The sequence below is a fragment of the Conger conger genome, chromosome 17 (assembly GCF_963514075.1).
Source record: "Conger conger chromosome 17, fConCon1.1, whole genome shotgun sequence".
NCBI classification, from domain to species: domain Eukaryota; kingdom Metazoa; phylum Chordata; class Actinopteri; order Anguilliformes; family Congridae; genus Conger; species Conger conger.
In genome coordinates, this window is record NC_083776.1 from 16,247,527 (window position 1) to 16,391,705 (window position 144,179).

The 144,179-nt window shown below is 42.2% G+C and overlaps 7 protein-coding genes across 10 annotated transcripts in view; 4 read left to right on the top strand and 3 right to left on the bottom strand.

Moving 5' to 3' along the window:
- dnajc10 (DnaJ (Hsp40) homolog, subfamily C, member 10) overlaps positions 1 to 185 on the bottom strand; it is a 13,453-nt gene extending 13,268 nt beyond the window's left edge. Inside the window, exon 1 of one of the 2 annotated variants that reach the window (XM_061227179.1) lies at positions 57 to 185. The gene's annotated coding sequence lies outside the window, so the exon portion shown is untranslated. The other variant, XM_061227178.1, reaches the window with a different exon arrangement.
- Positions 186 to 2,394: 2,209 nt separating this feature from the next.
- On the top strand, positions 2,395 to 7,881 carry LOC133116771 (nucleoporin NUP35-like). Its single transcript, XM_061226693.1, has 9 exons — positions 2,395 to 2,585; positions 3,002 to 3,169; positions 3,659 to 3,786; positions 3,887 to 3,944; positions 4,368 to 4,509; positions 5,622 to 5,691; positions 5,812 to 5,940; positions 6,348 to 6,509; positions 7,087 to 7,881. Exons 1-9 carry the CDS (start codon positions 2,573 to 2,575, stop codon positions 7,162 to 7,164), a joined length of 948 nt encoding a protein of 315 aa, XP_061082677.1. The 5' UTR covers positions 2,395 to 2,572; the 3' UTR covers positions 7,165 to 7,881.
- Positions 7,882 to 22,827: 14,946 nt separating this feature from the next.
- On the top strand, positions 22,828 to 43,452 carry LOC133116998 (zinc finger protein 804A-like). Its single transcript, XM_061227052.1, has 4 exons — positions 22,828 to 22,960; positions 36,695 to 36,823; positions 37,022 to 37,152; positions 39,236 to 43,452. The coding sequence occupies exons 1-4, from the start codon at positions 22,850 to 22,852 to the stop codon at positions 42,171 to 42,173; spliced, it is 3,309 nt and encodes a 1,102-aa protein (XP_061083036.1). The 5' UTR covers positions 22,828 to 22,849; the 3' UTR covers positions 42,174 to 43,452.
- Positions 43,453 to 49,007: 5,555 nt separating this feature from the next.
- LOC133116478 (integrin alpha-V-like) lies at positions 49,008 to 71,050 on the top strand. Of its 2 annotated transcripts, XM_061226085.1 has the most exons (30): positions 49,008 to 49,516; positions 49,782 to 49,909; positions 52,084 to 52,175; positions 52,515 to 52,629; positions 53,175 to 53,236; positions 53,396 to 53,441; positions 53,914 to 54,036; positions 54,633 to 54,677; positions 55,600 to 55,643; positions 55,733 to 55,789; positions 56,715 to 56,767; positions 58,075 to 58,280; positions 58,719 to 58,913; positions 61,329 to 61,374; positions 61,962 to 62,069; positions 62,556 to 62,611; positions 62,867 to 63,021; positions 63,349 to 63,486; positions 64,301 to 64,368; positions 64,601 to 64,748; positions 64,896 to 64,988; positions 65,448 to 65,527; positions 65,675 to 65,755; positions 66,605 to 66,710; positions 66,986 to 67,144; positions 67,550 to 67,684; positions 68,019 to 68,132; positions 68,222 to 68,329; positions 68,987 to 69,109; positions 69,573 to 71,050. In XM_061226085.1, exons 1-30 carry the CDS (start codon positions 49,356 to 49,358, stop codon positions 69,669 to 69,671), a joined length of 3,144 nt encoding a protein of 1,047 aa, XP_061082069.1. In that variant the 5' UTR covers positions 49,008 to 49,355; the 3' UTR covers positions 69,672 to 71,050. The 2 variants fall into 2 exon arrangements, with proteins under 2 accessions (XP_061082069.1, XP_061082070.1); XM_061226086.1 differs by lacking the exons at positions 49,008 to 49,516; positions 49,782 to 49,909 and adding an exon at positions 51,319 to 51,427.
- A 3,781-nt stretch (positions 71,051 to 74,831) lies between these two features.
- LOC133116460 (oxysterol-binding protein-related protein 6-like) lies at positions 74,832 to 97,923 on the bottom strand. Of its 2 annotated transcripts, XM_061226018.1 has the most exons (23): positions 97,699 to 97,923; positions 90,247 to 90,524; positions 89,791 to 89,913; positions 89,052 to 89,105; positions 88,122 to 88,235; positions 87,715 to 87,891; positions 86,518 to 86,620; positions 85,889 to 85,992; positions 85,350 to 85,442; positions 83,643 to 83,808; positions 82,773 to 82,903; positions 81,947 to 82,036; positions 80,842 to 80,976; positions 80,493 to 80,580; positions 79,231 to 79,484; positions 78,370 to 78,507; positions 77,302 to 77,365; positions 76,763 to 76,841; positions 76,182 to 76,326; positions 75,664 to 75,808; positions 75,332 to 75,458; positions 75,036 to 75,158; positions 74,832 to 74,940 (listed from the first exon to the last, which is right to left on the bottom strand). In XM_061226018.1, the coding sequence occupies exons 2-23, from the start codon at positions 90,442 to 90,444 to the stop codon at positions 74,832 to 74,834; spliced, it is 2,760 nt and encodes a 919-aa protein (XP_061082002.1). In that variant the 5' UTR covers positions 90,445 to 90,524; positions 97,699 to 97,923. The 2 variants fall into 2 exon arrangements, with proteins under 2 accessions (XP_061082002.1, XP_061082003.1); XM_061226019.1 differs by lacking the exon at positions 81,947 to 82,036.
- Positions 97,924 to 100,805: 2,882 nt separating this feature from the next.
- rbm45 (RNA binding motif protein 45) lies at positions 100,806 to 107,159 on the bottom strand. Its single transcript, XM_061226307.1, has 10 exons — positions 106,696 to 107,159; positions 106,116 to 106,238; positions 105,489 to 105,615; positions 105,112 to 105,231; positions 104,847 to 105,020; positions 104,626 to 104,755; positions 104,221 to 104,317; positions 103,927 to 104,090; positions 103,069 to 103,284; positions 100,806 to 101,077 (listed from the first exon to the last, which is right to left on the bottom strand). Exons 1-9 carry the CDS (start codon positions 106,969 to 106,971, stop codon positions 103,092 to 103,094), a joined length of 1,404 nt encoding a protein of 467 aa, XP_061082291.1. The 5' UTR covers positions 106,972 to 107,159; the 3' UTR covers positions 100,806 to 101,077; positions 103,069 to 103,091.
- Positions 107,160 to 108,194: 1,035 nt separating this feature from the next.
- Positions 108,195 to 110,468, top strand: LOC133116588 (cytochrome c-like). Its single transcript, XM_061226315.1, has 3 exons — positions 108,195 to 108,363; positions 109,281 to 109,455; positions 109,563 to 110,468. The coding sequence occupies exons 2-3, from the start codon at positions 109,287 to 109,289 to the stop codon at positions 109,706 to 109,708; spliced, it is 315 nt and encodes a 104-aa protein (XP_061082299.1). The 5' UTR covers positions 108,195 to 108,363; positions 109,281 to 109,286; the 3' UTR covers positions 109,709 to 110,468.
- The last annotated feature ends 33,711 nt before the right edge of the window (positions 110,469 to 144,179 follow it).

A 144,179-nucleotide genomic window follows, 5' to 3' on the forward strand; every position in this document is an offset into this window, starting at 1 on the left:
AATCCTTTCCAATTGCATAAAAACGATTTCAGTTCAGAAACAGCAGCTAGCTTTGCCTTTTATGTCGCTTGTCCGGGTATACATCCTCCTCCGTTGCGCCGGTGCGTGTGTCGGAATGATTTCACGCCGCCAGTCACACGCCCCTTCTTTGATGACGTAAAGATGCTTCGCGGCTGCCACGTTCACCACAGCCGAACTTCTGACGTCCTCTGACCAGCCAATAAGCAATTTCTGTGGTCTCCAACCACTGAACTCAATGATACCCTTGAGGACCATACTATACATATGAAATATGCTGATATCTCCAGCACCATTATGCATCGTCACAGATAGTCGCTCCATCGCTTGTGCCACGGAGTTGTCAGACCAGTACTGTGAGGCCACTGGAGCCCTGGTCAACAGGGACAAGAGCAAAATGTTTCTCATTTTTGGAGTGAGCCACTGTCTGTTTTCCTGCATACAGAAATAACGTCAAGCTCCCGGGGATGACCTTCCAGACTGACGAAGAGGGCGGACTGAGCTAGAAGTGTGCCCACCGCTATATCCGAGTTAGAGCACACAGCCCCTCAAAATGACAGGTAAGATCCTGGTCCTGAAGGAAATAGTCCTGACCATTCTCCTCTTTATAGGACGAGTACTCGCTCCAGATAAGGCCAATTGTAAAACCATCAACAGGCAGGCCGTCCGTTTTGTCTTGGGGAGCACAATGGGAAAACTGGGCCTACTTCAGGAGGAGGAGAATTGGCGGGGGGGTGTGATCACACTGGTCCAGAAGGTACGGAAGGTTGAGGGGGCCTCTTGTACATTTTCCAGGCACTTTGCCACTCCCTTTTTGAGAGCAATGGGCCAGTGTGTGCTGGACCAGAAACTACCCTATAGCTGGGATCCCAAATTTTCATAGGCCATTGGGGGACTTCACTTTCAGGATGGACTGCCTGATTTCATGGAGTTTCAAGCTCATTATGCCCTATTTAAGATCAAGCCAAACAGCAGCACTCCCGAGGTGCAGGCCGACACTGGACCCATAACCACAAATCATGAACCAACAAACCAAAAGACATAGAATGGACGTCTGCTCAAATGTCCCTCCCCACTTGGGTTTTTATGAATAAACGGCTAACTGAACGCTGCCCCGCCGGATGCACAGACTCAATGCACTTGTTCCCGGGAGTGCTCCATGGCAAGGCAGATATGGGGCCTTGTTGTCTCTCTAAACAGGCTGCTGGTGAGATTCTCCGTAACTGCTGAGGGTGTGTGAGGACTGCAAGACCACCGAACCGTAGCATCAGTGGAGGATCATCAGTACCATCAAGCAGGTCCTATGGGAGACGAGGAACATCAGGGTCTACCCTGGACACCGTAATTGTGGATATAAAAAAGAGCAAATCCCTGGCTGGGGAGAAATGGGGGGTGGGCTGTTGTAAAAAAAATATTATTTAGCCCACTCCCCAGAGAAGGACATCTGCAGTATACCCAGGATACACCAGGAGACCTGAGCAAATAGACTGGATTGTGCAGAGCATGATACTCTTTTTATGTCATAATGTAATTTGTGGTTATGTATGACCTTGTGTGTGTGCCAAGTTATAGTTCATAGTGTGATTTTTTAATATTTTACTGTAATAATGCCACCTGATTTATGGATGTTGATTGTGGTGTTTTAAGGTAATTTATTCAGTTGGAAACTGATGAATAACCAATAAAAGATAAATATACTAATATCTTATCAATGTTTTGTATTGACAGTGTTTTCTCACAAAACCTTCTGGATCTAAACCACTTTTAGAGGTTTAACATTTAAAACTTAACATAAAACATAAAACATAAATTCACTTGATTCAATGGATATGCGCCATTGAAATACAGTGCAGTGGATGTTAGCCAACTATTGCAGTCTTTGTATAACTCAGGATATCCAGTAAAGAAATACATGCATGTAAGAGTAGCAGCTGTGTTAGAGTATATGCACTATAATGAAAAGTCAACATGAGCCACACCACTTTGTGAAAAATGATTTTATATACACCCACAGTGCTTCATTGAGCATATTTGTAAAGTTGGTGTGGCATTTTACATGGCATGATTAAATACCTTACTTTGTTCATGTTGTCACATTTTCATATCTTAGAAAGAAATACCTGGTAAAAATGTTTTGTCTATCTCCCCCAACACCGACTTCTGGACAGGAGTTTGCAAGGACACCTCAAAAGGCTAATAATATTAACATGCAGCAGATTCAATGCAAAATCATTCATTACTGTCAGATCATTCAGATTATCCCTCCTATTACTGCCTTGCGTTCTTGAATATTCAAAAAAAAAAAAAGGAAGGAAAAGATCCACCATATAACATCACGTGATTCATAACTATGACGTACATCAGTACCATGATGCATTGGCGATGCCGGTGCGGCGCACATTGTATTTCCGCCATTATTTGAAAGTAGGTTTTTGTAGCTAGCTAGCACCGCCAGCATTAATGTTACACGTATTTCGGTTGTAGTACTGAATCCCGTGATTTTCCACGTTATAGCTATACGGTGTATATATATATCACTGGTATCCTGTAGCTAATGGAGTTCCAAGGTTGGTATTGTCTTTGATAATCAAACTTTGCTTCGTCAAAGGTTTTTGCCCTATTGCTAATAAGCTACATTGCTATATCACTAGGCTAGCGAGACGAGTACAGCACGTTGCCATGGGAGTAATAGCATCAGTAGCAAATTGTGGTATTTTTAGCTTGCTGTCATATCTATAATACAACCCTGAGAACATGGCTAACTAGCACGATGTAGTTATAGCTTAGTTGGCATGGTCGTCGACGTTGCTCGCTGAATTACTGGAGAGCATTCATTCTAACTTGGCAAGCTCTTCAGTGAGAGCGGGTGGGTGCAGTGCAGGACCTTTCAGTTTTGGCAGTAAAAGGCAGTAGCTGGATATCGCCACATACTGTAGCCAAGTAGCCAACTAACTTAGCAGACACATTTTCTCAAATAAAATAGGTACGGAGCCAATGACTTTGGGGTCTCCTACCTCCCCCAAGTCTGGACCGGGTGCACAGTTCTTGCCGGGGTTCCTGATGGGTGACACCCCGGCACCCGTCACCCCTCAGCCACGATCCTTCGCTGGGAGTGCAGCCGGGCTGGAAATGAGACCGACTGGGCTGGCAGGTGAGGCACGGTTCACACCATGATCTCCAGATTGAAAAATGTATTTACTGTGTAAGTTATGTATTTAAAGTAGTCATCTCTCGTTGTTCAATTCTAATTAATCAAAATCTTTGCGCATTGAACTTCATATACACAGATAAAAAAATAAAAAAAGTTCTGCTGGGTTATCCCAGATGTGGTGTTATTGTGCTGTAGAGCTCTGTGTTAGTCCATGTGCGGTATTGTACTATAGAGCCCTGTGTTATCCCAGGTGTGGTATTATTGTACTGTAGAGCACTGTGTTATCCCAGGTGTGCTATTATACTCTAGAGCACTGTGTTATTCCATGTGTGCTTTTATTATACTGTAGAGCCAGTGTTAGCCCAGGAGTGGTATTATTGTACTGTAGAGCTCTGTGTTAGCCGAGGTGTGCTATTATTGTACTGTGTGGTATTATTTTTGTGGTATATTGCTGTGTATGTTGTTGTATGAAATGTGTTCTCTGTTCAGGTGGGTCCCCCCCACAACCTGTGGTCCCCACGCCGAAAGATAAGAGCGGGGCCCCCCCGGTGAGGAGTATATATGATGACATCACCAGCCCAGGCATAGGCGCGTCTCCCCTCAGCCTACGCAAGCAGGTAAGCAGCTGTAGTCCCCTCGCGTTTTGGTTGTGTTCATAGCCTCGCTGGTGTTTCCACAGTGCTGTAATCCTGATCCAGTATCTCTCTCTTCCCACAGCCCTTCTCTGTCATGCAGTCTCCACTCTCCAGCCTGGTAGCTGCCACTCCAGGCACAGGTATGTCACCACAGAGCGTTATTTTCATTTAGGGCGTATTCACCAAACGCGTTCAGCCTTCCAATGCAATATTTCACAATTACCGATGGTATATGATGGGGCATCATATTGAGCTCTGTGAGACATTTTGGTACATTTTTTGGGGAAATCAAAACGGTAGTTCACTGCGACACAATAAAATATCCCTGTACATATTTATAAAAATACAATGAAAAATGCATCTTTTTCTTCTAAAGTTACGAACCAAATAATTGTGCATTGGTGTAATCGAGAGCATATATTCCATTCAGCCTTTTAATTTATTTTCTATGAAGTATGCACATTTTTGTTAGCCGTCCATGCTATTAGCCATATTATCTGAGGCTAGCCTTGCTGTAAATGGGTTTAATTGTGATTGTTGTTGTTCTGTTTTGATTTTGGCAGTGATGAATGTGTTTAGTCCTGCCACTGCGGGGCTGCAGAGTTCTACGGTCCTGTCTCCTGCCCAGGTTGACCCCTTCTACACCCAGGGAGAGACCCTGTCTTCCGACGATCACCTGGACGACACCTGGATCACCGTTTTTGGGTCAGCTCCTCCCACACTTTACAGGGATTGGGCTGTAGTTCATTTCGACCACGTCTTCCTCTTAGTTTTTTTAAGAAATGATGGTTGCGTGATTTTACACTTACTCTCGTATTGTACTGATTGACACCATGAAATCTAATCGTATACGTTTTTAATAGTCAATGCACCACGGAGCGTTATTTTGTTTTTACATTTTTAAGTATGTTTGCTTTCATATTTAACTACGTTCGCATGCGCCCAAATGAAAGAAACCAAGTTTTTTCCATTAACGGCACTGAGCAATCTTGTAAGATAAGATAAGATAAGATATACTTTATTGAACCCTGTGGGTTAATTTGACCCATCCTAGTTACTTAGGAGCAGTGGGCAGCGCCCGGGGAGCAATGTGGGGTTAAGGGCCTTGCTCAAGGGCCCAACGGCTGTGCGGATCATTTATTGTGGCTCGACCGGGATTCGAACCACTGACGTTGTGGCTCCCAGTCATGTACCTTAACCACTACGCTACAAGCCGCCCCCGTATAGCCCAATATACAGTGAGCTCCATAATATTTGGGACAAAGGCATGTTTTTGTCTTGATTTGGCTCTGTACTCCACAATTTTAGATTTTCAATCAGACTATTAACATATGACTGGAGTGCACGTTCTCAGCATTGATTAAAGCATTTTGACATTTTGGTTTTACCATGTATGAATTTCAGCACTTTTTACCCAGGGCACCATAATGTTGGACATATGGCTTCACGGGTGTTTCTCATTAGTCAATCTTGTGACAGCAGTTATATTTTGTCTGACAGTGTTTTAGATTATTAAATATAGAGCATTTATTTTTATTTTAGTGCTTCCGATATAAATTGTATCATATCGGCAAAGAAAGATAATGGAACTACAAATCGCATATTAAGCACTACAAATTCTGTAATGTTAAACATTTATATCTGGATCAGAATCAGTCATCTTGTTGCATTTTGGGCTTGTCCCAAGCTATCAGATGGCAGCTCTTGGTTTAACTTGCGGCATAATGCTAAGCCTTTCCTTTTGCTCTGCTTTTAAGTGTGAATATTATTTAAATTTGAGAAGTCTGACAGAAGATATGCCTTGTATGTTTTTATAGGTTTCCACCAGCGTCAGCCTCCTATATTCTCCTGCAGTTTGCCCAGTATGGAAACATACTGAAACATGTGGTAAGAACTGAAGCTTTACTGTATTACCTATGAATGGCCTTCAACATATTGGTACAGTCCATGCATATGTGTTCCTCACTGTGATAGGCTGTCAGAACTGTCCAATGATTTTACCCACAGATGTCCAACACTGGTAACTGGATGCACCTTCAGTACCAGTCTAAACTCCAGGCACGGAAAGCCCTCAGCAAAGATGGAAAAGTGTTTGGAGAGGCGATCATGATCGGGGTTAAAGCTTGCATAGACAAGGTGTGTTAGTGGCGAGTGATTTTATAATTTAGTTTCCCCATTTTTCATTATCACACAAACCAATTTTCTACACTCATGGATGAAGGAAACGAGTGCAGATTTCTGAAATGTTTTTCAGAAAGCACATGTCTACTACAGTCTCTTCAAATCTTAAAGTATGAAATTTTCACTTCATTTGTCAGTAGCGCATCCGACATCCATACATGCATACATACCGTAAATATATATCTGATGTGTGTTTGTATTTCCATATGCACATATGTTTGTGTATGCACATGCATACAATTATTCATTATGTCCCTGTCGAAATACATACTAGACATACTGCACATGCGTACATTTGTGTGCGCAGCATAACCCGTCTGTGCATGCATGTCTTTAGAGTGTAAATGTGTGTTCTTGGGCAGGCTGTGATGGAGGGTTCGGACAGGGGCAGCTCCTCCTCCTCCGCTCCAGTGTTCACATCCCCGGTGAAGGGCGGGAACACGCCCAGCCAGCCCGTCTCCACGCCCCGCTCTGCCATGAGGCCCCTCAGCGCCGCCTACAAGGCCTCCGGCAGTGACTACCAGGTATGGCCCAGGGCCTGTCGGAGTGATAACATACAGCACATCTATCAGAAAACACACAGCATAGCTGAGTAATAACGTACAGCACGTCTATCAGATGACATGCAGCATGTCTGAGAGATAACACACAGCATGTCTGAGTGAAAACACACACATCTATCAGATAACACACAGCATAGCTGAGTAATAACGTACAGCATGTCTATCAGATAAGACACAGCGTGTCTGAGAGAACACACAGCAGGACTGAGTGAAGACATACATCTATCAGATAACTCACAACATAGCTGAGTAATAACGTACAGCACGTCTATCAGATAAGACACAGCATGTCTGAGTGAAAACATGCACGTCTATCAGATAACATACCGCTCTCTGTCAGATAACCTAGTTTTGTATCAGATAACATAGATGGATATCAATTAACAAACTGCTTTCTATCAGATAATATACAGCTCCCTCTATCAGATAACACACAGCTCTTTATAATGAGATATCATTAAATTCTATGTTAAGGTTTCTTTTCATATCACATCATGAATATGATTTCATTGTAATGTGATGTCTCTTCTTTTTATAGGTGGTTTCTGACAGACAGACCCCTAGAAAAGACGACAGTTTTGTTTCTAAAGCGATGGAGTACATGTTTGGCTGGTGAATCATTGCCTTCTTAAGATTATGAAGACCTTACAAAAACATGTAATGAGCAACAGTAATGTCAACAGGTTTTTCATTGGAACACCACCATTGTTCAATACCGCTGTTGTTCATCAAGCCTCCTAGATACAGATGTGGGAACATCGCACTTTATGCTGTGAGTAGTGCAGGGTTATGGGCCCAGGGCAGGACATGGAGGAGTTATGCATTGTGAATTTTCTGATTTAAAGGCTAAATGGAGACTAATTATGCGATCGTAAAACAAGTCCTGCACTCTGACTACTGCAACATCGGCTGTTGAGCATAATGGTTACCAAACCAGATCAAACGGTAAACTGATGGTGACACCAACTCGGGTTTGGAATTGTGGCCTGAATGGAAGTTAGAAGAATCCAAGTCATGCCAGGGCAACGTGGTTAGTTTGATATTATGGCAATAAGCACAATAATTACACAAAAAAAAAAAAAAAAAAAAAAAAGAATTTGCTTAAATTGGAATCGTTTTCTGAATTAAAGTTTTAAAAATGGCAAATAATTCAAACTCCTTGAATCTTGGCATGCAACTTTTTTTTCTATTTTTATAATGGCTCAAAGCTCCCGACATCAGCAGATTCCACTGGTACTAGTTTTCCTGTCTGTTTCTTATCTTTTTAAATTTATCTGTATATAAACTTTTTGTCTTTTGTAAAATGTATAATAAATGGTGCATATAATTATCATTTGTGGAATTTTACTGGCCCTTTTCCGTTTGTATGCAAAGTTGTGTAAGCCTGTTTGAGGACTTGAGGATTTCACCCTTTCAGTCCCCAAATCCCTCCTCCAGGATTATGGATCTCACGGTCGTCGACACCAATACCAGCGAAATTCAATGATTCTTGATACCTAATTTCCTAATGATAAATAAAATACAATGTACTTCAGTATTCAATTATTTATGGAAAGACTTTATTATAAATCATTATGAATTACAAAAAACTTAAGTGTCTAACAATGTGCCTCTTGTTTAATTTATCCAAGGCTGTGGATTTGTAGCCGTGTGTGTGTGCGGTGTTGATTTTTATTGCAGGATGAATGTTGCCGTTTCTTTTTCCCAACTTTTTGGTTTTACCATAGGCCATTTTGTCAGATGGCTGGCAGACGCAATAAACTGATAATAGATAATTCCCAAAAATCTATTGGAAGTTAAACATCTTTATAAATCAATCAAAATAAAGCCTCTAATTCCACTTTCTCAGTGACATAATCCACAAATATTAATAGGAATTTGTCTTATTTCATTGCTTTGTCATTAAACGTCCACAAGATGGCAGTATTAGCAATCATTTTCTTGGCCTGGAATAATTTGAGCATTGCTGTACTTCACTGCATATGGACCTTGGTTTATTACAGATATCTTGCTTTCACTCAACATGAATACTCTATTAAAGTTCAGCTCTGTTACATAATGAAAATGTTTTATTTTGGGGTGTTCCTTTTTCACCCAAGCAGTTTAGCAGTTTCGGGTAAGGCAAGAAAATGCATGTAAGCATCAAAATATTGAGAGAAAAATCCATGTAGGTGGGTCTAGTATGGATATACCAATGCAATGAAACACTAAACAAACAATTCCAGTGTTTCCGTCTAAAGAAAAGGAGTCCTTGTAGCTTTGTATTGAGTGTGTGAATTGGGCTGGCATTAATGACACGGACCACAGGCCATCAGTTAAACGCACAAAGCAATGCTCAAGTGCGGGCATACTGTAACTATGGCAACAGGCTGAGATGAGCAATTAAACCGATGGTATCTGCCTGGCAGCGCAGAGTTTGCATCAAAGCAAGGAGCATTCTGAAGTGGACAGCAGGCCCCATGCAGTTGGGGTTTAGGATTTGAGGTTATGGTTTAGGGTTTAGGGTGCTTCAGTATCAGATGGGCAATTTCAACAGGAACTGATGTTACAACTGCTGGATATTTTGGTGGAAAGACCTGATACAGCTAGATAATGGAGACTGATGAGAGTGATTTCCTCCTGAGGGTTATAAAAGTGTGTCTCTCTCTTATGTTGCTGTGTTGGACTTCTCTAATCAAATATCCCGCAGTTGTAATGTTACCGTGGAATTGCCCAGATTAAGTGATATGTGCTTATCCTTTTTTCCTGAATGTCTTACCAGTTAGAAGCACAACCTTGTTAATGGGATCAGAAGAATGTGTTTATGGTGATTTGGGGTTTGTTCCCACACAGCTACATGTGCAATGATTTGTGTAGAGTAAAATGGCGTTTCAGATTCACTCCAGATCAATTCATATTCTGAATTCTGTGCTCAGTCAGATGCCACTCCAGGGTGTTTCTGTTTGCAGGTGATGTAGAGTGAAATACAGAACTGCATTCGACAGCAAGTCGGGGACATATTCGTAGCCAGGAGCAGTGTAACACCCATCTGTCTTGTACAGCCCTTGTGTATCCAACATCCTGGGTCTACATACCTCCTTCCCTTCTGCACTGTAATAAAAATCAAACTACAATCTATGATTTAGCTCAAGGTAATTACTGATCAGGTACTGCCATTGGACTGCCAATGAGCTGGAAACTATGTACTTCATTTAATGTAAACATAATTTACCTCAATTCAGCTGCACAATTGTACTGTTAATACTTTTAGTGAATGAGCTATTTTTATTTTCATTTATGTGTAGTCTTAATTCAATTCCTATATTGTGTTTATAGGGTATTCCACTGTGAGGATGTGCTGCAGTATACTGTGTTTATAGTGAATTATATTAAGCTATTTGGGTGTTGATAAGGAGAGGAAAAGCAGAAGCACTAAAAAAATACTTGTTACTGTAGGAGTAAATGGGTGTGTATGTTCTTTAGCAGGGTCTGCGAGGGATGCGTGCTGTTCCCTGAGACTAATCCGCTTCCATGACAAATGTTCTGATTTTCCAGCAGTAGACTAATCATACCCGCACAAGCTGAAAATGACGTCAGCACAGCCAGATTAACATTTCTGACTGAATCTCAAACCAAAAGAGATGTGTTAATGAAGTAAGCAGAAGTTCTCATTAACACCAGTCTTGAGCAGATGGTAGACAACCGAAAAAAGAAAACGACGAAGCGTTCTCAGTTTGAAGACAAACAAACGGTCAGTTGGGTCTGACTGACAGAAATCAGGATGGGAATAGCAGGGTTTCTACACCAAGAAGGATTTATCCGAAGGCCCCACCCGCGTAAACGAAATAATGTATTTAATTAAAGTGGGAGTGGGAGCAACGCAGAGTAATTTAATGCCTTTAGGTCTGTAGCCTGATCCATGGTAACGGGGGAGGCGGCTGCCGTTGTTTCAGACTGCGGCACGGCGAAGAATAAATAACACTGACTCTGTATTCAACACACAACAGAACGAAGACAGGGAATCGATAACTATATCTGCCAATTACAATCACCTAGCTTCATGTTCTTTTTCAAAATTATACCCATCAATTTCCTTTAGCGCAGTCGTGTATGTGTGAAAGATCGAAAAGTCAATGCCGGCTCTGCTTTACTAATGACAGTTAGCCTTCGTCTGATGATTTGTGAGCATTATATTTGAGTCTGTGTTTATGGCTATACAAATACTGCTGCAAGTACTGTGTTTGTTCAATTTAATGTTTTCTTTTTAAGACTCTTTTTTTTTATGTCCTGATTATTTCCAGTAAGTTCGAAAGCATGTGGGAATGCGCTTTTCTATAACAGTGGATCGCTTTTCCGCAGACAGCTGCTGTGATTCCACAGCAGGTAAAGAACAGGGCTCAGAACAGGGCTGGTAACAGCGAGGTTGCCAGTTCAGATCATATGGGTCACTGTGGTTAAACTCAACCTTTTGGCAGTATACCTTGGTCTCGTTCAAATAGTTTGCTGCAGATTAACTGCATAGAGGCCTCAATCGCTCGGATTCATGGTGCGGGTTAGGGGAGTCTGGATGCCTGGCATACAGCAGCTGCCAGTGTTAAAATGTTATTCTCTGGTGTTGTGCTCCATAGCCCAGGGGGTGGTGGGTGGTGGAGAGTAACAGGGGGAAAAAAAAGACAAATAATTTTGTTTAAAATGTTCTGTATCAGCCCTGCGATGGACTGGCGACCTGTCCAGGGTGTATTCCTGCCTTTCGCCCAATGTATGCTGGGATAGGCTCCAGCCCCCCTGCGACCCTGTTCAGGATAAGCGGGTTCACATAATGGATGGATGGATGGATGTTCTGTATCAAAAATGCAGCTCACAGACTGCAATCATACAATCATTACATTACATTACAGGCAATTGGCAAATGCTCTGCCTCCCCAGAGTGACGTACAATAAAGTGCATGCCCATAACCAGGGACAAGTGCACTGAAAGACACTAGAGGGAAGTACAGTTCCAAGTGCTAGAAGTGACCACATAGATAAAAAGCAGCAATAAAATAGTTATAATATATAAAAAATTGTATATATAGGACAAATACACTCACTAAGCATTTTATTAGGTATTTATTAGATTTATTTTTCAGACTTATTGTTTTTTTTTTGCTGCTGTAGCCTATCCACTTAGAGGTTTGAAACGTTGTGTGTTCAGAGATGCTCTTCTGTTGTTTGCATTACTGTCACCTTCCTGTCAGCTTTGACCAGTCTGGCCCTTCTCCTCTGACCTCTCTCATTAACAACGCATTTCTGCCCTCAGAACTGCTGCTCACTGGATGTTTTTTCGTTTTTCACACCATTCTCTGCAAACTCTAGAGACTGTTGTGTTTGAGAATCCCAGCAGATCAGCAGTTTCTGATCAGCAGAAAAATAGAGAGTGAAAATATTACAAACACTGTCAGCAATATTTTTTCAGCAAAAATATCAGAACTCATATTATCTAAGGTAGGTGAAAGAGGAGTAAAACCTGCTTCCGGGGCACATGCTTGGTGTCTATTTTCACTCATGACCTTCGCTCGGCTTTCTCTTCCTCCGTGTGTCCCTGGGGTCTGAGACCAGCGCCGCAAAAGTAGTGTCGAGCTGCAGGCTTATCCATGACAGATCTGATGCTCATCCGCCACAATGTTCCCCATGAAAACAAATGTATTCAGCATCAAAAAACTATAAATAAATAAAGAGCACGTGTTAGCAGAACAGGAAATACCAGCCTGCATTCTGATTTTATTCTCGTCCAGGCACTTTCTCCATACCAGGGGTGTGGTTAAACAGTTTAACCCTCATATTACGTAGAGAATCTATGACCGCTTTACTGATTGGGGCCAAATTATCCATAAATATGAAAAGGCTGTGAGAAACATTTCATTTTAGAGCCTAAGTAAGTGGTTGTATTTTTCTTACATTGCACTGAATGGAGTCAAATAGACCCCACACATAAAGTTAATGTTGAAGAGCTCCGGGGACTTCCATAGGCAGGCCTTACCCAGCTAATAATGACAGATATTATAGATAGAAAATTCATTATTATCATAAGCTATGAATGGCCACATTAGCCCTGGAATTATAATAGCAGAGAGGGAATTCTGCAGTAGGATCCACTAGCAGAGAGGGAATTCTACAGCAGGATTCTCTAGTAGAGAGGGAATTCTGCAGCAGGATTCTCTAGTAGAGAGGGAATTCTGCAGCAGGATTCTCTAGTAGAGAGGGAATTCTGCAGCAGGATTCTCGAGCAGAGAGGGAATTCTGCCGCAGGATACACTAGCAGAGAGGGAATTCTGCAGCAGGATCCTTGAGTAGAGAGGGAATTCTGCAGCAGGATTCTCTAGTAGAGAGGGAATTCTGAAGCAGGATCCACTAGCAGAGAATGAATTATAACAGCAGGATCCTCGAGCAGAGAGGGAATTCTGCCGCAGGATACACTAGCAGAGAGGGAATTCTGCAGCAGGATCCTTGAGCAGAGAGGGAATTCTGCAGCAGAATTCTCTAGTGGAGAGGGAATTCTGCAGCAGGATCCTCTAGCAGAGAGGGAATTATAACAGCAGGATACACTAGCAGAGAGGGAATTCTGCAGCAGGATCCTCTAGCAGAGAGGGAATTAGAACAGCAGGATCCTCTAGCAGAGAGGGAATTATAACAGCAGGATACACTAGCAGAGAGGGAATTCTGCAGCAGGATCCTCTAGCAGAGAGGGAATTATAACAGCAGGATACACTAGCAGAGAGGGAATTCTGCAGCAGCAGGATTCAGAGGAGCAGCGACGGCCATGTGAGTCGTGCGGCTCAGCTGACGGCATCTTCCTCACCCGCCTCCCCATCATTACCCAACATGTTTATACATAAAATGGAACCCTTCTCCCCAGATCAGCGGCCCAGTTCAAACACGCTCAACCACCCAGAGCAGCCGGCTGTTCACCCGACAGTGTCTGCATAACAGCCTGGTGAGCGAGCAGAGATAAAACGTGTCAGTGAGATGGCCCTCTACGGGATGTTAACAGCCGCAGTCAAATGGAGGGCCGGTTTCAGATTGTGCTATTTGCCATGTGTGGTTTGTAGGTAAGTGGTGAGCTTGCATGGGCTGAATGGCCCTCTCTAATTATTATGTATTCACTAATGCCCCTGCCCAGAACAGAGAGGCTAGGTCAGCCATTTTAAATATTGCGAGTGCAATATGGAGTGTAAATATTCCGAAATAATCAGCACGCACTGTGCAGAGATGACACTGCAGGGACTTTACATCACTGGGTTTCACGCAGGGCTTAGTAAGTGCACACAGTGTGTTTGATAATGATACTCGCTCTGTGATGGTTTATGGTACTTCTCATAATGTCTACCAATTCGAGGCTGCTTGAGTTTTCAAAACAAATATATACCTTACCCACCAACAGCACAATCTAATCCAATGTTTGGAAACATACTTTAAAGTCACTAGAGCAAACGTCCTCTTGTGCATACATATCTGCCCTGATATAGTTTGCAGATGCCATGATGCTGCTGAACAAAGCAGCTCGGTTTTGAAACAGCTGGTAGCTGGTTGATCAGTTCAGAGCTCCCAGCATGACATGTTTTTCTTAAACTACCAGGTCAGAAATGCTATCAGCACTAGCTGGTGCAGTGTTGCCATGACACTGACCTTCCATCAAGGCAGTAGAAAACCATTTCAGGACAGATGAACCTCCATGTTAAGTTATAGACCCAAAAACAGAAGTGACAGGAGGTATACACAATGGGGGCGCCCAAGCTGTTGTAGACTACCAGTGGCAGTCAGGTCATCCTGCTTAATGTAAAGAAATGTTTGAGTATCATGAGTCACATTACCGACAGTCCACAGCCCACAGTCTTCGTCTACTCCCTGTAGTCCCACAGCTGTTGGATATGAAATAATTAGTATGTTTAGAATGTATGGCCATAATATATTATACAAGATAATGTGTAATACGGGCCAGATACGATAAGATCCTGCAGCATGATTGGTTTCAACAGAATATCACATAACTCAAACACAATACAGAGCAGACTCACAGCACCCTAACAGCATATTTTCATGACATTAAAATACCTTTATTGACTTGAAATGGCCAACAGACAAATAAAACGCAGATGCGTTTCCGAATATGTATCTACCAGTTGCTCCCTGATGTAGGCATAGATGGAAACAAATTAATTTTCATCTTTCTCTTCACTGTGTCAGATCAATAGTCACTTTAACTTGAATCTCATTGTGTTTTCCCCATGGTGCTATAAATGTCTTTCAAATGCTTGAGGATTGCACCCTCTCTGGCTCTGAAACTGCTGCCAGACTACTGAAGGAAGTACCTTTATCTCGCACAGTGGCAGAGGCCCAGGCTGACAGTGAATCTGTTGAATTAAAATGCTGTTTTACCGATTGTCTCTGTTTTTCACACAGCGGCACAGTGATATGCCATCGCTAGTCCTCCTCTTGCACATCCTGTCAATCACACCGATGCTCTAACATGTCTGTATCATCTTCACCGAAATATGGCCCTTTGTGTTTGTCCACATCATAATTAAAGTGTGAATAAATCAACACTTATAAAAGTACCAAACACTTACATGGTGGTTCCCCTATGTACACTGTTAAAATTTTTTATTTAACTGTATCCATGTTTATTCAAAACTGCTGAGGCATACTGAGCATGTTAGCCTGTGCTATCTGCACTTACTGTATTACGCAGGTTTTTATTCACAGGACTGCTGATGTTATTCGCTCATGGTTAGCTAGCTTCTGCCATTTCATGGAGCAGAGCCCTCACTATGGTAATAGTGTGTGTAGGCTACATAATTACGATACCTATTGGTTAGCAATTTGTTCATAAAATTCACTTTTTGCATTGCTGTGAAAACCTATTCACCAGTGCTTGTAGTTACAATGCCATGGTCTGATTTTAGAACAGATTTGTTTGCTCCAACAAATTCCATGGCTCACTTGTGCTGTAGGCAATTAAACACCCTTAATCAGACTTTAAAATGTAAGTTGTGTTTTCTTTGTTTTTTGTTTTTCTCTTGGAGGGCACTGCAGTGATTAATGCCCTCTTCCTTTAGGGTGGGGTGATGTCCATGGTGAAAAATTGAATCGTGTCAAAAATACCATCCCTAAAATGACCTAAAAAGTATCTTCCCCAAAATTCAAAAATTCTAATCATCTCCAATCAAAGGAAGAAATACTGTGTTAGAGCCATCATCTTAGTTGAAACTGCCTCAAGCAAAAAAAAAGCTGAGTTCAGCCTTTGAAATGAATGCTCAGATGGTAATGAAGTGGTTTGGGACTCATGTCAATACAGTCCCCAGAGAAGCAAAGATTGTTGTTTGTTTTTTCATCAGGATACAGAGGGAAGAAGGCGGCTGTGATCTAGTCTCTATCAAAGTCAATCTCAAGCACAATTATTTTCTCACAAGTGCACTTGTTCACTGCAGTCTAAATTATAACTGATATATACTATAATCTAGGCTTTTCCAGTTCAGCCTCCAGGGCTATGTTTTCAACAAAGAAAATAGTCCGAAGAGATAAGATACTGTAGCGTTAAGCCACAATCTGTTTACCACACAATGACAAGAACATGTCACTCAACCTGTCAAGTCATTATTTAGGCATTAATCTTCATCTGAAACTACACTTTACACCTTTAAATAGAAAATTGTCATTACTTTGCGATCTTGAGTCAGTGAAGTTATTATGATTCTCTCTTTCATTTTAAAGGTACAATAGGTAATTTTGGACTTCTAACGGTCAAGAGAGGAATTGCAACAACAAACACCCTCAAACGCTACTTATCTCTCGCCCTCCTCTGAACACACCATTGGCTGAGGCAATTAGAACCAATTTTCGACCAATAAACTTGAATTATTGTACTGCTATACAATGTGTTGGTCAATGATAGGAAGGGATTTGTGGTTTCCCAGACTTTCTTTGGCACAACTCTGGTCCTCATGTTGACTGAAAAGGCAATCAAAAGTCAAGTTAAAAATATAGATAGCTCTTAGTAGCTCTGAAAGCTATTTTATACCTTCACGAAGGACAACATTGAACACACCGGACTAATCAGAATCCCCTGTGAAGCCATTTGTCCTAAATATTAAGGTGTCATGACAAAACAAAAATGTGTAAAACTACTCTTTATATTAAGTTATATGGAGCTCACTGTATTTGGATACTTCTTATTATGACTTAAGGAACACTCAGTTGTGACTGCAAGTACAAGTGCATGCATAGGCTCTTTAAAATGGAGAGCCATATGGCAGTGAGACTCTAAAGCACTCAGATGTTTACATGATGGGAGAGTGAATTACTCAGAAATACAGTAGCTTAGTCATAATGTGGGAATGCTCAGCGGAAATATGATTCAATACAACTTTTTTGGCATCAGTCATTGAAGAAAGTATAATTTCAAAGAAGAAATAACTTTAAGTCAAAGAAGAGTTTCATTGCATTTTTGAAATAGATTTGGGTAGGATTTGCACTAGAAAGGTAATTAGGCTTCTGTAAGCTTGTTTCTGTGCTTTTGATTTTTAGACCTCTGGAGTATACAATCCCTCCACTGGAAGGACCTTGGTGCTCTTTCATTGCCCACTCAGACTTTCTGCCAGTCCCTGGCTTCCGTATGTGTGAAATGTTATGTTACACTGCCTGTCTATTTATTGTTTAGAAAAATGAAATGGATCCAGATACATCTAAGTATTTTATTGCCGTGTTCCAGGGTAAATGATTAATTTCAGTAAATGTAATGGAATGTGATTGAGCCTTTTTGGCTGAAAATGAAACATTGGGAAATCTCAAGACTCTTTAATCGAATACTGTTAGAACTGTTAGAGTGTTAAAACAGGGCTTCTTGCCAGGCCTTCACCTTTAAAATTTTTATGACATTTCTGTTGATCTCCTGAGTGTGCAGCTACGGATTAATTAGCGGAAGGACTCGAAATGATGAGTTTAATTTTTGGTGTTAGGTTGATTAGTTGGCAGAGGCAGACTTGTACACTTCACTGGATCTGTATAACCTAAAGCTGAAGCTTCACATGCAATTACACGTCATTTACAATCAAAGGAAGCAAAACAGTGCGTCTATCATGAGACTGAGAGCGATGTGTAACCGCTGTTGTCTGCATGTGTCCTGTATCAGATCCAAATTTAAATCTCTACTGACTGGGACACATAATTTATGCATTTAGTCATCCGTGACCCTGTGTTTATTTATTTATTTATTTCCCTCCGGGAGAGTTATGAACAGGCTGCTTTCAACGCTTCTGTCATTTCAGTCAGTCTATAGCTGGAGGGTGTGACAGACCTGAATTTGTGTGAGTTTGCCCAGAAATTCACCCTAGCGATGAAAGTGACAGGTGCCAGACAACCTTAACTGTCTTATGTCATTTCAACACCTTTCTCTGAAAGCAGGTATGCCATTAGGAATTATATTAAAACTGATGAACAGCGGTTCCCTCTATAACCAACAATAGTGTGATGATATTTTTTATGAGATGTTTTACATTTCTTATGACCAATGACGACATGTTGACTAATGCAAGGAGTCAGGCTAATGAACATTTGACAATATTACCGCAGAGAAATCACAGACAGCTTACTAGCAAGAAGGTCAATGTGAGGTTCTGTCAGTTGAGTGTGAAATATGATTGGACCACAGTAGTCACCAGTAGACAGGGCATACGCTGTAGACTGGCTACATTCTAATCGCACTTAATGCAGTAATCCCAGCATCTGCTACCATCCACCACTACAGCTTAATACATTGCTCACTGAAATGAAACTAATTTAATGAGCACCAAAATTAATGAACACAGCATTTGCTGTGAGAGAGGACCAGCCAGAACTGCAGTAGAGTGTGTGTTTTTACAAAGCAGATTGAGAACTACGCAGAGGTGCAGTGGAGTGTGTGATTTTACACAGCAGAGTGGGGACCAGCCAGAGCTGCAGTGGAGTGTGTGATTTTACACTGCATAGTGGGGACCAGCTCAGGCAGTAAGAGCAGTCGTCTGGCAGTCGGAGGGTTGCCGGTTCAATCCCCCGCCCGGGCTGTGTCGAAGTGTCCCTGAGCAAGACACCTAACACCTAAATGCTCCTGATCAGCTGGTTGGTGCCTTGCATGGCAGCCAATCACTGTTGGTATGTGAGTGTGAGTATGAATGGGTGAATGAAAAGCATTAATTGTACAGTGCTTTGGATAAAGGCGCTATATAAGTGCCAACCATTTACCATTTAGAGTGGGGACCAGCCAGAGCTGCACTGGAGTTTGTGATTTTACACAGCAGAGTTGGGACCGGAAGAGCTGCAGGAGGGTCTGATGCAGGGACGCATCGATCAGTCTGTCTGCGCAGCAGGGCTTCTGCCCACAGCTCTGCTATCACTTAAAATATCGGTTACAACCGGGGAGGCGTGTGGCTTCCATTTTCCCTGAGACAGTATTCATTGATTTGTTGTTTTTCATCTTTTGTTCTTGTCTCTGGGTCCTTTGGCATAGTATCTGCGCGTGCCTAGTACACCTGGACCTGGCCTGAGCAGCCAGCCAATCAGGAGCCCAGTTATCACTCCGGCGCTGATGATGAGAAACCGCAGGAACACGTCCTCAAGCAGAGCGTGCCAGGCAACGAGTCAGCAAGCTGCCAATCCAAATCTAACAGGGCGCTTGAGCAAAGGTGCAGTAATAACCCTCCAGAACTGTAGGGTGTCGTCGAAAATGGCCATGGCTGTGCTGCGATGTGCCAGCTCAATATAGGGCAGCTCAAATTCAAAACTAATAGTTTCTATAAGGACTAAAAAATATACTTTTTAGACTATATGACTTTCACCTGAACAGTTGTCTTATAAAGTCACTTAAAAACAATAATTGAAGTCATTTGAAATGTTATATGTTTAACTCTGAGTTTCTTTTTTTTAGCTCTTCTAAATTATTTTCCGCTGTTTTTTCCTCAAATCCTGGTGTTAGGATGTTAAAATATCTTGTATGCTGTTATTATAATGTTTGCGCACCTGACATAATGAAGGAATGTATGATTTGCATATGAAAAAGAACATAAATGATTTATATTGTGTTCAGATAAGCCTTTATTTAGAGAGGAGAATGTGCAAGGTCATTTCTTTCATCTCGATATAAAATGTTGATGGAAAATATGTAAAACATATTTATATAATGCCCAAGTGTAACATATGTACGTATATAACAACAAAAGCCTTGTCTTATATGTGCTGGGATATTCTGCTTTTGTGCTATTTCTTTGATCTTGTTTATCTGTGGTGAACATTTTTAAAAGAAACAAACAAATCGCACAAAAAGATAAAAAGTTCTAAGATACCAGCTGTGAATACTCTGTCATAAGAGATTTATAATTATTATGGTCATATTGTGACGCTTTGGATAAAGGTGCTATAAAAATGCAAACCATCTATTTTAGACTTTCCTCAGCTTAGTGTTGAAAATAAAACCAAACAAGCCAGGAAATATTTACTGCCTGATGTTCTTATGTTGTAGGGCTGAATGGCCTGTTCTTCTCATGAGCCCTAATGTTCTTATGTGTTACCGTTTAACATGTAAAGCCACAAGGCTGCAAGAAGCCCTCCAACCTTATAACTGTCATCTGTTCCACCGTGGGATCGCAGGCAGGGGAGAGTGAGGGTGTGAGATTCACACCCCATGTAAAGGAAGTCCCAGGATCACGACACCATCAAAGCCCCATCACTGGAACATACCAAAATAAAAATATAAATTGCCCATGAATATTAATAAGAAGCCATGCAGCACGTGAGTGCCTCTGTAACATGTAATTGAAGTGAAATCTGTAACAGTTCTCCACAGCTTCTCTTCAAGCATGTAAAAGGCTACGAGCTGGGACAAATTAGGTGAAGAGAGCGGTGTTACTAATCAGATCCCCTATTTTCAGGTAGGCTGTTAATGAGGCTTAATGTGTGGCAGCAAAAATTAAAACACATTTTGTATTCAAATGGATTCTACTTTTATCTCACCGTTTATTTCCTTGGGGTAAAAAATAGGTGTGTAAATGGGAGGAATTCAGTAACATTAAGAAAAGATCTGCAGTCAGCATTTTCCATTAGAGGAAGTAAAAAGATTAAAAAATATTCATAGGTTTTGGCACGTTGTTTTCATTAGTAAAGCAGACTTTCTGGCATGAGTTAAAGCACTGGCCTTAAATTATCAGAGGCTATGAGTGGACTTAGATACTGACTCCATCTTTACAGGCCAAAGTAGAGTCATGCTATGGGAAAGCTTGGTGTGCCCACTGCGGTTGATATGATAAAATTGGATATTCTAGGAGAATTGGATATTCTTTACAATCATTTTCTTGTACTTATTCTTGGTCACTCTCAAATACATCACCTCTCCAAAATTAATTTTGCCATTTTTTAATTTGAATGGATGGGATTATTTAACAAACATGGTGAACTAATTGTGTTAATATGTCTGACATTTATGATGTTTCAGTGGAAAATCAGCAAAAACATTTAAAAATTGTATTTAAATGTACTACTTTTTAAATAAAGTTTTAAAAAAGGAACATAAAAGCAAAAAAACTAAATTCACAACTAGGGTGAAAAAAGTGCATTAATATGAGTTTCATGACATATATTAAATAATAAATGTGTTTCAGTGGAAAATCATGAAAATACGTAAGACCATTTAGTCTTATGTCAAAACGCTGAGAAAATGCAAAAATATCTATGACAAAGATTTTTGTTCAACAACCACAGTGAAAGAAAATTAATTAGACATTTATATAGAAATAAGCACAAGTCTTCAGCTCTGTTCAGCACTGTTTCTGCTGAATTCCGGAAGGCTTGTTGACATTTCCTTGTCATATTTAATAAACCAGACTGTAAAATTAAAATTACATCAAAATAATGGTGCCAGTAAATTAATGAAGCAAATTCATGCAGATATATTTGTGATCCTCTCTTTTTCTCACTTCTGCGTTTTATTTGTAATTCTGGAATGGGTTGCTTAGTTACCAAGCATTCTGGTTTCTGTATAATTATTTATGTCGTATAATCTCTTTTTTTTTCATATTGCTTTACACATGCAGCTAACAGTTTAGTGAGGCCATTCAAACTGAGTATCTAGATCAAATGTTCAATGCAGGTGTGCCAACCTACACTGTAAAAGGCTTCCAAATTTGTATGATAAAAGTCCATAAAATAGTGAAGACATGAAATTGAATAAACAGCTGAAATTTAAAGAATGTTATTATTTATGGTTAAATACAGTAATGCATAACTAATACATAATATTATACATTCTCAGTATCTTTTTATTTTTTAATGTTTTTTAAATTTTACAGTAAAATACTGGCAACTAAAGTTAGCAGAACATCTGCGTATAACTTATGGTAACAATATGTTAAGCATACGGTAGCAGACTGTATTTGTTTATGCAGTACATAATGGTGTTTCGGCGGCACGGATGGTGCAGTGGGTAGCACTGCCGCCTCACAGCAAGGAGGTTCTGGGTTCGAATCCCCATCGGCCGGGGCCTCTCTGTGCGGAATTTGCATGTTCTCCCTGTGTCTACGTGGGTTTCCTCCGGGTACTCTGGTTTCCTCCCACAGTCCAAAGACATGCATGTTAGGCTGATTGGAGAGTCTAAATTGCCCGTAGGTATGAGTGTGTGAGTGAATGGTGTGTGTGCCCTGTGATGGACTGGCGACCCGTCCAGGGTGTATTCCTGCCTTTCGCCCAATGTATGCTGGGATAGGCTCCAGCCCCCCTGCGACCCTGTTCAGGATAAGCGGGTTCAGATAATGGATGGATGGATGGATGGATAATGGTGTTTCACTGTAAATAATCACATTTTACTTTTCAGCTGTTGATCAATTCTAGAATCATATGCAAGAGTGGACACCCTAAAAAGATAGAAGAGACGGGCCAAGGAAGAAGAGAGGACAGGAGGACAGAGAGGAGGAGAGAGAAAGAGAAAGTTGAGGAAGAGGAGGGGAGTGGCGAGAGGAAGAGAGGAAATGAGAGGAGAGGAGGACAGAGTGGAGATAGAAGAGGAGAGAGCACAGCACAGAGGCATCCCCCCTGCACAGAGGCAATTCCTCAGCTCAGAGCCCCTCCCTTTCATTAGGGAGGGCTTCATCCTTTTCTCAAGGGACACTGTTCTCTCTTTCTTTCTCTCTCTCTCTCTCTCTCTCTCTCTCTCTCTCTCTCTCTCTCTCTCTCATGCACGCACACGCTCTCTCTGTCTCTATCTCTCTCTCACTCTCTGTCTAGCTGGACCGTATGTGTGTTCGTCCCTGGATACCCGTTTGCTCATGGCTTGCTACTACATTGTCATCAGCTCCACACACCTCAGCAACGGTCATTTCCGGAACATTAAGGGGGTTTTCCGTGGCCCCCTGGGAAAGGATGGAAACAGGAACTTGGTAAGTATCCTTTCTTTGGCTCTTTGTTTCATTAAACTCACTGTGTGCAGGAAGAGAATGCTCTTAACTTCAGGACAAAGACATGGTGGTGCGTTATACTCATACTGTGCCGTGTACATGTGCAAGATTAATCAGCTGTTTTCATTATTATTATTATTATTATTATTATTATTATTATTGAAATATTCATGTTATGGTTTGGGGGTATTTTCCCTGTGGAAAACGTGAGGAATGTTGAATGTAACAGATGGAAAGGGAATGTGCAGACAAGCAGGAACAATGTCCTGGGAGCTACTCAAGGTGCAGCATCAGCCCCCTCCAAAATGTATAAACCTCTGAAATGTATTTCCCTCACAAAGATGAAAATGTAGCAAATCTGTCATAACAGTTCAGTGTTCCAGTTTTCTTAGCTCTAAACAAAACAAGGGATTTTCATTTGTTTGGCTATTTTTAGAATGCAAAGATAAAAGAGCAGCTGAGAAATGTTGAAAGTAAAGCTTCACTGGTTTTCCGGGGAGACCGTGTCTTTTCACGATTTACAGAGTGAGTAGAAATGGAAGCCCTGCTGCATTACTCACTCACTACTCCACGTGTGGTACTTAAACCATGAGCTGGGCCCTCCTGACTGTGCTCTACTCCATAAAGAACCTGACCTGAGAATCCAGAAAGCATGCCTGTTTTTCAACGCAGTGTAAATGTGTACCTGTTTCCATGGTGAACAGAGTAATGCAGTAGAAAAGTGAACCTGTTTCCATGGTGAACAGAGTAACACAGTGTAAATGCGCGCCTATTTCCACGGTGAACAGAGTAACGCAGTGGAAATGTGTGCCTGTTTCCATGGTGAAAGGAGTAACACAATGGACAAGTGTGTCTGTTTCCATGGTGAAAGGAGTAACACAGTGGAAAAGTCTGTTCACAATAGAACAGGGCAACAGAGCAGGAAAGTGCAAAATTGCAAAATTCTGAATGATCAGCTTAAAATGACCAGCTACAAGCTGTCTCAAAACATAGCTTGAGCAGGTCAAACCATGTTAAGTATGGAGCTGGTCTGAACTGGTCAACCCCTGGGTATGATTGACAGGCATAGTTCCACCCCTGGGTATGTGTGACAGGTATTAACAGCAGCCATCCCACCATGCACCCTGCTCCTGCCAAATGGCTGAAGCTAAGCAGGTGTGGGCTTGGTTAGTACTGGTATGGGAGACCTCCTAGGTAAATTAAGTTTCTGCTGGAAGTTGTGTTGGTGGGCCAGTCGTGGCTGTCTTCCCTTTGGTCAAATAGACCCAAATGCCCCAGTGCATTGATGAGGACACAGTGCTGTAGGAGGCACTGTCTTTTGGATGAGATATTAAACTGACTGACTTTCTGCGGTCATTAAAGATCCGATCACACTCTTTCCAAAGAGTAGGGGGTTCCCCGGTGTCCTGGCTAAATTCCCAGCCTGGCTCTTTCAACCTGCCACATAATCGTCCCCAGATTTAATTGCCTAAACAATTGTTCTGTCCCTCGCCACCTCTGCTGATGTGTGGTGAGCATTTCTGGGATGCTGGGCATCTGTTAAATGGATCTTTAATAGATTAATGATTAATTAATTAATGATTAATGGTAGGCCACCTGTCTGGATTTAGACTTCAATTGTTGTCCTCTAGGGGTCCCTGTAGGCCAGGATCAGTCAACTCCAGCCCTGAAATCCAAATCCACCCCTGGGTCTTCTCCCTTTTCTAGACACTGGAACACTTCTGTCAAACACACATACTTTAACAAGCCATATGTCCAAAATGGATTGGTCAATCCAGATCTTCTAGATCTTTTCAATTAAAAAGCTCGATGCACGATGATTCCCCCTTTACTGCGTCGAGTCACACATGTCTGAGTGGAACCATCAGTCAGCAGGGAAAAGACAGCTCTAAGCAGGCTTTCTTAAGAGCAAATATCCTACTGCAAAAACTGGGTAATCCCAAACAATGTTACTTTGCTGAACAAGCATGTAATAAATGTTGGGCTAACAGAAATGTGATCCAGACTGCTGCTGACCACAAACAGCTGGTATCCCGTTCAGGCCAGATCCAAGCCCAACATAGTTTGACCAGCTCAAACTATGCTTTGAAACAGCTACCAGCGCTAGCTGGTTGACCAGCTCATATCCAGCGGGACCAGTTTAATGACCAGTTTGGCCATGCTGGTGGGCCAGCTCATACCCAACTAGACCAACTACGACCAGCTTGACCAACTAAATTTATCATTTTCATAGCTGGATTTCACAGCAGGGATTAAAATGAATTAACTCAGGGCGGAGTTGGCGCAACAGGTTAAGATGCAGCAGACTTGCGGTTGCAGTTCGCTGCAGTTGCACACCGGGGCCCGGGATTAGATTCTCGGTCCTGCCAAAAGCCAAGTTTGGCCGGCTCACGTGGAGCAGCATAACTGGCTCGCTGCTCCAGGGGGACTTGGCAGGGTTAGTAGATCGCCGCACAATAAAAAGCACCTTGGGCACCTCGGAATCACGGTTACCAGCATGTGGCGAGATGGCTTGAAGAAGGCTGTCGCTCTCCGTAGGGCCGCCGAGGGACGGGGTGTGGGTGGTGCATCTAATACTCGCTCTAATTGAATTAGACGGGGTACAATTGGCTACCAAATTGGGAGAAAAAAGGGAAAAAATCCAGAAATAAATAAATAAAATAAACAAAATAAATTAACTGATCAAAGCAACTGGCAGCGTATCTGTGGTCCTGCAGACAAATCTACAGTGGGGACAGACAATTATGATTCACATTGTTCATTTGTCAAGGAAAATCCATCACACCAGATTTGACAGTTTTCCTTGATAATACATTTCTGTTGTGGGCGGATGGCTTCAAGTAACGCTTAGAGACTTTCAAGCCTTGATTTTAAAAATGTGACTGCAGTTGTGTCAGACCGTGTGAATGTATTAAACTAGCAATGCTTTGGCAAGTACTGTTTTGGCAAGTCATTTCCCTTAAGTTGACAAGCCTGTGGTCCCTGTGAGGAATGTTTTGAAACATTGTCCAAACAGGAGAAGAGTTCACACTGAGCACACCAGGAGTGTGAGGACTGATGAAGGTTCCTCTCCGCTAATGAAACTGAACCATGTAAAACAAGATGGAGGAGTTTGGTATTCCTCTGGACAGTGCTGTACTATTCACATTTGCAATTAGGACAGTTTTATCCCAGATTTGTGACCTGTTCTATCATAATCAGTCGTAAATCGTGACGGCCAATTTCAAGTCATTTTTGGCTTTAAGCATAATTTTTTTGAGCAATATCTCGGCTTTATTAATCTGCATTAAACATTCAAATTAATATTAATATTATTGAGTTGGAAAATATATTTTCCACCCAAAATATATCAATCCATTTTCTGAGCAGCTTATTCCTGGTCAGGGTCACAGAGTGCGAGAGGCAGGAATGCACCTTGGACAGGTCACTAATCGCTCACAGGGTGAAAATACACTTTCAGCGAGACAAAGTAATGTTGATTTAAGGAGTTTGTTTCAGAAGGAAAGATGAGGATACATCGTAAAGACACAAGAGAAATGATTGGGTCTGATTGGAATGGGCCCAGTGTGTGGGTGAGACAGCTCAACACACTGAATCATCAACTGAACAAATGCAAAGAATGGAAAATGAAATATCTGTCTAACCCATTTTGAAGGAGCAGTTGTCTGTTTCGAATTTCCGGGGTTGTGGTTTCTTACGGTCACTGATTTGAAAACAATTACCATGACAACCACACCCCTTGTTGGTTGCCATGAACAGCTAATACTACCTCGGACCCAGACAGTCCGAAATCCCTTTGTTTGCTGTGGCCATAGCCCTCTTGAAAGCAAATAAATAGATAAATAAGCATTTTTGAAAGAGTGATCAAAAGAGTGATATTTGAAAAATATCATTACTTTTCCTTTGTTTTGTTTTGGGGTTTTGTTTGTTTTCTTTTTCTTTTTTCCAATGGCAGTTCCATTTAATATCTAACTGTAATTCTTTGATTTAAAACAGATATCATCTAGTTGGCAGCCAGGGTTACCTTAGAAGAACTTAGAAGAAAAATGTCTTTGATGTCAGTAGGCACTGCTATGCTATCTCTCAGATTCATTGTTAAAAAAAAAAATGTATACAGACTACTAGCTCAGTGCTACTCAACTCCACGTCCTGTGGGCAGCGGTGTCTGCAGACATTTGCTTCAGCTGTGCTCTCCACCACCCGATTTTACTAATTAGCTTATTATCTGAACCGAGCAGGTAAAATGATTAGTGAAATCAGGTGGTGTGGCGTGTTAGCAGCAAATATCTGCATACACTGCAGGCCGCAGGACGTGGAATTGAATAGGGCTAGATTAGCTCATCCAAATAATGGTCCACAGAAGTTTGACATGAGTTATTTAATATAGATACATTATTTAATCTAAAATTAGCTTTGCAGATTTAAAGAATGATGGAAAAGATCCCGTAGCTTCAGAGCTGCAGTATTTATGATAACCAGAATGTCTGGGGTTCCCATTCCCATTAACACCTCCTAATGCCCAGTAGGACCTGCATATGCCAGTCTGCTATCCTTCAGATATAAAACAGTATGTATGAGCCAGGATCTGAATAAGGCAGTCAGCTTTCCTTTAGATTTAAAACAGCATGCATGAGCCAGGACCTGCATAAGGCAGTCAGCTTTCCTTTAGATTTAAAACAGCATGTATGAGCCAGGACCTGCATAAGGCAGTCAGCTTTCCTTTAGATTTAAAACAGCATGTATGAGCCAGGACCTGCATAAGGCAGTCAGCTTTCCTTTAGATTTAAAACAGCATGTATGAGCCAGGACCTGCATAAGGCAGTCAGCTTTCTTTTAGATTTAAAACAGTATGTATGAGCCAGGACCTGCATAAGGCACTTGGCTTTCTTTTAGATTTGAAACAGTATGTATGAGCCGGAACCTGCATAAGGCAGTCAGCTTTAGTCTAGGTCCTGATATCCATAAGAAGACATTTGTGTGGTTATCACCAGCTGATCAGAGATTACACTTCCAATGTCTACCCCTTAAATGCCACATTGTGTCAAATGCAGAATGAGTATCCCATAATCATTTCAAACATTCAAACCCATCTGTTCACCAACAGCTGTGCTTTTTTTTTATGTATTAGGCTGTTTCAAATGTTTCTTTTAGAGAGAGGTTATGTCACCATTGATTCATATATGCTAATATGTGCTCCTGAACGGTAAAATATAGGCAATTGTGGAAAATAATGACGTATAAAACAACGGTAGCAATAAAAAGCTGAACCTGTGTTCAAATCTATTTGAACAAAATCGATTATAAAATGGCGGATGAACGTAAGGATGAACCTCAGGAAGGTTAGCTGCTCAGGAGATACAGAGGAAGGCCAGGGTTCGATTGTCTGTTGTAATCTCATTAATGATGTGTTTGTCCCCACTGTGATAGTGATGGATATCCCTGTTCAAAAACACAGTGCCAACTTTATATAATTAAGCCACCCTCATCTTCCTCTGCGCCCAATGTGTGCTGTTACTGAAAGGATGACAGGGTACAAGCATGCTTGGTTACTGTGAGATGCTTCATCAAATTTATTGTCTACTTCGCTTAAAGCACTAGAGAGTTAATTAAGCTGTTTGAAGTGCTTGTCAAATGAAGTACATTAAAGCGTTTCCCGGATCTGCCTAAAGGGGTACTTGCATGATGGTTTAATGTCATTATTTAGCCTTCAATGATGTTTTGCACCCCTTGTTGTAAGCCTTGAGTTCTTAATTATTATGAAGCTCTTTTGTCTGTAAAACAGGGAGAGAGGGGAAGGAAGGTCTTATATAGTCTGACATCAATATTTTAAAGCGCAGACTAGATCAGAAAAGGACCAAACCCAGTTATTTTTTAGGGTTTCTGCAGTGCTATAGGTCATGGCTGTAACTCTTCTATTTCACGTAATGAATCAGTACTTTCACAGTTTAATAATGAATATGCTTCCTCTACTCTCGAATATAACGTTTGTTAAATACTCGGGAGAATGAACCAGTAAAAATGAGCACAATGTGTGCGGAAAGTGCATACAACTGCACAGCTAGCATAGCAGATAGCGTCGCAGTGCTGTCTGGAACCAGGACCACGGAACCGGGGGGGCGAGTAGGGCCCTAAATTGACCTATTTTAGTGTGGGCCAAACACCTACCATATCACTATCACTGTGTGACTATTCAAATCCATTCAGCAATATTTTCCCTTTAGGAATTTAGTCATACTTGGCCCAACCTTTTAGAAATGCATTCTGAGGTCCATGGTCTGGGTCACGCATACAGTGTCATGAAAAAGTATTTTCCCCCTTTCTAAATTAGACTATTGCTGCATATTTGTCGTGCTGAATGGTTTCAGATCTTTTTACAAATTGTAAGAGTGTGTGTGCGTGTGTTTGTGATTGTGTGTGTGTATGTGTGTACATATGAATGTATTATGTGTGTGTCTGTGTGTATGTGCGGGGCTGTTCTGTGGCCTGCAGCTTGTCTCTATTGGGGAGTTAATGAAAGGAATCTATGACAAGCATTACCTCACTCCAGTTACACAGCTTCCTTTCTAATCCCCATTGACACTTCAAAGAACATAATCTGCCACAGCAACAACAGAGAGAAAGTTCTTTGATTGCTGTCTTTTTCTGAATCATGTTTTTGTAATGTATTCCCAATGGCATTTCACCAGAGCAGAGAGTTTTGTTGAATAATATATTTCTCGAGTCACACCTCACTCATAATTCCCTTTTTAAGAACCAGATACTTTTGATTATGTGGAGTATGACACAGATCTGTGTGATGATGTCACTGTCTCTCAGATTCATCTGTCATTTTGAAAAGTGATGTTTGTGTGTGTGTGTGTTTGTGTGTGTGTGTGTGTGTGTGTGTGTGTGTGTGTGTGTGTGTGTGTGTCTGTGTGTCTGTGTGTGTGTGTGTGTGTGTGTATAGGGCTCATTAGGTTTTGTACAAAGTCCATGCCAGCTCGAGTGCACGTTGCAATTAAAGCAAAAGGGGGACATGACTGGTACTGTTTTGATGGACTGTTAGGACATTCACTTTCTGTATTACCTGTTTAAATTGGAGGGATTAGTGGTGGAGACACTTAGGCAGAGCTGAACCTGCAGAACAGATTTCATTATCAGGAATATGAAATGTACCAACATAACTTTTCTGAGAAAAGTTTTCTGATGTATTACTTCTTTGTGGTCATGACTTATGTGAACATTTTTGTCCCTCAGCAGGGTTGTAGAAAGTCTGTGCATATACTTCTGTACAGAGATGTTGTGACAGGTCAATTTGGGTCAGCAGTGTTCTATGGTTGGTTTAACAGAACAAACTGACTATTTCTTTGAAAGGGAATGGTTAAATGGCTCGATAAATGGTTATCAAATATTGTTTTGTGAATGGCCAAATGAGACAAAATAAATGTTTTCACAGTTGCAGGGATTGACAGTGTTGAATAGATCTATGCAGGGCAGGTGTATTTGACTTTTGGAATAAAGGATGTAACCCTTTTTTACAGAATACAAGCGATAAATGGAATCAGAGAGCTCTCGTGTCATCCTACGTAATGAAAACACTTTAGTGCCTGTAATCCTCTCTGCAATGCCTGCCCTTATCTTTCTCCTATGTTTCCATTGGAGTTCTTTGGAGCCTTGCTCTTGCTGGTCCTGTTGTAAAGAAAGACCCCTGACACTTTCTTACAAAGTCCCACGCATGTTGGCAGAACATCATGAAGTGGGGGCTATTTGATTTGAGCAGCACATCAGCCACGAACAATGGGTGTGTGTAATATCGATCAATAGACGCAGTTCAGTTCTTGGTCCAAATTATATCCAGAAAGCTCTAAGGAAATCTTCAAACTTAAAAACAAAATTGCCTCCGACGTTCAACTTAACAGCCCAATCAATCTGTTCCCCATTAAAAACTCTTCACTGTCTGAGTAACAGCCAACAAGAGAAATATATCTAATTCTTCTCAATGAACCACTCCAGCCACACCATCTAGTGGACAAACCAGGTTCCATAACAAAATGTCATTTAGCCATAGAAATGAACTTCTGGGGCCTCATTTATAAAACTGTGCGTAGGATTCACGTCAAAAGGTTGCGTACGCATGAAACCCAGGACGTGCGTACGCACAAAAATATTCTGATTTATAAAACAGTGCACACGCACGTCCCATGCCAGTTTTCCTTTATAAATCACAATCAACTCTAAATGTGGCGCACCAGCTTCATGTCCCACCCACAGTTGCCTATAAATAGGCAGTGAAATACCCCTAATGAATATGCATTTCACGAAGACGACAATGGCAAACGCTGAAAAGAAGGCCAAGAAAAGGGATTTCAGCCATTTGATTGCCTCTGAAAAGCTACAGGTGTGGGAATTATCCTGATTGATTGTAAATGACGAACAGTAATAATAATAATAATAATAATAATAATAATAATAATAATAATGATAATAATAATAATAATAATAATGATAATAATACACGTTATTTGTCTAGCACCATTGAAAACACAGTTACAAAATTAAGAGATAAAACGAACAAAAATGCATAACAATAAACACATTATAAAACATAATATATGAATATGATAACAATATATGAAACTATGCACTCGTATCTGCCCGACTGACGCATTGTAAACGGCATCAGTGCAGCGTAATTTGTCCGACTGTTCACAATATAATTTATGAGAATACATTTAATAACATGAAGTATTGTTTAACAATTCGTCTACATATTTGAGGGATTATTTTACAACAACATCTCATTATACATTTATATTTATCATCCTAAATCATATTTTTTGGGCACTCCAGGGAGCATCAATCAAACAGCTGCAAATTAACTCTTCATATATGATACGTGAGAGGTAATATTTCGATTTATTTTACACAGTGGTATCAATTTCACACCCTTTCTCGCGTTTCATCCCATTGCCATCGGAGTCGCAGTTTCTCATTTCTCCAGTTAATGTGCGTACGCATGGGTCAGAGTTTCCGTGGAGGGCCGCACATTTTCCCGTCAAGTTCGTTTTTTATAAATGCCAAAGTTTGCTTGGAAAGTGGCGTACGCATTCTTTTGTGCATACGCAACGTTTATGAATGAGGCCCCAGGAGTCTTGTCAGACAGAAACATTTTCTAATGCCCAGTTAAATGAATCACAAAAATGTTTGTGAAATGTGAAATGTTTGCATTTGCTGAAAGCCGCAGAACTCCGAAGACTTAAATTAAATTGATCAGCCCTAACAGTAACATCAGTCTGCTCTCCATCATGGCTATGATAGTGACCACGCTCACTGTAATATTCACATATAACTGTGGGGCTCAGAAGAATCATAGAAAGTTTGGTTGTTGTTTCTTTTGTCATCATTACTCAAACCACGGCTGGTCTGAATCTGCCCATTTCTTTTAAAATGGCCATTTCACAAAACTATCTCCTGTCAATCAGTGAATTCATCATCCTTCAAAATAAAAATCAGCTCCCTATGTGGACATCAGTTCCCTATGTGGACAGCTTATTGTAACCCCCAGCTTATTTCTAAAGTCAGTTTTATTTACCACCAAGTTGAAGGAATATGAAAACTGTGGGAGTGTTTTTTAATCACATAATATTTTTTATTTTATTCGTTGTACATTCTGACTCACTCCTGTTCCGTCTTACCCATCGGATTTAATTCAGCCTTAAACAGACACCAAGTGATGGGTCCTGCAATGAATCATGCTTGTAGAAATAAAGAATGTAACCTGCATATTGGATTAACGCCCACTCGCACATCAGTATAAATTAAATATTGTAATGTAACAGCATGAGTGTAACAGACTAACCCACCAGGGAGTCTGGCAGCGCAGGCAAGATAGCTCAGCAAACAGATCACCATGAAGAAGGCAATATACTCACCTAGGCAACCATCTCTAAATAACAACATGTGTCACAGAAATTGAACCAAGTTCAGTTGAACAAGTTGTGAATGAGCTAGAGAGACCAGGTTCCTGTTCCACAAAACAGGATTGCTGAGTTAGCCAGATAATTGCACAAAGTAAAACCCAGAACAGCTCTTTTTGCTTCAGTTCATATTCCAGATATTTGGTGGATTCCGGGTTTTACTTTGCGCACTTATCTGGCTAATAAAAAAATGGACAAGATTAAATATACTTTATTGAACCCCATTGGGTAATTTGTCCTCTGCATTTAACCCATCCTAGTTACTTAGGAGCAGTGGGCAGCCTCAGTGCAGCACCTGGGGACTACCTCCAGTTCTGAGGCCAGTGCCTTGAGGCCAAGGGCAACAGTAGGAGTATACTGAACCCGAAATGCCTGGCGTAAACCCACGTGAACAGGGGGAGAACATGCAAACTCCATGCCGAGAAGATCTGGCCGGCAGGAAATCAAACCCGGAACCTCCTTCTTCCGAGGCAACAGCGCTAATCACAAGGTCACCATGCCACCCATGTAAAATCCACAGACAACATGAATCTGGGTGAAGACGGTACAGCAAGGATCCAGCAAACCAAATCCATAATAGTTTTAATTCCACAATAATTTAGTAGACAATATTTTACACCTCATAAGGCCAATGTCCTTTTGGAGTCTCCAAATGGCATTTTTGGAAACCAGACATACCACTATATTATTATTATATAAGTATTTGCTCGTCTGCCTTCACACGCATATGAACATGAGTGACATCCCATTCTTAAACCATAGGATTTAATATGATGTCGGCCCACCCTTTGCAGCTATAACAGCTTCAACTCTTCTAGGAAGGCTTTCCACAAGGTTTAGGAGTGTGTTTATGGGAATTTTTGACCATTCTTCCAGAAGTGCATTTGTGAGGTCAGACATTGATGTTGGACGAGAAGGCCTGGCTTGCAGTCTCCGCTCTAATTCATCCCAAAGGTGTTCTATCGGGTTGAGGTCAGGACTCTGTGCAGGCCAGTCAAGTTCTTCCACACCAAACTCGCTCATCCATGTCTTTATGGCCCTTGCTTTGTACACTGGTGTGCAGTCATGTTGGAACAGGAAGGGGCCATCTCCAAACTGTTCCCACAAAGTTGGGAGCATGACATTGTCCAAAATGTCTTGGTATGCTGAAGCATTAAGAGTTCCTTTCACTGGAACTAAGGGGCCGAACCCAACTCCCGAAAAACAACCCCACACCATAATCCCCCCTCCACCAAACTTTACACTTGGCACAATGCAGTCAGACAAGTACCGTTCTGCTGGCAACCTCCAAACCCAGACTCGTCCATCAGATTGCCAGACGGAGAAGCGTGATTCGTCACTCCAGAGAACACGTCTCCACTGCTCTAGAGTTCAGTGGCGGCGTGCTTTACACCACTGCATCCGAAGCTTTGCATTGCACTTGGTGATGTAAGGCTTGGATGCAGCTGCTCGGCCATTGAAACCCATTCCATGAAGCTCTCTACGCACTGTTCTTGAGCTAATCTGAAGATCACATGAAGTTTGGAGGTCTGTAGCTATTGACTCTGCAGAAAGTTGGCGACCTCTGCGCACTATGCGCCTCAGCATCCGCTGACCCCGCTCTGTGAATTTACATGGCCTACCACTTCGTGGCTGAGTTGCTGTCATTCCCAATCACTTCCACTTTCTTATAGAACCACTAACAGTTGATTGTGGAATATTTAGTAGTGAGGAAATTTCACGACTGGACTTATTGCACAGGTGGCATCCTATCACAGTACCACGCTGGAATTCATTGAGCTCCTGAGAGCGACCCATTCTTTCACAAATGTTTGTAGAAGTAGTCTGCATGCCTAGGTGCTTGATTTTATACACCTGCGGCCATGGAAGTGATTGGAACACCTGAATTCAATGATTTGGAGAGCTGAGTGAATACATTTGGCAATATAGTATAGCTTAGAAAAAGCTTGTGCCAAGAAAAAGGGACAGTACTTAAAGGATTAATGGCATAGATGTTTGATGTTAGCTATTTCCTTTAATGATGAGTTACAGAACAGGGGTTGATTTGTAATTTGCATGGGTAGGCCTATTCAGCTAGGTGATGTTTAGGTTATTAAAGATATGCACAAACCACCAGTGAATTGTAGTGTATACTTGAAATTTTCAGCGTGATATCACTATTTTACTGTTTGTACTTTCACCTGAAAATCTTTCAGAAGTAGCCTGAGGCAAGCTGGATAAAATTGTCCTTTTAAACTTTTTTCTAGTTTTTCATTCATATTTCACAAAGACGTGTTGTGTTATAATGTCCTGGTCTTCCTGTTTCACAGAGTGCTAAGTGCAGAGGAGTGAGAGAAAACAGATGGCAACACAAGAAGGAAATCAGTTTCTTTCTTCCTAACAGCTGTGTCTCATCAGGGTTGTTTTCAAAAATGCATTTTACAGTCTGTTTCATTTCCCATTAAGGCGTTAAGAACCAAGTCGATGATATTGTTTCAGAATTCAAATTGTCACGTTGAGTCTTTGAAGGTTTAGCTGTGAAAACATTTTGGTTAAGTAGCATTGATTTGGCATCAGCATGATATTGATTCTTTGTGTGGTGCCACGAAGGTGCTGTCCCCCAGAGGGCAGCCTGCCCAATCTACAGTTATGGCCGCTGTGATTCATTGTAATCACTGTAGCTGTGGCCACTTACCTAATTATTGGGCTTGTTATTAGGCTGTTTCACAGGCTTGGAAAGATGGTTTGGGGACAGTTGAGGTTCAAGGACTGGTGTTTTGGGATTTTTGGTTGAAAGTAAATTAAATAAATTAAATTGAAAGTCAATAAAGTTTGAATGTTTTTGCTGATTGTATCTTGGTAATAAAAGGCGGTAAGCCAAGTATTTTGTGTTATGTGAGATTTGCTATAATTTTAAGAGTACATGATATGGTTGAATTTCAGTTGTCATACATAGTCAGGGCATCACACTTAATGGTTTCCTTGACTTGCATTTGCACAACTCTTGTCCTCAGGTCGAAAAACCCCAATAACAGACTTCAAGAGCAATCAAAAGCCAAGAATCAAGACTAGATACTGAAATCCCTCTTATACCTTGCATTGGTTATACTGTAAATGCCTTCAAAGTATCCATCCAAATTAAAGGGTATTGCATTGTGTCTGCCTTGAAAGTCTCAGAGGGAGACCCTTTCGGAGTATATTTGAAAATGTGAGTTTGCAAAAATTTGATTTTACTTGTTTCTTTCAGGGTGATATCACAGTATGTCGTTTAAAATCTAAGGTGTGGGTTAGTGTTCAAGTGAGAGTTTGGGTTTTTACCCCTCCCCAAGGAAAGAAAAGTTTGCACTGGCCAGTACTTTAAGTAGGAGGGATTTGGTCCCTCTCATGTTGGAAATTTATGTGCCTTTGTTCAATCCTCTTGGGAATGAAGTCTGAGGATCCAGTGTTTTTCTATCCTGCATCTCTCCTCTGGTGTCCATTTATTATTTGTCACAATATTTCTAGTGCCTCACGTCTATGGTGAAGGAAATGAACCACGAGGTGTGTGTCTGTCTCTTTATAATTGATTATGTTATATATGGTTTGTGCTTGTCTACATCTAATTTTATTCCCTGTCTCTCTGACATATTTTATGTCACAGTGTTTAATCTTAAGACCGTATACTGTATGTATGTTTTTTAAATTGAATGTGTTTAATTATGTATATTGTGTTAGGATTAAGATTAGGATTAGGGTTAGATTTAGGGTAAGGGTTTTTGTTTAAATTCATTTTTTCTTTTAGGATTATGCAGAGACACAGAACACTGCGGTCAAAGCAGCCAACTTCTACTGTGAGCTGTGTGACAAGCAGTACCACAAACTTCAGCAGTATGACAACCATATCAACTCATATGATCATGCCCACAAACAGGTAGCACTTACACTACATCTTTCTTTTTCCATTATTCAACTGAATTAAAACATACATTGAGTGGTTTAAAACTGAATTCATTCTAACTATGCTCAACACTGCCTAGCAAGTAACTATACTGGCCAGAAATGTATATGTGATCTCACATGGTAATGTTTGAATACAGAATCAGAATAATGTGATCTCACGCTTTCTCAGAGGTTAAAGGAGCTGAAACAGCGGGAATTTGCGAGGAATGTCGCATCCAAATCCTGGAAGGAGGAGAAGAAGCAGGAGAGAGCTCTTCGCCGTTTACACCACCTGGCAGAACAGCGGCGGGAGATCCGGTGGTGCGTATGGTTCCGAACACTACTACAAACATGCTACAAATATGACCATACTGCAACAGTACTGACACAACAACACTTCTACAAACATGCTACAAATATGACCATACTGCTACAGTACTGACACAGCAATACAACCACACACATGCTAAAACATCACCCTACTACTAAAGTATTGACACAACAACACAACCACACACATGCTAAAATATGACCATACTGTTACAGTACTGACACAGCAATACAACCACACACATACTAAAACATCACCGACTACTAAAGTACTGACACAACAGCACAACCACACACATGCTAAAATATGACCATACTGTTACAGTACTGACACAGCAATACAACCACACACATACTAAAACATCACCATACTGCTACAGTACTGACACAGCAATATGACCACATGCATGTTAAAACATCACCCTACAACTATAGTACTGACACAACAACACAACCACACACATACTAAAATGGGGAGCGTGTCTATGTTCCCACAGCTCTATGTTCCCACAGCCCTATGTTCTCACAGCTCTATGTTCAGTTGACTTCACACTCAGCAGGCTGCTTGCATGGGACCTGAAGAAATCCAGTGTATGTTTGCGCAATTTAGACACAGTACACGTTCAATTATCTATAAGTTTTTGATGAACAAGCAAACAAGTGAAATAAGAAAAAAAAAATACACTATTTATGCAGTTCACTTAAAACTGGAAAGGGCTCTACATCAGTACTTTTCAACATTTTATGTGCCAGGAACAGGCATCTGCAAGTGCTGTCCTTTGAGGACTATTTTGACATCTAAATATATAAAGTTCAGTTTACACAATCAATAATAAACATTTAATTTTGAAAAAAAATTAAATCTTAGAAATGTGGGAACATAGGGCTGTGGGAACATAGGGATGACTCCCTAAAATGTGATGATACTGCTACAATACTGAAACAGCAATACAACCACACACATACTAAAATGTGACGATACTGCTACAGTACTGACACAGCAATACGACCACACACATACTAAAACATCACCATACTGTTACAATACTGACACAGCAATACAACCACACACATGCTAAAACATCGCCATACTGCTACAATACTGACACAGCAATATGACCACGCACATGCTAAAACATGACTGGATACAGTACTGACACATCACTCTCAGAAATAAAGGTAGTAAAATTGCATAAAAATGTACAAATGCTTGTTGCTGGGGCAGTACTCTATAATTAAAGTTATACCCCAAGCCAGCAATAAATAATTGATGTGTACCTCTTTTTTTGCTTGGAATGCGTACTCTTTTGTACCCAAAGTGAACATTACTGTACTGTCAGGGTACGTTTGGGTAATTTGTTCCTCCACTGTGACTTTATTTCTGAGAGTGATCAATACAACCATACACATGCTAAATCATGACTGAGTGCTGACACTTTACTTTTTTATGTTTCTACCAATACTCATAAATGTACAGTATGTGTCATATACTCCAAGTTTAAAGACTTCCTTCCTAGTTTCTCGACACAGGGCTAAGTTTAAAAAACAAATCTAGGAAAATGCTTTGTAACCCAGAAAAGTGACAAAATTTCTGTTTTGTGTACAGTAGGCATCTTCTGCTGATCCATAACTTGCATCTCTGATACTAATATATTCATCGTTTCAGCATAAAAGTAAAATGCCTGTTTAAAATTTCTGTATCGGTTTAAGAAATGTAGAAGATGTTTTGTGCCAATTCTGCCTGACTCATCAAACTGTGCAGTAATTACACGCTGCGTGTGATACTAAACTTGCTGTGACCCAGCACTAATGCTCAGTGCAGTCAGCCATCACATCCACTGAAAGAAGCTCATTATATCACTGGATGATTAATGCTAAATCTTGGCTATTTAGTAGACAGCAGTTCCTCTGAGTAGGGTGCTGGCAGTATTTTTCTGTCTGTGGTGAAAAATGTTGTTTGAAACACATCAACTAGTCCCTGTAAATGGCAAAGCTGATATACTGTCGGAGACTCTTAGGCTGTGTTGTGTTTAATTATCACTTAGGACAACGCTTTGCTTTTTGTGTTTTGTAGCGCTCCAGGGAGTGGACCCATGTTCAAGTCCACCACAGTAGCAGTGGAATGCAGCTTTCGGGAGACTGGCTGTGGAGGGAACACAGAGAGGACTTGTACCGCTTCACCACCGGACATGGCTTCCCAGGACGATAACCCCAGCACCTGTCTGCCTACCAAAAACAGACAGCCCACATCGTCCCATATCAGCAGGGTCAAAAACCAGGTGTACAGGGAAAAAATAGCCTTCTCCTTTTCCATGCCTAAGAGAGCGTCCTTTAAGCTGGAGCCCTCAGCAGCCGTGTTCACTCTGAGCTCTGAGAGACCAGCAGGACAGGCCTCCCGAGGGAGATGCAGAGAAGCCCCTGCCAAAGCCAGTTTACCCAGTCTAACCGCCTCTATTCTCACTGAAAAGGGACTGAACTACAGGAAGAATATTTACAGCTTTGAGAAGCCAACTCATGAGAGTGCTAGTGAACAGGATCACGGGTCATCTGAGAGACTGGATGTGCAGGGTCAGGGGTCACCTGAAGCCCCTGGCAGGTCATTGGCAGTTACAGACCTGCACACTTTGCTTGTTTACTCTGAGAATGTTGCTGTCCCCTGTGTGCCCAAATCTCCCAGCTTTCCTCTCCATCTGGAGAGCACAAGCCTGGTTCTGGATATAGGAGAGTCCCTGGAGTGTTTGACTAGAGGAACCCTGGAAATAGCAGAACAGGTGGGAAGCATCCGCCCCAAAGGGCACAGAAGTCCCAGGGACGGGAATAGAGAATTAGCGGATGGCAATGACATCCCCACAGGAGTGGAATTAGCGGATGGCAATGACATCCCCACAGGAGTGGAATTATCGGATGGCAGTGACATCCCCACAGGAGTGGAATTAGCGGATGGCACTCATTTTCCCACAGGAGTTTACTCTTCTGTGGGAAAAGGGGAGACCACCGTGGTAGATTCTCGTTGTGCATTCAGGAGGCCCAGCCATGCTTTCTGCTCTGTCCTGAGTAAAGATGGTGGTGCTGTTCTCCAGTGGCCCGTGGAGATGCTGATGTACACCAGGACCCAGCCCACGCTGTCGTACAGCTGCAACCCACTCCATTTTGACTTCAGAGCTGGCCAGGAAGAGACTTTACGGCCTATGAAGAGCAGAGACCACGTCCCGCACAGCCAGGGAGACAGCACTGTACTGAGGGCTCCCATATGGAACATTCCAGACCAGGATCCAGGTGAGCAGGTAGAGAGGCAGGATGGCCACGTGTGTAACCGCTGCATAAGCATGTCAAAACGGCTTCTCAGGGTGAACAGGAAGAGGAAATGTGGGGAGGATTGGAAAGAGAGCACTCCCAGCAAGAGAAGTGTGGAGAAACTGGGGGGCAGAGAAAGGAGAGACCACACAAGGCAGAAAAAGAGGAAGAGGAAGAAGGAGAGGAATACAGCCAGGAGAGATGAGGGCAATGCTGAGGAACCCGAGATACTGCTGAAACATAGGAAGTGCTGGGAACCAGTGCACCTGCATTTCAGAAGCAACACTTCACCCCAAGATCAGGATACGAGAAGCAGAACTCCTGAAGATCAGGATAAGAGCAGCAGAACTCCTGAAGATCAGGATAAGAGCAGCAGAACTCCTGAAGATCAGGATACGAGCTGCAGAACTCCTGAAGATCAGGATAAGAGCAGCAGAACTCCTGGAGATCAGGATAAGAGCAGCAGAACTCCTGAAAATCAGGATAAGAGCAGAAAAACTCCTGAAGATCAGCGTAAGAGCAGCAGTGATTCAGAGAGTTTGAAGCGGGACGCAGAAGGCTGCAGAAGGGCTGAAGCCGCGGCAGCTGGAGCAGTGGGCGAATTGGCAGGGGGCTGTGAGGGGAATTTTCGCTCATCGCAGAAGCAGCTGCTGATCACAGAATGCAGCTCTAATGACTGTGTTTTAGTCACTGGCACTGAGATAACCTACACCACCCACACAGGGCATTGCAGCCAGAAGTCTCACCAATGCCAGTCTGCAAAGAGACGGCGAGGATCTCTGAGCGAGGAGGAAGAGTGTGTCCTTCATCATGAAAGATGCTTAAACTGTAGTCCAGATAGATCAAATCAGTTAGGCAACAGAGCTTGCTCTGAGCTGAAGACCAGGAGAAAAAGACTGAGACTCTGTCCGGACTCTCAGAAGGTGCCAAGCCCTGTGAAAACCTCTGGAGACCTACAGGAAAGTAGAGGTTCTGAGTCCCTGGAAGGGGATGGTAGTACCCAAGTTTGTGAAAACAAAAGACTTGAACGTCCTGAGAAAGTGTTAAGCAGTGAGATAAAAGATGGTGTGGCAGATAGAGTGGGTGATGGAGTGAGGGATGGAGTGATTACTGTCCTGCCCTTACTGGAGTGTACTGAGCATTCAGCTGAACTCCATGTTTCAGAAGCCAGGTGTGGGCTCGAACGCTTGGTACGTCAGAACTTGAGCCGTGAGAAATCCCTTCCGCTTGTCTTACAGCATCTGAGCAGCCAATCAGAGAGTGCGTTCCAGGAGGTGAGGCGGAGTCCAGCGAGCTCAGAGATGGCTGGGAAACCTGCCCCGCACCCTGCGATGGAGCATCACCCCTGCAGGGCTGGGAAACCTGCCCTGCACCCTGTGATGGAACATCACCCCTGCAGGCTCCTGCTGCACCCCCAGGCCTTCCCCGGGATCGTCCCCCCAGGGTCACCCCCCATGCTGCACCCCATCCGCCCCCCCACACCCATATCGCCCCAATCAATCACCATCCTCCACAGAGTCCTGCAGACCCCCCCTCTGCTCCTCCCCCAGGATTTTCCCCTCACTCATATGCCCCTGGGGTTAGATATCTGGCCCTCTCCCTTTCTGCCCCTGGCCAGCCTGCATGCTGTCTGTGTCCCCTTCCACCCACTGCCCCTCCCCCTCCCACTAATGATTCCAGCTCTCCAACCTGTTATTCCACTGCAGCCTCTGCTATAAAGACACAGAACTACGAACAAGCTCATTACCCATCATGCAGCCTGTTATTCCACTGTAGCCTCTGCTATAAAGACACAGAACTACAAACAAGCTCATTACCCACCATGCACCTTCTCATTCTTTTTGCAGGCCACATCATTTGAAATGTATATTATTTATTTAAATTTTGTTTTGAAAGCACACAACACACAGCCCTGTAGAGGTCAGGTCATACAGGTGAGTGGATGGCTGCAGATCTGAGTGTATTTATTAAGGGTTCAGTGCTGAAGGATTTCACAGCTAAGACAATAAAAGCTTTTATTCACACACAGTACTAGTCCCAGTAAACACAATATGACAGACTCAGATTTCATGGCCTACAGCAACTTAACGAAGAATATCCCTGCTGGAAAAAACAGCTCAAGCTAAGTTTTGAAACAGCTGGTAGCAGGTTGACCAGTTCAGACCAGCTCCCAGCTCAACATACTTTAACTGGTTGACCAGTTCAGACTAACTCCCAGCTCAACATAGTTTAACTGGTTGACCAGTTCAGACTATCTCCCAGCTTGACATGGTTTGACCTGCTCAAGCTATACATTGGTAGCTGGTTGACCGGCTCATACCCAGCTAGACCAGCTTTACGACCAGCCTGGCCGTGCTGGTTGACCAGCTCATAACCAGCTAGACCAACTTATGACCAGCTGGACCAGCTAAATTTTCAAGCTGTTTTTTTACACCAAGGATGGCCTACAAATTGCCAAGATCAATGGAATTTTTGCAAGAGGGTGTAGACATCCATATCATTAAAGCTTTTGAGTGCTGTGTGGAATGTTCTTACAATGTGTCTTTGTCAGAGTTTGCCTGCTAAGATTGTAAAAACAAAAGCACTTTTACACAAACATATTACTTTTAGCATTTGTGGCAACAACCATTAGGATGCAGGTCAAATCATACATTACATTTTATCTACTACACTAAGACTTGTTGGATGATATGTTAATTTTAATGTGCAATTGACACTTTATGTGCTATTTACAGTAACAGATACAATGTTGTTTTATAGCACATTTTTATGTTAAAACTAATAATGCAAAATTAGGACACAGAATGTGTTTTTTAATTGAATCCTGCTCAAAAATGACAAGTGCGTTTTATTGTTGAAATTGATGAGAATGAGATGCATGTTATACATATGAAGAAATAAATGTTTCAAGAAGTATACTGAATGAGGAAAAAACCTTATGCAGAAAATCACAAGATACATATACTGAATATGAGGAAATAAATTGATTGCAACATTTGTCTGCACATTTATTCGGAAAAAAAGTGTTTTGCAGGAAAAATAAAAATCATATTATAGTTTATAGTTTTTTGTCCAAAAAGTGAAAAAATGGTATATATATAAAAAAATGAAATGTGTTTTTATTGTTGAAATTGATGATAAATAAGATACATAGTACAGATTGAATTGAATAAATTAAATACAGCGTTTCAAGACATGTATGGCTTAAAAACACTTTTTGCCAAAAATCTGAGAAATACATAAAATTCTCTTTTGTCCAAAAAGTGAATAATAATAATAAAAAATTCAAACATTTCCAAAAAAATTTATATATGTTTTATTGTTGAACTGGATGAGACATTAGATACATATAATAAATATTAAGAAATAAATCGAATACAACATGCTTCAGCACATGACTTAGAAAAAGATTGTTTTTCAGAAAATTAGAAAAGTACACAAGCTAGTCTTTTGTCCAAAAAGTGAAAACATGTTTCAAGATATTTCTGCCTTAATTTTTGCCAAAAATCAGAGAAATACAGAGGAAAGAATGCCTGGTGCTGCTGGGTATGTGCTTTCCCAGGTATTCTATGGGCCAGGTGAAATGCAGGTAATGTAAGACTCAGGGGTGGATCCACTCAGAGAAAATACTGAGTCCCTCTATAGATGCATAAGAGTTAAGCATGCAACACACCCAGATTGTTAGCAAACACAATGCCAAGTAAAATAATATGTCATATTCGTGGTCATAATAGTAGCCTAGTGGCTAAGGTACATGACTGGGACAGCCCTTGAGCAAGGCCCTTAACCCTGCATTGCAGTGAGGCTTGTCCCCAACTTAGTCAAATCAACTGTAAGTGACTTGGTTAAAGCATCAGCTAAATAACAAATTATTAGTATCACATTTTTATTCATGAGAAACTACATTGTGGCCATCAGGTCAGCCTACATAAGATATTTTTTGAGCGAAGGTTGTGCCAAGTTTCATCTTCTCTGCTGAGTGTATTTGAGGCAGTTCCTCTGCTGTCTGGGCACTACATTTAATGGCTGGTTTGGCTCACATCAGCAGGTGCTGATTCAGTAACATTAATTGGAAATTTGCCCGTTATTTTATAGGAGATTTTATAGGAATGTTGGCGTATAAAATGGTGCAAGAAGAATAAACAAAGGAACCATTGTGCCACAGATGAGATCAGTTAAATGCAAGGACCAGAGGCTCTTCATAAGAAGATTATATCTGCCATTAATATGACCTCACCTTATGCTGACAACCAGCTGTCTAAGGACAAACATTGGAGCCTGCTTCCTCAGTTCAGTATCTCTGCACCAACAGGAAAATTTGTGGACAGAGGCACCAGACTCTGGAAAAAAAGAAAAAGTCCTTATACAATATATATTTTCAATTTTGTATATATTATGGCGACATGGGGCGACATGGATCAGGCAGTAAGAGCAGTCGTCTGGCAGTGGGAGGGGTGTCGGTTCAATCCCCCGCCCGGGCTGTGTCGAAGTGCCCCTGAGCAAGACACCTAACCCCCAAATGCTGTCCTGACGAGCTGGTCAGTGCCTTGTATGGCAGCCAATCGCCGTCAGTGTGTGAGTGTGTGTATGAATGGGTGAATGAGAAACATCAATTGTACAGTGCTTTGGATAAAGGCGCTATATAAATGCCAACCATTTACCATTATTTCTTTCCGATTTTTCCCATTTTCTCCCAATTTAACAGGCAATTGTACCCTACCTATTCCAATTGCCCATGTTAGCTGAGGATACAGCGTTTACAGACCCATCTCTTGGTGGCCCAGGAGATCTCATTACATTGCATTACATTACATTACAGGCATTTAGCAGAAGCTCTTATCCAGAGCGACGTAAAAAAAATCTAAGCAAAGTGCAAATCAAACCCAGGGACAAGTGCATTGAGGACCCAAGAGGAAAGTACAGTTCTCGCGATCTAACAAGCGATACGCCTTCTCCAAGCCGCATCGTCTCATAACCCTGTTAACTCTGATGCCAGTGCAATCAGGGATCTATTGTATATATTGTATACGGCCCTCGGAGCTGCCGAGTTATGCCACTTCCACGTGTGCCGTACAAACTCGCCTTTGCAACTGCGGTGCGCCTCTGCAACAAACTTATGCCTGCATCAAGGTCCCATGCTTTAGCCATGCGCCACCACAGCATTATATTCATGAATTTGATCGCCCAGGAACTTTAGCTGTAACCTCCCGCTTTTGACCACCAGGTGGTGACAAAGCTCACTCGGAGTTTGCGTGGGGTTGATATAGTCAGCCAACTGTAGTAAGGATTGGTTATGCCAAAGAACCCACAGAACAAGAATAATAACATTTCTAATTTCTAGATAATTCAGGTACGGATTGGTCATGGAGATTTTATATTAATGGGATGAAGTTTGTGGGATGTCCCTTGGTTATGGCTGAGAGCAGCGGATTGTATCCACTTTGTTATGTTTTTACGGTTACAATTGCACATCCGATGCTTTAGCGTGTCAGGTCTACGACTGTTTATAACCAAGGATTAGTGTGTGATCTCTAAGGGAAAAGTTACAGCTTACATTCCTGTATCAAATAGTCTGTACTGAGTACAGAGGGGATTCCTGTCGAAGAAAGCAAGAGTTCTGTTGTGAAAAATACCCAACATGCTCTGGATCGGCAGATGATCAACCCAATAAAAAAAACCCAACCCCCCTCCCCCCCCCCCCCAAAAAAAAAAAAGAAATCTACCCAAATACTGTAGTTTTCTAAGCCATTGCATGTTAAAATCAGTCTGGGATGTGAGCAGGGAAATCCCCTCTGAAACATTAGCCCTGTTTGTTCAGCTGTGAGTGAGCAGATTTGTGTGTTGGGACTGCATCCCTTAGCTTATTCCACTGAAGCAAAAGTGATATATTGTGCTCCTTTAGTGATACACTGTGTGAATGGCTTTATTATCCTGTTTAATCCTGTTAGCAGGTACATATCCAAAACAATTGCTCCAAATACTGTTTATTTACAGTAACAGAGGGGTGGTCATTTTGTGCCCCCAGATTTCAAGTAGATAAAGAAATATTATTGTTACTGTTATAATCAGCAGATTCACATATGATGTCTCCTGGCCTCAGAAGTTATGTTATGCCGTTAGTAGAGCCTTCAGGACAGGGGGCAGTAGAGTCTTCAGAACAGGGGGGCAGTAAGGTTTTCAGGACAGGGGCCAGAAGAGTCTTCAGGACAGGGGGCAGAAGAGTCTTCAGGACAGGGGGCAGAAGAGTCTTCAGGACAGGGGAGCAGTAGCAAAACATTAGCAATTGCATCTATACATGCACCAAAAGAGTTAGGTAACTCAGTTTTTAACTTTAAAGCTGTGGGTTTGCTTCCCAAATGGGGCATGATGTGGTGACAAACACCCCATGAACAGATCCAGGAATCCCAAGACATGAACCGGCCATAGCAGGTCCAATCAGTGACTATTTATTTATCAGTGTACACAGGGAGAGCTTCTCAAGGGCAGTTCAAGAGAACTCTAAAGAAACTTCATGATACATCCATCTTTAGTGACAATCTTTGGTCACTCCCATTAGAGGCACAGCCATCTATCTCTGAGCAAGGCCCTTAACCTGAACTGCTTCAGTTACTGTCCAGCAGCATGAACTGTACATACAAGCAAGGTAAACTGCACTGGATAATAATAGAATAATCGATTATTTAGCTGACACTTTTATCCAAAGCGACGTACAGTTGATTAGACTAAGCAGGGAACAATCCCTCCTGGAGCAATGCAGGGTTAAGGGCCTTGCTTAACCCTTGTGTTGTCTTAAGGGTCAAAAATGACCTGCCACTAATGACCTGTTTAACAGCAGAGAAAACCCCCTAAATGATCTTTTTTCAACTTTAAATGACAAAGTTTGTAATGAGTGACAGGTTGATTCTTCATGCAAAATTGATTTGGGGTGTAAAATTCAATTATGCTGCTTTATTTACACAAGGGTTAAGTGCCAGAGCAGCTGCGTGGATCTTATTGTTGCTACACCTGGGCTTTAACCACCAACCTATCAGTCATGTACCTTAAACACTAGGCTGCAGGCTGCCCCCAGGCAGATAAGAGAAGCTGCTAAAGTTCTCAGATGTAAAGGTGCATGACTGATGATATTCGCATTTAGCATTGATTTCCCGTTGCTTCCCGCTGGGTTGTTTCGAGCCTTCAGATTGAGCAAAATTATTGAGCAGCTCGCTGTGTCACATGATTTTTTTTAAACCCAGTGGCCACATGCAAGCCTTTACTGACACAAAAGATCAATTGTTTTCCACTGAATGAGGAAAGCGCTCCAATTTTATGTTTGTTTTTTTTGTTATTCATTCACCAAATGCAGGCAAACCTTTTCATAGCCAGATCCAATTTGTGAGCAAAGCCCTGACTGGTAAATACGTTTGTAGGCCAACTTTCAGTACCGAATCAGATTGAAATCATGTTTTTTTGCCAGGTTTCAAAAGAAAGTGCATTGTAATAGGCTACAACTAGACTGATCTGGGGGATGGTGGAGGGGTTTCAGAATTCAAATGTAAATCTTCATAATGTTCATTTCATTCCATTCCCACCAAACTCTTCGCAGATGTTTTTCATTGCTTGGCAGAATTTTTTAAAATAATTATTGTAAATATGCTTTTCACTGACAAGCAAGTGTCCCATAGTTCTGAATGCTGCTGGTGTAAGTCTCTTTTAAAGAAGCGTGGCCTATAACCTTGTGTGTTAAACAATCTTCCTCATGACTTATTCTGCTGTCAAACACTCACACACTCACTGACTCTAATGGTACTTATAATGTCCAAGATACTTGGTCCATTTAATTTTTCTTCGCTTTGGGAGGAATGCTAAGTGATCGAATAACAGCTGTTCAGTGTACAGTGGCACATGCAATTTTACTCTGAAGCTTTTATGTAATTATTGTTGATTCTACCATCATTTGTATTTACCTTTTTGTTTGTTTCTGTCTCATTTTTTGTTTTGAGCGTAAGGTTCGTGCATCAGTCCTTTCTGGCTTCTAACCTCACCTGCACATTTATTTCTTACTTTACACGTTTACGCTGTCATGTTGTATTATCTATTCCAACACTGGTGTTTGTGTGTTTGGTTTGTGAGCGGAAATAAACGAATCTAAACTAAGCAATTAATTAAAGGACTCTCTTCAAATTAGCAGTAGCACCGCTTTTACGAATGATATTCTCTAAATGTTCGGTTAGATTAGAAATGGGGTAGCCAACAAATGGAATGAAAATTGCCGTTTACGCTTTCAAGATGGTGTTAAAATAATATTGACAGGCAGAGGGCGTCTTATCCCATGTTACTCAACATAGTACTGGATATTATAATATTGTATTTTTTCTATTTTCTCATTTATTTTATTTTCACTTCTTTATAACCAACAAGTGGTTTTATCCTGTAGCTATAGGCTTTTGTGTTTATCGTAATTCTCAGTAATTCAGTTTGGATAGAAAATCGTTTTCCATTCATAAAAAAAGGGGTTACGGAAGTTTGTGTTGCGTTTGAGATTTTCCCTTACTTCCTGTGATGGAGTTATCCATCCCACAGAACTCTGTGATACATCCCTATACAACAGGAGTTTTTGTTCGCACTGAGTTGCGAAAGACAGCAGAGGTTTCCAGATTAGTTCAAACGGACTTTATATAGCTTTGCAGTTTATTAGATGTACGTGAACTCTGAGCAAGTTGCTAAAATTGTTTGCGATCTGTCATCAAGGAGTTATGCATCTGCAGACAGGGAGGTTGACCGTGGTCAGTAAATGCGCTTGCAACTACTGATAGTTACTGGACTGCTGCTGCAAAACGATTGTACTTAATGGTGTTACTTTACCAACCCTGACATTTTGGAGTTACAGTTTTGAGCACAACCGTACTTTCCTTGGCAGGATGGAAAAAAATCGCAAACTTTATTTTGTGCTGACTCTCATGTCGTGTATAAAGCGCAGTCATTTTTTCAATCTGGATATAGACAATCCGTCAATTTATTCTGGGCCAAGTGGAAGTTATTTTGGATTCTCCGTGGATTTCTTCAAACCCGATGAGAAACAGTGAGTTATTTATTAAATTATTTTGCAACACGCTGCTAATAACAGGCTTAGCTAATGATAAAGTAAATCGTGTTATTGTACATGAGAATATATTTACTCCATTTTATACACTAATCTAGCCGAATTAGACTACAGGGTATTTGTATAAATTATGTTATAACAAGCATTATGACATAATTGTCTTGCTCATATAACGGTATTTCTGTAGAAACGGTAAAGCTTTGGGAATAGGTCACTGGTGTGTTTGATGTAATTGCTTCTGCAGATTAAACATTCTGGTAGGCGCACCCAGGGCAAACACGTCTTTTTCGGCCGTGGTGGAGCGGGGAGCCGTGTACAGCTGCCCCTGGCGAACAAGCAAAGACTGTCGACAGTTACAGTTCGACAACACTGGTGAGCACGTCGGGTAATGTCAGTAGCTTTACTAAACGAACACACGGTCACAAAATACGTGTATACATTTTTTTTTTCTCTCAGAAGATTAATAAAAATTAACAGTTGCACATTGCTTTGTTTGAAAATATTGTTTGTTTTCATAGAATGCTTTGCAAGCATAGAATATTTATTTTGACATTTTTATGCATCTGTGCTCTCGGTCAATCAGACTGACAGAGTTGGGACTGCAGCATCGTCACAGGGGAAGGGGTTGGGGGGAGGGGGTGTGTTGGGGAAGGGGGTTGGTCTGGGAGGTTATGCCACAGTCTTGTGGTTTGGGGAGACAGGCCGAGACCTCATGACCTGTTTCCCGCTCTGGTTGGTAATTCAATTCTTTAGAAACTGGCTCATTTCCAAACAGTGAAGTACGCATTTAGTTCATCTTCGTTACACACATATAATTGGATTCTCTGTATTGAATTTCCTGGAGTCAAGGCAGCAAATGAATTTTGTCAGGCAACGCCACAAAAACACATGGAACAGACCAAACTTAATCGACATTTTGTTGTCTGCTTGCTGGATGATGATCTTGTAGTCCAGTGCTTGATGGGCACATCTGTCCTCTCAATGTGTTATATGTGCACTCCATATCCCAGAATACACACAGAGATCCATTCAATAGCAAGCATTCACCCAGCAGGCCATTGTTGTTATCTGAAGGAAAGCAGGGCTGCTGTCTTTTTGTCTGAGGGCTCATTGACATTCTGTGGTTGTCAGAGATCAACCCAGCATAGACGAGCCAAGCCACGATCCTCACAAGATCCAACCACAAAGACCATCAAGTGGATTATCCTTCTCAGCTTCAGAGTTCCCACCAAAAAGAAGTTCCCACCAAAAAATGAATTCATGTCTTTTCTTTCTTTCTTTCTCCACTCTATTTTTTACTCTAGACTCATTAGCATATTTTGGTTTTGCACATTTTGAACCTGGAAAAAAATGTTTACTCTACAGATACTTGTCTAGTTCTGTCTGTTTTTTAACTTATTTAGTAATACTGCAGATTAAGCCCATCTGGGAAGTGGCCGATAAGGCTGCTTGTATAAGTGCTGCTCTACATTACCTTCTGAGTGAAAAATGTAATCAGCTGTTTCTGTATCTGACAGTATACTAATGGGTGTAGGGTAGAAATGTTCAGTGGCTTCTCAGACATTGTTATAACTATACTCCAGGTTGTCACTGGGCTGGTAGTTACCACAACACCTTGTTTGGTTGGGTTTGCCTCCTGAAACCAGCACTGACCTCCATGTTCACGTACCTTGTAGTACTGGCATCTTCACAATGGGTCTCTTTGTAATGGCTGGCCTTGCCTCTGCGAGGGGCGGCACGGGGCCTCCATTACAGTGAGCCCCTGGACGGTGCCGGCGGGAAGAGAGGGATTACTACTAAGCGTGCGGGAACGTCCTTTCCTCACCCCACACTGGTTATACTGTGTGTACTCGCAGAACTGTGTCAATGAGATGGACTGGATTTGTTTGAGTAAGTAATTAGCTGATGGTTCTTTCTGTTGTGAAGGAGACCACTACGGTTAGATGCTCCTGCAAGGCCTACTCTGAGTGGAGTAGTATCTGTGAAATGCCCCTGATACTGGCATGAGCCTTTGAGATTTTCCTGAAAGATAAAGCATAATCCCTGGGAGAAATTAAATAACATCTGAAATGGCTGTACTGGGTTTCCCTATATGACACCATAGGAAAACAGCTAAGATCTGAAATGGCTGTACTGGGTTTTTCCTTAGGACACTATAGGAAAACAGCAAATATCTAAAATGGCTGTACTGGGTTTTTCCCTCTGGACACCGTAGGAAAACAGCAAATATCTGAAATGGCTGTACTGGGTTTTCCCTCTGGACACCGTAGGAAAACAACTAAAATCTGAAATGGCTGATGTGTTTTTAGTCATTTAGTACTGTTCTATTCTTTTTCCTAGATGATATGGCTAGATGGCTAGCTCAACTGTCTGTTAGCTAACACTATTTCTCTCATTGCGATTGGGGACAAAAGTATAAAGATTTTTGTGAACTATTTCAGAAAAGATTTCTGAAAAGAAATCATGCTGCAAATTCCAGCAGATTGGGAGCAAGATTACTGCAGTCCCGGTCGCTGTTATCTGACTGGAGTCTCATTCACACACAGATGACCGGAAGAACGCTAAAGGGGAGCAGATGGAGTTCAAGTCCAGCCAGTGGTTTGGAGCTTCAGTGCGCTCAGAAGGAGAATACATACTGGTGAGCTCTTTTTTATTTGTATTTATTCTATTTATTTCATATATAAATGATCGATCTGTGGATCCACCTCTCCCCATCTGCCATACATCTGCCACATGTGTAACTGACGTGGCTCCAAACTGACATTTGAAGGAACAAGTGCATTCCATTTTCCCCATTCATGTTTTCTCCATTTCCTCATCTTCAGTTCTTTTTCTCGACTCTTTTTCTAGCCTCTCCCGATGGGTGGAGCTAGGAGTCCAAAAAAGAGAAAGAGAAAGAAAAAAGAGGAGAAAAGAAAGCGATTGGAATGAGCCCGGTGACCCCTGAGCCCATAGTGACGGGTTTCATTTCTTCCAGGCCTGTGCTCCTCTGTACCAGTGGAGCACCTTAACGTTCACAGAGAGGGAACCGGTTGGAACCTGCTTTCTGAAGTCCGCTGGAGGAGTGGTGGAGTACTCCCCCTGCCGAACAGGTACGCTCACCTGCGAGCACCTATGACACAAGCACTCTGGCTGGCTTCACTGTGTGTGGAGCAAAATTCATTTAATAAATGGCAACTGAAACAACCAACTAGTTCTTTACAATGAATGTCGGAAGACTGCTTGCCTTGAAATCTCATTTGTCTCTGACATATTACGCATATGAATGGCCATCTTGTTAAAAACTGAATTTAAATTGAATTAACCCCAAGATTCAATTAGACTTTCAGTAATATAAAGAAGAAAACTGTTTTTTAAAACTGTTTTCATGACTTCATGACTGAAAATTTACTACAAAACAGGTTACAAGTAGTTTATTTTTTAAACTGTGATCGATTGTAGAATTTGTTCATGAGTTGGGATGAATGCATGCAATATAGAAGTCAATATCTCTGGCAAAATAACGGAGTTATTTTTCAGAATGTGCACACACTGCTCTGATTTCTGTTTTTTGCTGTTTATGAATGGAAAAGATGATCACTCCTACTGTAGCTATATAATAAGTCTGCTCTGTGTGTGTGTGTGTGTGCTGTTTTAGGTTCAAACTCTCCGGAAGGGCAAGGATTCTGTCAAGCAGGATTCAGTGTTGACTTTGTGAAGGTACTGTCCATCCCAGGGAAGATACTGCCTGAACTCAATCCATAACACCGACAGATATAACATCACTGATAACATCACTTCATGTTCTGCAAGCATTCTTTTAAATCTTATTTGCCTAAGTGATACCAGAGCAAATCCCTGCTTTCCTTCTTCAAACAGAATAACAGAGTTGTGGTTGGAGGGCCCGGAAGCTTTTATTGGCAAGGTAGTACATTTCATTTTATTATACATTTTTGTTTAGGCTGATGTCCAGTTTGGCTTTTTAAAATATAATCTTAACAGAAATATTTGGGTGCATGTGTCTGTATGTGTGCATACGAGTATGAGAGTAAGTCTGAAAGTACGTTTTTGCGTGTGTGTGTGTGGGTGATGTAGAGCTGTAGAACTTGTAGAGCTGCAGAACATAACTCTCACAGCAGCTGAGGTTAGAGTGAGATTGAAGACTTGTAGAGGTATACAGTTATTACAGAGTTTAAATTGTGCCTGTAAAAAGCATGCAGCTTCAGAGATGTCATGCCATGAATAATCTGACACCAAATCTGTCTTTTTGTTGTCCAGACAGATTTAGCTGTGAAAAATCTCCTCATGTGATGTAAATACATTGTATTAGTCACAGACCCTGAACAAACACATTTCATGGCACTCAGCCTGAGGGTATTTCACCAATCTGTCCCCAGGGCAGCTGATCTCTGATGATATTTCTGAAATCATAACCAGATACAATAATAAATTCTACACCCCGTATGGTAACCAGCTGTCCACCAAGCCTGCCAGTGCTCAGTTTGATGACAGCTACTTAGGTAAGTGCTGTTTACCTCTGTTTTTAAACCTTTATTCATGTTTTAAAGTGATGTTTGTACACCTGCGAAATGGCACTCTGAGCTACCATTACAGCCATTAGGGGGATTTAGAGATATTTTTATGGCCAATTATACACTGGGAGCAGTGTACACACCCAGCCAAGTACGGTCAATCCAGGTTTTCTGACAACAAAACTTTTTAACTTCCACAGCATTTTTGCATTGTATTACATTTTCCTGTCAAAAAAATTAACTGCAGCATCTTAATCAGCAGTTTGACAAATTGATTCATTTCTGTAAGGCTAATGAGAAAAGTAAGCAAGTATCAGCCATCTTCACTGAAATTTTACAAAAAATTACAAAAGGCTAACTACTTACCTTACTAGCTTAAAGTTCAAATTAGTTTATCCATTAAAAGTTTAGCTTGACTGTATTCACACCCACTGAAATCAGAGCTGGCAACACTGCCTCATTCATGTTTACTATTTATTTGTTACTGTAATTTGTTTGTTTCATTTCCAAGGGCCGCTTCCTTCACCATCAGTTTTATGTGCATGTTTGTTTTCTCTCTTCTCTCCGTTTCGTCAAATCTCCAGGTTACTCTGTGACTGTGGGGGATTTTAATGGAGATGGGGATGACGGTAAGGCTTAGTTGTGTACTTCAATTGCGTTCCATCACAGGAAGATTGTGCTAGTATGCTTGTTCTAATCAAATGTCTAACCTGTTTTAAACCAACGTGGCTTGCGTATTGAGGTATTTTGAATTGAGAACAATCTTAGAGAAGTGTTCTACTTGCTTGTTTTGGCCTTTATGTAGAGAGAGAATTTTACAACTGAAGCACCGTTTGTGTAGACCTCTGTGCTTCTGAGTACTCCATGGTCTCTGCCTTTGAGGAGAAAAGTCAATCTGCACCCCGTGACCAGCAGTCATACTATATTGAGTTAGTAAAATTGGCTGGAGTTTGCTCTACTCTCCAAATACATGTGTTGCGCTGCTGATTTCATAATTGGCCTCGTAATTTAGTAATGTATGTTTTAAAGTGTAATGAAGGAAATCCGAGGCTCGGCTAAAGGCTGGTTTATACTTCTGTGGATGGAATAATGAGTCTGCATAGGGTTTGTGTGGAATGTGTGGCATATACGAAGGTTTGAAACCACATGTTGTGTACCTGCTCAATAATTTAAAAGTGCGCAGTTAGAAACCACTGTTTGTTCAGATAATGATTGGATGACTACTGATGTGATGTGGTATGATGGTCATTAGTATAATATTAGTTAATGTCCTGTTGTACATTTTAAACAACATATATGGAGTGGTTTGATTAGATGCAATCAGGCGCGGTTTGATGATGATACCTGCATACTAGCAATTTATAAATATCTAAAAATACTTAATATTTCATATTACACAACTTGCGTAACCTGTGCAACATGCTGCTCAAGTATAAATGCTCTGCCCGTTCGCAAGTGCCGCACAAAAGGCAAATCCCACAAACCACACATCCTTAGCAGTCCCAATGAGACCCAGGTTGTAGTGTGAATCCTCTCTGCTTCCTTCCTCAGACTACATCACCGGGGTTCCCAGAGGACACAAGGCTTTAGGCTACGTAAGGACCGCACACTCTACAGCTCAACGTAAACCTGCGGTGCACTGTCCACTGCATGTCTACAAAATGGCCTCCTTGTGTTTCTACAGGTAAACATTTTCAATGGGAAGAACATGGAGTCCATGGTGAACTTCACTGGGGTCCAGGTGAGCTTTTAACGGTGCCTCTCGGTGCTGAGTTTATGAGTGTTCAGCAGTCTTTCATATGAGCTCTGTACTGGGCACTGAGTGTACTGAAGTCAGAAGGGAGCTATAGCGGCACTTTGCACATGGTGTTGATATTCCTCACTGCTCTCCCAAGAAAAGGTTCCAGAATCGTCAGACAAGCTTAAAGTTCAGCAGTTCTCCGACAAAACCTTTTTAATGTGTTCACATAGTTTCTGTGAGTCATGAGAAAGTAAATGAGTTATGACTCGAATGGTAATAATTTCATAAATTGTGTGTTAGTGATGGAAGCGATTGCTGAGAGGCTGGTGTATCTGTGGAAAGAGAGATATAATGTGTTGGAGATTAAAGGAGTGGACCTATGGGTTGCACAGAGAGTAAATCTCTTCTGTGCTTTCCTAGCAAATATCATATATTCCTCTGACCTCTGTAGAACCTGCAGCAGTGAGCAGTGTGGCTCCGCTGGGACGGTAGGAATGCACACACACACACACACACACACATATGCACACACACACACACACACACACACACACACACATACCCACACTCACACACACACACACACACATACACACACACACACACACACACACTCACACACACACAGACACCCACACACCTTCACACACACACACACACACACACACACACACACACACATACTGGGCTGTGTTTATGGGCTGTAATTCACACATCTGCCCGCCACTGCATTGTGGGTATTCTGCTGACTGCTGCAGAAGTCATATAGGAGGAGACAGTAATTTACACGCTTTAGCATGGTGGTTTTGTGTAGAGTAGAGGATCTGACATTAGACAGCTGTGCTGGGCTGTTTTTGTCTTCCTGTCTAGTCTAGCACAGAGAGTTTAGCAGGGCCGATCTCAGTGCTTTTGTCTTCTCTGACAGATGGCAGCGTATTTTGGCCATTCCGTGGCAGCAACGGACATCAATAATGACGGGTATGTAATTAGACGTCAGTAATGACGGGTTTGTAATGGTGTTTACATGCTTTCACTCCCCACACGATGACATCGACAAACACACAGAGACATGCAGAAGCAGCGCAACGTTATGAGTCAGCAAAGGGCCTTTTCAGCTGCTTCTGCAGCTACAATAAGAGAAAAGGAGCAGTACTACAAATATACTGAAGTAAAATGTATAGTCATTACCTGGAAACAACTCACTTCATGATTTTTTATTATGAACTAAGGGTGGGATCAGATCGGCCTATTTCAATTTTAGAAACAATTGCACTACTGTGAAATTTACAATAAAATATTTACTATTTAAAGACATTTAAAAACCACAGTTCTTCTGCAGGCTTTGGCTGTCTCACTTGCTTCTATCACAAAAATATGAGGACTTTGCAAAACATTTTCCAACTGGAGTGTTGCTGGTGATATAAACCTCGAGTTTGATCCTTCCAATTCATGTTTGGCCATAATAATATTTAAAGGCAGTGGCTAATTGAAGATGGCAATGACCCTTAGTACTCATGCCAAATGAAGAATTTCATCACTGCAGCACGTTTGAAAGCAAAGAAACATATTTTTAGTGAATTTTGTAAATACTGAGCTCTGGCACCACCATGTGTTTTGCCTGGGCCAATGCGTTAGTGCTTCTGGGTTCATAAAGACAAGCTGAAACAGAGGTTAGAGCAGCACTAGCTTCTGCAATATGATGTATACACCTGTGAAACAGATCTTTCGGGGGAATTTTTGAAGGCCACAGACACGCCCACTAGTACATGGTGACGTCAATTCTTGTAAAGTCTTGTTTTCCAGGTAGTTGATAATGAAAATAAATGAATGAAATAAAAATAGATGAAATAAATAATTGGCGTGAAAACCCAAATATTACAATTTTATAATTTATTTTGGATTTATACTTCAAGACGTGTTTGTATGGTTATGACAAATTGGCTAAATTGAGAAAAAAGTTCATTTTGAATTCAGCTTGTCTTTAATTCACACATTTAATTCAGTGTGACAGGATGGGAAGGAGATGTGAATCAGGGAAGGGAGGAGAACACATACAGATACAAATCACTACATTCAGAAAAGATCGTCATTTCATTCATGATGATACTGCCTTCATTGGTGGAATGCTGATATATATGAATGACAGTTTTATCTTCACTGGTGTTCAGGTGCCAATCAGTATGTGAGATTTACAGACTGTCCCCAAAAACCAACAGTATGCACCGATCATCAATTATGCAGTATTTATCCAGAGTATCTCCAATCCTATTTCTCCCCTATCCCAGGGTGATGGACCTCTTTGTGGGCGCTCCTCTCTTTATGGACCGCGGTTCGGACGGCAAGCTGCGGGAGGTGGGTCAGGTGTTGGTGTACCTGGGAAAGGGGGGCTTCTCCTTCCACACCCCCCAGAAGCTGACGGGCACGGAGGTGTACTCCAGATTCGGCAGCTCCCTCGCCCCCTTAGGAGACCTGGACATGGACGGCTTCCATGGTAGGAGGATGCCCAGACTACCACACTAACACCTGCAAACAGTGCATGTCAAACGCCTGCTTAACCTGTTATGGTCCATGAAATGGCTGTTTCAAAAGGGTACCCTGCCAAAAAAAACTGGTTGACCGGTTCAGACCAGCTGACAGCTCGACATGGTTTAGCTGGCTGAACAGTTCAGACCAGCTTCTATTTGGACATGGTTTGACCAGCTCATGCTATGTTTTGAAAGCCCCAGCTCAGACAAGCTACCAGAACTAACTGTTTGACCAGCTCATACCTAGCTAGACCAGCTTATGACCAGCTGGGCCATACTGGTTGACCAGCTCATACCCAGCTAGACCAGCTTATGACCAGCATGGCCAGCTCAATTTTCAAGCCGGTGAAGCTGGATTGTACAGCAGGGTGGACCTGCGTCAGGCGACTCTTGCTGTGTTACAGACATCGCCATCGCCGCGCCCTATGGGGGGCCGGACCACAGGGGACTGGTGTACGTGTATAATGGCCGGGCCATGGGCCCCGAGGCGGGGGCCTCCCAGGTCCTGCAGGGGAGGTGGGCCTCCTCCTCCTCCATGCCCCCCAGCTTCGGTTACGCCATGCACGGAGCGACCGACATCGACCTCAATGGCTACCCAGGTACAGAGACTCCTATTAACCTTCATATTACGTTTGGGGTCTATTTGATCCCATTCCGTGTTTGACATCTCTTCAAAACTAATGTTCATGCTGAATGATGTTTTACATTTTCTAATTTGGCCAGTTAAAAAGTAAACATGAAATGCATAAAGCATAATTCTGTACAAAAGTCCTGTACAAATTTTGGACACAAAGGTGTTGGGTGAGGTTAACTTTACCCTCTAGCTGTATTAAGTAAGAAAATATATCACCATTTTTATTTTTATGTCCACCATTTCTGGTGGTACTTTCTCATACAAGTGTCAAACTTTCACTTCCTGTACCTCAGGCTCTACTGACATATTTTTGTATAAAAGGCTAGTCATTTGGGAGACGATAAGAAGGCGAAAAACAAATCTCTATCTCACTCAGAGTTAATGTAGGGGTTACTCTCTATCTCACTCAGATAATGTAGGGGTTACTCTCTATCTCACTCAGGGTTAATGTAGGGGTTACTCTCTATCTTACTCAGATAATGTAGGGGTTACTCTCTATCTCACTCAGGGTTAATGTAGGGGTTACTCTCTATCTCACTCAGATAATGTAGGGGTTACTCTCTATCTCACTCAGATAATGTAGGGGTTACTCTCTATCTCACTCAGGGTTAATGTAAGGGTTACTTTCTATCTCACTCAGGGTTAATGTAGGGGTTACTCTCTATCTCACTCAGATAATGTAGGGGCTACTCTCTATCTCACTCAGATAATGTAGGGGTTACTCTATCTCACTCAGGGTTAATGTAGGGGTTACTCTCTATCTCACTCAGGGTTAATGTAGAGGCTACTCTCTATCTCACTCAGGGTTAATGTAGGGGTTACTCTCTATCTCACTCAGATAATGTAAGGGTTACTCTCTATCTCACTCAGAGAGTAACCCTTACATTAACCCTATCACACTCAGAGGGTTAATGTAGGGGTTACTCTCTATCTCACTCAGAGTTAATGTAGGGGTTACTCTGTATCTCACTCAGATAATGTAGGGGTTACTCTCTATCTCACTCAGGGTTAATGTAGGGGTTACTCTCTATCTCACTCAGATAATGTAGGGGTTACTCTCTATCTCACTCAGATAATGTAGGGGTTACTCTCTATCTCACTCAGGGTTAATGTAGGGGTTACTCTCTATCTCACTCAGGGTTAATGTAGGGGTTACTCTCTATCTCACTCAGATAATGTAAGGGTTACTCTCTATCTCACTCAGGGTTAATGTAAGGGTTACTTTCTATCTCACTCAGGGTTAATGTAGGGGTTACTCTCTATCTCACTCAGATAATGTAGGGGCTACTCTCTATCTCACTCAGATAATGTAGGGGTTACTCTATCTCACTCAGGGTTAATGTAGGGGTTACTCTCTATCTCACTCAGGGTTAATGTAGAGGCTACTCTCTATCTCACTCAGGGTTAATGTAGGGGTTACTCTCTATCTCACTCAGATAATGTAAGGGTTACTCTCTATCTCACTCAGAGAGTAACCCTTACATTAACCCTATCACACTCAGAGGGTTAATGTAGGGGTTACTCTCTATCTCACTCAGAGTTAATGTAGGGGTTACTCTGTATCTCACTCAGATAATGTAGGGGTTACTCTCTATCTCACTCAGGGTTAATGTAGGGGTTACTCTCTATCTCACTCAGATAATGTAGGGGTTACTCTCTATCTCACTCAGGGTTAATGTAGGGGTTACTCTCTATCTCACTCAGATAATGTAAGGGTTACTCTCTATCTCACTCAGGGTTAATGTAAGGGTTACTTTCTATCTCACTCAGGGTTAATGTAGGGGTTACTCTCTATCTCACTCAGATAATGTAGGGGTTACTCTCTATCTCACTCAGGGTTAATGTAGGGGTTACTCTCTATCTCACTCAGATAATGTAAGGGTTACTCTCTATCTCACTCAGGGTTAATGTAAGGGTTACTTTCTATCTCACTCAGGGTTAATGTAGGGGTTACTCTCTATCTCACTCAGATAATGTAGGGGTTACTCTCTATCTCACTCAGATAATGTAGGGGTTACTCTATCTCACTCAGGGTTAATGTAGGGGTTACTCTCTATCTCACTCAGGGTTAATGTAGAGGCTACTCTCTATCTCACTCAGGGTTAATGTAGGGGTTACTCTCTATCTCACTCAGATAATGTAAGGGTTACTCTCTATCTCACTCAGAGAGTAACCCTTACATTAACCCTATCACACTCAGAGGGTTAATGTAGGGGTTACTCTCTATCTCACTCAGGGTTAATGTAGGGGTTACTCTCTATCTCACTCGGAGTTAATGTAGGGGTTACCCTATATTGATATCTCACTCTCAGTGGATATCAGTACTTGCACTGGCCTGTTCTGTAATGACGTCAGTGGTGGTTGTGTCTCTTTTTCACAGACCTGGTTGTTGGTGTTTTTGGAGCTGACAAAGCAGTACTGTACAGGTACGGGTCGTGGACAGGTGGTGTATTTTATGATACAACTTGTAACCTTGAAATTAGTTTTTAATTTTTTATTAGAAATCAATGAAATCAGTGAGCACTCATCAGTGAGTCCCAGCTTAAACATTGATCATCCAGACCCTTTTCAGCTCTCAGGTCCTGCTAGCACAGATTATATTGTTTGTGTGGGTTTCCTCTGGGTAGTCCGGTTTCCTCCCACAGTCCAAAGACATGCAGGTTAGGCTGATTGGAGAGTCTAAATTGCCCTTGGGGTTAGGGTTAGGGTTAGGGTTAGTGTGTGAGTGAATTGTGTGTGTGCCCTGCGATGGACTGGCAACCTCCAGCCCCCCTGCTATCCTGTTCAGGATAAGCAGGTTAAGATAATGGATGGATAGAAAACTGGAATTATGATTGGAATTTCCTGTTGGAGGAAGTGATTCAATTCAGCCAGTCTGTGGAGGTGGTGTGTGTCCTGTTGTATTCCCAGTGGTGTGTGTGTTCTGTTGTATTTGCTGAGGTGTATCCTGAACAGTGGAGCTCTCTCTCTCTCTCTCTCTCTCTCTCTCTCTCTCTCTCCGCTCCGACCCCAGGGCCCGGCCGGTCATCAGTGTGAACTCCACCCTGGACATCAGTCCCCAGGTCCTGAACCCCGAGGACAAGTCCTGCACCCTGGCTGGCACGTCCACCACCGCGTCCTGGTGAGTGCACTGAGATCCACAGAGAGTGGGCAGCCTGGAGCCTAGTAGATCACATACATGACTGGGACCCGGCAGGTTGGTGGTTCATGCCTCAAGGGGGCCACGATAATGCTCTGCACAGCTGTTTGGCCCTTGAGCAAGGCCCTTAACCCTGCTTTGCTCCAGGGGGCGGGTGTCCCCATCTTAGTCTCAGTTGCATTGGATAAATGCATCAGCTAAATAACAAATTTGAAAATGAAATCATATCCCAGCAGCCCAGGGCACAACATGGGGATTATGGGAAAGCAGCATGCCACATTCAACCCTTTAGCCTTCAGAGCTTCTCCCAGCACCCTGTGTTTACGTGGATGATGTGTGTGATGTATTACTGAGGCTGAGCATGGCCGGTGTAAGTCCTGCTTATCAATACTCTGCATGTCCAGCGTGTTTCTTATTTAGTGTGTGTTACAGTAATGCACACTCACACTGCCTTTCCTCTTCCTGCAGCTTCAGAGTGAAATACTGTCTCCAGGCCCGTGGGAAAGGAGCTCCATATACAATGCGTGAGTTATCCACCTCAGCCTTACTGCCAGTATTACACTGAGAGCGCTCTGAGCAGGGGAGAGGAAGGGGTGAGAGAGAGAAGAGAGGAGGTGGGAGAGGAGGGGAGAGGAGAGAGGAGAGGGGGTGAGAATGGATGTGAGATATCCATCTCTGCAGGTACATGCTGGGGAACATATCCAACTTTATAACACATGTATTTGTGTGTGTGTGTGTGATCCTACCCCTGATTCGCTGACGGTAGCCATTTTGCCCAGACTTCCAGGTGCAGCTGGTGCTGGACAGACTCAAACACAAGGGGGCGATAAAGAGGGCGCTGTTCCTGCACAGCAGAGTCTCGCAGTACTCCAAGAACATGACCGTCCTCAACGACCGAGGACCCGCCTGCGAGGAGCTGGAGGCCTTTCTGATCGTGAGACATCCTGCGCCAAGCCTCCCCGTCCTTCCTGCGTGCTCAACGCACTTCTAGAACCTTCCCTAACTCAAAGGAGACTGTGTGCTACAGATACTGTTTATTTAGCATGGTGATGGTCTGTTTGTAATATACCGTCTTTCCTTATTTCAGACATCTATCTTTCTTCTGTATTATTATTATATCATGATTATTCTTCTTCTTCTTATTATTATTATGGTTAGTATTATTAGTATTGTTATAATAATAATAATAATTAATATTAGTATTATTATCATGGTTATTACTATTATTATTATTATCAGTGATCAGTGTCTATCTCTGCAGCCAGAGTCGGAGTTCAGGGATAAGATCACTCCCATCACAGTGTTCATGGGATACGGTCTGGACCTCTCAACCGCTGCCGACAGAACCGGACTGCTGCCGGTACTGGACCAGTTCACCCCGGCCAATCTGTCCAGACAGGTGTGAGCCCCGCCCCTGCCTGTCCCTGCCCCTATCTGGCCCCGCCCCAATCCCGCTGTGCCCATGTGGGCTGTTGTAGGATTTCTCTTTGCTACAGCGGTTTCCTAATAATAATCAATTTTTGATTGATTGGACACTTTCTTAGCAGCTTGATATAAACAGAAAGATTTATACAGAAGAGGTTGTGATACGGTTTTTGATGTTCATATTACCAGAAATATGTAAACATAAGAGGTTGTGATATGGTATTTGAAGTTCATATAAACAGACAGATTTAAACAGAAGAGGTTGTGATATGGTTTTTGATGTTCATATAAACACACAGATTTAAAAAAAGAAGAGGTTGCGATATTGTGTTTTTGATGTTGATATTACCAGAAAGATGTAAACATAAGAGGTTGTGATATGGTATTTGAAGTTCATATAAAAAATTTAAAAAGAAGAGGTTGTCATATTGTGTTTTTAATGTTCATATAAACAGACAGATTTAATCAGAAGTGGTTGTGATATTGTGTTTTTGATGTTAATATTATCAGAAAGATTTCAATCTAAGGGGTTGTAATATTGTGTTTTTGATGTTCATATAAAGAGAAAGATATTTTAAAAAGAAGAGGTTGTCATATTGTGTTTTTAATGTTCATATAAACAGACAGATTTAATCAGAAGTGGTTGTAATATTATGTTTTTGATGTTGATATTAACAGAAATATTTAAACAAGAGGTTGTGATACTGTGTTTTTGATGTTAATATAAACAGAAATATTTAAACAGAAGAGTGTTTCTGAAATTCTGAATCGCATGTGATATCTCTTAGGCCCACATCCTGTTGGATTGTGGGAAGGATAACATCTGCAAGCCTGACCTGAAGCTGGCCGTAGTCAGGTGAGTAAGATGGCCTCCTGCCACGCCTCTCCTTACCGCCGACTTTTCCCTCTGTGCCTCGTCTATCTATCATCAAACCTTATACCATCCCCTACCCAAATCTAGTACTATATTTATTATAATGGATGTTATATATGCTATATTAATACAATATAATGTATATGTGCATGTGCTATATGAATGTAATATAATGATATGGGCATATGCTATATTAATGTAATGTAATGAGCAGTGACCAGACGCAGATCTACATCGGGGACGATAACCCGCTGACGCTGGAGGTGACGGCGGAGAATGGCGGGGAGGGGGCGTACGAGGCTGAGCTGTACGTCTTCATGCCCCCCCAGGCCGAATTCATCGGCGTCATTCGCAACAGCGAGGTCAGACCGCGGAAACGATGCTGCTCAGTTTTCTGCTTTACTCGTGTACACCTGTCTATGTGTCAGCCATCTTCAAATGTGTTTTACAATCAGTGTGTTTCATGCTGGTGGCTTACCTGTCAACAGACATGCCATTGTGTCTCTCAGACTCTGTCTAGACTATCTTGTGCATACAAGAGAGAGAACCAGACCAGACAGGTGGTCTGTGACCTGGGGAACCCAATGAAAGGAGGAACTAAAGTGAGTCTTACAATGCCCTTCACTTTATTTATCTGTATATGTGTCGTACAGTCACCTTCACAATTTACTGAGATATGCATCTTACAGTCACTTTCACTATTTACTGAGATATGTGAGTATTACAGTGACTTTCAATATATACTGAGAGATGTGAGTCTTACAGTGACCTTCACTATTTACTGAGATATGCATCTTACAGTCACTTTCACTATTTACTGAGATATGTGAGTATTACAGTGACTTTCACTATATACTGAGAGATGCAAGTCTTGCTGTGACCTTCACTATTTACTCAGAGATCTGAGTCTTTCTGTGACCTTCAATATTTAGTGTAAAGAGTGTTGTCATTAGAGAGAAATGGCAGTAAACTGGCGGACTGTTCCTGTGGCTGTGCGCTTCCTGTTGACCAGGCGGTGCAGACAGCTCTAACCCCTCCGTCTCTCTGTGTCACTCGGTCAGCTGTTGGCAGGCCTGCGTTTCAGCGTGCACCAGCTCTCTGAGGAGGACAGCTCCATCACCTTCCAGCTGCAGATCTACAGGTAAGGCCGGGGGGTCTTTGTGCTGCTGACCAACTCAACTGAATTACTCAGCAACAGCACCACTCCCTGTTTGAATATCAGTGCAGATTCAAATGCCTTTTCAAATGATTTTTCTCTGACATGTTGGAGGCCCTCTTTCCGTTGCAGCTCCAACCAGTTCAATAGTACCAGCAGTCTGGTGTCCAGCGTCACCCAGCTTGCAGTTTTAGCCAAAGTGGAAATTCGAGGGTAAGATCAGATAACCTATGTGTCACTAGTGCTATTGAAGTTTTGTTGTTATACCATATTCCTAGTGCTATGAATGTTTAGAAGCTTTACTGTGAGAACATATTCCTAGTGCTATGAATGTTTAGAAGCTTTACTGTGAGAACATATTCCTAGTGCTATGAATGTTTAGAAGCTTTACTGTGAGAACATATTCTTAGTGCTATGAATGTTTAGAAGCTTTACTGTGAGAACATATTCCTAGTGCTATGACTGTTTAGAAGCTTTACTGTGAGAACATATTCCTAGTGCTATGAATGTTTAGAAGCTTTACTGTGAGAACATATTCCTAGTGCTATGAATGTTTAGAAGCTTTACTGTGAGAACATATTCCTGGTGCTATGAATGTTTAGAAGCTTTACTGTGAGAACATATTCCTAGTGCTATGAATGTTTAGAAGCTTTACTGTGAGAACATATTCCTAGTGCTATGAATGTTTAGAAGCTTTACTGTGAGAACATATTCCTAGTGCTATGATATAGCACCATAATTGGAGGGAATAGGTGTCATGTATGCTGTTGTTGTACTTTGTAGTTTAATCTAGGACTATTTATATTGTATAGTATTGTATTGTATTGTATTTTTATTTTGTATGTGCATTTGTGTTTATCTTGGTACTGTAGTTACTGAGATAATTATTTACTGACTTGGCCTATTTGCCATGTGTACTAGACTTAATGTTTATGGCTGTACAATTGATTCTATGTGAATTTTGTCTTATCCAACCAGTATTTTTGGTACGTGGCTTCAGATAAATGCGTCTGCAAAATGAAATGTAATGTAATGGATAGGTGTGGTGTGTGCTTCTCTCAGGGTCTCGGCTCCTGATCAGGTCTTCCTTCCCATCGCTAACTGGCTGCCCAAAGAGGACCCCGTGTTGGAGGATGACATCGGACCCCTAGTCCAGCACGTCTATGAGGTCAGACCCTTGTTACCCTACTGCATGCAGTGATGTCACTGGCCGCACGTCTATGAGGTCATACCCTCGTTACCCTACCACGTGGAGTGATGTCACTGGTCACACATCTATGAGGTCGGACCCTTGTCCAGCGCATCTACGAGGTCATACCCTCATCACCCTACAGTGCAGTGCTGTCCGTGACAGTGACCGTACTAACAATCACACAGCTTTCTCAGGTTAGGTGGGCAGGGGTGGCTTTGGCACGAGTGTAAACAGGGCTGTTTCTGACGCAGCTGCGGAACAACGGCCCCAGCACGTTCAGCAAGGCCATGCTGGACATCGCCTGGCCCTACGGCCTGTGGAACGGATCCCTCCTCTACATCACGCAGTACCAGGTGGACGGGCCCATGACCTGCAGCACGGACATGCTCATCAACCCCCTCAACGTCCTGGTATTATGGGAAATGATAGACATTTACATTCCATTTGTTTGACCAATGTGTGTACATATGATATATGCACTGAGGTCTGTTAGTATTTGTACAGTGACATAATTTTGAAGGGCTGCAATTCGTAGACAGTGCATTTGATGTGGATGTAAATACTCTCAAATTAAAGCAGTGTGCCCTTTAAATTGTGTATATTCCCATCCATTTGGAGTGGTTCGTGTTGGAGTTACAGCCCTTTAAAATTGTATCACTGACTGTAGGGTATATTGGAGCAGTTCAACAGTGCAGTGTGTTCAACTGGGATTCAAGCCCATAGCCTGTTGGTTACTGATCCAGTTCTTCACTAAACTAGCATCCAGTGTGGCTGTTTGTGGCCCAGTCTGTGATCAGCCCGCCTCTGTTTGGCAGAACCCAAGAGTTGGAGTGAGGACTTCCCAGAATTCCACAGTACCAAACCGAGGCCGGACTGACGGGACAAATCCCAGCCGCCTGCACCGCAGAGAGGTGGAGGAGAACCCACCGGGGGGGCCGCTGGAGACCCTGGTACTGACTAAAACCCTTACCCTGACCCTGACCCTGACCCTAAATCCGATTACGACCCTAAGCCTAACTCTAAATTCGACTACAACCATAAATTTAAACCTGATTAAATCCCTAACCCTAACCCTAAACCCGATTACAAACATAACTGTAACCCTAAACCCAGTAACAACCCTAACCATAACCCTGATTACAAACATAACCCTAACCCTCGCCCTGAGAATATGGACTGCTCCAGGGTAAGGTGCCTGTGTGTATACTCAGGACTGTGTGTGTGTGCAGGACTGCTCCCGGGTGAGGTGCCTGTGTGTATACTCAGGACTGTGTGTGTGTGCAGGACTGCTCCAGGGCGAAGTGTCTGAAGATAAAGTGCCAGGTGGGGCGGTTGGAGAGGGGTCGTAGTGCCATCCTGTTCATCCGTGCGCGACTGGGCGTAGCCACCTTCCTCACGGTGAGGCTGAGTGCTGAGAGGCGAGCTTCTGCGCCACCAAGGTGCTGAATTCACCACTAACCCCCCCCTGCTTTACCCCCTACCCCCAGGCTGAGAACCAGAACCGCTCCTACAACGTCAGGTCAGCAGCCTCCTTCAGCGTCATAGAGATGCCCTATAAGAGCCTGCTGCCAGAGCTCCCGTCCAACACCACGCAGGTGAGTCTCAAACTCCGCCCAGGCCAGTCTCAAACTCCGCCCAGGTGAGCCTGAAACTCCACCCAGGCCGGTCTCAAACTCCGCCCAGATGAGCCTGAAACTCCTCCCAGACCCAGGTGTGTCTGGGTTTTGAGTTTGAGACTCCTGTTTGAGACACCTGACTATAACTGAGATGCCAACTGTCCAATTACTTTTGGTCCTCTAAAATGTATTAAAATGGATGTATTGCAGGTGAACACAGTGTTTAACCCTGTGCTCGTATCACAGGTGAACACAGTGTTTAACTCTGTGCTCTATCACAGGTGAACACAGTGTTTAACCCTGTGCTTGTATCACAGGTGAACACGGTGTTTAGCCCTGTGCTCGTATCACAGGTGAACACAGTGTTTAACTCTGTGCTCGTATCACAGGTGAACACGGTGTTTAGCCCTGTGCTCTATCACAGGTGAACACAGTGTTTAACCCTGTGCTCGTATCACAGGTGAACACAGTGTTTAACTCTGTGCTCTATCACAGGTGAACAGTGTTTAACCCTGTGCTCGTATCACAGGTGAACACAGTGTTTAACCCTGTGCTCGTATCACAGGTGAACACAGTGTTTAACTCTGTGCTCGTATCACAGGTGAACACAGTGTTTAGCCCTGTGCTCTATCACAGGTGAACACGGCGGTGATCTGGGTGCTGACGGACTCTCCACGCCCCGTTCCAGGATGGGTCACCGCCCTCGCCGTGGTGGCAGGACTACTGCTGCTGGCCCTGCTCATCTTCATCATGTACAAGGTGAGCTCATCATCTTCATCATGTACAAGTGAGCTCATCATCTTCATCATGTACAAGGTGTGCTCATATTCTTCCTCAAGGTCAGCCCCTCATCTTCATCATGTACAGTACAAGGTGAGCTCCTCATCTTCGCTGCATATAAAACACAAGTTTTCTACACTTTTATCAGTTATTGTGAGACATGTAGTCTGTAGGTCAGCCGTCTGTTGGTGATATACGGTTCCCCAACCGCTCTCTGTGTGAAAAAAGATGTTCTGTCTGTCCCCAGGTTCTATCCTTTGCTAATTTCCATGTGCCCCCTCATTCTGCTAACAGAACTACAATATGCAGAGCTGCAGATAAGCTGTCACTTGTGTTTTAACTAATCAAAAGGTTTCACTGCACAGCAGAATACAGTAATTGGGTAGAATTCAGTCAGTTAGCAGTAGCCCACTGACCCATCCCTCTGGTGTTTACCCCCCAGGCGGGTTTTTTCGTCCGCGTGCGCCCCCCCCAGGAGGACTGCGTAGAGAAGGAGCAGCTGCAGCCACATGAGAACGGGGACGGGCTCGCTGAGGCCTGACCCACCCCCCCCCTTCCCCCCACCGTAATCCCATAGTTAGCCAATCACTATAACAATCCAATGAGGAATGTTGGCTGTTTGTGTAAACACATATGAGCCAAACTATAAGAACAGCTCACCAGAAAATGGCGGCTCTGCCACAATGAAGCAGAAGCTGCACATGGTTTCTTTTAAATTTGATCTTGCAAGGTATGATTTCTGCATGGGTTTAGTGTGCCACAGAGAAATTTCCAAGAAATTTCCCTCAAGTCCCTCACGTTTAATAAAATTCTTAAATTATGCACTTAACTAATTAAGAAGTGGCACATATGACATTATTTCAGATGAAAAATACATTAACTTTGACGAAGTACATGAAATTTAGCAAGTTGTTGGGTGGTGTTAGGGGTCAGGTCCATTTTGCTAAATTATGATTGTTGTTACTGTGATTTTATTTAATTTGCATTCATTTAGCATCTACTCACCCGTTTTCTAAATTTTTTGGCTTTTTATGAGAATTTGAGCTTGGTGGTATCATAGAAAACAGGCAGCCTTACTCTGGAATGTAGCCAAACCACATTCCAATCTGTGGGATTCAAACCACAGATCTTGCAGGTCCCAGTCATGTATCTTAACCACTACGCTACAGGCAGCCCATTTGGTTGCTGCCACATGATTAAATATTTGCATTAGCAAGCTGGTGTAAAAGCCTACCTAATAAAGTGCCCAGTGAGTGTATATTTCTAGCGATGATCTGTATCACATATTTTTTCTTTGCCTTTTGTGGTATCATGGCATTAAATCAAACCATGGTTTACTGTTCCTTAATCTGATGTGCCATTCAGTTTCAATTCTTACTGCTGGGTGGAAACTCTTTCTATGTGTATATGTTGCTGGAATATTTGAGAGTAGAATACACAGTATGCTGTTACCCATATTGGGTATACTGGCCATCGGTTTTAAATCAGCTGTCTTTTAATATTGATATACTGCTCTTAACATTACATCAGTAGATATATATATGAACAATTTGCAATAAATAATCAAGGTTCAGCAGTTTTCTATTGGTTGTCTAATTTTATTAGGTTTTATTCTTGTACTAACATTGGCAAAAACTGTGGATTTCACAATTCTGTTATGAAAGCACTTTACCTTAAAAATGTGAATCTGAGGTGTAATTTGGAATTAATTGGAACTAAGTTACGAAAAAAAATATTTTGAATGCATCACAGCGCAACAAAATATCATTTTTTAAAAACATTCTCACAGATCAAGCATAAACTTCAATCTGATCAAAAAACAATAAATTAGGTTATTTACAAATGCTTGTTTTTCATTAAATATTAAGTATGTTGTGTTCATATGTTTACTATTGAAATAAAGGAGTGTTTCAATTCTCATTCGTTGTTCCTTTCTAATTTGATTGATTTACTGTAATCAAACATGATTTTTAGTAATGAGAGAAGAGAATATCCAGATTATGACTGTGCTGCTTGACTTAAAGTTCAGCGTGTGAACAGGATTTGTCAGGGTTTTGGCTGCCAGCTTCGGTTATTTTCCAGGCATTACCTCTTGAAGTCGCTAGAGGGTGCTCTGCCATATTGTTTCTGCCATTCTGGTAATCTGTTTCACTTTGGTGCTCAGCAGTGCTCAGGTAATTTAGTAACCTTGTGCTGACAGTTGACTCCAATTGTCTTCTGGGTGCTGTCTGCTGATTCCCTATTAATGGCAACTGGGTCCCGATCTATTTAAGCCCCTCATTTCCTTGACACGGGGCCTGTGTGCCATTTCAGATTTCACCGTTCACTGGTTCATTAGCATTTGTGCACCAATGTTAGGTGTGCTACTGGCAATACTCACCTACCTGTTGTGGTGAAGGGTATGGGAGCTGAACACGCAGCAACACTTCACCATCTGGGGGAAGTGAGGACTGTCTGCCACACCTTCACTTTCACATTTTATTTGTGCGCAAATATCAGGCACATGGCCATCAGAAGACGGGATTCCTCTAGGAATTGAGAGCCATTCAGGAACTTCCTTTAGTGTATAGGCCAAGCATTAGGGTTTTAGGTTCTATGCAATTTTCTAATCTCTTGCTCTCAAGTGCTCTTCGTCTTCCTGCCTTGTTTAAAGGCTACCTTTTATCAAGTAAGGAGCCTTCATGATGTGAGGAGTTTTAGGCTGAGTTTAAAGGTGGACAGTTGGAGTACTGACTTCCTATTGCTTGGGGCAAGTGTAAGGGATTAGACGACATTCACCCTACGTATATGTGGAAATTTCTCTGCTGCTGTGTCTTGTTCCCAATGTTGACAGTCGCTGTTTGGTTTATTTCAGCAAGGTGTTTTTGTCAGTTCCCCAAAGCTTACGGTCGTTTCCTGAGCACATGTCTGTTATTTTATGTATTTCACAAAGTCTAAAAAGATTTTAACCCAAGAAGAAGCTCCAGACCACTGTGTTTTTGTTTTTATTAGAACAAGCACTCTGCAGCAGCACTATTCATGTGTGTATGTGTAATTATACTTCAGAAAGAACCCAGCTGAACATGGTTTCAGAGAAGGTGACAGCCTAACACAGCAGTCAGTCTCAAAATGATAAAAGCTAAAGGAAGAAAGGCATTTAACATTCAGTCAGTGTCCTGAGCACATTTATTTACAGTAGCACGCAATGAAACAAGTGTGTACATTGAGAACTTAATCGTATGTAAAGTTTACATGTGTACAATGACAGCTGAATTTTATGCAAAGCCTACATGTGTAAATAATGCAGGTGTTGCAGGTCGCGGTAAGGTATGTTAATGCCATTTTTACTGCCTACACATTATTGCACCAATTCTAGCCACATGCATATAGAGAAACTAAGCCCTGATCTCATAGCATGGAACACCGTAAGCAATCTTAATGCAAGAGTAAAAACCTTACTAGAGGTTTAATGAAATTACTCCATTTCATTTTCATAAATTCACTACGTTTGTGACAACGCTAGGTAACCCAGTGGTCTCCCTTGTCCTGGAGAGCTACTGGGTCTACTGGTGTTTGTTTTCACCTTAAAATCAGCTGTTGAGACCCAGGTAACCAGGTGAAGCGAGTTAACTGTGTAATCAACTGCGCTAATTGATTAATTGGAGAGTAACAACAACAACCTGGGCCATGTTTAGCCCTGACAAAATGTAGCAAAATGTTTATTTAAACAGAAACGGTCGGATGTTGAATATCCCGTTGCAAACCATGGGCAGACTGACAGTACGGTTTGCTCCAATGGCATCTGAGAAGCCGTTCTCCAGCCTTTAAAGCATAGGCCTACATCATTATTGATTCGAGCTACACCCACCAAACAGAAACCAACATACCTTAAAGCCTGTTGCAAAATGTTGCACACCGTTGGGAAAACCTATCGTGATTGACATGCCCCTGCTCTCCAGGGCCAGGGTTAGAAATACCATTTTTGAAAATCAGAGAACATTTTAATCTCTCATTACTGAGCAAGAGTGATGATAAACACATGCTAAGGCACAGAAATTGCTGCTGGGATATCGGAGTTGATGTTTTGAACAATAAAGGAATAAAAACAGAGCAATAATTAATCTGTTTATTATACACTATTCATGCGCACACCTGTCCTTTTCCATGATCTATCATTGGGGCAGTTATCAAATGAATGAAGTTTCAATTGTTACCCACACTGCATATTTATGTAAAACTGTAAAACTGGTCAATTTCCATTGTCAAACTAAGATTTGTAAATGAGTCAATGAAATGAGGGATAAGCAGCTCATTCATGTTACTGATCTTCACAAATTTACGATCAACAAATTAACCTCAGTATACAGTATGTGCTATATGCTGCTACATTTCGGCTACTGTGTGTTTGTGTGAAACCGAAAGCATTTGGGCTGTGCCATTTATGTGAAATGAGGAGTCTTAAACATTTGGGCTGTGCCATTTATGTGAAACGGGGAGTCGTAAACATTTGGGCTGTGCCATTTATGTGAAACGGGGAGTCGTAAACATTTGGGCTGTGTCATTTATGTGAAACGGGGAGAGTCTTAAACATTTGGGCTGTGCTTCTCTGCTTCCTTTTTTCCATAACATTCCTTTTCAAAATATGCCTCAATTTCCATTCCATTGCCTCGGAGCATTCTTTTTTCATCCATTTCCCACTGAAGCACAGGACTTAAAGCTAGCACACAGAACAGCCATACTACAGTAAATTAAGTCCCTGAGGATGCTATGCTAAATCTACACCTCCACCTGACAGTGGAGAGCTGATTAAACTGGTTGTAGCAGCAGTAATTCCGGTTCGGGTTTTACCTGTTCTAGCTCTAATAGCTTCATGTGAAGTGAACTGCAGATGTTCCTATTTATTTTCACTAAGAGATCCAGTTCTCAGCCAACCCACTGAGACTCCAGTGATACAGTACACAGGTACTGTATTCAGCAGCCCACTGCACTGCTACAGCACCAGAAAAGCAGATAAATTCACACTGGTCATAATGGGTATGAAATCCATATCACTTCTCACCTCACACTTCTCACCTCATTTATACAGCAAGTAATTGTCCCAGGAGAAAATACTGTAACGATATGACAGATTAAAATGTGTGTTTGTACATACCGAGGGGCCAACACAGGGTTTCATATGTCAAGCTCACTTCTAGTTGAGAGACATTGGTTGCTCACTAGCAAACTGGGACCTGGTGCTAGTGACCAACCAATGTCAGAGAAATCTTTCCCATAAGAACATGCAGTCACAATAGGTGTTTTTCTTCATACAATTTCACACATACACATATACATATACACACACACACACACACACAAACATTCATTACTCCCTTCTGACAAATGTTTTGGCTTTGTTGAACATTGATCAGTAACCAAAGGCTCAAGATACTTCACTTAAATATTATCTTATTGAATATGATAATACTCTGCTTAGCACTGCTTGGTCAGCATAGCCTAACCAATAAAAAATAAATGCTTGTTTGTGCAGGCACCTAATAGCCCAGCCCTATTGATGTGGAAGTTAAGTAGGTTTTCACTACAGCTTTGTGCCATATTGTATGTGCTCTAAAAGCAGTTTCACTTTGAGGTGATTTCCCCCTGAATCCCACAGACCCTGCCTATCCTGTGTGAGTAGGTGAAAACAGCTGGGCACAGGGAAAGCCGATGTGTGGATCACAGACTACCACAGCGCGGGGTTCTCCAGTCTGTTAAAGCCAGGGTTTTTTCGGAGCTCCCAGTAGGTGTTGTTGGAGACCCATCTCTCTCTCTGATGGGCGTCTATGACTTTCCTGTGAGAGAGGAGGGGGAGGAAGGCAAGTGAAGATGCACCCCAGTGCTGAGGTAAACACTGGGGCTGGGTTTAGGTACAGGGCTTGGTGCTCACCTGAAGAACCGTGGCTGGTGCATCAGGCCGTTCTCTTCCAGGTACCTCCTCCTGCCTCTCTGCAGGTCCTCCATACGCTGCTTCTCCGAGGCAGCCAGCTCCACCTGCCCCTCCTCCAGATACCTGCACAGCCATTCAAATTAAGGACTTCAGTGTGGATAAGCAAAAACCTGCAGGTAATGCAGGCCCCCAGAACTGGCTAAAAGAAACAAAATGGCACCCATGGAATCTAACTATCACTTTAAAACCCCAGGCCAAAAGAAACAAAATGGCACTAAGATCTAGTGGGTCAGTACCTCTGGTCAGGCCGGAATCGGGAGTCTGTAGGCGGCAGCAGGTCCTTAATTTCAGGGCAGAGCTCATTGAGCTCGATGGCGAACCTTGTGAACCCGTAGTACAGCTCGCAGCCAGGCGGCATGGAGCCTGTGGGCATAGCAACAAGGGCATGTCAATCAAAGCACCGCCCACACTGTCCCAAGGATTTCAACTATCTCTTCAAAGCCTCAGGAACTGAACGGTCCCATTAAAACTACAGGAACAGAACTGTCCCTTTAAAACCCCAGGTATTGAACTATCCCTTTAACACCCCAGGAAGTGAATTGACCCTTTTAAAACTGTTTCACAGCACCTGGCCTCCAGACGCATTTGGCGGATGGCGGCACGCCACAGTACAGGCCTTCGTGCCACTTCCCAAACAGGTGGTGCACGGTCCTCCCCTCCTGGTCCAGCACCACTCCATGGACCTCATTTGCGTTGGAGCTCCAATAGTTCCCCTGAGAGATGAGCGGAGACAGCACAAACCTGCTGAGCTTCTGATCAACCAAACAGGGAGACAGCACAGACCCGCTGAACTATTGACCAACCAAATGGAGAAGGCACAGAACTGCTGAGCTCCTGACCAACCAAACGGGGAGACAACACAGAACTGCTGAGCTCCTGACCAACCAAACCGGGAGACAACACAGAACTGCTGAGCTCCTGACGCAAAGGCACTATTGAGTGCACATTAAGTGATCAAATTCTTCTTAAAACGTATTCTTAACTCATTAAATTAGTCAGAGCTGCCAGATAAAGGGTTAAGTCATTCCAGCTAAAACATAATTCCATGAGAAGGTGAGCTTGCAGACAGGTGGTGATTTCTCTTACCTTGACGAAGGTGAGTTTGCAGATACAGGTGGTGTTTCTGCTGTTCCTAATGGTGATTTCCCCATAGTGCTCCATCCATCTCCTCCCACTCAGAATATTGTGCACACAGGTAGTAACCTTGTTCCACTCGTAGTGGTCACCATACCTGGTGACACAAAGACAGCCAGAAATACTAGGTAAACCCAGTCTCTCCATTTCAGCTAGAAATTGGGGAAATTACGCACCAAATTAAAAGATTAAAGGAAATTAAGAGAGTGACACATGCTCTCCTATCCAACTGAAGCCAAGAATAGCACCACCAGTGTACATGTGGACAGATCAGTCTGTTGTGAAAAGATGGTAGTTTCACAGAAAGAAAATTGACATCTGATGCACATTCTGATTAGCATAACAGGCACTAGCCGTTCTTTATCTGTTCTGTTTCTGTTGGTGAGAAGAGAAGAGAATGTTCCCTGTCACATTCATGGGGAGAATTTAGAAGAGATCGTGCTGATTGTGTAAGGCTCTTATTGGAATCACATTGGCTGAAGGGCTCCCTGGGGAAGTACTCTGAGGGAAAGAACGGGAGTCCCGGCTCTTACTTTGGAAGCATGACGTGGACCGTCCCAATAGGCAGGATTTCCATAGATTTTCCCCAAAATGTGTTCTTCCACCTGATATCTGAAAGTCAGGCATAAAAACAGAAATGGGGACACACAGTCAAGTTTATTCAATTGACAGCTTTCCCATTAAATAAAATTACACTGCAATGAAACAAACAAGGGTCTTGTGTTAGGGGTTGGTCGGGGGCACAAAGCACTGTAACACTCTTAACACTGTATAAGAGCAGGCAAGAGCGGTCGTCTGGCAGTCAGAAGGTTGCCCGTTCGATTCCCCACCCTGGGTGTGTCGAAGCGTCCTTGAGCAAGACACCTGACCCCCAATTGCTACCAACGACCTGATTGGTACCTGAGCTTGCATGGCAGCCTATCACTGTGTTTGTCTGTGTGTGTGTGTGTGTGTGTGTGTGTGTGTGAGGGTGAATGAGAGGCATCAATTTGGATAAAAGTGCAATATAAATGCAGTCCATTTACCATTTATTAAACAATGTCAATGGGCGGGCGGGGGTCACGTGACGTACCTTGCCAGAAGGTGAACTTTTTGGACTCGCAGTGACATGCCGAGATGGGGGGATGGTGGCTCACCTGAGGAAAAATAAGTTACACAGGGAGAGAGATCCTAGCAGTGAGATGCCAGCAGTGATGCAGGGAAGAGGACGATGGGTGGAGAGACTAAAGGAGGAAAGGACAGGCTTCAATCCAACAGATTAAGTCATCAGCAGAGCAGGGCATTGTGGGAATGCTTCTTTGCCGGCACCAGAGCCTTGGGGTGCAGAGAATCCACTTAACCTGCCAGAATACTAATCACTTCATATGAATCCCAAATAGCATTTTCATTCAAAAAAATCGTCTTATTTTAAGGCAGTAATTGCTTAATTAATAATTACTTGCAGTAATTACTTAATTTGCACAATCATTTACTTGATCTATTTTTTTTGGTCTAATACCCATATGTGATTAAATGAATAGAATATATTCGAAGTGAGATGCTGGCTTTGCAGCCCACAAAGGTTGCTGGGCTACCCAAAATAGACAGGATATGCAGAAACACAACGCAAAAGCACAAAGTGGCGTCCAACAGCCATATGTGAAAATGAATGGGATTTATTGCAAATGGACAGTGGGATTTTGGGGTGCAGGAATGTTGTGGGGTCACAAAAACATGCACATTACATCGGCTCGCAGAACAAGTATATGAATTTACTTATGCTCTAGCTTTCAAAAAATTAACCCTAAACCTAATTGAAAATGTACAGAAAATGGTCCATAGATTTTCAGTGACCCACAGGTCACCAAAGCAGATACGTTGTTTCTAATCCCAAACTACGCCACTACATCAAATCACAGGTACCTAGCACCAAGTTGTGTCCAATAGGCATATGTGCCATATGTGAAAACATTGGAATTGGAAAGTGAGTTTTGGGGTGCAGGAAGGTGGCAGGGCTCATTTGTTGGGTACCCCTGTTTTTATTTCATATTTTTCAAATGAAAATCCCCCCAAAAATTACTTCCAATTTCTCATTTGTAAATAATGAAGTATATTAAATACCATATCACGGTTTGGCAAGTGGTGGATTGTAGCTGTATACCTGCTCAGAGAAAAAGCATAGTCCCTTGTCTTCTCGAATACATTCATACGTTTCCCCAAGCAGGGGGTTGAATGGCTTGCTTCCAGCTCTGTAGTAGGTGGACGAATATCCAGAGACTGCAAAAGCTGCAACAATCACCTAGTGGGAAAAAAGGCCCACAGCCATTTACAAAATCATATCCACATTTAACAAGAACTAATCATTTAAAAATATACTTGAAAAATTGGTGTAGGTCAGCAGTGTACCATGTGGTCGTAGGTGTGGTAAACATTAGGGCTGTACCATGCGTAGGGATATTCTATGTTTGAGATGTGCCATGTGCTCATAGGGGTGGTGTGTGTTTGGGCCATGCCATGCGCTCATAGGGGTGGTGTGTGTTCGGGCCATACCATGCCCTCATAGGGGAGGTGTGTGTTTGGGCCGTACCATGCACTTGTAGGGAAGGAGTGTGTTTGGGTCGTACCAGGCACTCGTAGGGGAGGTGTGTGTTTGGGCCGTACCATGTGCTCGTAGGGGAGGTGTGTGTTTTGGGTCGTACCATGCACTCGTAGGGAAGGTGTGTTTGGGCCATACCATGCACTCGTAGGGGAGGTGTGTGTTTGGGCCATACCATGCATTCGTAGGGAAGGTGTGTTTGGGCCATACCATGCACTCGTAGGGGAGGTGTGTGTTTGGGCCATACCATGCATTTGTAGGGAAGGTGTGTTTGGGCCATACCATGCACTCGTAGGGGAGGTGTGTGTTTGGGCCATACCATGCATTTGTAGGGAAGGTGTGTTTGGGCCATACCATGCACTCGTAGGGGAGGTGTGTGTTTGGGCCATACCATGCATTTGTAGGGAAGGTGTGTTTGGGCCGTACCATGCGCTCGTAGTCGTCGGCGGTCTCTGCGGCCCTGTCCAGCAGCTCGGCGTACTCCAGCTCCTCGCACAGCCGCTGCAGGGTGTTGAGTGGCTCGTTGAGCTCCACGGGCAGGGCCACCTTGGACAGGTCCTTCCCGATGTTCTTGCGCAGGACATCCCACAGGTTGATGCTGCTGGTGTCGGGGGAGGGGGCGGGCAGACCTGTGCGGCGTCCGTTTTGGAAGGCCCCTCCAGTCAGCTCGCCATTGGCCACTATGACAACAGGACACGCCCACTGTCAATCGCACCACGCACTGTGGGCTCCGGTGAAATCAGGTAACAGAGCTCTGCATTCCGCAGCGCTCCCTGACAGACGGCACGTCCACCAGGTCACCAGACATGTGTTCAAGACCGCGAACGTTTGTGGTGAACTATGTTTGCAGGAAACCGTTACTGTTGAATGATTTTAAATCAACATTACATTAGTTTGCCACCAATGTTATTAATACAAATGGATGCGACTTGGGTCAAACAATGCTTATTTGTTGCTTACCTGTGATTTATTAAGGTAAGAACAAATATTACATTGATTAGTGTATTATAGCAGCCAAATAATTGCCAACTTTTGATGCACACTATCTTTTCAAACTGTTAGCAAACATTAGCTAATGTTCGTGGCGAACAGAAAGTTTGAATATGTTGCCGAACATTTGCCGTCTTGAACGCACATCAGAGCCAATATTTAATTTGTCGCAACACTGACACACAATACAGCAAGATACAGTACAGACAACATGCTACACAAAGACGATCTCAAAATAGTTTTTGTCACGAAATCAAATTGGATCAACGTGGAGAATGTTATTAAACTAGCTGGGGAAAAGTTGCATGACATGCAACATAGCTTTTTCCTGCATTTATAACTGTACTAGTTTTTAAGATTATATCAAATCCCTTCCAATGAAGTGAATCACAAAAAAGCCAACAAGAATGCTGAATACTGTGCGCAGGATAACTGATTGCCACACTGGTTAATATCTAAATGGCAGAAAGATGGTAAAATGTAAATCATGAATGGCAAAATACCTAAAGATATGGCCTCCACACACTGCTAAAATACAGTGCTCTGAATCTGCAGCCATTCTGGCACACACCTCCCTCACCCGGAACAGCGGCGAAAGCTAGGACTAGGGTTTGGGGAGGATGATGGGTAAAAGGGAATGGTCCTGTCTCGCCTCACACTACCACCCTAAAGCAGGATGCAGACCCTACGGAGCGTACTCTGCCTGGAGATGTTGTCAGCAACGCTGGCGTTGTCCTCGGAAATGTTATCGCTCACGTCACTGACGTACGACTCGTCATCGGACCCCTGGAAGAGACCAGAGAATAGGGTTAGGGTTCTGAAAGATGTGAATTCCTGTCCTGTGACAATATGCCCTTCCCATGTACTACATATATAAGGCACGGCCTAGCATAGCTATATTGTATTTATAATCAACTATCAGCTTTATAACTTTCTGTATAACTTGATACTATTCCAGTAAATAAGCCAGAAACTTCATTCCGGTGGCCACACTGGCCAAAAATTGTGGGAGTACAGTAACTGCTCCACTCAGACAAAAGCACTTACCTCGTTGTCTGAGGAACTGGCAGACAGAAGCACTTCCTGGGCATCAAAGAATTCGGACACAGACTCGGACACAGAGAGCCGACTCGCAGAGACCTGCTGGGACAGGGGGAGTCCTGCACGGACATCATCGCAGGCCTGGAACATACAGCCAAATATTATTATTATTATTATTATTATTTTTGTTATTACATTACATTACATTAATGGCATTTGGCAGAGCAACGTTAGTTGATTAGACTAAGCAGGGGACAATCCTCCCCTGGATCAAAGCAGGGTTAAGGGCCTTGCTCAAGGGCCAAACAGTTGTGCGGATCTTATTGTGGCTACACCGGTGTTCGAACCACTGACCTTGCGGGTCCCAGTCATGCACCTTAACCACCTTAACCACTACACTACAGGCCGCCCTAATAGTAATAATAATTATTGCTATTATTATAAATTTTATTACTATTATTATTACTGTGATAACAAAGTAATAATAATAATGATAATGATGATAATAATAATGATGCAAATAATAATAATAATAATAATAATAATCTCTATTTTAAAATGCCTTTCAGGCATTGTTTTCATTTTATTAGGTAACTGATCAGTGGGAATGATATTGATAGGTACCTGATCAATATGAATGATATTGATTAGGTAACCAATCAGTGGGAATGATATTGATAGGTACCTCATCGGTGGGAATGGTATTGATAGGTACCTGATCACTATGAATGATATTGATTAGGTAACCAATCAGTGGGAATGATATTGATAGGTACCTCATCGCTGGGAATGGTATTGATAGGTACCTGATCACTATGAATGATATTGATTAGGTAACCAATCAGTGGGAATGATATTGATAGGTACCTGATCAGTGGTAATGATATTGATTAGGTAACCGATCAGTGGAAATGATATTGATGAGGTACCTGATCACTATGAATGATATTGATAGGTACCTGATCAGTGGTAATGATATTGATTTGGTAACCGATCAGTGGAAATTATATTGATGAGGTACCTGATCAGTGGGAATGATATTGATGGGTACCTGATCAATGGGAATGATATTGATGGGTACCTGATCAATGGGAATGATATTGATGGGTACCTGATCAGTGATGATGGTTTGCTCAGACAGGCCCGACTCAGAGTGGATTCGGTTCAGCCGTGCTCGAAGCTCAGCGTTCTGACTCAAAGCCTGCCTCAGAGAGAAGGGACAGAAACCACACTTAAAGTGGTGTGCAGCTCTGGGCCCCGAGATGTAGAAGCTGTGAAACTACAAAGGGCAACTAAAATGGCTCCTGCTATTAAATGGAAGCTACGAGGAGAACAGTTGTTGTTGTTTTTCCACTACTCAGCAAATAAACAGTTGAAATGAAACAAACTAGGTTGTTAAAGTGCAGACTTTCTGCTTTAATTTGAGCGTTACAGCCCATTTTATGCATAGTCCCCCTAGTTTGAAGGAATTGTATAGCTGGCTGCTCAAATGTTTCTTGGACAGGTGTGTTCAATTTAATTGTTAGTTCATGCATAATAAAGAATAAAGCTAGCAAAAGGTGTAGAGTTGATTATAGGAGTGCCATCTGCCATCTCTCGTTGTTGTGTCTCAATATGAGGACCAAAGAAGTGTCAATGGCAGTAAAGTAGGCCATAAGACATAGCCAAATGTTGTACAATGTTCGGTACATTATTGAGAAGCAAGAACAGACTGATGACCTCAGCAATGGCAATCGACCAGGTAGACCATGAAAGACTAATGCCGTAGTCTTCAGAAGAACCTACAGAAGAATCCTTGGACTGGTGAAGAAAAATCCCTCTCACTGTTCAACTGATCATGAACACTCTCCAGGATGTAGGCGTAGATGTGTGAAACACAACCGTCAAGAGAAGACTACCCGGCATGACCTCAGAGGGTTCAGATGTGCGGTTCTCACCTGAGAGAGAGACCGTCTGAGGGCTAAGATGTGGGCAGCCTGGCCTGCTTGCTCCTGTTCGGTCAGGAGCTGTGACAGTTTTTCCTTCTCTATGGCAACCGTGTTGAAGGCCGACCGGAGCAGAGAGTGCACTGCAGCGAACAAAGCAAAAAACAGAAAAACATTAAATGACACATTTAAGACAGACACCAAGTCAGGGGAACTCTCACAGTCACTTTCATGTGACTTATGAACAGTTCTGTAGATGGTAATGTAGATGTACCTTGCAGTCCATAAGTATTTGGACTTGTATTTGAAGCTGAATGGTAAAATGACACACAGCTGGCCATGAAACACCGAAGCGGCCAATTATACATTTTTGCCGCCTAAAATGGGGAACCATGCATAAAATTAAAATTAAAATTAAACACGCTCAAATTAAAGCTGGCAGTCTGCACTTTAACCTCATATTTGTTGGTTCATTTAAAATGTGCGGGAATATAGAGCCAAAACAACAGCAAAAAATGTGTATATTTCAGAAGCTTCTGCTGTAGACTGATAATATTCGAGTGTACACTGCATCTGGGCTCAAGTAACCCAAACTGAGCCTTTATCATGGCTTTACCACCCAGAGTCTGCTACAACTAACACTATCCTCCAAGGGATCTGTTAACTAACCAACCCTCAATCCCTCTATTTACTGACACCTAGCATTATGCTGCAGATTTATAATCTCAGTACTGCTACCAGCTGAGAGACTGGTGGCTTGGTGTCATCCCTGCCCTTTGCACTATTTGTGCACTTCTGTATCAATAAGAGTGCTGGCTAAACTCTGAAAAGTCATTGGTTATGCTCACGTTTCGGCTGAAAGCAGCAGGCTACAGGCCCTACCTTTGTGAGCGATGACACAGAAGTGGTCCTGCAGCTTGATGTAGTCTGTAGCACCCTCTACTGGCTCTCCAACATGCGCACTGGGGGTGGGGAAGTCCACCACCTCCACACACAGATTCGGGTTGGACGAGTGTCTCCGTGGCGACAGGCTGGCGCTTATAGGAACCTGGGGGGATGGTACTATCAGTGAACCTGCATGCTGTTACCATGGAAACAGTCTTCAAATCTTGCTGTTTAGATTGTGTGAGGAAAAGTTTCAGCTCTGAACCGAAAATCTCAAAAGAAATTACATCAATCATCCACCCAGAGAAGCAATATTAATGGCAAATATGATATAGGGCATGCTGTTTTAATGGTTAGCGGTCAGCTACAAGTGTAAATTATTATAATAAGAATGGAACAAGTTATGATGATTATAATTAGAATAAGAAAAAAAAAATTAAATGAAGCCAGTATGATACAGTCTTCCACTTTTGGTGTTGACCGTTAGACATGCATGCATATTTTGCAAAAGAGAGGACTTTTGATCTTTTTTATATTCTTCCCAAAGAGTGAATGAGAGAGGGCAGGAGATTTGGGCTGCCCAGAGTTTCTTACTTTAACACTTCTCAAGTGTTGGAATGAACAAAATACCTGTGGACAGGTATATGAGTCAGACACTAACCTCAGACAGAACTCAAAAAGGATAAGCTGCACTCTATGGTCTGGCATCTAGCAAGGCTCTGTTCTAGTGCATGGATGGGCTCTATGGCCTGGTATCTGTTAAGGCACTGTTCTATTGCATGGATGAGCCCTACAATCTGGCATCTGTTAAAGAACTGTTCTATTGCATGGATGCGCTCTATGGTGTGGTAATATCCAGCACTGACTGTGGCTGGCAGCCCCACAGAGAGATACATATTTGGCTCTAGTGATGTCTGAGGATTTCAGTCTGCCAGCAGGAGAGCACCACACACCCTCACTGGACCATGAGGCACAATAAGAGTCTTCCTCAAATCAGCGTCTGTGTGAGCCTGACTTGTGAACTGTGATGCGATAAGCAGCAGGTGACAACAGGTACTTTAGAGTACACATGCTTGTCTGCCCTCTTCTGATTGGATAGCAGAGGTTGCAGAAGTGAGCACTGATGAATATGATTGGTCTGCTCAGTGAGGATTAAAAGGGCCACAGGACTCCATGGTGGTTACTGATACAAATGTATCTCAGAGAGTAGAGCTATAATAAGTGTACCTCAGTATCTATTTCAGCCAAACTTCTATGGGTCTGCAAAAAATCTGCAGATTTTGTATGGTGAAGGGAGATGATCAACAACTTTCATGAATAACCGAGACTACCCTACTGAAAATTCCCGCTAGAACCAGCTGGGGTTTTCTAAGGTGGTGAAGTTCATAAAGTGGCAGTCAACTGGTAGCCGAGCTGACTATATAGGCTGCTCAGCTGGTGAACAGCTGGTTGACCAGCTAAAAGTATCAAAAACAAATCTAAAACTGGTTTAAGTTGGAATTTTAAACAGGGTATGGCCTGGAAACCCTTTCAAAACCTTTAACATTGCTTATCTTTGAAAATGCAAGTTTCTAAATATTTGTCACAAACACTGTTTGATGAGGTCACTGATTAGCAAAAATGAATCAACTTAACTGTGGAGGTTATATTTGCATTTACTAGTGTCTCAGACAGTGTCACATAAACACATAGAGAAATCTGTACCTGAAGGTTCATTTTTGCATCTTTGCTGACACTTTTTGTTCTCCATCTTCTGTTAATGCGCTTGTCTTTCTTTGACATGTCAACAGAATTAGCCTACATTATACACATGGACCAAAACATATGAGAGGTGGTTAGTAGTATTAAAACAAGCAGCAGTTAATGTTGTCAACAAAAATGATAATGCAACATTAGCATTAGCAGTGAAGTGTTAGCACTGTACTGCAAACCGTCGTCTTTTGGACTGGTGTCAGCAAGCATTGTTTCAGCGTTGCGATGCAATGTCAATGAAACGTCATTCAAATTCATCAATTAACTTTATATTAACCTCATTTGTTCCAAAAATGAAAAGATGCACGCAAAGACACCAAAACAGAAATGACAAATCCTTCCCCCAGCACTTCAGCAGGGCAGAGGTGGACAGCTCTACATTTTGAGGTTCTAGTTCTCATAAACTGTCTCTATGTCTCAGGCTATATACAGGATATTTTGGTCAATTCTATGGACTGAAAATGACCTGCTTGTTATCCCCTATCTATTACCTGCATGTCTGCAAAGTTGGGGGCAGACTGTGTCCGATGCATGATCTCCAGGCTCTGCAGTAGCTGGTTTAGCTCGGTCAGGTTGGACTGGCAGCGTGTGAGTTCTGGAGAAATAAACATAGCAGTATTCTCCACCCTGGAGTAACCCTCTGTGTGCTGGAGTACCCTGGTGTATTTTCTTGAGCGTGCTGGAATATGGTGTATATGCTGGTTTTTATTTTTTTAATTTGTTGCAATCAAGTGGGGGTGCCCACTCTTGGCGAGTTCCCTGAATCAGAAAGATAAATGTTACGCAATTATTCTAGACTAGTAACATGGTACAAGTATCGGAATCAGCAGTTGTTATGCCTTCTGCCGGACGTTCGTAGACACAAACATGACTACAACCGTGGGTGTTACAGCAGCCTATTGAATGAATGAGGAGAAGAGCTAGCCTACCAAATGTTTTAGCTATGTTAGATGGCACGAGCACTTGGTAGCAATCCAAGAGCTGTAAGTCATTAGAAATGTTTTATGTGTAAAAAAGTGCTCCGATGCAGGGAATCAGGGGGTGTAAGACCTGAGAGTGATTTGCACAGAGAGAGTAGATGAGGTGCTGGGGTCTGAGGGGTGCTGCCATGCCGACTCACCTTCAGCACACCTGTCCATCTCCTGCGACTCCAGCAGCCAGGCGGCCACTTTCCTCTGCCCGCTGCTGTACGCCCCGGGCAGGCTGGCCCCGTGGCGGAGCGTCTGCCAGGGCAGGAACAGACCCGTTAACCCTTACCCAGCACATCCAATACACCGCTAACCCTTACCCAGCACACCCAATACACCGCTAACCCTTACCCAGCACACCCAATACACCGCTAACCCTTACCCAACACACCCAATACACCGCTAACCCTTACCCAACACACCGCTAACCCTTACCCAACACACCCAATACACCGCTAACCCTTACCCAACACACCCAATACACCACTAACCCTTACCCAGCACACCCAATACACCGCTAACCCTTACCCAACACACCCAATACACCGCTAACCCTTACCCAACACACCCAATACACTACTAACCCTTACCCAGCACACCCAATACACCGCTAACCCTTACCCAACACACCCAATACACCGCTAACCCTTACCCAACACACCCAATACACCACTAACCCTTACCCAACACACTGCAATATACCACTAACCCTTACCCAACACACTGCAATATACCACTAACGCTTACCCAACACAGGTGTCACTAAAACAATCAAAGACATGAATCTTACATATTGTCAGGTTCTGTTTTTCTGAATCTGTTCTTGTCATTCAGTTTGCCTGTTTCTCATTATGTGCTTGTTAGTAGTGTATTTAAACCAGTCCTTTTCAGTTTCTCATTGCCAATTCGTCTTTCTCTGTTCTCTTCCCCCGTTCTAGCTTCCTCTACCCCGGGCCTGTGTCCTGTTATTTTCTGTCTGGTTCTGCTCTGCTCTTGGATTTTCAGTTTTTTTGGATTCTCTGCCTGGTTGTGGACTCTGTTTGGATTTAGTTTTTGTACTGTTGCTGGTTTGGTCTGTCCCCTCAGTGTTTAAACAGTGTGTGCCTGTCTCATGATTACACTCTGCATGTACCTGTCTGCCTGGTCTCTACCATTGCCTGTTTTTAGATTGCGTTTTGGATCTGCCTCCTGTTAATAAAACCATTACCCCTGAGTCGGCTCTTGGTTCCTCTGTACCAAGTCCTTACACATTGCCACTTTAACACCGGGTTTCATTAGTATCGTGCTCTGGGTGTTTGTATTACCAGTATATACATCAGTGTAATAATGTGGATTCTGGCGAACGCTACCTGTGGCTCAGTGATTGAGGCGGAGGCGGGGGCCGGCTGGGGGGGCTCTGCGCTGGCCAGGGGGGGGAACGCTCGGAGCGTGGCGTCCCGGGGAGACCGGACAATTTCATTCTGCCGGTAAAGCCGATGATGTCGCAGTTTGCACACCCAGGCATCAAAGACCTCCTGAGACTTCATCTGGAGAGGAAACCCAGCTATGAGGGTCTGGATGGGTCGGGCTGGGACCTCACTCTAACACTCACTCTATCTCTAACTCCATCTCCATCTCCATCTCCATCTCCATCTCCATCTCCATCTCCATCTCCAACTCCATCTCCATCTCCAACTCCATCTCCAACTCCATCTCCAACTCCAACTCCAACTCCATCTCCAACTCCATCTCCAACTCCATCTCTGTGTCTCTTTACCTTCAGGTGGTAGATGTGCTCCTCAGTGTCCAGGTCAATGCGACGCGTCCTCTTCTTTATGGACATCACCGACAGTCCCACATCGATGCTGCCGTGCATCTTCCCCCTCTGAATCTACAACACCATTTAGCACCTATCATAACTGCAGCTGTCTGACACAGGCCAATCCCGTGTGAGCAGGCAGATACCAATCATTGCATAAATACACAATAATACAGCACTAATGGAAATTATGAGTATTGCCACAAATGCATAAAGGACAGGAATGGATATTTGCTGAACTGAGAATTTAAAAAAAGATCCTTTCTAAGTAATTTCTTTTCAGCTTGATGTCTTGATGGTGTATTGGGGTTCAGGGCAATCAGTGGGGGAAAATACTTCCCAAGACACTCTGTACACTTAATGCCTCTATAAAAAATTTTTTTAACTGTCGTTATTTATGTAATAAATAATACATGGAGTATAAAGTTTAGTACAAAATAACCACTGTCTGCCTAACTCTTGTAAATGATTCTTTATATCTCAGTGGAAGTGCCCGATTCAGTAAAGGTTAAAAAGAACTGCCTCAGAAGTGTTGTTGGGGAAACAGAATAAAGGGAACTTGTCTAATGAAGCATAGTTACTGCAGTAAAATGATAAAACCATTTAAAAACCAGATAGTGAAATTATGCTCAGTCAAGAGCATTCAGAGATACCCTTGAGCTTACAGAGTGGCCTGAGCTGCCATCAGACAGACTCCATCATTCAGGGAGAGAAAGAGAGCACTACGGACAGAAAGGGGTCTGTTTTGTCTGTCACGGGTATATTCCCTCTCATGTATAAATTGTGGTTATGTGCTGAAGCCAGTGAACCCTGACCCTTGAACCCTGACCCCTGTACTGCTGAAGCGGCCTTTCCTCCCCTCTCTGCGGCAGAGCCAGCATGACTCACATCCACAGGAGACTTGGAGTACTTCAGGATCCCGTTATCCAGAACAAAGAAGCGCTGCAGAAAGAAATGTAGCCTGGTGAGTGAGTAACACGCATATACACACACACACACTTACATACACACTCATACACACACTTACATACACACACATACACACACTCACATACACACACACACACGGGAGAAACCGTGTCACTGTTCATGCTGCAAAGTGATGCATTACCATGGGCTTTTCTTCACACAAAAACATGCCACTTCCACCTCTGCTTTCAAACCATTCAGCCAATTATATCCTATAATGAGAAATGCTTAAATCCCCTATGGATTATGTGAATACTCACAAAGACTTTCATTCAAATTCCACACACTCCCATAGACTTTCATTCAATACGAGAACCTGCAGTTTTTAACCTGCTGCTTCAGGTTTTCAAATCTTATTGTGTGCTCTTTTAACTGACTTAGAGCTGAACACTTTGGGAAATCTGAAGACCCAAACACTGCAATACCCCCCAAGGTCTGTACTTCTTGTCTATAGCCATCTTTCAACACTAAAAAGGCCAATAATTGTAAGCCAATTAGATGGGATTAAGAGTAAATACTGCCCGCCCAAAATTTACCAGCATGGCATTCGCTGCCACCTTGTCTACCAGATTTCCCAAAAATATAAAATATTTCTAAATAATTGCCATCCCCTAATGTCATACTTCAGATGTTTTTGAAAAGCGAGTGAGCTGCCCACCTTGTGCCAGCCTTTGAGCGGCCATTTTCTCCTCTTTAGCATGAAGCCTTCGTGTTTGTCTGGCCTCAGGACGCTGGTCTGCCCAATCTTCAGCCCCTCGATGATTTCCCAGCTGTCCACCTCCTGGAGGGGAAGACCAACGTGTAAGGAGAGAGATATTGCCTGGGTCTGAGGTGGGATTTGATCCCCATGCAGTGTGTGATCTCAGCTGGGTCAGTGCTGTGTAGGATCTGTGCTGGGTCAGTGCTGTGTGGGATCTCTGCTGGGTCAGTGCTGTGTGGGATCTCTGCTGGGTCAGTGCTGTGTGGGATCTCTGCTGGGTCAGTGCTGTGTGCGATCTCTGCTGGGTCAATGCTGTGTGGGATCTCTGCTGGGTCAGTGCTGTGTGGGATCTCTGCTGGGTCAGTGCTGTGTGGGATCTCTGCTGGGTCAGTGCTGTATGGGATCTGTGCTCACCGGCCGGCCATCTCGCAGTGAGGAGGAGGAGGCCCTCATGTGTGAGGGTGTGGCACTCCTGTGTGAGGGCGTGGCCATCCTGTGTGAGGGCGTGGCCATCCTGTGTGAGGGCGTAGCTGTCCTGTGTGAGGGCGTGGCCGTCCTCTCGTCTGCGTTTAGGGCGTGTCCATGGAGGTTTCTCTGGTGGCTGTGCGCCATGGCGTCCCGTTAGCACCGTCTGTGTCTCTGGTGTCCAGGAATGAGAAGCATCACCCACTCCACTGCGCCGACCTGCTCACCTGCAACACACCACACAGGAAGTGACATCAGCCTTAATGTCCTGTTCCTATGTGACCTGGTTCATCCCACACACGATAGACTTGCGGAAGTTAACACTGAATCTAAACAGTCAGACTTGACTCATTTTAATAAAAGAGCACCTCAATATGAACCTTTAGATTATATTACATCTCTCCCAAAGTATAGTCCTCTAAATCCAACCGCCCTGATGTGGAAACTATCAATTAATTAGATTTCATAATGCGTTTGCAGAAAGCTGGCAGCGGCACACTTCTTCTTTCATCACCTGACTGAAGAGGCCTTAAATTAGCATATGCTAGCCTCTCCTGTAAACCCCCTAATCCCTCTCTGTAGCCTAGGCGACACGCCGTGCCTGGTCAACACTGATTACCCGTGACGCACTCGCACTCCAGCATCGTTAACGCCAGGATCTTATCTCCCAGACACGACACAGGAGTCCCAGTTAACAGGGCCACAAGAATGTATAATGTGCAGTGAATTGCTGACTGACCGGTGCAGTAGATCAGACTGAGCTAAGTCAGAAGGCGATTTATCCCGTAACAGGATGCATCTGTCTAAAGATTCCCTCTGCATACAGTGCATTTCTGCCAAAACCTGTCCGATTGTTGTATATTCAAGCACTGAGATGGCGTGACATTAACTGATATGACCCTGCTTTGGAGAGGCTTAAGCACATCAGCCTATGGATTCCTGGTCTTCCTCCGCACACAGCAAACTGGTCAGGTCCAAGAACTCACTGGATCCCATAACTCATGTGAGACATCCAAAGAGATGTAATATCTGTATATGTAATATCACTCAACCAATCAAATACAGGACAAGGCCTACATGCACAAAATGATGAGACCATCTGTCACGTCTTTTAGTGTTCCTCCGAAACTGACTTGTTGCTTTATTTTAACTCAAAATGGCTGACTTGCTAGGGAACCCGGAATTTAGTGTACTGCAAAAAGGTTCAGTGATTGTCCGTTTGGAGTTATCTTAAGCTAGCAAAATACAAAAACTACACACGAATGAGAAGAAGATTTTCAAATGCTGTTTAAAAAGGGATTAGCATAAAATATTTATTTCTTTATCAATATGAAATTGAAAGCCAATAATAAGGAAACCTTTGTTAAGCATCTGGCATAATGGCAAGCCGGTGCACCCGGGGACAGCCCAGAATCTATTTTCTTATTTTCAAGCTATATGAAAAAAACAGCTCAAGCTAAGTTTTGAAACAGCTGGTAGCTAGTTAACCAGTTCAGACCAGCTCCATACTCAACATGGTTTGACCGGCTCAAGCTATGCTTTGAAACAGCTGGTAGCTGGTCATTTCAAGCTGGTTATAGGTCAATTTTACAACCTATTATTGCCAATGTTCAATGTCCAGCATGGCCAAACGGTGTTCGTTCATTTTTGTATCATTGTACTTCTGCTAGCATAAACCTCCTCAATGCTAAAGCACTGCAGTAACTCAGTCACAGAAGACCATGAAAGGCTAAAGAGTCCAGTCATCCTCCTCTGCCCAAAGCCCGGATCATCACTACAAGCCCAGTGTTTCTCTCACTGGTGAGCAAACTCAATACGATTCTGCATGAGTGCCAGAAATGAAATGGCTGCTTAGTAACCCAATAGCTAGCATGTGGAAGGATGCACCTCACAATCCTGTAGGTCTCTGTTTAAAGTGCTCTTGTCTGGGGGCCTGTGAGGATATCTGCAGATGGATCTATTTCATATAATTGGCAAGGAGCTGAAACCTGTTAAATAATGTATAAGAGCAGGGCTAGGGAGTTACTGGCACTGCACAATCCATAAACACCCTGTAGTTGGGATTGAGTTACGTTACAGCATAACATTACATTACATCACATTACGTAACGCATTTGGCAGACGCTCTTATGAGAAGGAGCAGCAGTGGAAAACATCAAGAATGTCAAAATGTGCTTTAGAAACCCAAACAAATGATCCATCCAAAATAATTTGCATGGAGCACCTGTAGGTTATTACTAATTTTGTCATCAAAAATGATGTGATAAGACAAATTGGCAGTCCGATCATCTGCATTGCCAGTACAACCCCCAAATAATTTTCTTAAACAATGCGTTAGACTGATAGATAGATAGATAGATAGATAGATAGATAGATAATAATAAAATGAGGATAAAATAAAACACACCAATTTGCTGAGGTAGCTCCCTGTTAGCACTTCCAGGGGAACATTGCACCATTGGAAGAGACACTCAAGGTGTGGCAGGTTTTCTCGATACATCAACATGCTGTTCCAGGTTCCAGGTACCAGGCTAGCACCATCCTCCAAGCACATTATAATCTGTATAGCTATATAGCCTGTATGCTAAAATATGCGCTGAGCAAGCCAGCCAAGTCTGACTATATAAGAAATAGGCCATCTCTAAATAACTCAGAAAACAGGAAAATCTTTATTCCTGGTAACTGTGCTATATTTGATGCACACATTTTTTCTGCATTGGAAGGCACTCTAGATAAGAGCATATGTGCTATTTAAACCTAAAGAGTATGCCAAACAGTTGGTTTAATCATAAATAATCTCATGTTGTATGACAGCAGCAAATAATGATAAAAAACAGAGAATCTTAAGAAAATCTTGCCATGCCATAGTTTCCTATAGCACTTTCAACATTCAAGCTTCAAAGATAAATACAGTACAGTATATTTGATACCATTTGAGTGATACAGTATTAACAAAGTAGTAGTAGAGATGTAGTAGTGGAGTACTAGTTAAGGGTGAAGGGGCCAGGTCTCAGGTCTTGATTATTCTAGATTATTCTGCCTCCTGTGTAAAAATGAGGTAACAACCATACACAATCCCCATCAGGATATATGAATATAATATAATAAGTACATGAGATGGTACGTACCAACCAATAACGTTTCACAGGAAGTATATGAGATGGTACATACCAGCCAATAGCATTTTGCAATATGATGCATGAAAAGGAACAACAACAAAAAAATGACAAGTGCAAAAGCCAGTTATAAACTCTGTTACATAAGCACATTTTTCTGGGACTGCAGCTGCTCCCAGCAGATTCTCTGCCTGAATGAGAGTAAAATGATGAAACGCTGGCCTAATTTGGGCAGTGCGTCTGACAGGGAGTGCTGAGATCGGTGTGTCTCTGTGGTCCTGTGTGCGTACAGAGCAACGCACACAACTCCACACCACTCCAGCTCATGCAAAGCTCTTTACGATGTTCTTTGGCTTCAACAGGTTGTTCAAATCTGCGCTGTAATACTGCCTTGAAGATGCCCTCCTGTATTCCATGTGATGGTCTATGACCTGAGCTGCAAAAAATGGCTTAACAACCGTTTTTAATCTTGAAATAACATTAAGACCTTTTTCTTTTTCTCTCAAGTAGAAAATATTTGCTTGTTTTAAGTAAAAAAGTAAAATCATTAAATTGAAATTAGCAATTTAGCAAAAAATGGAACTGAAGTAATAGAAATTTTAAGTCTAAATATAAGACAATGATTCTTGTGCTTTGGCCATACACTGGAGCTCAGTAAGAATCTGAATGTGCAGTTTGCGTCATTTACAGCATTGCCACTACAAATACACCAGGTTCTGATATCTCTCAACACCGGGTAAAATGTAGATTTAGTTACACGCAAATTAAATATAAATATTTAAGTGTATTACTCAAGGTTCCATTTGTATGGGAAAGCACTCCTGTCTGTACCTGTAATGTTTCAAATAATGTATTTATAATAATTAAATTTTTTGTCATATAATTTGCAATCAGTGCCGAATTACGCTTTCAAGGTGATCTACCCGACACTGATAATAGTTCAAAACAGCTGAATATACTGATATAATATTTAACCCAGATGACCAATACTCATGCAATACTCAGCGGTCCATTTTACTTTAGCACTGTACGGTTTAATGAGCCAGATTAACTAGCTGATGGGCACATGATACACATGATCTGCTTAAAGTCCATGGACCATGACACCAGTAAACTGGTACTGAACAAGCAATCATGCCTGCAAGCATTAAAACAGCAAATGGTAATTAAATTGTTTTTTTTTTTATGTGCATGATAAACCCCCCCACCCCCACCAAACCAGCCTGCTTTATGTTTTTTTCACTCCAATAACTTTTAGCATCCTTTTGCATAGATTGGGTAACACGTTTTTGTTACCCAATCTTCTCTTCTAACTTTCCAGCCTGGTTTATGTAGACATTCCCACCAGCAGTTCTCCCTTTTTCCCCCGAATCTGCAGAATTTCAGCAGCAGTGTAAAATGTACAATAAAATCAGCAGCACACACTCTCCTCCCCCACACACACCTGACACTCTCTTCTGCTGAAATCACTCATTAACCGGACAGAAAAACACACAAGGTCTCAGCGTCCCTGCTCTGTCTGACGAAGACAACAAAACAAGATGATGAAAAATTGCCTGGAGCGCTCTTGTCCTCTGAGGTTAAGCTTTGCAGAGGCAGGACTTAAGGCTCATCCTCACCAATAACTATAACTATAAAGATAGCGATGTGAGCATCCACACCCTTGAACGATAACGTTAATAGTCTCTCGGCTCTGTCATCTGCCATTTTACATGTGACACCCTGTAAACTCAGATGGAGTTTGATTGGTTGTCAGTGTTTTAGCGTTATATTTTTAGTTATTGTCCTTGGTGTGCATGGGCCTTTAAGCAGCACAACAGGCTATATGCTAATTCAACAGACACCAGACAATAATCAAAGGTGTTTTTGTTCAATCATCGGCTCAGGGGACAATCAAAGCTTGTTCAACTGAAAACCAGAGCTGGCCCACAAGCCAGGTTTTGTGAATGTTACATAGAAAGCTAGCTTCGTGTAGAGGTCACTAAAACGGTATTTAATTTCTGTTAGGATTAATTTGCTTGTCAGGTGCTCTTGCCCAGGGCAGTATTAAGTTCTCCTTATCAGCATATTATCCATAGACATAGCGGGACCTTTATGGAAGCAGCTGATGTTAAGCTGATGTCTTGCTCAAGGCTACAACAGCAATGCCCCACCGGCTCAATGAAGCTGCAATGTTCCGGACACAAACCTTTGCATTCCTACAGGACACTGGTAATAATTTCAATGGGAAAAAATCAGGTTCCTTCCATCTGGGTGGCAGGTGAAGAAGTCATTCAGGAAATGTGTTTTAATTGATAATATTAAATTTGAGATATCAGTTGTTTAAAGATACGCCGTTTGGCCCATAGTTAACCTCATAGGGCCATAACTGGGCATAACATATGGCATGCCTGTGCTTTTCAAATACATATCAGTGCTGTTAGAGATATCAGATAAGTTCAGCATATATACCACAGGGTGTGTGAGACCTTTTTATTAACACTACACTATAAAACAGCAAAAGGAAAATGAAGATGCATCAATTGAATGGAAAGGAAATACAAAGAAAATATGAAAAAGAAAGAGTAGAATGATGATCTCAGCACCCAAAGACCACACAGCTCCACAGTGACCACACAGCCGCACCCAGAGTGACCACAACATCATCACAAGAGCCTAAATATAGTGGTAGCCTACATCTGACTACATTGAGGGGCTATGGTCTGGTTCTCAATGATGGACTAGCCAGTCACATCTTTTGGCATTAATCTCACCAGGTAAATCTAATCAACATCTCAATTAATCTGTGCTACAAATACTACTATTAAGCCTGCTTTATAGCTGTGAATTCCCCCTATGTTGATATTGCACATACTTCATCTTCTGTAAGAAGCAAAGTCCCTGAGAAGAACTAATCATTTCCTCTTCCTCAAAAGTGAGTTGTAGGAAAAAGTACCAAAAAGATGATTTTATAACTACATCAAATGATGTCCCTTCACTACACTCACACAATTTGTTCCTTTGAATTTTGCATTATTTAACAGCTGGTAGTGATAACTCCGGGATTTACAGGAAGTCAGTAGCAGAAGTATTCAATCTCCTCTGTACATGAATGAAACTTTTCACAGTCCACTTTTCACTGCCTTTGTGAACTTCCTGCACTTGTTTTGCCATGTTGATATTCTACGTTCACATTTAACGTCCTTATCCTCCATTAGTGGTGCCAGCTTGTAGGATGGGTGTGTCACATGCTATTCACAATTCCAAGGCCTGGCAAATAGCACTGTAACGCTGTTGAACTACATCCGTAAAAGGTACAGCAAAAGCATAAAATATCTTTACTAACTTTTTTTACGCAATATTTGTTTAAGTAGGCTACATCAGTCTGTAGTCTATACTTTTTATGTCCAGTACGAGATTGTATATATGCTACTTTTGGAGCCTTTAACACCAAATGTAGCTTATACACCAAAAGTATAGTGTAATAATGACTGCATGTAATTTAAGTAAAAGAGGGAAATATTTCATACTGCAATGTCATTTTCTGACCTTGGTTTCAAAACGACAAATTAAAAATACTTGTTCAAATGTTCAAATCGATCTGGCATATAGGCTTTCAAATAGGGTAATCAAACATTTACAATTTACAGAAGCAAACTGCCGTTATAACAAACATTAGCCAAAGTAACAGGCGATTATTGTGGCCATTAGGCTGCCGTTGACGTAGCCTACTAATTATAACTGGCTCAGTCAAGAGAAACGTGCTTTTCAGAAATTATTTGGAGTTTATCAGTTTAACTCTCGTTAGCATGGCATTATTTATCGACGGGAGGTCAATTATTAATTTGAATGAATAGCTAGCACCAGTCAGGTGCTCTGGTTAACTAAGGCATTTATAAACTTGCAGTGCAATTCTAATTAAACACTGAAACTTGACCAATCACGCTGCTCAGTAGCCAGACCATAACGCTATTTCCCAGCTGTAGCCTATCAAATTGTCAACTGTCACTCGTAGCGGTTTTACCCCATGGTCATCTGCCTAGTTTATTCCGTGCTTCTGAAGGATTGGGTTAATTGTGACAGAAAAAAAACCCCATTAAAAATATAAATATAATTAAAACATATAGTTTATGGACTGCGTTAATCCCAAAAGCGCCACAACATGACAAATGGTCAGCTAATTGTTCTTCAGAAAGGTATAATTATTATGATTATTGTTCTTATTATTATTATTATTATTATTATTATTATTATTAAATGTAGCCTATATTGATAGACACCGCGCCAGAAGAACGCCATTTCTTACCAGACATGTAGTGTTTGGCATGTCTTGCCCCTGCCTGGGTGCAGGATGAAATAACAAAGATGGTATTTTCACCGTTTCTGTCACTTCCGCCTGGAGCTGCTTGTGAGACGGCTGACGGTTAAAACACCAGAGTTTATGTTTCCGAAGCTATTCTGCTGTTTGACAGGCGATAAGTACGGAAGACCGGTTAAAGTGCTGTGTTTGCCCATTTCTTAGATGCAGCTGGACGATTACCCCTCCTTGCAGCAGGAATCCATAGGAGCAAAGCCGAAATCCCGGAGTGGATCGCGGGGCACGGGATTAAAGAAAATTTTCTGATTCGATCGGTCTTTCCTGACAAAGCAAGGAGCGTGTGGGTTAGTTAATTAAATAAGAAATGAATGAATAAATAAATAAAATATGAGCAAAGTCCAAATCAGCCAAGGACATAAACTCCATATCAAGATTATTAATTCGATCGAAACCCAAGGGCAAAGCTTTTACTGTAGCGTTTACTGTAGTACTTTGTCAAATCCTAACCATGATCGATTATTTTAGTTCATGCACCGGGAACAAATTGGGCTGTCTCATTTTTAAGTTTTCGTTTTCTTTTCTTTTTTTCCTTTTTTTTCCCCATTCTCGCCACTCATAATTCACAAAAAAAGGGTATAACAAAAACTAATAACTAAGCAAACAATCTGTAATTAAATATAACAAAACAAAGAGCAAAATACTAATAGGCAGATAGGCAGACAATCTTACAAGGACTAGACTACCAAGTAGACAACTATGACAACCAAAATTTCAGGAACTGACTCCAACACAGATCAATACCATTTTACTGATCTCTTTCAGGAACTCACTCCAGAACACATCACTGCTATCTTAAGAATTTTTCAGGAACTCACTCCAGAACACATTGCTGCAATATTACAAATCTTTCAAGAACACACTCCAGAACACATCACCGCCATTTTACAAATCTCTCTCAGATTGTTCCGATATCAGTGAGAAAATCTTAATTTAGCTAATTTCCACCTACGGGGGGACATTGAGCCAACTGTAGGTCCCCTCCACATGCAGATCTTTACATTTATCTGTACTGGATACCATTTGCTAGGTTTCCACCCATTTCTGGGTATTTAAATCATCTTGGTTTTCTTCTTAGATATTGCATTTCTACTGCAATACTGAAAAAAACATTCAGGATTTCTGACTCTCTTGGGACAATCAGAATTTTCATAGCATTTTAATGGCCTGGTCTTTTATTATTTACATTTTACATTTTAGTCCAATTTGACACTTTTAATCCAAAGCGATTTACAAGTGCATAGGTTCTTCCACAGGTTAAAAGCAACAAATCCATAACTAGTCAAATATGCATGAAGGGCTGTTCTAAACAAAAACAGTGCAATTTTTATTTAATTTTTTTATTCAGGGTTAGGGTTAGACAAGAGGGATATCGGAAGGGGGGGGGGGGAGAGAATCAGGAGGGAGGACTAAGGTATAGTCTGAAAAGGTGTGTTTTTAGTCTGCGTCGAAATATGGGGAGGGATTCTGCTGTCCTGACAGTGGTATGTAAGTCATTCCACCACTGATGAACCAGAACGGAAAACGGGCATGAACGTGCAGCTCGACTGCCAGGTGCCAACACTAGCGCCTTGAAGCAGATGCGTGCGGCAATAGGAAGCCAGTGGAGGCCAATGAGGAGTGGGCTGACATGAGCTGACCTGGGCTGACTGGTGGTAAGGCGGGCTGCAGCATTCTGGACCAGATGGAGGGGCTTGATGGCACAAGCTGGGAGACCGGCCAGGAGGGAGTTGCAGTAATCCAGACAGGAAATGACGAGCGCCTGGACTAGGAGCTGTGTGGCTTTCACCGTCAGGAGATGACGGATACGGCGTATATTTTAGAGAGAACCTGCAGGTTCTGGCAGTGGAAGATACATGTGGAGGAAGGGTGAGTTACATCTCGTCTCCAGTTATCTCTAATCGTAGTTACATACAGTGCAGTCTGTAAATATTTGGACAGTAGCACAATTACTGTTGTTTTGGCTCTGTACTCCAGCACATTGGATTTTAAATTAAATGATGTTAACGTTAAAGTGTAGACTAGCTTTAATTTGAGAGTATTTACATCCATATCGGATGACTTGTGTAGGAAGAACAGCCATTTTATTCATTGTCCCCCACATTTCAGGGTGCCATAACATTTGGGATAAATTACTTCACAGGTGTTTGATTAGTCAGATGTGTTCAAATGTTTCTTGGTGCAGGTATAAGAGAGCTTTCAGCATCTAGTTTTGATTCTAGGCTTTTGATTGCCTTTGAGTCTATTATTGGTGTTTATCAAAATGAGGACCAGAATCATGCCAATGAAATCCAATTTAGCCATTATGATGCTGAGAAATAAAAAAACATAGGCCAAACAATAGACTTAACAAGATGAACATTGGAACATATAGCCTTTGGCGCCCTCCAGTGGTGGAATGAACAGGTCAGGACAGAAGAACCACAGGCCATTTCCAACACACTGAGAAGACCCAGCTCCTCAAACCCTCCCCACCCCTGGGAACCATCTCATCCACTTAATGCAGAGTACGCCATGTTGTGTGATGATATGGCCTATTGTGGATATCCTTTGTACGTATTCCAAATATGTATTCTGCCTCCGACTGAACACAATTCACTAATATCTAGTAAAGGCTGCAAATAGATTTGGTGGTCTGGCAATGTTGTTAGCAGTTGTGGTCTCTTTCCCTGTAATTTGATCTGGATCAGAAATGCAGAATGTATCCTAAATTAATGTAATATAATTGAACAGAATGCATGCTAAATTAATGTAATGTAATTGAGCAGAATTACACTAAAACAGTATGTCCTTGGTAAAGCTCAATGTGGAGTGGAAATGTAAAACTGGAAAGAGATTGTTTATTTTACTTAAACCCACATAAGAGCACTTATGGATATCACAACCTAAAATAAAACACTGAAGGTGTACAATATGGGACTTTTAACAACCTTAAATTTGTAGAAGGTATGAACAAAGCAATTTCATCAAGTTTGATAAAAACCCAAATTCACAGAGGTGCCATCTAAAAATAGAAAAAGAAACAGAGTCAGAGTAACTGAAGTCAACACGTTTCTTTATTGAAGACATTTGGGTATATACATGTGAAGTAAAATTGTCAGTTTCATGGGATTCCAAAAATCACATTTTCAATGTTGTATGGGTTTTAATGTTGCTAGGATACTGGCTCCAACAGCGGAGGGTAAAGGGTAAAGAGCATGCTGCAGTTAGTAGCACCGTCACGTAAAGGTAGAGCAGTCACTGTCCGTCGCTACGCGCTCGTCATCCTCTCTATGTCCAGTCATGCTGAAGGGTCATGTCACTTAATTCTCTGTAGGAACAAAAAGATCAAAACCGTAAATATGCAAGAAACTCCATTGGCTCTCTCCAGCCGAGTGCTGTCCCAATATATCCGGTTCTGACTTCAGTAACTGTGGCGACGGGCGTTAAGGTGCTTGCAAACCAAATCCGGCGACCGCACATAGTGTTTAACGTTTAATGGGCGGTGCTGTAGGCAGGTTCCGTCTGAAGGATGGCTCCACAGGATCAATACGAAGAGGGACGTAGGCTACCGCAGAACACCGTCGCCGTTGATTGGATAGCACTGCATTTGTCTCAGCAAAACAGAATATGGGGGACCGTTTATAAACGTTTTCTAACTCCTCCTAAACAGTCCACTAAAAGGTTTTGGAAACCATTTGAGGCAAGATAAGCAATACAGATGCTGAATCTTGATTCATATTTTATCAACAACACCTAGTTTCAAAGTTTTATCCTAGTTTTAGGAGCCATGCGAGCTGCTTGATTTGCAGATCACTAAAAGCAAATACAGAACCATTGAACGCTGACTGCGAATATCACGCACCGCAAGGCTCTCAACAGAAAATGAACGGAATGCGTTGCGTGCCTGGTTTGGTCTGCGAGCACCTTTAGCCTCTCCTCTCGCAGCCCAAGAGCTGCTTACAGCCTCAAGTCAATCATTTGTGACCTTCAGTAACGTTTGTATGAGAGCCTTTTAACACCATAACAAAGTGTATACATATGCACATTGGGCTTTCATGAATTTTGTGGTTTCAAAAGTCTTTGAAAGGGGTCCAAATGCGTAGGCTGAAATGTAAAAGCAGGTTATTCCACATTCCACAAACAGTGCAATTTGGCAAACCATGAAGGCTTATAGCAGCCAAGAAGTACTTCATTATTCAGCTGTAAAAAATAAATGAGACACAGTGAGAAATGTGAAGTCATTCAACACAGTGATTATTATTCATCTGCCCTGGAGAGAGGGCAGAAAATGAGCAAAAAGAAAATGAAATGTTCACTAAATAGAATTTTACTCCACACTCTTCATACAAAATCTATTTGGCTATAATCCTAATAAAACAAAGTTCCACATCTGACACAGATTAAAAGTTAAATTGATTTGATTTAGGATGTGGAAAACCTAAGCTATTCAAAAAAGCTAAACTTTTACAAAGGGCCCATTACAACTCTCACCAGAGCAATATCCAGCACATTTAGTGCTAGCAGATTAGCAGAGGTAGCCAGCAGGATGCAGCCATACAGTGCTGCACATATTATTTGATTTACTGAACGGCTGATGGATACTGCTCCAATCCCTTCATCTGTAGGACTGCCAAATCACACACACAGGCAGTAACACAGAATACATCTTCACTAAATATCAAAATGAATTCTGTTCGCATCGCTACTTTTCTACCCTACAGTACAGTCTGACTGGGAGATTAATCACCTCCCACACTGTGTGGGGAATTAAACCATCGAGAGTCTTCTCATCAGTGCACACTAACCAATAATTACAATCACGGCCTGATGGTAGAGAGAAATATAGAAATATATATTAAATGTCTGATGTACATTAGATACCGGTAAGGAAATTCACATGCAGTGCAGTCCACGGACAGTGGTAAATGATTTGTTGTTTTGGCTCTGCACTCCAGTGCAGACTGGTAAAGTGCATTCGTGCAGATTCGCATGATGTTGCATACAGTGCAGTCCATAAGTACTTGGACAGTGACACTTTTTCCCCCAAATTGAATTTCATTCAAAATAAAACAATGACTATGAAGTTACAGTGCACTTTTAGCTTTAATTTGAGGTTTTTAAGATCCATATTTGGTTCCAATTTTACGGGACCAAAAGGAATTGGCTGCTCAAAAGTAAATAAGGGGGACACAGTTAATCTAAGGGCACTTGCTTACTCCACAGCCCCCTATGATCACATCGTTAAGGCCACTTGCTTACCCTACAGCACACTATGCACACGTAGTTAAGGGCACTTGCTTACCCTGCTGTAGGACTTACCGTCTGGGTGGGTGGGGGGTGTTCTAGTAGGTTCTCTGGCGCTTGTGAGACTCCTCTTTGGGGGGGTCAGCCAGCATCACCTTCAGCTTGACTCCGTTCACCACTTTCCCGTGGAGAGCCGCCATGGCGTCGTTGGCGTTCTTGCGCTCTGCGTACTTCATGTAGCCCACGTTTCGCCCGGGCACCAGGTACACCTCCACGAGGGAGCCGAAACGACTGCAGGGGGGACAGCAGGGCGTTAGCGTTCCTCCCGTTATCTAGACCGCCGTGTCGTGCCGATTGCGACATTGTAATGGGAGAGAAACGAGCGGCTTGCGTTTCAATTCGTGCTGAAGTAGCATTTTGGGCGTGCCCGCTTGTGGGTAATAAGCACAAAAATATTTCAGCTAGAAGTATAGGGGTCTGCAGAGAAAGAGTAGAGAAATGCAAAGAACTAGATTTGCAATCCAAAACGTTAAACGCACGTAAAAAAGCAGTGAACGCTACAACAATACAACAAAAAAGTTGCCTACTCTGACCGACTCTGTGCCGGCCAATCCACTTAATTAAGTACTAAGTACTTATTATTTTTTGAATGCGATTCTGAGTAGAGATCTAATCTGTTGAGGGTAGGCTACACTAGTGTACTGTCACGGTCTGACCCTAGACCGGGTCGCAACATCCATAAATTCCCATAACCTTACACTCCACAGTAATGCCATTAAACTGCAGCTTTGTCCACAGAACAGGAAACATTCAAAACAGCAAAGTAGAAATAAAACATGAGAAACAGACAAAGATGGAAAGCAGATGAATAAATGCGCAGGTATGTGAAATAGAGTGAATCAGAGGTCAGTGCGCTGGTTCTGCCCGTCATACCAGAAGACGTCCTCCAGCACGTCCACGGGGAGGGGCGCAGGGTTGAACACCACAAACAGCCGCTCCTTCACCCAGCTGTCCGAGGGCGCCAGCTTCTTCAGCGGGGGCAGGGCCACATCCGTCTGCACACGCGCCATCTGGGGCACGCTGGGCGCTGAGAAGCCCTGTGGGAGGAGGAGCGGGGCTCAACGACCGATCCAGAGCACCAATCCTGATGAATACCCCCTGTGTGAATCCCGTCAGTAACACTGTAGGATCAGACTCCTGTGACAGGAGTGCGGAGGAGCAGCTTACAGCGCTGGTCTTCATTAGCTGGGGACCGGAGGGGCCGTTCCACACCATGGACATCATCTGGGCGGCCACCAGCTGCATGGCCATCTTTCCCACAGGGCTGCGGAACAGACAGGCACTAGGGATTATGGGATACCAGCTCTGTGAAGTGCGGGCTGATTATGGGATACCACAGAGGCATCACAGAGAACTACCTTAGAGTAATACATACCGAAGCAAGACAACCACCCATAGCCAATCACAAAGAATTACCTTGAAGCCAATAGGATAATTGCCTTACAGGTACACACTGAGACAAAACCACCACCCACAGCCAATCACAAAGAATTACCTCGAAGCCAATAGGATAATTGCCTTACAGGTACATACTGAGACAAAACCACCACCCACAGCCAGCCACAGTGTTACCTGGAGCGATCCTCGCCATCGTCGATGTAGGCCACCACCAATCGGTTCCCGGGAGGGTACTCAAAGCCGTTGAGCTTCTCTTTAGCGTACACAGCCGAGCCCAAGTTATTGTAGCGAATCATAGCCTGGCCTGTGAAACACAATTCACGTGTAAACATTTAAAAAACTAGACAAAGCATACAACCTAGACCCGACACATAAAGAAGTGCTTAAAGCGTTACCTTTGTTAAATCCGTATGGATCTCTCTGCATCTCGCAGTAGTCCATCCCAGGGATGAGGTCAAACAGACCGTAGACCTGCTCCTGGGTGACGCTCGCTCGCGACGACACCATCAGGCACCTGGTGATGATGTCAGAGCCCCGGCCATCTGCCATACCGTAATTACTGGCGTCCGCTTCAACGAAAGAAGAAACGCGGTCGGGCCGAGGTCAGAAACACGGTCGGGCCGCGGTCAGATAGGAAGCCTCCAGACGACAGAAACCTACCGAAGGGGTAGCCGCTCATCCCTGGGTCACCCGCCACGTGCTCTGCCCGGGCGTTGCTGAAGTAGTCGTTGTCAGCGCCGGAGTTTTTGGTCCTGGGCTCGGCGATTATGGCCCGGAATGCTGCAGACACAGCAGTAACGTGTGTGTGAAACGGGGCAGTGCAGTGGGTAGGACACAGCCCCATGTGACATGGAGATAAAATGTTACTACACTTTCTCTATGTTCCATTGAAAACCCTGGACAAAGTCATGTGCACACAGATCAGTGCTAATGTGCACTCCTAATATATTATGTGAGCATGCACACTTACTGTATCTTCAGGATATAGGAATAATTAGTCAACTTCTGAATCACACAGAAGGGGCACCAATACTTACTTTTGTCACAGTTCTCTATGGCGGTTGCTGCTTGTGATGGTTTGTGGTATCTGACGTATCCCAGACCTTTACTTTCTCCAGTAGTTTTGTTCTTAATGATAATGCAGTATTCTATGTCACCATACTCCTACAGAGACACATTGACCAGAATTTTATTCTCATTCTATGTCCTGAATAACACCCTGTGAGTAATTTTTTTGCATAACAGTCTTCTTGAGCAGAAACCGTCAGTTAAACCTTGAGAAGAATATGCAAATAAGGCTCAATCAGTCAGTCATTTCTGACATGCAGAGACACATTAGACTGCCTGACACCTGAATATTTATGATCTTTGCTCCATAAATAAAGGTCAGAGTTGTACTGCACAAAGTTTTCTGCTCTTACCTTAATCTTTATTACTGTTATATTCAAGCACAAAGCACAAACACACAGGCTCAAAATCAAAACGGGAAATGTAAGAGTCAGACAAATGAAGTCAGTAACAAGATAACCATAGGCGCACTAGTACAGGTTACACTGGTCAGTCGGCAGATTTTACAGGACATGGCATGACCTTCAGAGGAGTCTATAGCATCTAACATTCAGCTGCCTTTGCTGTGTTATCACAGCCATCTGCAGGTAATCTACCTTGAACGTTTCCTTCAAATCGTCTTCTGTGAAGGTCTTTGGAATCATGACGAATATTCTGGTCAGCTCTTCATCTTCCACATCTCTATGGCTACCGGAGGATCGCGACTGTGCCATGAACACCTATAAATAACAACAGGACCAGGCACTCAGGAACAGGGGAATTCACAACCAGTCTCCGAATTTACACCTCTTAAGGGCGCTTAAGTCAGACATACCTGTGCATGCTATGAAAAATAAATATTCACATCTTCCCTTGGCTGAACTATCACCTACTTCCTCGTGTGATTACCTGGGCAGGTTACCCATTGGGGTAGAGGCAACCTTTTATTATTATAAACAGGTGAAATCGGTGAAAATGAAAATGGTGACTGAAACTAGATTAATCCATTTGCAGAAAATCAGTTGTTCCATCTACAAAGATACATCTACATGAGTTCGTTAGCTTTAAGGAAAATACGAACACATGTGCTTCCAACTACATTTACTGATTAAGAAATACAAAGTGAAAACCAGAACAAATGAAATGAAATGAAATATAAATTATGATGCAGTTAGCTAGCTAGCGAACGCTACCAACCTTGATTGGTTTGGTTCCCTCTGCGAGACATTTCCCGTGCATGTCTTCCATGGCTGCGCACGCTTGTGAGGATTTAGCAAACTTAACGAATGAAACTCCTTTCGACTCTTTTGTCTGCTTGTCTTTTACCATCCAGATGTCCTGGATTTCGCCAAAAACTGAGAAATTTTCCCGGATAACATCCTCTGTTATGGATTTGCTTATCACCAGAAACAAGCGGCTATTTGGGGGGTCGTCGAGACTATCGGTGGACGGCCTAAATGAGCAGTCCTCCATGGTGTGCGTTCAAAAAAGCAGGATGCTTTGCTACAATTGAAAAGTCTTGCAATATGTTCACGCTTTGCGCTGCGGTTACGGTGTAGCTACAAAAAGACAACTGTTAGCCACGGAGCTAAGGTAACCAAGCTTCTTCCTTTCTACTCTTACCAGCCGATCCTGACTGCGCAGCTCTATGGTTTCCCATGTCCGGGACACGGTGTCCCGTCTTTTGAACAGCGCCCTCTATTGGCACGGTGCCTTCCACAGACGCTATGACTCCATCCATCCATTATCTGAACCTGCTTATCCTGATCAGGGTCGCAGGGGGGCTGGAGCCTATCCCAGCATACATTGGGCGAAAGGCAGGAATACACCCTGGACAGGTCGCCAGTCCATCGCAGGGCACACACACCATTCACTCACACACTCATACCTACGGGCAATTTAGACTCTCCAATCAGCCTAACGTGCATGTCTTTGGACTGTGGGAGGAAACCGGAGTACCCGGAGGAAACCCACGCAAACCGGAGTACCCGGAGGAAACCCACGCAGACACGGGGAGAACATGCAAACTCCGCACAGAGAGGCCCCGGCCGACGGGGATTCGAACCCAGGACCTCCTTGCTGTGAGGCGGCAGTGCTACCCACTGCACCATCCGTGCCGCCCACGCTATGACTCATTAGATGAAACATTTCCAGAACATTTAACTCCACTTCCAGAACTGCATTCCCAGTGGTATCACGTGAAGGAAATCTTGATATGATTCCTATGTGTCGCAAACAAGTTGAGCAATAATACTTGGAAAGTTTCCTGCCACCACAAACTGATAGGGTGTTTGCTAATCACAATAAGATTGCTTTCCAAGTCATAAAATTATAATCATAATCGATATTTATATTTGGTAATGTCATGTTATTATTATATTGGAGAAGCTGCTGTTTTAAATGATTAATTGTGAATTTTCTCTGGCCAAACTGATAGTAGGGGCTCTTTCCAATCTCTTAATTTTCACCTCTTTTTTATTTTCCTGCTCCTAGCTTCGCCCACCAGAAGAGGCCAGAAAAAGACGTTTCGAGAAAAAACAAGAAAAAAGATGAGAAAAATAAGCGATTGGAATGAGCCCCGTGGTTCATAGTACCACTAGTCAGTCACCTACTGGGTAGAGCGTAAGAACAGCTTCTCCCATATATGGCATTAATCAGCACTGTCGTCATAGTGATGACGATAATAGAGCGAACACGTGATTGGGTACCGTTGGCGTGACGTAATTTACCGGCGTCGGCGTCTCAGCTGTGGGAAGCGTGTGACCTTCTTCGTTCATTCTAAACTACAGCGGACTAAAGTCGAGTCGTTTTAAGTTGAGCCACGTAATACAATCGGTTAAACAATACAAGAAATCTGTTTGAAAGGTAAGTCTACATCTAATACTCTCTTTTAGCGCCCTAAGAGTGTGGGTAACATTTAATTGCGATAAATTCGATTACAATGCGGCTCTTGTGGCGGCCTATTCTTGTCTGCAGCCCGGGACAAAGTTGCGTAAACCGTTATTTAACCGTATAGTGGGCTACGATTGAAATGTATGAAAGTGGTAGATATGTTTCTGTGATAGCAAGGAGCCAATCCACCTTTGTGAAGTAAGTTTTGGGCAAATCCTTATATGGTTTAACCTTACCCGGTAAGTTAGCCACTAGTGTGGCTAACTTAATTTGCCTCCGGAACTAGCTACACAGACCCTGCTAGCGCTGATGACCGGCAGTGTGGTCAGTTCATTTGCTAGCGTATGCCAGTAACAAGTTATATCTCGGTGATGTTAGATAGTAAACTTGCATTTTAAAATTGAATTACAAACATGTATTGAGATGTCGCAATGATTGTCATTGCTCAACAGCTGACTTAATGAAGATGCTGTGTCGGCATCTAGCCGGGTGGACAGAAATCTGTCAATTTAACGCTAAGGGGCATGTAATAAAACCTGTTTTAGAAAACGCGTGTTCAAAAGTAACTGACTACATTCCATGTATTGTATTCAGCATGCACCTATTTCTCAGCTATTTGTATCGATGAGCTATGGTAGGAATCCAAATGTTATCTTGCTATACGATAGCTAACCTCTAACCCTCTATCATATAGCTAGAGGGTTAGCCGGCCATAGTGGTTAGCTTCTTGGTTACTATTTAGTCTATAGAACGGCTCATTCATTTTAGTGGTTTTTACTAAATTGTTGGCTTCGTATTCATTGGTGCAGACCACTGAAAGTACATCTATAATGTCTGTTGTTTATGATCATATTTTACATTTATTAATTAATCCTGTTTATCGTTTCTAGAAAGACATGGGTGACGTCGCGAAGGGAAAGAAAGTGTTTGTCCAGAAGTGCGCACAGTGTCACACGGTGGAAAAAGATGGAAAGCACAAGGTCGGCCCGAACCTCTGGGGGCTCTTCGGGCGCAAAACGGGCCAGGCTGCGGGCTATTCGTACACGGACGCCAACAAGAGTAAAGGTAATGGGAGCACCCAGGTTAAACGCCCTTATCTTTATGAATGCTTTAAATGTCTGTACTCTGCCAACCCGGATTTGTATTTAGCTTCACCTTGACTTGTCTTTCAGGCATCGTCTGGGGAGAGGACACGCTAAACAAGTATCTGGAAAACCCCAAGAAGTACATTCCAGGAACGAAGATGATCTTCGCTGGCATCAAGAAGAAGGGAGAACGGGCCGATCTAGTTGCATATCTGAAGTCTGCTACCTCTTAGGAAACACTTTTGTCTTAAGTTATCTGTACATTTCATGTTTACTTAATCTTTCAGCAAGACACATCCAACGGTTTTTATCTTTCAGGAAAGACCCTTTGCAGCTATTCTTGCTGTTTTGCTTTATGCCTGTTGCCAAGGTGAGAGTGAGTGCCATTTCAATTTAAACTAATAATGCAATCCCTGGCAGGAGACTAGTGTGCATCTTTGAACATTTATCAAAGTGGCTTTTCCAGGTCCAGCAATGTCTCTTGAAAGAGACTGTATCTCCTGGTTTCACAGGTGCGATGCAACTTAAATTATTCACTGCACAAGCAGCTGTGTTGTAGAAGGCACAGTGTGATTGGCAGTAGCTGTAAATATAAGCTGTGATGTATCTGAAGGAGTGTCACCAAATGGTAGACATTTTGTGATGAAGTTGATTTGCTTCTCTTTTGTTAAGTGTTTAGTTTGTGGTTGCACATTACCGTCTATTTGGAATGGCAAGGAAGAGGTCACAATGCCATTTTTAGTAAAGCCGTTGGTTTATATGTCTGAATTCAACTGGACTCTTATTTAACTTGTACTGAAACTTTTCAACCATGATGTTTCTTTTAAACCGATCCACTGTCTTAAGTTGGCTACTGTCTGTGGCCAATCACCAAGTATTCTGCCTTTCACAGCTGTCAAATTATCTTTCTGGACTTGATTTTCTGATATACTTGCATGAAAAATACATTTGTATTTATTGCCATGCATTAAATTACTGGTTTGAAATCTTGAATGTGGCCTGCTATTTTCACTGGAACTATAACATGACTTATCTTCGTGCCAAAGTATGATAGACTTTCAGTTCTATATGGAACAAAATGGAAGACCTTCACATGGGGCTAGTTTATGGAACCCCATCTGAACTGTAATCATTTGTTCTTTGTTCTCTGAGGTCTCAGGGTTAGTTCAGAAAGTTAAAAGAAATGGGCATTTCTTAGTACTTAGTACTTCTAGTCTCATATTGAAATTGCTTGGTTTATTTTATGCTGCTTTTTGCTGCAGGAATTGGAAATGCTGATTTTGTAGAATTTGAAGAAATAGATAATGGTGATAGAATGGGGAATTGCTTTAAAACCAATCATAACTTTGCTTTTCTAATAAAGTTATTGTTATGAAACTGAAGTGTCAAATTCATAGTAAAAAGATAGAGAACTTTTCAACAGTAATAATAGTGGTAAATGATGGCAGTTACAATACGCTGATCATTAAAAGCAGGTGTATAATAATTTTCATTCACTCATTATCCTGACCCGCTTATCCTGAACAGGGTCGCAGGGGGACTGGAGCCTATCCCAGGAATACACCCTGGACAGGTCAGCAGTCCATCACAGGGCGCACACACACCATTCACTCACACACTCACCTGCGGGCAATTTAGACTCTCCAATCAGCCTAACCTGCATGTCTTTGGACTGGGAGGAAACCGGAGTACCCGGAGGTGTATAATAATACCGTTTTAAAATATTCACCAAGAAGAAACTACAGGGAGATCTGCCTGAGCCTAGGAGAATTAATAGAACGTGGTGGAAATGGCTTTGTTATTGGAGAGAGTCATTTGTAAATTAAAATGTCTGGTAAAAACCACAAACCCTCATCCTGTCTCCCTCCTTCCCATTACCCCCCTCTTACTGAATTCAGAGACAAACGGTGGTGAAGCATAAAATTAGAGAAGTGAAGACGGGGCAATCGAGAAAACGTGAATTAGGCAAATGGAATGCTCCCCCTGCTCCTTTGAATGTATACTCAACTCCTAGAAGGAACATTTAACGGGTTGTAATGTCCTTCAAGATGGTGGACCTCAATCAATTTCTGGGTCAGAAGCAAGGAAAAGAGGAGAAAAATGAGATTGGAATGAGCACATTAGTCTCCTTGCACAGATCAGCACAGCAGCAGGTTCTACAGCTGTGCCCTGTTGAGCCATGGGTAGCTTTCCTGAGTCCAGAGCAAAAACCAGAGAAAAATCATCCAAGAATCACCACCAAAAAGCTAGTCATATGATCCATGTTCTGATACCATTTGTCACACTGCCCAAAAGAAAAGCTTTTTGAAATGACAAAGTCAAATGCTGCAATGAGACTTTACCTATTAGGGTGTTTGCTTGTAAATTGTATAAACACTTTTTTTTGAAAAAGAAAAGATTTAAACAGTTTATTTAGACACAAGCAAGAGATGCAGTTATGGAGACCTCACATATTCCCAGGATATTTGCATGAATTTCTATTTGAGCAGTTTAGGCAAAGTAGGCAAAGCTTTCCCACGTACACAATTTTCAAAGTCATGTCTCTCTCTCTACAGTAAAGGCTGGTCATTCACAGGATATTTTGAGAGTGTAGGTCGAGGTACAGCCTCTAGGACCAGCACCTTGATTTCTCCCCATTTGATGGGATTTTGAATGATCACATTGAATCAAGACATGGGCATAATGTCTCATCTGAAGGCCCCACCCACACCACTCCAAGATGCACCAACAGCACTCCTCACTTTCCACAGAAGTTCTCCCACCTCCTGCTAACCACACCCAGCCCTGCTTAACTTCAGCTGTGGATGGTGGTTAAGAGACGCTGTCAGAAAATACACAACAGATTGGCGTGAACAGATGATGTCTGACTAAAATAGCCAAACAGGTGAAACAGGTCTGTAGAGCGTGTTGTCTTCAAGAGCAGGTTTGAGGGTCCCAGACATAGGGCTCCCTGGAGCTTCACCCCACTGCCATCGATGTGAGTCTACAAGGAGAAACTGGGGAGAGCTGGTCATGGACAGCAGTAAACAACATGGCGATACACAGACCAGCAGAACTGTGATACCTAGTGTTGACACCTCAGTATATCACACTACATTACATTCCATCAGGTTACATCACATTACATTATATTACATTTCATCACGTTGCATCACATTACATTCACTCAGCAGAGTGACTTGCACTGTAGTGTGTAAGTACGTTTGTGCGTTTCATTCTGCACATTTAGACTGAGCCTACATTTCCCATAGCTGTTGTGCTCAGTCTTCTATTCAACCTGAAAGAGCTGGCTGCTCTACGTCAAGATTTTATTTTTATTATTGCTATTTTATTTCAGACCGTAACCATCAAATACAACACATATGGGGTGGACTGTAGCGTAGTGGTTAAGGTAAATGACTGGGAAACGCAAGGTTGGTGGTTTGAATCCCCGCTGTAGCCACAATAAGATCTGCACAGCTCGTTGGGCCCTTGAGCAAGGCCCTTAACCCTGCATTGCTCCAGGGGAGGATTGTCTCCTGCTAAGTCTAATCAACTGTACGTAGCTCTGGATAAGAGCATCTGCCAAATGCCAATAATGCAATATGAGCACACAGGGGAGCCCCAGTGTTGCCACAATAAGGTCAGCACAGCTGTTTGCATTTGAGCAAGGCCCTTAACCCCGTATTGCTCCAGGGGGGATTGTCCCCTGCTCAGTCTAATCAACTGTAAGTCACTTTGAATAAAAGCAGAATATAAATAACACAAAAAAGGAAAGTGCCTAACCATGAAATACAACATATAGGCCATGCCTAGTTTCAGGTTTAGAATAGCATGTAAAACTGGGGAGATGTTATTACATTATTGCATCAATATTATAATTATAATTTTATTTGTTGAATGCTTTATTTACATGGCATACATAGACTAGATAGCAGAGAATTAATCAATATTACAGGTTAAATAATTCCATAAGTTTCCAAGTGTAAAAACTGGGTTTTATATAAGATTTAGGAGAAGACTGTCAGAGATCCCAATCAAATCTGGCAGATTATTCCAATAAACTCAAACTCAAGCAATAAATTCCTTGTCCCCTCATATTCAGTCATTCATACGCAGTCTATGAGGGTGAACCTCTGAGGGGGATGTGAGGAATTGTGTGGCCAGTCAGGTTTGGGGGATGGTTAGGGGGCTGGACAGAAGGAGCAGATGTCATGGTAATATGACACATTGGGGTAACACCCCTACTCTTTAGAGAATTGCCTCAGGCTCGTTATGACCGCAGTGGCCTGTAAACAGAAACAGAATTGTGAGGGAACACTGATAGATTTATAGTGTGTGCGACAGCAAGAGCGTACTATGTACAGCGGTGTGAAAAAGTATTTGCCCCCTTCCTGATTTCCGGTACTGTTTTTTATTTTTCACACAAAATAGTTTAAGATCTTTTGACAAAATGTCATATTTAGGAACCTGAAGAAACATAACACATTTTTTTAAATTGCTATTGACTTTCTTTAATGAAAAAAGATCAAATCACTCCTATGAAAAAGTAATGGCATCCTTCAGCTTAGAAACTGGTTACACCACTTTTCGCAGCAGAAGCAGAAGTCAAAGGTGGAACTTGTTGAAGGGTCCTATCATGATTGGCATAAAGCACATACCAAATTTTATACCAAGCATCATACCAAAAGTCTAACATGGTCAAACATGGTGGTATTAGTGAGATGCTGTGTGCATGCTTTGCTGGCTTGGGACCTGGACCTTGTTATTATTGACGGAACCAAGAATTCTGCTCTGTTGCAGAACATTTGTCATCTGTCTATGAGCTGAAACTAAAGCGTAATTGGGTTATGTAACAAGACAACAATCCAAAACACAAAAGCAATCTAATTGACTGAAAAGGATCAAAATGAAAGTTTTGGAGTGTCCTAGTGAAAGTCCTGACTATAGATTTAAGGCAGAACCTGAACTGAGCAGTTCATGCTCAAAAACCTACCAAGAGTGGGATAATATTCCAAGTGGGCAGCATGACACGGAGACCCCTGCTCCCTAGCAAGGACAGGAGGGAAACCACGGCAACCGCACATAGCTACACTGCAACAGCTGTGCTGTCCCACCTCCGAAACACCCACAACACTACATTTACTGTAAACAGACCTGCCCCTCATGTGATTACAGCTATGGCCTGTACAAGCAGGGTCATTCCAGGGACAAACTCCACACGCTGAAACAGTTTAAAAAAAAAAAGATTACTTTTTTGTTTTTTTAGTTTATTGTCAGAGATTTTATTGGGAATATTTCCATTAAATGCTATACCAGAATGACTAATTTGAAAATATAAAGGTAAAATGAAATTTTTCCTGACAGTTCATATTAAACAAAGGCAAAAAACTAACTTTACTAATTATTAAAAAGATACAGTCTCATCCCTGCGTGATATGCTAATATAAGCAGGCGATTGTTGAAATGTTTATTTATTCTGTATTTGTGTTGAAGCATTGGAGACTGGAGTAATTAGCCCCCTGCTGGTGTCTGTATGCTCTGTGCTGAAATTCAGATCTCTCTGCTATAAAACGTTAATTGAGTACGGGAATTAAATGCGGGAAGAGATTAATTGCATGGAAAGTAATGTGGAAATAAACTGAGGATAAACATAATTTTTGTTTATTACTTCTGCTTATGAAATGTTTGCTTAAATGTCATCTTAATCTTTATGCTAAATAATCCTCAGTCATATGTGCCTTTGAACGTAATTGGATGAGTTATGTTATTAACTCACATTGAATGATGTGTTCGTTCAAGATTCTTTGAATTAACACATTATTCAATGTGAGTTAATAACATAACTCATTCGGTTACATATTTGCTTTCAACTGTGGGAAAAAGTAAAATAGAGCTGTTTTGTGAAGTGACACTCAAAGACATGTTATCCGGTAGTTGGTGTTGCATTGATGGTGCAATCTCATCTGAGAAGGGCTTGTGTGGGCTTGGTAGCCCAGCACGAAAGGGGTTATATTTGTCATGATCTTGAATGAGGACCATGCTTAGTTAATTAGTCAAATGCGGTGTCAAATGCTTTTTAAGGCTTGCAGTTTTCTTTAGATGGGGTTCTTCTTGAAAATATTTGATGTCAAATTTGAATGGATATTGTTTTGGAAGGATTTGTGTTTATTAATGTTGAATCATTGGTTAAACTATTTATTAAAGTTGTACCATGCATCCCTTCATCAACCTTGAATCCATCCTGAATCCACCCTTTCAGTGGGATCAACATTATCCTGGTCCTTTCAGTATCAAAATCATCCTAATCTCCACCTTGGAATTTTGAAATGTCCAAAAACAAAATTTGATCTGAATAGGATTGGATTACATCCTTATCCTAATTTTTAGGATCAGGATCACAGCTTCTAGTTTTGACTTATCCAATTTTGAGATTTAATCCTATGTGATGACTCAAATCCTATCCAAAAACGCTTTGAAATAGTGTCATGTTTTTTTTAATAGAAGTTTTCAAATTCAGCTGCAAATTCTACCTGTTTGTCTGTGTTTTGCCCCGGTTTTACCCAATGCTCCTGTGTTACAATGCTTCCCCCATGTGGATGTTCATTGCTATCCTACATTCTACACATTGCACTACATTCCCCATGATGCATTGCCACAGCAGGGCAGCAGAGGACAGGACTGAAAGGGACTGCATCTGTTTTGCTTTACTCCGTGCATTACACAAAAATGAGCAATTTTTGAATATTAGCAAGTGCTTTAAGGTGGCTTTCCAACTGTGCAGTTTTATTATTGACAACACCATAATGAGACCTTCTTTGATTAAACACACTGAGAACTAAAGAAGAGAGATAGTTTAATTATTCCCCTGAAGGAAATTTAGTTTTCTTGATAACACAATAATAAAATAAAATTACTCAAGAGACAATATCCAATTATATGTTATGGCCAAGGCCTCCCGAAGTTTCTACAACTTGGGAGACAAAATGGGAGACAACATTACTGCAAAAACATTATGAAAAGTCTTGTTTGCCAAACAAAGAAAAATAGACTTATTCCATAATGACTTACAACAATAAAAAACAGCCAAAGAAACTTAGATACACTTGAAAAAGAAATTCTGATAGCACAACCGACCAGGACAGGCCAGCAGAATGCCTATTCTGTGCATTAGCAGAAAGCCGGTCATTCTAAACTTCGTACTCCTGGAGCCAGTGCTACAGAAATGGGTGAGCATTCCGGTAAACTGAACCTGTGACAGGTTCAAAAATGCTTTATATACAGATGGATGAACAAAATGGCCAGTGCACTGCAGGTACTGAGGGCCTATAGGCTTCAAAATGAGCCAAATATCTAACCTAAACATCTCCGGATAACGCCACCATTAATGGTTTGTGTGGCTTTAGAAACATACCTGATGTTTCAGTTATCATAACTATTCTTACATACTTGATATTACAGTTACAGCTGGCAAATGCACACAAACTACAAACATGTTTGTCCATCATGAGAAAAATCCCATCATGCTACAAATCCCAGTTTATTAGTAGTACTATATACCAAGGTAGAATTAAATTTATCAAAACATACAGCCGAGACAATGATAATGTTACAAATTACTATTACTGTTTGAAATAACTGTTTTCTTTTAATTAAATGGTTATATATGATGGCAAAGCTCCATTTTTTGTTACGAACATCACAGTGTACTACCTGCAGTTTCAGTTTAAAAATGACCTAAAAGAAACACATTTTTCGAGAAATATGCCAGTAAATTGAAACTGAAGATTTCATACCAAGATGTGCTCTACAGTCTTGAAAGAACAGAGCAACCTGGATCTAGCCAGGACAGAAAGTAGAATGCCAAGATGCACAACACAAGAGGATGGGTACACCAGAGTCTCTAGTTAGAGAAACAGACACCTCACAGGTCCTTAGCTAGCAGCTTCACTGAACACTACCCGCCAAACAAGAGTTTCATCTGCAACACCAACAGCATAAGGCTGCCATGCAAGGCACCAGTCAGCTTCTAAGTTAGCTCAGGATTGGATGTTTTTCTGAAGGACACTTCGACACACCCAGAACAGGGGATCAAACCAACTCTCCAAGTCTCTGACTAGCGGACAACCGCTCTTACCTCCTGAGCCCCGTTTACACACACACACACACACACACACACACACGTTTTTACAGTGAAATTCCTTACAAGTTCACAAAACACTTGGCTTGGCATGCATCCAAGAAGCAGTAGACATTAGACATGGCATGTTTCTCACTGGGAGATTATCACTTATAAGTAGCCGTGTGTAAGCGATACACATATTTTATAATTCATATAATTTCGTGTTTAAGACGGCTGAATGCTTGGGAGAAACTGAAAAGAATGTGTTTATTTTCCTCCAGTCTGGCAGGCCCAGAGGCCATCAAAGCTAATGAGAGGGCAAAGGCACAGCCTTAATGACAGTGGAGTCCATATGTGGATGAATATCTTACTTTCAGCAAATTTATCTTTTACAAAACACACATTCAAACAACCGTACGTCAACCGTTTAATTTTGGAACCTTTTCTTCTCTAATATGGGATATTTTCTCACAGTCCAGGACAAGCTGACACGATGCAATTTCCTAAAACAACAGACAGAGGGAGACTGTGCTATGAGAGGGAAGAATTTAGCCTCAGGAAAAATGAAACTGCATCGCTACCAAAGTAAACACGCCTCAGTTTAAAGACCTTAAATGATTAAGGCATTAGACCTTAAATGATCTATCGCTTCAGGTCCTGACAAGTTCCGAGAGGTTCTTTATCCTTCTGTGTTTTCACATCGGGATCATTAGCAGCAATATTATTTTTTACAAGGGAAAGATTCACACATGATCAGTAAAATACTCTGAAATACATGGGAAAGAACAGCACTATCCACAGGAGTGAATATGTTCCCTGCTGTAAAATCCAGCTATGAAAATTGAGCTGGTCATAAGCTGGCCTAGCTGGGTATCAGCTGGCCAACTAGCATGGCCAAGCTGATCATGAAGCTGGTCTAGCTGAGTATGAGCTGGTCAACCAGCTAGTGCTGGTAGCTTTTCTGCGCTGGTAGCTGGTGCTGTTGCAAAACATGGTCAAAGCTGGTCAAACCATGTCAAGCTAGGCGTTGGTCGGAGCTGGTCAACCAGCAAAACCATGTTGAGCTGGGAGCTCATCTGAACGGGTCAACAAGCTACCAGCTGTTTCAAAACCACATCATTATTTACAATCACACAGCATCCTCCCCCGCCTCCTGAGGTGAGCACCATCCGGGTCCGACACACAGCAGATTAGAGTCGATGCATCTTCTGAGCGTTTACACCGTCACACCTTCTCATAGCTCTTCCCCCAGGCCTGATCAGAGATGCGCATTGATACCAGGGGAGTACATGTTCTTGGTGAAAAGCATCATTCCTGTATGACACTGGGGAGATTCTTTGCCCTAATTTAACCCCCCACCTTGACCTTCACAGAGGTTTAAAAGGACTCAATCAATCTTGCTGCAGCCGAATGTGACGTACTGCAGAGGAAACCGTAGGGCTTCATGACAATCTCTCCATGGAGACGCAGAGCTGCGAGGTCACACATACAGAGACTCCGCCCACCTACTTTATGGATCTCCTAAATCCCCCGTCTCTGTAGGAAATGCATAGCATTTCATTCTGAGGGTTAGGAATGTCCACAGCCATTACCTGAGGGAGGAGGCACACGCATTCATTATGGCTAGCGTGTGTGTGCGGATACATGTGTATGTGTTTGTGTGTATACTATATATGTGTGTGTGTGCATGTGTATGTGTGTGTGAGCATACATGTGTGTGTCCGTATATGTGTGTGTGCACACACTGTGTGTACGTGCGCATACATGTGTGCCTGTATGAGTGTGTGAAAAAGTAACACCAGCTATATTCTGGTTGCACTCATATGTTATATATGTTATATATGAGTGCAATTATAGTTAAGAGTACTTGACTGCAGGATGTAGGGAGTTTTACACACCCACACACAATAAACTGGTAAAACATTTTTCAACATCAATTTTTCATAGAGACCAGTCCCAGTTTTGTGGGTGTTTTATATACTAACACCAGGCAGAGAACACTGATGTGTGTGGGCCTTTAAGATCAGTCACAGGAGACGTAGCTGGTTTAAAAAAAGTAGAGATTGATTTTGCTTTGAAATCTGACTAGATTTGGCTTTAGATTAAGATAGTGTTTTGGATATGTTTGATATTGGCCCTAGATTTAATATGGAATTGTAATTGAATTGGATAGCATTAAGTTGCTATTGGAATGGATTTTGATTTGGCTTAGTTTTTGGTTTTATAAATGGTAATACTTTGCATAAAGCTTTGGTTTTGCAAATGATATTACTTAGCGTAGATATAATAAAAAGGGGCTTACAGTATATCACACTAACAAATATATCTATATATCACCATGGTAACTTATGCTGCATGGCTAACCTGTTGCAGGGCAGGTCATGTTCAGGTTATTGAAAGATATAAAAGTACTGCCTGTAGAATTTGTTTCTGATATTAAAAAATTAAATCCTAAATCCTAAAGCCTAAATCCACTTGAAGACACCTCTCCTCTTGAATGACACAGAAACAAAACTCCATTCCACAAAGCACAGAATAAACATTTTGCCTCATACTTGAGTCAGCTCTCTCCTCCCTACCCCCACACTGGCCTGTTACGTTTATTTGAGTGTAAAACAATAGGAGGGGAATTGACTGCATATTTGAATAAGTGTACAGCCAGGCAGTGGCCACCCCGGACAGGACCAATAAATCAGAGCACCAGGGTGAGGAAATCAGTCTTCCTCATTCCACCATTTTGATTTATCCCTGATTGGACAATAAAGGCCTGTAAACATTCAAATATGTCAAGCTGGACCAATCAGGAAAGGCATTAATCACAGGAAGGCTGCAGTGGGCTACTGCAGGAGAAACACTGCCTGTATTTGAGACCACATACTAGCATATAAGTATGCGGTTTCGAACATAGTCACTTTCTACTCCATTTGAAGGGGTTATCGCGTGGTCAAGTATCCTAACTGTTCTAGTGTATGGATGTGCTCTATGGTATGTATCTGTTGAGGCACAGTTCTAGTGTATGGATGAGCTCTATGCTCTGGTTTCAAATCCAGACTGGGCCAGTTTTGACTGTAGCCGCTGAGTAGAGCGTCATTCTAGGGATCAGCCAGTTCAGTGTCCACATTTAAATCTCTCTCTACTGACCCCCACTGGCCAATTGGCTGCATCTGAAACTGCATATGAAAGGTCTTCCTCCGACTCCACTCTGTGTGTGCTTAGCTGTGGGCTATGTTGTGAAAAGCAGCAGCTGTGTTTTGGTGGCAGCAGTGCAGGCCTCAGGCTCTCTCCTCTGGGCAGTGAGGTTCAGGCAGGAGCAGGGCTGACGCACACACACACACACACTGAATTAGAACATGCCCGTCACAAGCCTGAGAACTCCTTGCTGACGCAGTGCGCTGATGGGGCACATTATTTTAGACAAACGAGGTCTCATAACGACATAAACACAGCCTGGCGAAGAGAGCATTTCAGCAGCAGCAGCACATGAACACTCCCGCCCCCTGAGAACAGAAATATCTCCGTCAGAGACCACTGCATAGCCGAGGACACAGTGATATTTAAGCCACATCTCTCATATTAAAGATAGTATTTAAAAGCTCTTCCAGTGAATAATCCTTTGTTTTCAGAAATAGTCCTTCAAGCACTCTGAGTAAACTGTGGCCTGAACAAAGTGCCAGTCCTTAAAGTGACATTATAGTTTTTTATAATTGCTTACAAGCATTTTTTGATACCAAGTTTAATTTTTCAGAACTCTTAACACAGTTAGCACAACAGCACTCTGCAGACCAAACTGAATAATTTTGTCATCACTTAATGCTTTGACAAAAACTACATTCAATTTGCACTCAGTGCAAAAAAAAACATTCAGTCAGGCTCAACCTTCCAACAAAAAAATAAAAAGTAGGTGAAAGAGGAAAACAAATGGCAGGATGAGGGGAAGAGGGGGGGGAGTAGAGGTGAATTAGTGGTGCCATTAGATGGGTTTTGTTTTTGTTTTACAATGGCTTCCTTGACTGTCATTGGCGCAACTCTGGTCCTCATGTTGACAAATGCAATATTATTCAATCAAATCACATTTATTTCAGTCCAGGAGAACAGGGTTTTGGGGTTTTTAAATTAGTTTTAATTTCAGCGATGTCCCTCATCGAAGGAAACTAATTAAAATGGGCTGTTTGCCCAAAAATAATAAATTTACATCTGAACCGGAGATCAAGCTTGCACCAACTACTGCAAATGATCACACCTCCTCCTTCTGACTGGGCATCAGATAGAACCTCCTGGGCTGTCACGTTCAATGCTGCCCTCAGAGGGCATTTCAATAAAGAAAACTCTGATGTGCTGTGACAGCCAAAAATCAATGCCATTTCCCTCTGCATACTGCCATCGAGTTCCTGGATGCATTTACTGTCAAAATGGCCGTTTTTTGGCTTAACTCTCCTGCATGAATCAGAATAATCTGCATCTGAGAAAGAAATGTGTCTGTTTACACAGTAGCCTACCTCATAAGACCTCTTCACCAGAACTTCTATATTATTCTATGGTGCTGCATAATATCCGTATGGTCTAGTAGCCTGTGGTGACGGCAGTAGGTTAAAGGGGCATGTATTTTAGTGTAGTGCTCCCCAGCGCTGCTCTGACAGATTGTGTGCTTTTCTGAAGCCCCACACTGTGCCCTGTGCTAGTAGGAAGGAGAGGCCTCTGGCTGAATGCATCTATGCGATGGTGATGAGTGAAGCCACATAAATCTCCAGTGTAGCGCGTTAACCAGGGCCAGGCTTTCTCTCTCTAATACAGTGCTGTCCATAAGTATTTGGACTGTGAAAAACAGACTCATAATGGCGACCTCGACTTTCATTGGCATGACTATGTTGACAAATGCCAATAACAGACTCCAAAGGCGATCAAAAGCTTAGAATCAAAACTAGATACTGAAAGCTTCCTGAAACCTGCAGTAAGGAAGCAATTAAATACTCCCGGCTAATCAGAAACAGCTGAGAAGCCGACTGTCCAATAACTTTTTGTCCCCTAAAATAGGGGGGGACTTTGTATAAAAAGCAATGTAATTCCTTCTCGGATTACCTGATATGGATGTAAGAACCATCAAATGAAAGGTGACAATCTGCACTTTAACCTCATTATTCATTTTTCATTCAAATGTGCTGGAGTACAGAGCCAAAAGAACAGAAATTGTACAACTGTCCAAATACTGTCAGACTGCATTGTATCTCAGCCAAGGTCCAGTGCTTCAAGTGACCTTCCCAAACAGACCTGTATAGTCCAAGCCCTGTGAACCAGACACCCCAATGCTGGCAGACAGAAATCTAACCTTTTGTGGGTTTTAAACGTGCATTTATTCCACCACACGTCCTCCCAAGCAGCTCCAGAATATTTAAAACAGACAGTTTCCCCAAAGCTGCAGTACTCTGGGATGTACTGGTTTAGACCACTGATCTATACTGCTGTCTCTGGGAAGAGGCTTAGGTTTAAAGGTGGATTTTCATTGTTAGGTTAGTGAGTGACACCGAGAATGCCCGTGGAAATCCACCAGGGACACATCACAGAACAGAAAACATTTTAAAATCTGTCATTTCCTTGGAGGTTACTGCTACGAGCTAAACAGATACAGACGTGAGCAGGGTGTTACATGAGCCACGAGGAACACGAGCAGCCTGGGCATGAGCAACCCCACAATAAAGCACAGCTACAGTACAGCATAATCTCCGCATTTAAGTGTCCGCAGTGATCTACGGATCCCGTTTCTCCCCCGCAATCTGCTCTCCTCTTAAACACAGGGGACAGGTGAGATTTACTGGCACGCAGAACGAGACAATAAAATATCAAACATAAAATATAAAATATAACCATATCAAAGGAAGCTTCCAGCCAACACCGGGAGACACATTAAATATACAGGCGCTCTCAGCGTGAATCCGGGCCTGCACGCATAGCAGCGCTGTTCGCCCCTTTGGGTCTCCAGTTACACGCTTGACATGCTAACCTGGGCGAACAGCTCCATTTTACAGCTACTTCCTGGAGACCAGATTCTTTTTTTCAAATGGAGTTTACAGGTCAAACATTTTCCATGTACTATTAATAAAATTCCAGCTGAATAGCCCTGGTGTAAAGTTTATTCTCTAGTGGCCAGAGGCAGCAAGTCTTCATAAATTGCAGTTGTGAGTTTAAGCGTTGCTGTCGGATCAAAGTAAACAGCACTGCTTGACGGCTGCTGTAATGTCACCAGACTAAACATTCTGGGCGATTAATTGCACCCTAATTTTAGCTGAGTAACCTTATCAAACAGGGGTCATTAAGAATATTTGAGTATTTAGCAACTTGCGATTTTGATTTGAGATTTATTTACTGTAAATCCTGCTTGAAAATGCAGCACAAGCTAGGTTGAAACAGCTGGTGACTGGTAATTTCAATTTTACACCAGGGAATGTTACCAGATGTGAATTTCAGAATGGAGGCAGTGGAGATGGTGATATTCCAGATTTGACTATGACAAATACGTATATTAAGGATATCCCCAGATTGCAAGCCCCTGGGAAAACCTCCCTGCCTATCACCAAAAATCAATGGCATCAACATTCCTTCCACAGACTGTGTGCTAACATGGCATCTGCTCACACGTGTATTTTATGATTAGCTATTGAAAAATATGACAGCCTGAAGCCAACACTCCAGTGGCGAGGGTACAAAGCCTAGAACTCTCGTCACCAATATTTCACGCTCCAGGCCTGATATGCATGGTAATGAGAATCCCCGCTACAGGCTCGTACCTCACAAATTACACAGACAAACCGGCAAACAGGCTCTATAAACCAAAAACTGTCACAATTTAACGATGAGCTCATCTTTATGAGGCAGTATAAACACACTAGTAAATAGCATCAACCCCACCCCCAGCACAGCCATTGGCTAAAATTATGGGAGAGGAAACATTAAAATGAGCTTACTTTAGCATCTACGCCTTCTGCACTCACGGCATCCACAACCTCAGCTGTTTTGTGGATTTTAACTATGTTCTTTGCTTCACCATGTCTTTACTGATAATGTGTATGCCACATCAGAGCCACAGAAAAACAAATATTCTCACCCTGTTTGTTCATCTCCAATATAGTCACAGGTCATGAGGTCACTGATATCAAGACGGACTACTTTCATACCACCAAACAGAAACCTCAAAGATATTATTTTAGAACTTTTTATTTATTCTATTATTCTGTTCATGAGACTAATAGTGCTTCATAAGAAGGAACTTGCTCATTACAGTGGAAGCCTGCTGTTTGTTAATTAAAAACAGCACCCCACTAAAAATCAGCAAAGGAGCAGAAAGTGGCAAATCTGAAAAATATTTTCACTGATGCAGATGCAAACTCAATTCAATTTGCAGATTCATTTTCTTGACAAATGCAGCTAAATGAAAATCACTCAACCTTACTGGTGAAACTGAGATTTTAAAGAGAAAGTGTAACTTGCAATGATTTCTTCACAACAACAAACTTTACCATTAAAGTGCTTCTGTGAATGGCACAACGTCATCCTCCAAGAGGGCCCACACCACCCTGCTGCTGAAAAAGCCCATCCTGGACCCTTCTATCATCCAGAACTACCGCCTGGTATCTCTCCTTCCTTTTTATCTAAAACAATCGAACGAGCTGCTTCTAATCAACTCTTTTATTTCTTTTCTATGAACAACCTGCAAGACCCCCACCAGTCTGGCTTCAGACCTGGCCACTCGACGGAGACCACAGTCCTCTCCGTCAGTGAATCACTACATGCCCCACGAGCAGCCCTCCTCGGCCCCTGGCCACAGGAGTTCCCCAGGGCTCAACCCTGGGCCCACTTCTTTTCTCCCTTTACACTAGATTCCTTGGCCCTGTTATTACTGCTCATGGTCTGTCCTACCACTGCTATGCTGATGATGCCCAACTCTTCTTCTCATTCCCACCATCTGACACCATCAGCCCACATCTCTGCTTGCCTGAGTGACATCTAGAGGACAACCACCATTTAAAGCTCAACCTAGGTAAGAAATTATCTTCATTCCTGCTCTAACCTCTCCCTATCTGGATCTCTCCTTTTCCCTAGGGGATACCTCAGTGACGCCATCACCCTGTGCAAGGAACCTCGGCATGGTGATGGACAAAAGACAAGCAGTTAAGGGGTCAGCCCCAGCTTACCCCCAAAAAATCATCGGACGCTATCGAACTATTACTACCCTCAAGCGCGAGATTGAAGAAGCACCTCTTCAAGCTGCACCTCTCCCCACCCCTCCCTACCTTCCTGTGACCTTAACTGTTGTCTTTACTTGTGTTATTATGCTAGGATGCTACCTTTTCTAGTTTTGTTTGGCTAGGTAAGCTGGTTATTCATATATTTGCTTTGTGCGGTAAAAAAAAGTAAATATAATTCTGATGATCAAATAGGCCATTGTCCTTATCTTTGTTGTACTGTTAGCAGTTGAAATTGTACTTCCCTCTAGGGTCTTTCAGCGCACTTATCCCTGGTCATGGGTATGCACTTTGTACTTTGTTGTATGTCACTCTGGATAAGAGAGTCTGCCAAATGTCAATAATGCAATGTAATGTAATGAAGTAGTAACTCTAAAATGGCAGCACATACACTTCCACAGAAACACACAAGGCCTGGCCATTAGCTCTGGGTCCACATAGAAGAAAACCGGCTTTTTAAAGGAGTACAATTATATTCATATATTGACTGCTTAATTAATGCAAGAGTATCATCTGCAAACTTCCCTCGGCTTTAAAGAATGCTATTTGAGGAAAATGACACGAAAGTCAAGTATGAAAAGTTACAGGTATATCATAATTTTCAGAGAAGTAATGCACCATGCATTAGGTAAACATAGCTCTGCCCCCCCCCCCAACCCTAACCCCACTGGCAGAGGAGACCCATACAGGTGATCAGAGGGGAAACAGGCTGCTCTTTATTACACATCTCCTCGGGAAGGAAGGCTTAATGTGGGGCCATCTGGTCTGCCAATAGGGCCCTTCTAAAGGCAACAGGCACCAGAGCATTCTTCATCACGGAGCACTACCTCCATTTTATCTGAGTTTCGCCCATGGGTCCATCTGCTCTGTCCTCCCGTCAGCAGGCTTCAGAACTGCGGAAAACAGGCCTTAACACTGGCTGTGTGCGTGTTTGCTTCTCTGTGCTAAGAAAGACTGCACAACTACATCACTGCTGACAGCTATATCACTGCTAACAGCTACCTAACTGCTAACTAAATCACCGCTAACAGCTAAACCGCTGCTAACAGCTACCTCACTGCTAACATTAATATCACTGCTAAAAGCTAAATCACTGCAAACAGCTATGTCACCAATAACAGCTAAACCACTACTACCAGCTATATCACTGATATCAGTAAACCATTGCTAACAGCTACCTCGCTGCTAACAGCTACATCACAGCTAAAAGCTAAATCACTGCTCACAGCCAAATTACTGGACACTGCTGTATATATCTCCACCCCTTTACAGCTGGGCATGACCCCTGAACTGTACAACTGTGCCCAGCTTTTCAGCCTGGAAGTCTGCTTCCCCCTAGTGCACATGTTCAGCTCACTCACCCAGTGATAAAGTGTGCACCATACTCTAAGACCTGACACCTTCAGAAAAGCGCACACTATCGGAACAGACATTTAACATCCACATTAATTCCTTTACCGCTGGCAGTACATACCAGTGTAAACCTCCTTCATGTCACGTAGATTAATATTTCACATAGAATCATATTTCAATTTCAGCAAGCTCGCAAATTTTATATTTCCTTCCGCCTTTTCAGAATATGAACAACATAAAAGTGCTGAACATAGTTCTTAATCTTACAGCAAGGCACCGGAATTCTGATTTAATTTCTGGGAAGGAATTCCTAGGTGGAAAATTAAAATCCTTTCATCAATCTGCACAAGGTATAAAATGTCCAGACTGAGTAAAATCTGCAGATGGTATAAAATGTCTAGACTGAGCACACAAACACATCGCGTGTGCTGAATTGTTAATACGCTTTTGTGGGATGTTGACTTTGTACACCATGTGTTTGTTGAGGATGGGATGGAGAGTGTCTCACAGGAGAGTGTCCCTCAGGAGTGTATGTCTCACAGGAGAGTGTCTCACAGAAGTGTATGTCTCACAGGAGAGTGTCTCACAGGAGAGAGTGTCTCACTGGAGAGTGTGTCTCACTGGAGAGTGTCTCACAGGAGTGTATGTCTCACAGGAGAGTGTCTCACAGGAGAGAGTGTCTCACTGGAGAGTGTGTGTCACAGGAGAGTGTCTCACAGGAGTGTATGTGTCACAGGAGAGTGTCTCACAGGAGATTGTGTCTCACTGGAGAGTGTCTCACAGGAGAGAGTGTCTCACAGGAGAGTGTCTCACAGGAGAGTATGTGTCACAGGAGAGTGTCTCACAGGAGAGAGTGTCTCACTGGAGAGTGTCTCACAGGAGAGAGTGTCTCACAGGAGTGTATGTCTCACAGGAGAGAGTGTCTCACAGGAGTGTATGTCTCACAGGAGAGTGTGTCTCACAGGAGAGTGTCTCACAGGAGTGTATGTCTCACAGGAGAGTGTCTCACAGGAGTGTATGTCTCACAGGAGAGTGTGTCTCACAGGAGAGTGTCACACAGGAGTGTATGTCTCACAGGAGAGTGTGTCTCACAGGAGAGTGTCTCACAGGAGAGAGTGTCTCACTGGAGAGTGTCTCACAGGAGAGAGTGTCTCACAGGAGTGTATGTCTCACAGGAGAGAGTGTCTCACAGGAGTGTATGTCTCACAGGAGAGTGTGTCTCACAGGAGAGTGTCTCACAGGAGTGTATGTCTCACAGGAGAGTGTCTCACAGGAGTGTATGTCTCACTGGAGAGTGTGTCTCACTGGAGAGTGTCTCACAGGAGTGTATGTCTCACAGGAGAGTGTGTCTCACAGGAGAGTGTCTCACAGGAGTGTATGTCTCACAGGAGAGTGTCTCACAGGAGTGTATGTCTCACAGGAGAGTGTGTCTCACAGGAGAGTGTCACACAGGAGTGTGTCCACATCCACAATCAAACACACACACACACACACACACATACACACAAACACACATACATACACAAACACACACACGCATCCGCATTCAGGCACACGCACATATCGGCATTCAGACACACACACATCCATGCCCAAACACACACACACACACACACAAACACACATCCACATTCAGGCACACACACACACACACATATCCACATTCAAACACTCACACTCACACACACACACACACACACACACACAGACACACACACACACACACACACAGATCCTCAATTTTGTCTGGTAACGAGAACCCTACAGTCTGGGTCAGCTGCACTGGTTCTCTCCCTGAGGAAATCACAGCCACATTCAGCATTCAGGGAATAGAGGGAAAGGCCAGCCATGGTGTGTGTGGAGGTCACTGCTCGCATGGGCCCAGGGGGGTTCTCCCAATTCGCTGACCCCCATCCTGAGGTACTCTTGCCCACAGCCTATCGTACCGCAATTCTGCTGCAGTGCTATTCTGGAAAACTGCGGAAGCAATTCGTGTAACAAACATGGTCATACAATCACAATGAGACGAGATGGGCCAAACAACATACTACCACCATAACAGGCCTTCTGCTCTGATATGGGCAAGTATATGCGTCGCCATTTTACGGACAGTTTGGCGCAGAGCGTTTCTTCTGGGGGGATGCTGTAGTGGGGGAGGTTACAAAAAGGGGGGAATTTTCCAATTTAAAAGCTGGAACCGAAGCGATATGATTTGTTGCCTGTTGGGGAGCCCTCTAGTTGAGATCCAGCTATCAGTCAATGCTCATTTGCATGATAAAATGGAGGCAGCCATAACTAGCATCAGCCTGCTCCGGAGGACATAAGTCATGTCTCTGCGCTGTTGGGCCAAAGCAGCTCGTATTGGACGTGCGATGCGTTTTCCTCCATGCTTCTCATACATATGTATACCTCAGCCTGCCAGATCTCCCTCTGCAGATATTAACCCTTTAAATCACACATGCCACCAGGCGAACAAAGGCCGGAGAAAATTCCCATACAGGGAAAACCGCACCCAGTTTTCCACTCACAAACAGCAAAGATTTCACACAAACAACAACGTGTGGGAATGTCACTTTTTTATGACAATACTGAAAAATATTTTTTCCAACATACAGCCAAACTCCCAAAATAAAAATACAGCCAATTTTTCATTACGAAAATACAATCTTTTTCAAGAATGCAAATACAATCTCTAATGGTCATTCCTGAGCATGTTCAGAGGGTTGGATATTTATGTTTTATTTTAATGAATTATTTGTAATTATTCCTGAACCCAGGTTGATTGAAGCCGTCCCATCCCTGGGTAACGCAAGAGCCTACCATCCTTCACCCCACTGGACAACCGAATCAGCTCTGGCACAGTTACACTCAACACCACACCGTGGGGTCTCTCTGTTTTTACGTAAATATAACAATAATGAGAAATGATTTTGCATAGCCCTTTTCTCATACTCAAAGCTTTACAGTTACGAGGGGGAAACTCGCTTCAACCACCACCAATGTGTAGCGCCCATCTGAGTGATGCAACGGCAGCCATTTTGCGCCAGAATGCTCACCGCACACCAGCTGGGCTGGAGATTAATAAAGATGTTCCGATAATAATTCAGCCACAATCTGTCAAAGAGAATACTCTTAAAAAATTTATGAAATTATACATGTTAGATTTTTGGTCTCTATTAAGAAGCTCAGTTCTTCCATAGAAAGCCGAATAAAACTAAAACAATGAAGGTTCCTCTTTTAGAGGAAAAAATATATTTTCCTGATCCTTTGCAATAAAGTACTTCTGAAGGGTCTTTCCCAGATCTGCCACTAGATGGCAGTAGCACCACACAAGACATACAAAGCTTATTGTAGAACGAGATTGCTATGGCTGAAATATATCCTTGTGTTGATGACAATAAAGAGCTTTGGTCTAAAATGTATATACATATATTTTTTAAATTTATTTATTCAAATACATACTATACAGTTAATTCTCATTTTAGTCTACGCATCAGATTACACGAAAGAGGCCATTGCCCAAAATGTTGACATTTAAAAAAACATGATTTAGTGGCTGGCCTCGAGTAAGATATGGTCTCATCTACATTCTATACAGCTTCACACTGCCTGGACATTAAAATGACTGCTGCAGCAGAATCCCATCTGTTACACTGCTCATTGGTCATAAACAGTGCATGATATATTGTTCAAAACAGAAATCATGGAAATATGAGTTGATACACAGCTTATACAACTTCCATGATTATTCCAACCTACAGAATTAAGATACATCAGGGAAATTAATTGATGTAAGAATGACTGTTGCGGTAATTACAGAGGCTGATCACTGTACCCAAACCTGTACCCCGAGCCTGTACCCCGAGCCTGTACCCCAACTCTTCCACTTCAAAATATCTTGTCAGAGAAAATAACACCTTTTCTGTTAAATATCTGTTGAGGAGGTAACCAGTGACCAGTGACCGTCTGAATCCACTTTGAGATGACAATTAAATTGTAAGGGTATTTTACATGTGACGTAATACACATTCATAACATCTGATTACAGGTTTATGTAGTTTGCGTTTATGCATCAGTCACTGAGAACACAATAAACCAGGAACTGAGACTCAGCCCAATGCACACGGATTCCAGAAACTTCTGTGTGGAGGCACAGGCATTAGACATTGCTCGTCTCATCCCTTATAAGCACTAGCAACACAACCAAGGACACAACAGTCATACTGATAAAGCCCATAGCAACCAGAATAGACTCCAGGGACACAACAGTCATAATGATGAAGCCCCTAGCAACCGGAATAGACTCCAGGGACACAACAGTTGTATTGATAAAGCCCCTAGCAACCAGAATAGAGTCCAGGGACACAACAATCACACTGATAAAGCCCCTAGCAACCAGAATATAATCCAGGGGCACAACAGTCATACTGATAAAGCCCCTAGCTACCGGAATATACTCCAGGGACACAACAGTCATACTGATAAAGCCCCTAGCAACCAGAATAGAATCCAGGGACACAACAGTCACACTGATAAAGCCCCTAGCAACCAGAATATACTCCAGGGACACAACAGTCATAATGATGAAGCCCCTAGCAACCAGAAAAGACTCCAGGGACACAACAGTCATACCGATAAAGCCCCTAGCAACCAGAATAGAATCCAGGGACACAACAATCACACTGATGAAGCCCCTAGCAACCAGAATATACTCCACGGACATAACAGTCAAACTGATAAAGCCCTTAGCAACCAGACTCCTTGGACACAGTCCTATCCATCACCATGGCAACCTTGCTGCCAGGGTGAAGGAATCCCCTCTGATGGGCATGTACAGTGAGACGCAAGCTGGTTGTCATGGTAATACTGGAAATACGATCTGCTTCCAGATGATTTGAAACCATAACAGGCATCTGGAATCATTAAACAGCCCTGTGTGCGCGCACTACAGAAGAAGTGTTTTATGTTCGGCACTGAAGGCATTCAGCACGGGCATAACTGGGGAATAAATCACAAATAAATCTTTAATACTGTGTATAGAACAGCAGGCCGACGGCCTTCCGCGGACACTGAACCTTTAAACCCGCAGAAGAAGAGTAATTAAGGAAACGAGCTGTAGGAGGAATCAGAGCCATTTCACCCACTAATGTGCCCTTTGCGTTGCTAAACAGGAGCTTCATTAATTTAATGGGTAAATCAAACACAGGCCCTCTGTAAGCGGTAATCCAATAATGGCCTATCCGTGGATATAATGCTGCGGTTTTATCAGTGTTAATTCTATAACATCCTATCTGTGAATATAATGTTGCAGTTCTATAAATGTTCATCTATAGCATCTTATCTGTGAATATAATGTTGCATTTCTATCAGTGTTAATCCTATTACATCCTGTCTGTGGATATAATGTTGCAGTTCTATCAGTGTTAATCCTATAACATCCTATCTGTGGATATAATGTTGCAGTTCTCTAAATGCTAATCCTATAACATCCTATCCGTGGATATCATGCTGCAGTTTTATCAGTGTTAATTCTATAACATCCTATCTGTGAATATAATGTTGCAGTTCTATAAATGTTCATCTATAGCATCTTATCTGTGAATATAATGTTGCATTTCTATCAGTGTTAATCCTCTTACATCCTGTCTGTGGATATAATGTTGCAGTTCTATCAGTGTTAATCCTATAACATCCTATCTGTGGATATAATGTTGCAGTTCTCTAAATGCTAATCCTATAACATCCTATCCGTGGATATCATGCTGCAGTTCTATAAGTGTTAATCCTATAACATTCTATCTGTGGATATCATGCTGCAGTTATGTAAGTGTTACTCCTGTAACATCCTATCTGTGGTTATAATGCTATACAAGTGTTAAATCTGTTCAATGGCTGCAGAATGTCCAACAATAGCCACAACCTGCAACATTTTGTAGCAGTGACCCATTCTCTGGTGCTGGCCAGTATTTATTTTAGGTAATTATTTTAGGATTTCGGGATTTCGGGATTTTTTCCACGATTTTGGTTTGCAGCAGCGTAAACTTCCACAGGGTCAATTGGATGGTAATTTCATTCACCTGCAGCTCAGGGTGTGGGAAATGACTCTTAATTGGTCTGGTGCCAGCAGCCTGGTGCATTTTCCTCTTGGCCTATCAGGGTGTAGCAATGGCCTGTCTTTTGGGCTTAAGAGATGCAGTAACAGATGCCTCTGGTTGATTTTCTGATCAGATATTTTTGCAGAGGCCTCATGGCAGAAACACCATTAGTGTGAGAGACACAGATGCTGTAAGACCACATTTAAAAATTCTTCCCTTGCTCTAGTTGCTGTCAGAATCTAGGCATATTTTGCAGCTCTGTTTTCCCTGCATTAGTATTTTATGTGGTTTCTTCCTGGTTTAGTCTGTACTGCTGCAATTTTCCTCTGAAGACAGAGCAGTGTTGAACAAAACACAAATGAGAAAATAACAACAAAAATAACAAATTTACCAACGGCCCATAATAATTATATGTGATGGGCCAGTTTCACAGACAGATTCATTTAGCCCTGGACTAAAATTCATTTGTATGGAGAATCTCTTCAGAAGTGTGTGACCTACAAAATCAGGCCTATATATGTTTTCTGGTTATACTTTTTTAGGACCATGGGAAATTAACAGAACTTGTCGGTAATACACAGCATTTTTAAGAAAGAAAAATCCATAACCATATCTGACACTAGGTGTCACCATAACATCAGATACAGTGCCATATCAGCCACCAACAAGGCAACCAAGTGTAAGAACCAATCATACCCTAGAATTTCCATGATCATTTATTTTAAAGTACTAATTTTGATTCAGCATTACAGCTAATAATAATAAAAATAAAACTTTAATGCAACACTATTTTGTCATTATGCAAATGATTCCCTTTAATGCAGCATTTTGTAGTGTGCTGGACATTTATCCTGTTTTGCTGGTGACCATGGAACAACAGATCATTTAAAAATGAATAATACTAAAGCCTTTTTGTCTGGTACAGTCATCACATATAAACACTTGGATCATAACTGAGCTAATGAAATTATTTTTCAACTAAAGTTTGTCCTAATTAAGTTATTGTTTACTATTGTTCATGCCTAGCCAGGATGTTCTCACTTTCTGCACACACAGCATGTGAAAATAAAACTCAATTCCCCATCAGTTAATTAGATATTAAGGAGTAAATTCTTATTCTTCTGAACCTCCATAAGCATTAATCAGTCTTTAGAAACACAATTTTTCTCTTTGAAGGAGAATGGGGCTTGAAATTTATGTACTTTAGGGACCCAGCTAATGCTGGCTGAGATTTGCTGTGTAGATTATATTTGTGTAGTGTAACCCTAACTGCACTTTTAGGTCCAACTGAATTTTCTCACGGCATTATGAATGCCTGCGTTCGGTTTTTGGTGCCCAGGGCCTAGTACTTCAAAGAATTATCCAGATTTTGAAATCTCTTTTTCTGCTGTCCCAGATTTTTGGATCTGTCTTCATCTGTTGGTCAAGATGATGCAGCATTTCATTAAGGCAAATATTTTTTCCAAAGATGTTGGGAATAATGTGTAATTCAGTTTGCATATTAGTCCTATTCATCTGCAGTAGTACACAACGCATGGGACAAAGTAAGTCTAATTTCAGAATTCAGTTTGCATAATTAGTCCTATCCATCTCCTTTTGTACACAATCATAGGCCAATGTCAGTCTAATTTCACAGTTAAATCTCTTACTGAAAAATTAAAATAATTTAAAATGACTTCCAACTGTTTTAAGAGAATACTGTTTTTACTGATCAATCGACCCTAGTTAAAATAATGGTTCAGTAGAATGTGTCTGACTGTCCAACTGGTCCATGTGAATGATACTCTTGTTTTTGCACCTACCCATTAGGGAATTAAGATAACAGAATATATTTTCAAACAACATCCCAAAGTATTTACAATTTGAGGTTTTCTTTAGACCATGTTTAGTGTTGTAGGTTCTTGAAAATATTTTATTGTCCATTTAAAATGGATACTGTTTTGTAAAGGGTTCATGTTAATGTGCAATCACTGGATAAAACAAATATTAAAGATGTGTCATGTGTCCCACATGTCCCTACATCAACCGTGAATCCATCTTGAATCCACCCTTTCAGTGGGATCAAGATTATCCAGATTTTCAGTGTCAAAACCCTATCCCCTACCCTAATCTCCACCTTTTGAAATTACTCAAACCCAACATGTGATCTATGTAGGACTGGATTACAAAATCCCAATTTATAGGATCAGGATCACAGCTTCTAGTTTTGAAATACCCCGTTTTGAGATTTAATCCCATCTAAATGTCAGCTCTTGTGTTAACATTTAGCAACATCATCCGACAATTACGCAAAGACATACGTCATACGGGAAATAGTTTTACAAACCGCTTAGGAAAATGGCAATTGGACCCCAAAATATGTCTACTTCTACCAAAAATGCAAATGCAGTTGTGTTGGGCAGCACGGTGATGCAGTGGATAGCACTGTTGCCTCCCTGCAAGAAGGCCTTGGGTTTGGATCCTGGCCTGGGCTTTTCTGTGTGGAGTTTACATGTTCTCCCTGTGTGGGGTTCCTCAAGCAGTGCAAAGTAGGCTGCTTGGGGGACATTAACAGGGCGTTGCTGCAAAAGAGCATATGTGCTCAGTCAACTTACCCTGTATAAATAAAATAATAATAGTTTTACTTTGATTAGTATGGAGCACAAATCGAAAAGTCCAGGATGATATGAAAGGCTCACAAACACAAAAAAAATGTGTGGGCCTCCAAACTTGCCAGCTATGTGGCCTGAGCTGGGTTTGTTGGCTCATGGCTGTTTTCCCCTGGCATGTTCAGTTGCCGTGGCTACCCTGGCCAGTTCCGTCTGTGCCGGTCCGCTCAGGTACAGTCCGATTTAGGCAGCAGTCAGGTGGGCGGTGTCAGGCCACTGAGTGCAAAAAGGCCATTCAACACACTAGCACATAATTTATTATGTATTACCAATAACATTATTATTACTAATCTGCTATAATGGAGGGCCGGAATAATTATGTACTTTTAATGAATTGAATGGAGGGGATTTTAAATGCCAAATCCAATTTAAAGGTGTAAAGTCATTCCAAGTTTTCTAAGCACCACAGAGTGTGTGCAAGTGACTGAAATACAGTAGCTACTTCCACAAGCCACAGTAGCCTGTCAGTAATTGCTGTATAATGACACAGCCCCTCAGACACAAATATGTTTATGTTTAAAAGCCGTCAGCGTTGGCATTTGACTTTCATTTTCCATAACTTTTACAGTTACCGCCCAGATGTTTACTTGCTCACTAGTCAGAAAGCAAGTTAGCTAATTTGCTAATTTGCTAATTTGGGGGGGGGGGGGGGGCTAGAGGAGGGGAGGCACAGGAGCGGAGGGGCGCCTAATCAGTGACTTGCCTCTGTTATTGATCATATCATTTACAAACGCTGTTAAATACAGCAAATGCCGACTCTAAATAATTTTACCCGCATCGCTTTGGCGCCACTGTGCCTATACCCTGTCACCTCAGTCTTGCCCACCCCATCAGAGAATGAGCTGGGTTGCTACCAATAAATGCAAAACTCTCCACAGCCAACACATATGGAACATAGACTGTCAAAAAAAATATGGACCAATCATGAAATGTGGTTTGACTCCTAGGAAGTGGAGTTTTTGGGCACTGCCATGTTGTACAATTGGAGCCAGAGACTGCACAGTAGGGAGAAGGGGGGACCCTACTGTATGATCTGTGGAAAGCAATGGGAAATTTGTACAATAAACACAGATGGTGTCACTTGCAAGGTATCAATGATCGGTTACGTCCCCGTGTTCTTGGCCTGCGTTTGTGTGGCTCGGCGTGCTCGTTTCCGTCTCCTCGACAGGCGGAGATGATGATGACGTCACGGTCCGGTCATGCAGAAATCCCCATCGGAGGACGTGCTAGAGATGCACGCCGTTGCCTGGCGACCACCGACGACCGGCGTTGCCAAGGACGCCAGGCGAGATTGCCGCACCAACCGGCCATGCCTGCTTTGAGGAAGCCAAAGCTGAAATGCTGATCTTTTTCTCTTAAACCTGTTTTCTATGCGTGTTACCTGCAGCCTCTGCGGTACTTATAGAACATTATTTAGGATGGAGTGGAGATTGTAAGGACAGTCAGACCCTCGTCTAGTCCTGATTTTGATTTGCAGTCATTATTCATGCCAAGAAAAAGTGTACCCCAGGACTCAGAAGCCCATCAGTCTCAGTCTCATACATCACTTCGGATGAGTTCTGGGAGACTCCTCCTTACAGCTCATTGATATTTGAGGGCATTTGTTTATGCTCTACTCTCGGGGTTCCTGCACAACATCTTAATGGAGTTGAGGTCTGGACTTGGCCAACCCAAAACCCCAATTATCATTATTTTTTAGAACATTCACCTGTATATTTACTATTTACTAATAGAGAGATTTGGGGCAGCAGGTAGCCTAGTGACTAAGGTACATGACTGGGAGCTGGAAGGTTAATGGTTTAAGCCCTGGTGTAGCCACAACAAAATCCACACAGCTGTGGTCCAGGGGGGATTGTCCCCTGCTTAGTCGAATCAATTGTAAGTCGCTTTGGATAAAAATGTTAGTTAAATTAATTTACATAAATAAAATATTTTTTAAAACTTGCCCTTACGATGGCTAATGTTTTTGGTTAACTGCTCTACAGGCATGCTATTGATGGATTTCATGCTTTTCACTTGAACTTATGCACTTGTAAATCGCTTTGGATTAAAATAATTTGCTAAATGACTAAAATGTAAATGTTTGGGGGCGACAGGAGGTAAGAGCAGTCGTTTGGCAGTCAGAGGGTTGCCGGTTCAATCCCGCCCTGCGTGTCTCGGTGTCCCAGAGCAAGACACCTAACCCCCAATTGTTCCTGATGAGCTGGTTGGTGCTTTGCATGGCGGCCAATCACCGTGTGTGGATGGGTAAATGACAAGCATTAATTGTATAGGGCTTTGGATAAAGGTGCTATATTAATTCAGGAATTTACCATTAAAAGTAAATAACAAATTATACTAGTTCTCTAACTAGCTGTATATCATGCCTCTCAAATCTCCCTCCTTCCTTCCTTCTCCATCCCTTCTAGCTGGCTAGCTAAGATATGGATTTGTTTTTATTTCATGTTATTGTTTAGCTATAAAGCCTCGAGGGTTTCTACCATAGGGACACCCTAGTAGCATGAGACATTCAGTTTGTCCATTCAAAGGGGCATCCTAATAGGACATTTCATTGCTTTATTTTTGCGCTAAAGTCACAAGAATCTTGGGGAAAATTGTTTTGTCATATCTTTGTCATGTTTCTAGAGCAAAAACAAAGCATGTACATGTCCCATTTGGAGGCCCTTTCGGATGAAAAACGTGATGGTTTTGTGTCCAACTAGGGCAATTTCAGTACCAACTGTTATGTACAATTTTTTGTAACCCTATTATATCTTTGAAGAACAAAGTTTCATTTTGATTGAAAATGTTCAACTTACCATCTACTTTCAGCAAATACCTCTAGGACGACAAGGGGCTAATGTTGAGGCTAATGTTTTGCATGTTCTCTTGAATATATGTACAGTTTGAGCAAAATTGGAGTGTTTACCCCCCACACCCACATGGCATTCATTTTTTTATTGTTTATAAGTTTAACAAAGCGATGGGAATGACATTTACCTATGAATTCCAGTGAAAAATGCCAGAAATATGCGAATTACTGTACAGTTAAAGCATTATGAGATACTGTATGCAGATGAATTTAAGATCATGATGAGACCAATAGACTAGAATAGTTTCATTTTAATTTAATGAGATATGCAAATGTCTTTAATCATTAGTCATCTAATTTTGCAGGATTTTTGTGGAAATTAACATACATGTATAAATACATGTATGTGCCACCCTGCTGTAAAATCTAGATATGTCAGCTTGAAAATGTAGCTACTAGCTGGTCACACAGTAAGCTGGTCTAGCTGGGTATGGGCTGATCAACCAGCTAGTGATGACAGCTTGTCTGAGCTGGTCAACCAGCTACCAGCTGTTTCAAAACATAGCTTCAGCTGGTCAAACCATGTCAAGCTGGGAGTTGGTCTGAACTGATCAACCAGCTAAATCATGTCCAGATGGGAGCTGGACTGAGCTGGTCAACAATCTACCAACAGTCTTCCCTACCATATGGATAGTGTTCCCCTCCAGAGAAGTTATGCTGCACAGTCCATGAGCCAGATCATTAAACTCCCAAAACAAAGTTCTGTAATGCACTGACTGCAGACGCTAAGAGCCTAAGTGTACTGCAGAACTTTGCCTGGAGAGCCGCGGTACATCCGTGTCCTCCTAGCCATCCTCCGGCCCTTAAAAACCAAACACAAAAGAGCATGCTGAGTGTCACACATTCCCGGAGGCCTGTTCTATCACCTGAGTTTGTGCACTCTCACCTGCAAGAGTCATCAATAAGGCCCAAAGTCTCTGCCTGCCTTAAAGTTCAGTTTGGAAAAACCAAGAGAAAACGTATGGGTACATAAAGGACTAGGCAAAGAAAACCCTCTATCACTTCAAAAGGATAAGACCTCTCCGGGGTTAGCACAACAAAGCAATGTCTAAAAATAGTTCAGCATTGTAAAAATTAAGAAAAAAAAGATAATAAAATTATGTAGTAAACGCATGGAACAATAATTAAGACAGAATTAGCAATTAATAAACATTCCTCTTTTCTCAATGTCGGCATTAGTTAAAACATCCATCCATGCAGGATAGTAGGTTACAGTTACTGTAACTGGGGAGACAATATGGAACAGCTGACGTGTCTAAACTTTCCACACATTTAGCGTGCATTCAAGGTTTTTCCCCCTAAGATATCGAATTGCAGCTGCAGTGTCAATTAGCCTAAAGAGAACAGAATAAAATGTTTAAAGGTTGGTAGACTACATATCAGCTGCATTTACGCATATGAAACAAAACGTTTAAATCCGTGTTTCAGAACGGGCACATTTTCATCAATTTCAAAGAGGAGTTCGTTTGTTAACAACATACAGATCCAACGCAATACAGATTGACGCATAACTTCGTTTAATAAGTTTAAAATACATGTATCATATTCGGGATTAATTTGCCGGTCGGAAGTCAATAGAAAGTCATATTTGGATGAATGAGGCAAAGCCAAATGCATGCATTCAGTTTGCATTTAAGAAAATGTCAGATTCATCAACCTAACGTTAAATGTCCGGTTAAAACCATTTCACCTTTATAAGTTGCGCGCGGTAGTGCATACCTGGGTGAAGTGAATGAGGTTAGTTACCAGCTGCAGTCCACAACGAGAGGAAGATTACAAAATACAAAAAAGTTATTTCTGAACATTGTCAAGACAACTGTGGAAATACTTGACTGGTATTTTATAAACTAACTGTGCGGCTATCGGCCCTCCTTGGACCTTCCACAAAATGTTCGTGTGCTTTTCCACCGCTGTAGCCCGAGTTTCCATTTCTGTGCAGAAGGCTGTGCAGCTGGAAGAATGTCGACGTGGAGCTGCCAAGCGTGAACGTGTACTCGTGGACGCGCCTGAGAGCGAAAGTGTGTGAGATATATTTTGGTGTTATTTCAGAGAGTGGCTGCCCTCTAGGTAGATGTAGAGAGGGAGTGAGGTTCTTAACAGGTATGTGTCAAGACTCTCGTGATTAGGGACACATATTTCAGCTCCTCCCGATTGCAGCATATTGCTATAGTATTTACATTAAGGTGTCAGAATGTTTCGGGGAGAGGTGGTCTCTTGAAGCTGCTTCTGGCTTTCCTAGTATACTTATTATTCCAAAATTTGATTTTTCAAAAGCCTTGCCTGGAAACTTTAGACGAATGTGAACATTTCAGCCACAGTAACAGGACACCGTATTACGGAAGGTTATTCAACACTTTTAAACGCACGTCTGTCTGTTGTACTAGGCAGCCCTACAGAGAAATGGCTAACTTAAACTATTTTCGCAGCAGGGCCTATATGCTGAGACCATGGCTAAGAGTTAGCAAAATACACAAAATATTTTTGCCCCCTACTATCTTGCCACAGCTGCTCCAAACGGTTTCCAACTGTTAACAAATTAAGTAATAATCACTCACTTTGTAAATCTATTTTTTCTCTTCCTTTTTGCGTCAGTTACAATATATTTTAGACAACAGAAGTTGATGATGAGCAGCTAGATCAATGGTTGGCATTGGGAAATATATACTGTGAGCTCCAAAAATGTTTTTTTTCCAAAATGGATTATGTGCTGTACTCTACAAACAAACAATCCACATGTGGTGGTTGAAGATTCTCAGGTTTTATCTCAATGTCAGAACCATCACAGATGATAACAAATGTGTAATGATAAAATTTGAATGGGAAGTAAATCGTCAAACAATGTGCATTTCAGACGTGTCACATCCATAATGCAATGGAGTCACATCCATAATACTGGTATCTCCTCATAAAAACCAAGATGAAGATATCAATATTTTCAAAATGCCTATTTTTATGTCCAGCCAAGCCTCCTACATTAAATGGATATCAAACTTTCTGCATTTGACTTAAAAAATTTTAGAACGTTTTTATAAAGTGTATGGTCTCCCCAAAATACCTGTCTTTGCGTCACATCCAAAGTTATTTGCGACATTTTTTCTGGCTTAACAATATTTTTGAAATTATAATTTTCTTGCCCCTTCCCCTCAGCCAAGTGGGTGCTATGATAATATGCATTAACATTTTTTATCGTGTAAGAAGTGTCATTTTTCAGAAGGATTTTGTTTGTCATTTTTTGTCCCTATGTCACATCCATAACGCTGGAATTGCCCTTGTCCTGCTGTATAATGAAGTGCCGTCCAATGATTTTAAGTAATTTTTTTTATTTATTATTCAAGCTGATAAGAGGCTTCTGTACACTTACTCTGCTGCTGCTATCAGCAGTTATGCCACCTGGTCATGGGGTCCTGTTACGTTGTGACAGTTTGGTGGCAGCAGGGAGTTCCCATGATGTCTGTGAGGCCACTGTGAGGCAACAGCTGTTCGGTTTCTCAGCGAGACGGAAGTCGAGAGGCTTAAAAACTGGACAGCTCTGGCACACTTAAGAATGTTTATCAAATACTCCCTATTCTGCTTGGCCAGATACACAACAGCCAGTTCTAACAATTTTATCTGTCTGTGCAACCATACAAAGGGTCGCTTTGATATTATCAGCGGAAATGTCATAAGTAACATTTTTCCAGTCATTATATCCTGATGTGAGGCTACTAGCTTTCTTGCGAAAGAGCCTAAAAACATAACTGAGCCAGGAGTAAGTAGATTTAAGAGTAAGTAACACTAGCTTGCAACTCACTATTCTGTGTTATGAAAGTATTCTCTGTACTTTTGCAGTTTTTATCATTTTTTACATTACATTATTGGCATTTGGCAGACGCTCTTATCCAGAGCAACATACAGTTGATTAGACTAAGCAGGAGACAATCCTCCCCTGGAGCAATGCAGGGTTAAGGGCCTTGCTCAAGGGCCCAACGGCTGTGCGGATTTTATTGTGGCTACACCGGGATTAGAACCACCGACCTTGTGTGTCCCAGTCATTTACCTTAACCACTACACTACAGGCCGTCTACAGGTACCCACCTGACAGTCTTACACTTCTATAACACCTCCCAATGCCTGTATCTGTACGCCTCCCTGCTCCTTGAATGTTCTTTGTTGTCACAAAGGATGTTGGAGGAACGATGGTAGAGTGCTATGATAGAGGGCTATGTTTGTTGTTCCCACATTAACATTAGCATTAGCAACAGCACTAGCGCTCACAGCACTACTCGGGCACTTGAATTTCAGATGGGAACTGTCATCCTCAGATGTTTAGATAGTTTTAAAAATTAGGAAGTTTGTGTATTTTTACAAATGGTTGTTAGGAACAGCAAATACATTCCAAGATTGTTTGGGGAAAACTCACTTGGCATTATGTACTGTGACAACCAACTGGGAATCTTTACTGGAATGTTTCCCAATATTTTCCTTTGTTATTATTTTCTGCCCCCCACCAAATGTGGGCCTTAGGCCGGGGTGGCCTGTGCGGGGATCCAGCTCTACCTGGAGAACTTCCTGTGTGTCATCACTCCTGAAATGTGGAGCTGCATAAAGGAGCACAGCCACAACAACTCCAGACCCAGGGAGGCAGCTTATGGTAAAGGAGCACAGCCACAACAGCCCCAGAGAGGCAGCTTATGGTAAAGGGGTAAAGGAGCACTAAACTACCAAAACTATGCAAAATGTAACTACCTGCTTCAGAAATTAATTGCATATTTGTAAGTTGTGCATGATGGAGATAACATTGTTTTAATGATAATTAGACTGCTTTGCTTGCTTGCGATTACCAAGGCTAGTAATGACAAAATTACAGCGTGAAGGTGGCAACTGGCAAGTCCTACTAGGAGTACTTTTAAATGAATAAGATATATTTTTGTGGATACTATTATATCACATATCATTTCTCCCTTTGTATTTGACAGATTTTTTTATCCATTTGTTATTGAAATTCTAATACAATGAACACCAGACAAAAAAGGGTACTTTTTGACTCTAAGAAGGGCAGGGGCTCAAGCCCCCCTTGGGCCCAATCTGTGCACGTGCCTGGCAAAGGCAATATGCCATCGGTACATCACCTGTGTCCCAGAGGGGGGAAGAAAACAGCAGCATATATTTTAATTAGCAGCAGAAATGCTAAAGGGCAAGATGTTTAATCCTGTTACTGTTCTGCCAGGAAACCACTTCACCCTTGAAAAAGGCATATTATCATTCCACTCTGCAGCGCTGCACTGAACCAAGTTTATGAACTGGAACTAGAGGGCTGAGCTACTCCCTGTAATTTCCCTCTGATTCAGTCTGTTTTGTTCATAAAAACTCACAAATGACTGCCATTTTGCAAGACCTGAGCTGGAGAAGATACCACGCCCATATGAGGAAGAGGTGACCCACA

Bases quoted from the DNA above. Each gene is read 5' to 3' on its own strand.
- LOC133116771 (XM_061226693.1), top strand. The intron at 5,941-6,347 runs GTGTGTTAGTGG...GTTCTTGGGCAG, and splicing joins TTAAAGCTTGCATAGACAAG to GCTGTGATGGAGGGTTCGGA. The intron at 6,510-7,086 runs GTATGGCCCAGG...TTCTTTTTATAG, and splicing joins CCTCCGGCAGTGACTACCAG to GTGGTTTCTGACAGACAGAC.
- LOC133116998 (XM_061227052.1), top strand. From the start codon at position 22,850: ATGGCTTGCTACTACATTGTCATCAGCTCCACACACCTCAGCAACGGT. The intron at 36,824-37,021 runs GTAGCACTTACA...ACGCTTTCTCAG, and splicing joins ATGATCATGCCCACAAACAG to AGGTTAAAGGAGCTGAAACA. The intron at 37,153-39,235 runs GTGCGTATGGTT...TGTGTTTTGTAG, and splicing joins CAGCGGCGGGAGATCCGGTG to CGCTCCAGGGAGTGGACCCA.
- LOC133116478 (XM_061226085.1), top strand. From the start codon at position 49,356: ATGGAAAAAAATCGCAAACTTTATTTTGTGCTGACTCTCATGTCGTGT. The intron at 52,630-53,174 runs GTACGCTCACCT...GTGCTGTTTTAG, and splicing joins GTACTCCCCCTGCCGAACAG to GTTCAAACTCTCCGGAAGGG. The intron at 54,678-55,599 runs GTAAGGCTTAGT...TTCCTTCCTCAG, and splicing joins TAATGGAGATGGGGATGACG to ACTACATCACCGGGGTTCCC.
- LOC133116460 (XM_061226018.1), bottom strand. From the start codon at position 90,444: ATGGCGCACAGCCACCAGAGAAACCTCCATGGACACGCCCTAAACGCA. The intron at 82,037-82,772 runs GTGAGAACCGCA...TCTCTGAGGCAG, and splicing joins TCAGACGGTCTCTCTCTCAG to GCTTTGAGTCAGAACGCTGA. The intron at 76,327-76,762 runs GTAAGAGCCGGG...TTGTGTCACCAG, and splicing joins GTCCACGTCATGCTTCCAAA to GTATGGTGACCACTACGAGT.
- rbm45 (XM_061226307.1), bottom strand. From the start codon at position 106,971: ATGGAGGACTGCTCATTTAGGCCGTCCACCGATAGTCTCGACGACCCC. The intron at 106,239-106,695 runs GTTGGTAGCGTT...TGTTATTTATAG, and splicing joins AGGGAACCAAACCAATCAAG to GTGTTCATGGCACAGTCGCG. The intron at 104,318-104,625 runs GTAACACTGTGG...TCTGTTCCGCAG, and splicing joins GATGGCGAGGATCGCTCCAG to CCCTGTGGGAAAGATGGCCA.
- LOC133116588 (XM_061226315.1), top strand. From the start codon at position 109,287: ATGGGTGACGTCGCGAAGGGAAAGAAAGTGTTTGTCCAGAAGTGCGCA. The intron at 109,456-109,562 runs GTAATGGGAGCA...CTTGTCTTTCAG, and splicing joins GGACGCCAACAAGAGTAAAG to GCATCGTCTGGGGAGAGGAC.